At 53.8% G+C, this 136,296-nt stretch overlaps 8 protein-coding genes and 1 long non-coding RNA gene across 20 annotated transcripts in view; 5 read left to right on the top strand and 4 right to left on the bottom strand.

The window, feature by feature from the left end:
• LOC310657564 (drebrin-like protein) overlaps window positions 1–797 on the top strand; it is a 21,034-nt gene extending 20,237 nt beyond the window's left edge. For all 3 annotated transcript variants that reach the window (XM_083398404.1, XM_083398402.1, XM_083398403.1), the window contains 3 exons: window positions 223–308; window positions 394–451; window positions 541–797. In XM_083398404.1, coding sequence (XP_083254530.1) covers window positions 223–308; window positions 394–451; window positions 541–623 — 227 coding nt within the window. In that variant the 3' untranslated portion in view covers window positions 624–797. The remainder of the gene's footprint in view (window positions 1–222; window positions 309–393; window positions 452–540) is intronic.
• Window positions 798–3,242: 2,445 nt separating this feature from the next.
• RTKN (rhotekin) lies at window positions 3,243–38,357 on the bottom strand (the record flags this gene model as incomplete). 6 transcript variants are annotated; one of them, XM_083398447.1, is made up of 14 exons in its annotated part: window positions 28,947–29,116; window positions 28,214–28,587; window positions 22,046–22,245; window positions 20,283–20,344; window positions 18,095–18,148; window positions 17,731–17,848; window positions 16,191–16,415; window positions 16,002–16,096; window positions 13,868–13,974; window positions 10,683–10,808; window positions 8,605–8,770; window positions 7,501–7,605; window positions 7,052–7,160; window positions 3,243–4,293 (listed from the first exon to the last, which is right to left on the bottom strand). In XM_083398447.1, the coding sequence occupies exons 2-14, from the start codon at window positions 28,283–28,285 to the stop codon at window positions 4,287–4,289; spliced, it is 1,446 nt and encodes a 481-aa protein (XP_083254573.1). In that variant the 5' UTR covers window positions 28,286–28,587; window positions 28,947–29,116. The 6 variants fall into 6 exon arrangements, with proteins under 6 accessions (XP_083254573.1, XP_083254571.1, XP_083254569.1 ...); XM_083398445.1 differs by lacking the exons at window positions 28,214–28,587; window positions 28,947–29,116 and adding an exon at window positions 38,067–38,357; XM_083398443.1 differs by lacking the exon at window positions 7,052–7,160.
• LOC310657793 lies at window positions 17,173–44,684 on the top strand. The gene is made up of 3 exons (XR_014501942.1): window positions 17,173–17,241; window positions 44,494–44,552; window positions 44,586–44,684. It is a non-coding gene; the product is annotated as an uncharacterized lncRNA (long non-coding RNA).
• An 8,414-nt stretch (window positions 44,685–53,098) lies between these two features.
• Window positions 53,099–58,403, top strand: INO80B (INO80 complex subunit B). Its single transcript, XM_083398646.1, has 5 exons — window positions 53,099–53,230; window positions 54,453–54,639; window positions 55,247–55,365; window positions 56,309–56,454; window positions 57,331–58,403. Exons 1-5 carry the CDS (start codon window positions 53,173–53,175, stop codon window positions 57,793–57,795), a joined length of 975 nt encoding a protein of 324 aa, XP_083254772.1. The 5' UTR covers window positions 53,099–53,172; the 3' UTR covers window positions 57,796–58,403.
• A 4,624-nt stretch (window positions 58,404–63,027) lies between these two features.
• Window positions 63,028–69,574, top strand: WBP1 (WW domain binding protein 1). Its single transcript, XM_083398640.1, has 4 exons — window positions 63,028–63,186; window positions 65,074–65,176; window positions 65,943–66,104; window positions 68,178–69,574. The coding sequence occupies exons 1-4, from the start codon at window positions 63,112–63,114 to the stop codon at window positions 68,819–68,821; spliced, it is 984 nt and encodes a 327-aa protein (XP_083254766.1). The 5' UTR covers window positions 63,028–63,111; the 3' UTR covers window positions 68,822–69,574.
• Window positions 69,575–72,361: 2,787 nt separating this feature from the next.
• MOGS (mannosyl-oligosaccharide glucosidase) lies at window positions 72,362–80,983 on the bottom strand. The gene is made up of 4 exons (XM_083398326.1): window positions 80,432–80,983; window positions 79,114–79,334; window positions 75,622–75,818; window positions 72,362–74,242 (listed from the first exon to the last, which is right to left on the bottom strand). Exons 1-4 carry the CDS (start codon window positions 80,823–80,825, stop codon window positions 72,520–72,522), a joined length of 2,535 nt encoding a protein of 844 aa, XP_083254452.1. The 5' UTR covers window positions 80,826–80,983; the 3' UTR covers window positions 72,362–72,519.
• Window positions 80,984–83,748: 2,765 nt separating this feature from the next.
• On the bottom strand, window positions 83,749–95,849 carry LOC310657599 (programmed cell death protein 4-like). The gene is made up of 11 exons (XM_083398494.1): window positions 95,570–95,849; window positions 93,568–93,847; window positions 93,336–93,433; window positions 92,396–92,509; window positions 90,194–90,415; window positions 89,997–90,094; window positions 87,969–88,083; window positions 86,168–86,275; window positions 85,938–86,048; window positions 85,096–85,235; window positions 83,749–84,469 (listed from the first exon to the last, which is right to left on the bottom strand). Exons 1-11 carry the CDS (start codon window positions 95,639–95,641, stop codon window positions 84,418–84,420), a joined length of 1,410 nt encoding a protein of 469 aa, XP_083254620.1. The 5' UTR covers window positions 95,642–95,849; the 3' UTR covers window positions 83,749–84,417.
• A 2,241-nt stretch (window positions 95,850–98,090) lies between these two features.
• Window positions 98,091–108,885, bottom strand: CCDC142 (coiled-coil domain containing 142). Of its 2 annotated transcripts, none has more exons than XM_083398296.1 (11): window positions 108,793–108,885; window positions 105,010–105,172; window positions 102,963–104,378; window positions 102,093–102,179; window positions 101,127–101,291; window positions 100,875–101,032; window positions 100,562–100,702; window positions 100,203–100,317; window positions 99,818–99,995; window positions 99,503–99,696; window positions 98,091–98,747 (listed from the first exon to the last, which is right to left on the bottom strand). In XM_083398296.1, exons 2-11 carry the CDS (start codon window positions 105,122–105,124, stop codon window positions 98,485–98,487), a joined length of 2,832 nt encoding a protein of 943 aa, XP_083254422.1. In that variant the 5' UTR covers window positions 105,125–105,172; window positions 108,793–108,885; the 3' UTR covers window positions 98,091–98,484. The 2 variants fall into 2 exon arrangements, with proteins under 2 accessions (XP_083254422.1, XP_083254421.1); XM_083398295.1 differs by lacking the exon at window positions 108,793–108,885 and adding an exon at window positions 105,287–106,826.
• An 8,565-nt stretch (window positions 108,886–117,450) lies between these two features.
• On the top strand, window positions 117,451–131,123 carry TTC31 (tetratricopeptide repeat domain 31). 4 transcript variants are annotated; one of them, XR_014501828.1, is made up of 17 exons: window positions 117,451–117,546; window positions 117,740–117,821; window positions 119,849–120,087; window positions 120,571–120,654; window positions 120,770–120,838; window positions 121,262–121,420; window positions 122,320–122,460; window positions 123,688–123,742; window positions 123,914–124,004; window positions 124,595–124,736; window positions 124,829–124,933; window positions 126,548–126,617; window positions 126,836–126,951; window positions 129,573–129,647; window positions 129,797–129,899; window positions 129,994–130,112; window positions 130,310–131,123. XR_014501828.1 is itself a non-coding variant. In XM_083398455.1 (17 exons), exons 2-17 carry the CDS (start codon window positions 117,746–117,748, stop codon window positions 130,380–130,382), a joined length of 1,725 nt encoding a protein of 574 aa, XP_083254581.1. In that variant the 5' UTR covers window positions 117,451–117,546; window positions 117,740–117,745; the 3' UTR covers window positions 130,383–131,123. The 4 variants fall into 4 exon arrangements, 2 of the variants coding, with proteins under 2 accessions (XP_083254581.1, XP_083254582.1); XR_014501829.1 differs by having other exon boundaries at window positions 129,994–130,123; XM_083398455.1 differs by having other exon boundaries at window positions 126,828–126,951.
• Window positions 131,124–136,296: the final 5,173 nt, after the last annotated feature.

Raw genomic sequence — 136,296 nt, 5'->3', positions numbered from 1 at the left:
CAGAAGCAGCGAATCACGACCCGCGCATGCGCAGACGCGGGTTGCGTTCCTTTCAGGTTGCGAACGGGGCTCCGGAACAGATCCCGTCCGCACCCAGAGGTACCACTGTACGTAAATCCAGCCCTAGGTGGGGTGCCGAATTGGCGCGTGCCTTTTTCTTGGGGGGCGGGAAGGTTGGACGGCAGCGAGACCAGACTCTTCAGCCCCCTCTCCCCTTCGCAGACCCTCCGCCAGCACCTGACTCAGCCCCATACTCTGGGTTCAATGGCACATCCGCCTTGGAAGAGGAGAGCTGGCCCGCAGGGCAGGTAACACACCTGTGGGCAGGTGGGGCTTGGGGGCGGAAGAGAAGGGGGCTTGGGGGCTTTTTGCTCAGCGAGTCTCTGCTTCTAGGAGACGCCATCTGTTGAGGCCAAACTCCCCGCGGAATCAACCTGGGATCCCAGAGCAGGTGGGTTTCCTCTTCCCTCCCACCCCCTGGGTGATCTCAGTCCTATTCCAGCCCCCCCCCCAAATAAATCACTGCTTGTCTTTCCGCAGGTGGCAGCCAGGCCCCCCGAGCAGATTCCAGAGAGGAGGGCGAGGACCCCTCTCTGCCCACAGCAAGGGCTGGAGAAGACTAGTTCAAAGACTTATGTGGACCCCCCATGGACTCCATTCCGCCCCCCCCCCACCTGCTTGCTTTGGCTTCGATGAGCCCCCTCCTCACCTGCCCACAGCCATCTGCTGCCACCCCCCTCCCAGAAGCAACTCTGCCCCTGCTTTTGTCTTGCCCAATAAAGGAAAAGTGGAAAGCAGGTCTCTGTGGGTTCTCTGTGGGGCAGGACTGAGGAACGCCCCCCCCCCAGCCCACAGGGAATGAATTGGGAGGCAGGGGGAGAGCTGAGGGTGGAGGGAGGTTTTGCAGGGCTCCCCCCACCCTGAAGGGCATAGCCTATGGGGAGGCCGAGGGAGAGCAGTGGCCTGCAGACTGGGGGCTGTAACCCCCCAGGACTGGGGGCTGGGACTGTCTCCCCCTTTGAGCTCGTGCTGCAGCAGCTACAAAGGCGAATGTGATTCCAGGCTGCGTCGAGAAAAGTCAAGGGTCTTGAGATCAACGGAAGAAAGAGCATTGCTCTTTTCTGCCTTGGTCAGGCCGCAGCTGAGGTTCTGGGTGCCTCAGTTTAAGGTGGTTATGGACAAGCCGGAAGGAGGGAAACCAGGAGGACCAAGGCTCTGGAAACCAAGACGTATTAGGAATGGTTGAAGGAGATGGGTATGTTGAGCCTGGGAAAGAGGAGCTATGCTAGCTGCCTTCAAAACTCTGAAGGGCCAGCACACGGAAGACAGAGGAAGCTTGTTTCTCCTGCTCTGGAGGGCAGGATTCGAACCCATGGCTTCAAATCACTGTATTTTTTTGTGCCATAGGACGCACCTGACCATAAGACGCACCTAGTTTTTAGAGGAGGAAAACAAGGCAAAAAAAATATTCTGTGGCATTTTTGTGGTTCATGCTGTGGCCACAGACATGTGATCTGACGGTGAGTTTGGGGTAGCCCAGTGCAAAAACCCTGAAGATCCATGTGGATCCGTGCTTTGTAACCACATTTTTGCTCCATTGCAGCCCCACAAAACAGTGAGTGCGTGTTTCTTTTGGTGCAGGCTGTAGCCCTGGACATGCTATGTGATCTGATGGTGAATTTGGGGTGACCCAATGCAAAAATCCTGAGAATCCAAGGGCTTTCCCCTCCCCCCTTGCAGGCAGCCTCCTTTATCGCTAGAGTCCCTTATCTCCCCTCCTGATCGCTTGCTGATCAGCGGCCTTGTTTCACCACCCCCTTCCCTCTTTCAAAAAAAGAAAAGAAAAAAGCACGATCTGCTTTTTGCCCCTGGGCAATTCGGCTGCAGGGACCACGCATTCGCTCCATAAGACGCACAGACATTTCCCCTTACTTTTTAGGAAGAAAAAAGTGTGTCTTATGGAGCAAAAAATACGAGACAATAAGTGTTTCTGACTCAACAGCAGGAAGAGCTGTTTGACAGTGGAACAGATGTTCACAAGAGGCGGTGGACTCTCCTTCCCTGGAGGTTTCTAAGCAGGGTTGGACTAGATGGCCGTGGGGACCCCTTCCAACTCTCCCATTCTGCAAAAAGCTGCGGAGTCAGAGCAGGCCAGAGATGACCAAAGTCCTGCTGGGCAGAAGACAAAGGCTTGCTCTGCTCCCTCCCTCCCTACGTGGGAGTCTGCCAGTCGGCCATGCAGCTGGGGGAACATGGCAGACCCACCTCTGAATACTCAGCCTGCCCCAGCACACCTCACTGGGAGGAGGGAGCCAGGGGTCCCATAGCCCAGAGATGGGGGGCTAGCAGTATCTCCCCCGGCCTCTGCGGTGGCGCTTGGGGGACCCCCAGAAAGCTCATCAGTCTTTAACATCAGCAGGTACATCCAGACCAAAGGTTTCAGCCCCGTTCTTGAGTTTGTTTAAAATCTAAAACAGCTTATCTCCTATTCCTTTGTAAGTTTTTTTAAAAACCTTTTTGTAAAACTAGAGTTTTCACAGCCGAGTCCTCAACTCCTTATTCCTCCTGTTTGGCTTTCTTTAAATAGGGCTATGTCTAAAACCTGCCGCTGAGGTTGCCAAACCTTTTTTTGTAAACCCAGGGGAGCGTTTCAGCCCTGCTCTCAAGCTCCTTTAAAATCATCTAAGGTTTATGATTTCTCTATTTCCTTTGGGGGAAACTGAATAGTTCAGTGAAACGAGGGTTGTAGCCGGCATCCCGTTAAGGCTTTGTTCAATTCTGGGTTTCTCTAATTTTTCCCTTAAACTTTTTGATTTTTGTTATTTGGTTTAAGTCTGTACTCGATTACTTCTCGTTTCGGGGATTTTCACGGTATTTCGTTTGTTTTGTGCAATTTCAAAGATGTGGGGCTAGCAGTAGCTCACCAGGTCTTTGCGGTGGCGCTTGGGGGACCCCCAGAAAGCTCCCCTGAGAAAACCCCCAAGAAAATACTTATGTTTATTTGAGGGAGGGGGGAAATGTCAAACAGCTCCACCCAGGCATCCTCACCCCAATTTTTGCAGGGATATAAAGTTTACCAAAGCCTCAGCATTGGAAGGAAGCAGGATGAAGATGGATAATTTTTTTTGGGGGGGGGGGGACCCCTGGCACTAAAGCCTTCCAGCCTCTTTTGAAGCCCCCCATTATATATACACAGCCATAGACACACAATCCAGACCCCACCTCTCGCATTGACAAAGGAATCGTTAAATACATTTTAATGCATATTAAAGGAAGAGGCAGGCTTGCCCCCTGCCCCACAGATGCGGGGGGGGGGGGTCACGCCTGCCTACTTGGCAGCAAGCACCACCCCTCCCCTCCTGAATTGGCACATATCCCTGAAACTCGGGGAGCGTTAGAAAAACGGGGGGGTGTCGGAGGGCAAGGTAGGTGGGGGTTGATCTTTGGGGCCACCGCTGGGGGTGGTGGAGTTGGGGGGCGGCTTGCACAAAGGAACCAATACGAATGAGCTCCTGCTTCTGGCGGAGGAGATGCCACCCAGCCCCCCCCCCTTTTACAATTATTTTCCCACCCCAAATTGTTCCAGTTTCTCAAAGGAAAAAGGTGCTTTCTCTCCCCTGCTGAAGAGGAGACCTGTGGGTCAGGACGGTTAGACAGCCAGCCACCCCCCCAAATTGGGAATTGGGGTGTAAGAGCGCTCCCAACAGGCTGTGCCCCCCAAGTGGGGGGCAGCTGGTCCAGAAGTGAGGAGAGGGCCCTGATGGCTTGTTAGAGGGTGGCGGGGAGGGGGACCGGAGCGTGTGGGGTGCTGGCTCCACATCAGGCCCTCTGCTCCAACCTCCTGCAGTCCCCTGCTTCCAGTCTAGCGGACCTCTGGAGGCCCCAGCGCCCTCCCTCCTCAGACCTGGGACTGCAGCCACAAGCGGGGGTCAAACCGGGGCCGGGCGTGGGGCCGAGGGGGGCGCTCGGGCTCCGGGGTGGGGCTGCCACTGCTGCTGCTGGAGGAGCCGGAGCCGGAGGGGCCCCTGGCCCTGGGGGGCGGAGGCGGCCCCGGCGGGCGCCCTGAGCGTCCTTTCAGGGTGCTGAGCTTGGCGTCCAGGGAGAGGGTGCGGGGCCGGCCCCAGGGGGGGCGCGGCAGGGGGCACGGGCTGGCGCTGGAGACGCTGTCGCTGTCGGACGCTGCGCTGCACGACGACCCTTCCAGGAGGGACAGCCAGGGCGGGGGGCCCAGGCCAGAAAAGCGCCGGGCCAGGATCTCCGTCACGGCCTCAATGTCGTCCGCTGGCTCAATAGCTAGGGAGAAAAATAGGGGGGGGGGGGCGGAGATTAGCAGGCGGGCCGTTGCAAAGGACCCCCAGAGTGGCAGACCCCCAGAGTCCCTTTCCATGCGCCTCCCATGAGGATCTCTAAGGGAAGCCGCGCCCCAAAGCAAGGAACATCTGGAGCCAGGCTGGGCTAGCTGGGACCAGATGGAGTTTGGCAGGAGCTTAGCTACAGTCATACCTCGGGTTACAGATGCTTCAGGTTACGTTTTTTTAGGTTAGTAAAGGTAAAGGGACCCCTGACCATTAGGTCCAGTCGTGGCCGACTCTGGGGTTGCGGCGCTCATCTCGCTTTATTGGCCGAGGGAGCCGGCGTACAGCTTCCGGGTCATGTGGCCAGCATGACTAAGCCGCTTCTGGCGAACCAGAGCAGCGCACGGAAACGCCGTTTACCTTCCTGCCGGAGTGGTACCTATTTATCTACTTGCACTTTGACGTGCTTTCGAACTGCTAGGTTGGCAGGAGCAGGGACCAAGCAACGGGAGCTCACCCCGTCACGGGGATTCGAACCGCCGACCTTCTGATCAGCAAGTCCTAGGCTCTGTGGTTTAACCCACAGCGCCACGGACCGCACAAACCCAGAAGTACAGGAACGGGTTACTTCTGGGTTTTGGCGGTCACACATGCACAGAAGCGCTAAATCACGTTTTGCGCATGCACAGAAGCACCGAATCGCAGACGCTGCGGGTTGCGAACGTGCATCCCGCACGGATCGCATTCACAACCCAAGCATCCATGTATTGGCTTCCCCTAACTCAGATCACCCCCGGTTTAATATCCCTGCTGGTGCAAAATTGTCACAAGAGTACCTGGATTAAAACTATCGAAAACTTCACTCTTGTGGTTTTTCCACCTTCCCATTTCGACTCTCCGGCACCCGATCTGCATAACTGAGCAATTCCACTCTCGCAAGAGTGAATGTCCAACCGATTCCAACCGATTCCACATGAAAAACACTTATGTCCCTGTGGAGACGGCAGTACTGAATTGGCAGCACATGCCCTTCTGGCTTGCCCTCTTTATAAAGACCTGAGGAATGAGATTATCACCCCTCTTTTATTGCCCATTCCGGGTCCCCCAGCCAGTGCCCCAGTGTCCTTTCTCCTGGCAGATCAAGATGAGCAGGTGACAGCAAAGGCAGCAAGGCTTTTAAGATCCACTATTTGACTATTGATTCAAAACCCTAAAATGCATTTTATATGATTGACTTATTTCTATTCTTTGCACATCGTATTGGTGTTTTATTGCTATGGCCGACGGCTGACGCAAATAAAGATTCATTCATTCAGTTTGGCAGGAGCTGAAAAAATAGCTCCTAATTTATCTGGAAAACTCTCTTTCTGTTTGGTGGGGTTTTATCTCGCAGGCAGCAAATAAGCCGTGATGTCGCTTTGCAGAGGGTTGGACTAGATGACCCTTGAGGTCCCCTCCAAAACTCTACAGCTCTGAGATTCGAAATACGGGCACCCTGGACTCCCTTCTCCGCGGTGCAATGTGAAATTTGGCTTTCCTAACGGTCTAGAGTGCACTGCTCTTTGGGGCTTACGTTGTCTCCATTGCATCGATTCTCTTGATGTGCTGCACTAAAATCTATATTTTTAAACATAAAAAATAAAAAAGTGTGGTGGTGGGGGGGGGGAGAGAGAGGAGCCACGATCTGAAATACTCGACGCGTGCCCGGTTGGCAAAAGCTGCCCAAGCATGGTGCCCTCCTAAGGCTGCGGTCAGAGTGGGCATGCCCTCTCTGCAGAATCTAGACTGGATCATCTCAAAGGGCAGAAAAGTGGGGGGGGGGCATGTACATGTGATAGGAATTTTGAGGTCTTAAGATATATGTGAAATGTTCATAAGTGCACCAACCAAGCACCTACATAGATCAGCACAGGAAGACCGACCTGAAACCATTTTTGATTCCCAAACTGACCAAATGCTTCCTCTGCAAGGTCAAAGGAAAATGGAAAAGCCTCCCCATTGTCTTTTCCTTCACAAATCCTGCCTTAAGGGCACATTTAAGATATGAATAGGGTGTGAGCCTGTGACCTGGCTCAGGAACTAAGTATTTATCATTACAAAAGACTGGCCAGGCTCCCCAGGCAATTCAATCAAGTGACCATTAACAGGTAACCTGTCAGACAGGAGGTAAACAGCGCACTCAGATTTATGCTGTAGACCGCCCTTTCTGTGATGTAGGTAGGATGTACCTGGGGGGTGGTCTTGGGCTACACCCCTTCTGTGATGTATGTATGATGTATGGAGGGGTGGTCTGGAGCTCCAGGAAAGGCAATTTAAAATGTCTATATAAGGGCGGGCACACCTGGGTTCTGGGTCCTCCTCCTTTCCTGCGTGTGAGGGGAGCACCCTGTTGCAACAGATCAATAAAGATCAGGCTTACGAGCTGCTTTGCTCCTCAATATTCTCTGGTTGGCCTCTGTTCTTTTCTCTATAAGGACTCTATAGGGGCTCTTGTGTCCCCCATGAGGGAAAAAGGGCAGATTTTGTTTACAACATACACATAAATGGAGGCGCCCACTGGGTGCAACTGCCCACAGCCCCCGCCAGCCCCCTCCCTGCCAGTGGGAGATCCCAGGGGTTCTGCTGGTCCCACCCCTCTCTTCACAAAGGGTACTCCTGCCCCCTTCACCCCCTCCCTGGCAGCCAGCCCCCCCCCCATCTTGGGACACAAAGGACCCCTCCCCGCCCCGTCCAGCTTTGGGTGGGGGTTACGTCACCTGTCGCTGTAATAGGAGGAGAGGAGAGCCCGAATCTCGGCAGAGACAGCGTTGTCCTGCAACAGCAGCCCCTCGCAGTTGGGGGGCGGCCCCCCTGGGCCAGGGAGAGCTGGGGGTGGGGGGTAAGGGGTCGGGGACAGGACAGAGAAGAAGAGGAAGAGAAGGGGAGACATGCAAAGAGAGAGTAGGAGGAGAGCAGAGAGTTACAGACACGGAGACATCTGGGCGCAAGCAAGGTGTGGGGCAGGCCCCACAGAAACCGGGGGGCAAGACAGAGCCCCAGAGACAGGCAGGAAGAAAAGGGCAGAAGGAGGTGAGACCCTCTTGCCTCCCCACCGTGAGTTCAGGGGGGCCCTAAGCCACCAGGCCCACCCCCCAGAGCCCCCTCTGTTCCCTTCAGCCCCCCCAACCCTCCCCACTTCTGCGGACCCCCTTCTCTGGAGACTCACCCATCTCGTGGTAGAGGGAGCCTTGCTTCTGCAGGAGGGCCATGGGGCGCCGTGGGGAGGGGACCTCCACCTTCATGAGCTCATCGCAGCAGTGCTTCCACTGGCCTGGGGGGCAGAGAGAAGATTGATGGGGGGGGGCGACTTCAATGAAATAGTTAAGCCCCACCCCACATAATGTATCACAAGACACGGCACACGTTCACTATCACCATCAACTTGGGGGGGCTGCCGCTCAAATACTTTAAGGGGGGCTGAAGGAACCTCAGCCCCTACGTGTTGGCTCACATGCCAGGGACCCCCTCCCGCTTTGCTGGGCGTCTGTGGGGCAGGCATGGGGCGCTGTGCTGCCCCCTAGTGGTCTCCCCACGTCCACCAGAGGACAGGATCCCGTCTGGCCGACCCAGCAGGTCTTAGGCCAGGGGTCAGCAGACTTTTTCAGCAGGAGGGCTGGTCCACTGTCCCTCAGACCTTGGGGGGGGGGGGGGCTGGACTATATTATGAAAAAAAAAATTGAATGAATTCCTATGCCCCACAAATAACCCAGAGATGCATTTTAAATAAAAGGACACATTCTACTCATGTAAAAACACCCTGATTCCCAGACCGTCTGCGAGCCGGATTGAGATGGCGATTGGGCCGGATTCAGCCCCCGGGCCTTAGTTTGCCTACCCATGGCAGCCTTTCTCAGCCTGTGGGTCCCCAGATGTTGTTGAACTACAACTCCCATCAGCCCTAGCTAGCAAGGCCAGAGTTCAGGGATGATGGGAGTTGTAGTCCAACAACATCTAGGGACCCACAGGTTGAGAATCGCTGGATTGGGGCTGCAGCTGTCCTTCTTTAGGGCCCCCCCCAATCTCCTGGGAAGGGCAGGGGCTTCTCGAGAGCCTCCTCCAGGAGCAAACCTTCCTAGCATGGGGGGGGGGGTGGCTGGATTGGGGCCTCCACGGTCCAGCTCAGCTTCTCCCTCGCCTCCCTTGTCCCGCCACAACCCCCTTGCGAGGCGGGACAAGGATGCAGCGGGAGGGCAGAGCAAGAGAAGGCAGTGTTGCCCCTGACCCCCCCCATGTGTTTCCGCCCCCTCCCCGCCTCGCCTCCCCTACTCACTCATGTCGTAAAAGTGCTGCCAGAAGGCTTCCATCCAGCGCTGCGTCTCGGAGCGGGACTCGGCCAGCAGCGTGTGGGTCACCTCCTCTCCCCCATAGCGGTTCGTCACGGACATGGTGTGCAGTTGGTTCTTGGGGTCCTTCTCTGTGGCTCGGATGCGCGTCTCCTGGGGGGGGCAAAGGGGCCTCAGGCGCGGAAATATACGCATGCGCAGACACACCCAGAGACGCCCAGGGAGCCCCCAGGGAAGGGGGAGGTTGCCAGAAGAAAGCCCTTCTTCAGGCAGCGCAGAGTTAAATGGTGGAACTCCCTCCCACAGGAAACGGGGGGGGGGGCACCAACCTAGATGGCATTTATAGAGGACTAAACCAGGCATAGGGACGCGGGTGGCGCTGTGGGTTAAACCACAGAGCCTAGGACTTGCCAATCAGAAGGTCGGCGGTTCAAATCCCAGCAACGGGGTGAGCTCCCATTGCTCGGTCCCAGCTCCTGCCAACCTAGCAGTTTGAAAGCACATATAAGTGCAAGTAGATAAATAGGTCCCGCTCCGGAGGGAAGGTAAACGGCGTTTCCGTGCGCTGCTCTGGTTTGCCAGAAGCGGCTTAGTCATGCTGGCCACATGACCCGGAAGCTGTACACTGCCTCCCTCAGCCAATAAAGCGAGATGAGCGCCGCAACCCCATATAGCGGTACCTATTTATCTACTGGCACTTGACGTGCTTTCAAACTGCTGGCAGGTTGGCAGGAGCCGGGACCGAGCAACGGGAGCTCACCCCGTCACGGTGATTCGAACCACCGACCTTCTGATCAGCAAGTCCTAGGCTCTCTGGTTTAACCCACAGCACCACCTGCGTCCCCATGAGAAACAGGTACATTTGTGCAAAACCAGAAAAAAACACCCCACTGAAATAAGGACTCTGCTGATGGCAACTGTCCAAAGGCAGACATGGGGAGATGAATGTGCACTTTTTACAAATGGGAAGAAAAGGGGATGGGGGGGGGGGCTGTGAGCTGGGCTGGGAAGAACCATCATCAGTCACAAAGAGTGAGTTTCAAAAATGGCAAGGTCTGCGTTTTTACACTGACATCCCTGACACACGACACAGATGGATAGACCCCGGCCTGGCTGTGCTGCCAATTGAGAGTCATAGACTGGTAGCATTGGGACCCCCAGGGGTCATCCAGCCCAACCCCCCGCAAGGAAGGAATCGCAGCCGAAGGCGGAGGCAGCTGTTGCATTCAAAACATGCTTAGTTGGCAACTGTGGATGAGAAGGATGGAGCGAAGGCTGGGGGGGGGGGCAAGCAGGGGCATCACAATGGGGGTGCGGTGTGCCCTGGGTGTCATGCCTGGGGGGGTTTCACAACCCCCCCGGGCAGATTGGCATGGCGGCACTGGCACCCCCAGTGGACGGATTTCTGCAATTGGCACGATCGCCGTCAAGAAAATCTGCAAATACACACGGCGTGCGGCGCTGGTCGCCAGGGATGCACCCCCCCCCAGTGGGCACCATTCGCATCCCCCCCCCCCGGCGAGCGGAGCTCACATCCCCAGCGGGCAGCGCCAGGCCTATTTGCCCAATCAGCGGGCAGTGCTGGCCCCCCTGGGAGGTGCACGTCATGGTTTTTCCCAAAAAAACGTTTTATTCATTTTATAACGAATATAAAGAACACAAATAGAAAAACAAACAATACAAAAATTCTCATCATATCCTTATTTTTCTAAACATTGTTATGTGGACTTCCCCAAGTCCCACCTATCTGATTTTCATTTTACTCCATCTTTAGCAATTTACATATATCACAATTTCTAACCATTTTTTTAAATCACTTACTTCAACCATAAAAAACTTTATCACTTACAAATAATACTATTTTAAAATACACTGTCTTCAACTTCTAACCCTACTGCCTCTGCCAAATCTAGTCTAAGATTTAAATATAAATGTATTTTTTCAAATATTCCTTAAACTTCTTCCAATCCATGTTTGCCACTCTGGGTGCCCGAGCCGTTTCCTCCATCACTGGGGGCCCCCAATGTTCTGCCCCCCAACCTGGTCTGAGACATCACCCCCCTACCTTGTTGATGGCAATGGTGAAGGCCGGCTCCTCCTGCGTCTCGACGTCTTTGGGGTGCCGGTAGCAGAGGAGGTTGGAGCCCCGCAGGAGGCAAAAGAGCCGCAGCCAGCCCTGCTGCTCCCCCTGCTGCACAAATATGGGGGGGGGAGAGGGGGTGTTGTGTTTAGCAGGAGGGAGACCCACACGCCATCTTCCCACATTCATCCCTCCCCAGGACGGGCGCTCTCCTTCTTCCCTGCCTGCCCCCAAATCCCTTTCCCTGATGCTCAGAAACCCCTTCTGCGGAAGGGGGGGGGCACAGCCCCATAGCAGAAACACTGACTGGAAATGAAGCTCTTTTGGGAGAGAACAAGCCTCACGGCACCATCGACACTCAATTTTTCCCCTCTGGGCCACTTTCAGAATATTTGTAGTAAAGGGAAAAGGAAAAGGAAAAGGAAAAGGAAAAGGAAAAGGAAAAGGAAAAGGAAAAGGAAAAGGAAAAGGAAAAGGAAAAATTGTATACCATCGTATACTCAAAGGTAAAAAAATTTGCTTGTGCCCCACCAAATTTTTTACAGATAAGAAATACATTGGAAAACAGAAAGAAAGAACTCCTAGCAGTGTCTGATTTATAACATAGAACACAACCACCATATTTTTCGCTCCATAAGACACACCTGACCATAAGACGCACCTAGGTTTTAGAGGAGGAAAACAAGAAAAATATATATTCTGAACCAAACAGTGGATGTCTGATTTTTGTGGTTCATGCTGTTGCCACAGACATGTGATTTGACGGTGAGTTTGGCGTAGCCCAATGCAAAAATCCTGAGGATCCATGTGGATCCGTGCTTTGTAACCATGTTTTTGCGCCATTGCGGCCCCGGGAAACAGTGAGTGCGTGTGTTTTTTTGTGCAGGCTGTAGCCATGGACATGCTATGTGATCTGATGGAGAATTTGGGGTGACCCAGTGCAAAAATCCTGAGGATCCAAGGGCTTTTACCTTCCCCCACCCAGGCAGCCTCCTTTATCTCTAGCCTCCCTTATCTCTCTTCCAATCCCACCGATCAGCTGTTTCCTTTCAACTCTCCCTTCCCTCTTCTTTGCCTTAGTGTCTTTTCCTCAGCTGGAGCAGTTTTTTGCTCCCCCTCTTCTTCTAATTTCTCTCCTCATTGATTTGGTCTTCCTGTTTCCCCCTTTGCAAGTTCGTTGTCTTTACCTCCCCCCTCCCAGGCAGCCTCCTTTATCTCTAGCGTCCCTTATTGTTCCAACACCCCCTTCCCTCTTTCAAAAAAAAAAAAAAAAGCATGATCTGCTTTTCTCTCCTGGGCAATTCGGCTGCAGGGCCCACACATTCGCTCCATAAGACGCACAGACATTTCCCCTTACTTTTCAGGAAGAAAAAAGTGTGTCTTATGGAGCGAAAAATACGCTATTTATCATTCCTTCCTCAGGTTTGTGAGTTCCGCAGAGAACCCCTCTGACAACATCTGAACCCCTGACAACATCCCTTTGCAGCTTAGAAGGGGAGCCATATGATCCTGGGAATCCAGAAAGCGTAAAACAAGGATATGAGTCATTCCCAATTTATAATTACAAACAAGCCTCTTCCATATGTACCCTAAGTATGTATATGATCTCAGTGAGAGACATGAGCTTCCTTTTGCTGGGTAATCTCATTTCTATTCGGTCTAATTTGAGACAAGCAAGATCTCATCTTCCCATCAACACAAAGAAGCCTTTCTACCCATATTCTGCAAATAAAAAAAAACCATTTTGACACTAGACTATGCTGCCCTGAAATGCTCAAATGTTTCCTTGCATCTGCCTGCCACACCCTTGAGAGTCACATCACTACAGCGTAAGGACCGAAGATGAGACTGCAGGATGAGGCCAGAGGGGCCCATGGAGTCACCCAGCCAACCAGATGCCCCAAGGGGAAACCAGCAAGCCGGACCCGAGTGTGAGAGCAGCCCTCTCCCCTCTCTGTGTCCTGGAAGACGTTACTGTGAGCTAGCTCCACCTCTCCTTTAAATCAGAACCAGTGAAGGCAGTGAAGGTCCTGTGTGAGTGCCTGGAGGTGGTTGGAGGATGGATGGTGGCTAACAGATTGAGGTTGAATCCTGACAAGACAGAAGTACTGTTTCTGGGGGGATAGGGGGCTGGCAGGTGTGGAGGACTCCCTGGTCCTGAACGGGGTAACCGTGCCCCTGAAGGACCAGGTGCGCAGCCTGGGAGTCATTTTGGACCCACAGCTGTCCATGGAGGCACAGGTCATGTCTGTGTCCAGGTCAGCTGTCTCCCAGCTCCATCTGGTACGCAGGATGAGACCCTACCTGCCCCCGGACTGTCTGGCCAGAGTGGTGCATGCTCTGGTTATCTCCCACTTGGACTACTGCCATGCGCTCTACATGGGGCTCCCTTTGACGGTGACCCGGAAACTGCAATTAATCCAGAATGCGGCAGCTAGACTGGTGACTGGGAGCGGCCGCCGAGACCACATAACACCGGTCCTGTAAGAGCTACATTGGCTCCCAGGACGTTTCTGAGCACAATTCAAAGTGTTGGTGCAGACTTTGAAAGCCCTAAACGGCCTCAGCCCAGTATATCTGAAGGAGCGTCTCCACCCCCATCGTTCAGCCCGGACACTGAGGTCCAGATCCGAGGGCCTTCTGGCGGTTCCCTCCCTGTGAGAAGCCAAGTTACAGGGAACCAGGCAGAGGGCCTTCTCGGTGGTGGCGCCCGCCCTGTGGAACACCCTCCCGTCCACGGCTTCTTTTGAAGGAAATGCCACACTGCACCGGTTTAGCTTAGCACAGGGACTGACTGAGTGGGCGGCAGGGTCCGGGGGCCTGATTTACAGCCCTGGTGGGCCACATCAGGCCCTCGGACCGTAGTTTACCAACCCCTGAATTAGATTGTTATAACGAAAGAAAGAAATCTATATAGAAAACTGTGTTTTAAAATTCCCTGCTCTCTTGCGCCATCTGGTGTGGCATGTTCATAGTGCATCCAAATCGCTGCATCTTTCCTAATGTAGTGAGCAGAGAGACGGAGCGAGAGAGAAGGGGTGGAGGGGAATCAACCCGTCTCCTGAGCGCATGGCTCTCGATGTGCCTCTGCCCGGGGGTGTGGGATCCAAAAAGTGGGTCCCCTGCCTTCTCAGCCCCTTCCCTACCTGCAGCGCCCCCCCAACACTTACCTGCACCTTCAGGAAGCCGCACATGACCTGGTGGAGCATGCAGTTGGGCTGGGCTGCCAGGCGACAGCAGACGCTGCCATACAGGGGGAGCCAGAAGGAGCTCTCCTCTGGGGGGGGGGAGAAGAGTAGAGGGTCAGGGGGAGGCAAGTCTGAGCCCCAAAAGAGGGACGAGGGGGCAGGGGGCTTCGTCCCTCCTGGAAAAGAGAGGCCACTTGCCCACCTACATTGGCAGAACTGGTTCAGCGGCAGCAGCTCCACAAAACGTCAAGATACGTCGGAACTCCCCGCCACTTGACTCTTTTGGGGGCCTCCTGAAAACAGTCTCAGTGAGAGAAGCCTGCCCAGATGTTAGAAAGACGAAGGTCGTTCCAGTCTGTTTTTAGCCTATTGTCACTTTTAACTTTCAACTCTTTTTCGAAGGAAGGGGGAGAGACTCCCCCAGGCAAGGCCTTCTTCCACCTGCCTTGCTCCACCCTCCAGTCTCTGCTTCCCAATTTGTGTTTTATTCTTTTATGCTTTTATGCTGTTTTATTGATTGCAGTTTATAAATTATTGATTGTAATCGTTAAGAGAGCATTTCTGTTTAATTTTCATATGCCGATATTATTATTTTATACTATTCTAATGATTGTTGAACGTTACATTTTTGATGTAGGTTGCTTATTTCAAAGTTATGTTTTATTATCACATTTTTGTACTGCGTTGATTGTTATAAGATGTACAATCCTTGTTTCTTCAGCTTGTAAACTGCCTTGAGTATCGTAAAATAGAAAGACGGTACACAAATTAAAAGTGATGATGATGGTGATGATGGTTATTCGTTTTTGTCATTGCTAATTTTATGTTTTATAAACCACTCTGATGTTTGTTTTACAAAAAAGCGGTGCATTAATTTCAGGCAAGGAATAAATAAAGTCTCTGAGAGGCTACGGTGCCCACTAAGGGCCTTCTTGGTGGTGGCACCCACCCTGCGGGACACCCTCCCATCAGATGTCAAGGAAATAAACAACTATCTGACTTTTAGAAGACATCTGAAGGCAGCCCTGTTTAGGGAAGTCTTTAAGGTTTGGTGTTTTATTGTATGTTTAATTTTCTGTTGGGAGCCGCCCAGAGTGGCTGGGGAATAATTATTATTATTATTATTATTATTATTATTATTATTATTGCAGGAGCAGAGCTCACACAATCCCCACCCAGAGCCAAGGCACCCAAAGGCAACTCCACTCCAAAGGGACCATTCCCCTGGGGCCTTTGAGGTGCGCCATGACAGCATTTCATATGCGTCTCACTTGCGCAATTCCAACCAGACACAGTTGAAGGAGGAATGCTTGAAAGTGCAAGTTTCGTCGAGCTTCTGGGGCTCCGGAACAGATCCCAGACTCAAAACAAGGTACCACTGTATAATAATAATAATAATAATAATAATAATAATAATAATAATAATTTATTATTTGTACCCCGCCCATCTGGCTGGGTTTCGCCAGCCACTCTGGGCGGCTTCCATAGAGACCAAAAATACACTAAAATATCACAGATTAAAAACTTCCCTGAACAGGGCTGCCTTAAGATGTCTTCTGAATGTCAGGTAGTTATTTATCTCACTGACATCTGGTGGGAGGATGTTCCACAGGGCAGGTGCCACTACCGAGAAGGCCCTCTGCCTGGTTCCCTGTAGCTTTGCTTCTCGCAATGAGGGAACCGCCAGAAGGGCCTCGGCACTGGACCTCAGCGTCTGGGCAGAACGATGGGGGTGGATGATGATGATGATGATGATTAAACCACCAGTTTTAAAACATACAAAAAGTTGAAACACTAAATCAGATTAAAACCCACATCAACTTTCCAAACATCTGGACAGACTTGTCTAATCAGGAATGTTTTCAGCAGGAGTCAAAAATAGGCAGGGAGTTCCGCAGGGCAGCAAAGAGCTTTTGAGCTCTCCCTGCCTTCCCACAGGGGGGAGCCTCTGCCCCTCGCCCCCCGCCCATCCGCTAGCTGGCTCCCGCAATTTGGGTCTCTGCGCTTTCCGTGTCTGCGCAAAACCCTCGGAGCCAAACTGGACTTCGGAACGTTCCTGCTCCCACAAACCCAAACCCAGCAACCCCCCCCCCCGAAAAAGCCCTGCTCCAAGTACCGTTCCCGGTGACGGCGAGGTCGTGGGTGCGAAAGGCGTCTTGGACGTGGGCCAGGCGCAGGGTGGTGCAGGCCAGCAGCTGGTACTTGGGGCCCCTGGAAGGAAGCAGAGGCGGGTGAGCCTGGAGGGGGCGGGCAGCGGGTGCGAATTCTGACAAAGACGGCCAGGTGTCAGGCCCAGGATACTCACGCCACGCTGGGGGCTGGCAGCTGGAGGGGGCTGCTTCCCCCGTTGCTGACGGGGCTCCCGGGCACCCCGTCCAGGGCGGCTCGGACCCTCTTGCCGGACGAGCGCCCCAGGGAGCTGCTCAGGCGGCTGGCGAGCTTCTTGGGGGTGCTGCCCAGGACAGAGTCCTCCTCCAGGCCGGCGCTGTACAGCTCCACCTTCAGCTCAAAGTCCGGACCGGCCTCCGTGCTGGGGGGGGGGGAGACAAAGCGGGGGGCACAGGTGTGAAAGGGGGGCGCTCTCAGGCAGGCCAGAAGGCCACCCGAGGAGGGACTTCGGATAGAAAATACACCTTACAGCATGGGAGAGGATATGGAACTGGAAGGTGACAGCATGTTACAGCACATCTGGAAAGAAAAGTACCGTATTTTTCACTCTCTAAGACGCACCTGACCACAAGATGCACCTAGTTTTTGGAGGAGGAAAACAAGAAAAAAAATATTCTGAATCTCAGAAGCCAGAACAGCAAGAGGGATCGCTGCGCAGTGAAAGCAGTGATCCCTCTTGCTGTTCTGGCTTCTGGGATAGCTGCGCAGCCTGCATTCGCTCCATAAGACGCACACACATTTCCCCTTAATTTTTAGGAGGGAAAAAGTGAGTCTTATAGAGCAAAAAATACGGTATATGAAAACTACTTGGCCGACCAGGGATTCTTCAGCAGTGGTTGGGCTGGAATCTCAGGGGTGGCTGGCTCTCAAGCTACTGCAATCCACTTTCAGAACTGAAAACTGGCAGTGATCAACCCCCATTTTTGGGGGGTTCAGCTCAATATTGTTGTTGTTTTTTAATGTATTTTTCATTAACAGCTCAATGTTGTTGACCCAGAGATCAACCACAATCTACCAAAACCTCACGGGGATCTACCAGTAGATCACAATCAACCTGTTGGACCTCCCTGGGCTAGATCATGGGTAGGCATACTACGGTTTGGAGGCAGGCCGGATACGGCCCAATTGCCTTCTAAATCCGGCCTGCAGACGGTCCGGAAATCAGCTTGTTTTTACATGAGTAAAATGTGTCCTTTTATTAAAAATGCATCTCTGGGTTATTTGTGGGGCACAGAAATTCGTTTTTTTTTCTTTTCCAAAATATAGTCCGGCCCCCCACAAGGTCTGAGGGACAGTGGACTGGCCCCCCTGCTGAAAAAGGTTGCTGACCCCTGGTCTAGATGACCCCTGGGGGTCCCTTCCGATACAATACGATAATTTTTATTGTCCTTGTCCCATACAGAACAACAAAATTGAAAAATCATTCTATGCATCACTTAAGTACCTGTTTGAGCCAGCCAACCCTTCCTGCCCCCCAGGGTTCCCTCCCACAGATCTCAGGCCCCCAAAGAGACAAAAAAAACACCCCTCTCTCTACCCCCCCAAATGCCAAAGAACCCAGAGCCCCCAAAATCCACTTTTAAAAACCCAACTCTTGTAACATTGAAAGATTCTGGGGGAAAGGAGAAACGCCACTTTCTCTGCACGGATCCTGCCCAAAGGGGGCAGGGACTCACAAGAGGATGGTGCTCTCGAAGCAGATGTCGGTCAGGGTCCGATCCACCAGCACCATCTCCGTGTCGTAGATTTCCGGGCCGATCTGAAGCAGGCAGAAGACGGCGCAGCGATGCAGCTCTGCCGAGGAACGAGGGGGCATTTAGGTGGCACCGGCGCCTCTCGGACCCCCAAGCCCCAGCCAGCCCCACACGGCCCAGGGAGGGAGAAGGGAAGAAGAAGAGTTGGCTTGGCGAGGAGGTGCCCAGCGGCTTCGGAGGTGGGTGCCCGGCTCAGATCGTGGGGCATCCAAACACCGCCAGAGGCGCCATGCGCAGGAAGCAAAGGCATGCGCCGTCGGAGGGGCCACCACCAAGAAGGACTCACCGCCCTTGTTCTTGAAATATTCCGTGTCCTTCCACATCAGTGGGATCCGGAGGTCTGGAAAGAGGAGGAGATACAACATCATGTCTTATCCAATAAAATCTTCTGTGAAAAGCTTCCTGTGATGTTGTATAAATATCTGGTACTTTTAATTGTTATTTTCTTTTTCTTTTCTTGTTACTTTTAAACTTTTTGTACTTCCCCCCCAATTTTTAAAATTGATTTTTCAAAAAAACATAAATCTCAACCTTATTTAAACCAAACTTAGTAACATTGTTAAGTGACTTCCTCGTATCCCCCTGGTTGAATTTCAGTGTGTATCATTTTAAATCCAATATTCTTATACAATTAATCACTTAACATCTTTCTTTCTTTCCAGTTCAGCATTAAACAAATTATTTCATCACATTACATATTTAAGTCCTAAGCCTATCTGGCATTTGCAAGCTTTTCCAATTAATTTAACTTAACATATTTAACTAAATAGTTAAACTTTTTGTACTTTTTGATGTGGAGAATTCTCCCCCCCCCCCTTTTCTTTTTCCTTTTCCTTTTTTCCTTTTCTGTGCTTAACTTTGTCGTACTTACCTTTATTGTAAGACTGTATTTTAAACCAATAAAGATGTATTTATAAAAATTTTTTAAAAAGGAGGAGCTAAAGAGGGTTTGCTTGCCTCCCCAAATGCGTCCAGGAGGGGAGAGGAGAGAGGCCTTCAGGTAATATAGTGGGGGCCCAGATATCTACGCCAGGGGGTCCCCAAGTGGGGCCACGAAGGGGCAGGGAGGTGGCAGGGGCACTGGAGGCACAAATGGTTCTCAAGCTTTGGAAAACTGGTCTGACGATGAAACACACGTGCTGGAATTGTAGGAAAATAAGGGGGGGCCACGAAGCCTTTCTACATACAGGTATGGATATCCCCCAAAATATGAGGAATATGGCAGCAAGAATCTTAGTAGCCAAACATTGGAAAGGAGACTCTATCCTGACCAAAATGGATTGGCAGACAAAATTATTAGAATTTACAGACTTTGGAAAACTGGTCCAGCAATAATGCACATGTGGTGGAAGCGTAGGAAAATAAGGGAATTTTGGGACTCAATATATATAATGAGCTCAAAAAGATGTTTAAAATCTCCTTTTTGGGGGGAAACCCCTGAAGCCTTTCTACTGGGTAAAACAGGTATGGATATTCCCAAAAATATGAAGAATATGGCAACAAGAATCTTAGTAGTCAAAAATTGGAAAGGAGACTCTATCCTGACCAAAATAGATTGGCAGGCAAAATTATTAGAATTTACAAAATTGGCAAAGGTGACAGGAAGAATCAGACATAATATAGACCAAACGTTTATTAAAGAGTGGGATATTTTCAGAAAATATCTGAAAGAGCATTGTAAAAATGTGAATTCTCTGGCGGGCTTAGAAGGACCCCTGTAGAAACAATCTTATAAAAATAAGGATATGGGATAAGATGGGAGTGATAACGAAAAGTGTGCTACATAACAAAAACCCAGAACCCTTGATGGTGTGACTGGAAGTCATAATGGAAGCAGCGTTGTAAGAAATCTATTTACTTTTTGCAATTTGTATTATCCTTTGGTTTTTCGTTCATTGACAGTTTTTTCTTTTTTTTAAAACTAATAAAGCGATTTTTACAAAAGGAAAAGGAAAAGTGGTTTTACGGAATCAAGCGCTTCCATTTTGTGGAATTAATTAAACTCAATAGCTGAAATTGGATTTTGGAGGCATGTGCAATTAATTGTCACCGTTTTGAATTTGTTGCCGTATGGCCACCCTTGGTGGGTCGTGCAAGCTGCTATATTCTGAATAATGTTCTTATTTTGCTGGGAACAAAAGGGGTGGGACCCCCAAAATGTCTGGAAGCTGATCTAAAGCATGGATATGCCTTTGGTCTCCTCCAGAACATGCCTCAAGCATTCTTCACAAATCAGTAACAATTCTTGAAAGCCAATTATAGGGGCAATATAGAATCACAGAAGGGGTCCCCGAGGTCATCTAGTCCAACCCCTGGCAATGTGGGAGTTTGGGCAGAGGGAAGGCCATTTTTTCTCCCCGAAACAGCTCCCCTTTGGAACTGGGCTGCTCTGCCTGCCTCTCCCCCTGGGCTCTGGGCCGGGAAGGGGTCCGGCTGGGCTGTACCTGCGGCCAGGTGGGCCACGGGGTCCTTACCTGAGATGCAGACTCTGCCTCGGCAGGGCAGGCGGTCGTCCACGGGACCAGCGTCTGAGGGGCTGAGGGGGGGAGAAAGGGATGTCAGAGACACAGGGAGGACCCCCCCCACCGCCTGCCCCCCCCCAAAGCCCCACTCCAGCATCACGGGAATGCTACACTCTTGATTGACAGCCCCAAGGATGCGGGGAAGCAGAACGACTGCATCAGCAGCATTCTTCATTTAAAAATTTATTTTAGAAGATTCATATGCTACTATTTATTTTTAGAAAGTATGCAGCATGCAAATAATAATAATAGTAAAAATTTATACCCCGCCCATCTGGCTTGGTTTCTCCAGCCACTCTGGACGACTCCATACAAAATATTAAAAATACAATAAAGACAATAAAACATTTTTGAATATGTTTTATATTGTCAATTGCTTTTACTGCAATACTGTATTTCAGTTTTACTGCAATACTGTATCACTTTCGTGACTTGTCCCCACAAAACACTTCATCACAGTTTCTTCCTATCTATTCAAAGGGCCTTTGCTGCACGACACCAAATGTAAGAATTCATTGATCAATGTTCCTATGTACTGGCTCACAGGGGAAACCATATAGACCTGTGAGCTCAGCTCCTCAGCAGCCCCTCTGTCTGAGTGATAATCCCTGGCCTCCTGATACCTGAGCGCCAGACAGGTACCCATTCCAGAAATAGCAAACCCAGATGAAGACAAAAGGGTGTGATGAACTTGGCTGGGAAACAGGGAAATGTAAATATCTCTTTTGTTACACTAGATGGGTGTTGGGTGGAGGGCAAGGAGAACCATGGGGCAGGGTCCAGGATGCTCAGATTCCTGCCACCAGACCTCCCCTTTCATGATGTAACCGTGATGTATTAGTGATGTAGATTGGGGGGTGTAACATGGGGATTAAAAAGATAAAGGTACCCCTGACTGTTAGGTCCAGTTGTGGACGACTCTGGAGTGCGCGCTCATCTTGCTTTACTGGCCAAGGGAGCCGGCGTACAGCTTCCAGGTCATGTGGCCAGCAGGACTAAGCCGCTTCTGGTGAACCAGAGCAGCGCACAGAAACGCCCTTTGCCTTCCCACCAGAGCGGTAACTGTTTATCTACTTGCACTTCAATGTGCTTTCGAACTGCTAGGTTGGCAGGAGCAGGGACCGAGCAATGGGAGCTCACCCCGTCACGGGGATTCGAACTGCCGACTTTCTGATCGGCAAGTCCTGGGCTCTGTGGTTTAACCCACAGCGCCACCCGCGTCCCTAACATGGGGATGAGCAGCTAATAAAAGTTGGGGTCTTCTTTTGTTCGGGGTTTCCATCTTGTTCCACCTGGTGGCAGGTGGGAGTCCTGTCGCGACAGTCTTCATTCAAGACCACGCCGACTGGCTGCTGTTTTGCTCTGGTCTTCCTGGCTGGTGTTAGCCGCCCTGAGCCCAGCCTTTGCTTGGGGAGGGCAGGGTATAAATATATTATTATTATTATTATTATTATTAGGTCTTGGGACACAAGGAAGTTCATGGCAGCAAAAAATCCCCCATCTTCTTTCCTCCAGCCTCAACCAGGAGAGGGCCATGACTCTCCTGAGTGCCCTCGGATTTCTCCGCTAACACCCTCCAGAGCCAGACCTCGGCCCCAGAGCGTTCCTGAGCATGTGCAGAGCGCTGGCCCAGCCCTGAGGCTCTTCCTCCTCTTGGCCCAGGGCTGCACTGGCCCTCCTGCAGACATGCGCCGCGCACCTGCCGCCTCACTCACCGCCTGGCCATCCGCTGCATGACTTGTGCCTCCTTCATGCGCTGAAGCTCCGCCATATAGGCCAGAATGCGGCTGTTGCAGACCAGCAGGCTCTTGGTGACCTCCAGGGCCTGCTGGCGCTGGGTGCAAGCCGCCAGGAGCTTGCAGGCGCCTTCGCGCATGCGGATCTCATGGTCAATCTTCTTCTGGATGTCGGTGCCCTGCGAGGGGGGGAGAGAAATGAAAGGGGGGGCATGTGAATGAAGCTGGGGGGGCAGTCCAAGAACCCCAGTCCACTCATTTATTAATAATAATAATAATAATAAATTTTATTTATACCCCGCCCTCCCCAACCAAGACCAGGCTCAGGGCGGCTAACACCAAATATAAAACAATTGATTGAAATACAGCTTAAAAAAACAAGATCAAAATACAGCATAAAAACATTAAAATGCAGCCCATTAATAATAATAAGTTTTATTTATACCCTGCCCTCCCCAGCCAAGACCGGGCTCAGGGCAGCTAACACCAAATTAAAAAACAAGCTTAAAGATTAAAATACAACATAAAACATTAAACATAAAAACTGGTCCTACGTGGGCCAGAAAATTTATTATCACCGGCATATCCCAATTCTCCTCCAAGGAGCTCCAAGCTGCTTGACCCCCCCCCCTCCAGTTATGGTCCCTGGGACCATAACAAATGGCCTGGGACAGGATTGGGAAGTGGAGGTCGAGGGTGCCCCATAAACGAAGAAAGAAACGCCCCCCGGACTCAGCTTCTGTGACAGCTCTGTGTCTTTTGGGGGGGGTGAGAGGAGAGAAGCAGCCCCTGTTCTCAACGGCCAGAGTGCTCTGAGCATGCGCAGAGCGCTCCCCACCTCTCACAGGCTCAAAACGTTGGGCCCTTTCTGTGGGGCAAGGGAAAGCTGACCTGCCCCAGTCTACAGCCTCCGGGGAGCCAAAGCGGGGTTTTGGGGGGGCGTCTCCAAGTGGCGCCCCAAACAATGCCTGGGGGTGTTCAGAATCAACCGCCTGCCTGACTGTCAATTTCCCAAAACGCCTTCATGCTGCTGTTAAATATTTTATTATTATTATTATTATTATTATTATTATTATTATTATTATATATTAAAATACATCACGATAAAGGAAAACATTTTCCTGTGTTTGGTGCCCCCACTGGGGGAAAAAATACCAGGCTCCACGGTCTCCCCCCCGCCACCCAGGAAGACCCCCGATCTTTGAGTGAGAACCCGCCGTCAGGGCGAGAGCTCGGCCTCAGAACATGCAAAGCCCCACCTCTAAACGGAGAGAAGTTCCTGAGCTTGTGCAGAGTGCCTCCCCCTCCACATGCACAGAGTCACAGTAGACCTATCGAATTCCAGGGACCCCCAGGGTCATTGGGTCCAAGGCAGCAACCCCAACTAAAGCAACTGTGTGTGGCAGGCAGCCATCCGAGCTCTGCTGAAAAACCGGGGTTCAACAGGGAAAGCTCTGGGGGCAGAGGCTCTTGCCCCCCCCCTGCGCAATGGACATTATGTACCACGGACGGGGTGGGGAGATCTGAAAAGAGGGATACAATTGGGGGGGGCAAATTCCTTCCTTCTCCCCTGAGTTGCTGGGGGCTGGACTAGATGTCCTTTGGGGGGCCCCCTTCCAACTCTCCCATTCTCTGCAGCCTTTTGCCCAGGCCAGAGGAAATCCCATTAGCATCCATTTTTGCCTCGGAGGCTTTGGGTATGGGGAGGGGGGGTCCCCTCGCGACTGACCCCTCCCACAATGCCCCTGCCGGATACAGAGACCCCCCCTCTTGTCTCTACAGCTACAGACCCCCCCCCAAAAACCCAGCCTCAACCGCCTCCCTCCCCCAGCCTGAAGGGCCGTGAAGCAGCAAAAAGAGCCAGCTGCTTCTGGGGGGGGGGGTGAGAAATGCCCTCCATCATGCCAGCCGCAGAGATGGGCAGGGGGGTCCCGCCTCCTCCAGGCCTCTCAAAGGGGAAACCCCAGCCTCTTCCTGGGGGGCTCCCCTCCTCACCCCCCCAAAGTCCCCCCCCCCAGCCACTCACCTTGGCCAGCCTGCCGCTCTCCATGCCGGCACCCCCTAACTTAGCCGCCGGCCCCCCATGCGGCAAAGGCGGTCCTGGCAGTGGGGCGGGTGACAGCTGGAGGGGGAGGGATGGGGGGGGGCAGAGTCGGCGCAGCAGCTGAGGAAACTCTGACATCACCAGCTGCCTATTTATAGCCGGGTTGGGGGGGGACAGCTGGGCTGGGGAGACCGCGGCCTCCTCTGCCCCCCCTCAAGAAAATGGGGAGGGGGAAAGCAGGGGTCTGGTGGGGAAAAGGAGGGTGGGGAGCTGCTCCTCAGCCCCCCCCCAAAAACCTACATTATTTGGGAGCCCCTTCCCCTCTATGGGGCGGCTGAGAAAAGGGAAGGGGTCCCATGCAAGAGGTTGCATTTGGGGGGGGCAGATGGGGGCCATTTGCTCTCAATCCTTTGTGGGGCTGGAGGCACCCCAGAACTCAGGCATGGAGCGGGGGGGCCTCTCCTAGGCAAACTGATGGGGGCGAAGATGGGGGGGCAGGTTTTGGGAGGTGGGCAAAGGGTGGGGGGCAAAGGGTGGGGCTGGCATGAGGCTCAAAACTCTGCCCCCCCCTTCCATGGACCTCCAGCCTGGGCTAATCAGCTTGCGGCAGATTATGGCAGAGATGCTGAGGATTTAGAAGGCTGGGAGGAAAATCTGGAGTGGGGGGGGTGTCTGGCCAATGTGCCCCCCCCCCGGGCAGTGGAGTCTGGCCAGCCGGGATTCCCTGCACAACCTCATTTCGGTGCCGAATACAAAATCAGAGTGGGAAGGGGTCCCACGAGTCATCTAGACCAACCCCCCCCCACTGCAATGCAGGAATCAGAGTCCCTCTGAGCATGAGCAGAGTGCCGCTGCTTCAGCGCTCAACAACCGAAACCAGTCCAGACCGACCCACTCAGAGGGGTGGAGAGAGGGGGTCAGGGAAGGGGCTTGCCTCACATCCCCCCCCCCTTTTGTTGGAGCCACACGAAGCACCTTGGCCAAAACCATGACAATTATTATTTATTGCTATTTATGAGCATATTGTTCTAGGACCAATCAGACTGCTGCGTTTTGGATCCTATTCAACTCAGAACATAACAATATCTATCCCACCTTTTTCGCGTACAGAGTTCTCCAACTCCTCCTTTGACTCCCCCACAACAACAACAACCCTGCGAGGGAGCGGAGGCTGAGATGCGGTGACATGGCTGCGTGGGGATTCAAACCCTGACCTCTCCCCCGTCCTAGCCCAGGAGTCCAGCGCTCTAACCACTACGCCATGTTGCCTCGCCTTGGCCTGGCCAGGGACAAGACCAGCCTGCGCAAGGCAAAAGCCTTCGAGGTCCTTCCCCCTCAAAGGTCTGCAACTCTGGGCTATCTGGCTTGTTCTGGGGGGGGGGGAGCAGCGGAATGGGGGGCCGTCTGAGTCAAGGGCTTTCTGGCAGACCAGGGATGCCCAGAATGAGCCAAGGCAGGGGGACGGATCCTGCCTATCAAGTGGTTCATTAAGTAAGACATCAGAAGAGCCTGCTGTTTCAGGTCAATGGGACCCATGCAGCTCAGGGTGGCCAAACATTTATTATTAATTATTATTATTATTATTATTATTACCCCGCCCATCTGGCTGAGTTTCCCCAGCCACTCTGGGCAGCTTCCAATCGAGTGTTAAAAACAATACAGCATTAAAGATTAAAAACTGCCTTCAGATGTCTTTTAAAAGCAGGATAGTTGTTTATTTCCTTGACATCTGGTGCCACTACCGAGAAGGCTCTCTGCCTGCTTCCCTGTAACCTCACAGATGCCCCAATGGGAAACCTGCAAGCAGAATTCGAACAGAGGAGCCCTCTCTCCTCCCGGGGATTTCAGCCACTGGTCTCCTGCAGAGGGGAGTTCCACAGGTTAATATGAAAAACAGCTTCCTTCCTTTTCTCTGCCCTCCGTTGGGCAAAGAAGCAGAGCTAGCCTGCCCTCACCTCCCAAAGGAGGTTGGAAAATGACTCAGGAAAGGGCAACCCAAAGGATCCAAGGAATCTGGGATCGACTGCCCTATGAGGAACAGTTGCAGCCGTGGGACTTGGAGAAAAGGCAAGGAAAAGGTGACATGATGGCCTGGGAGTCATTTTGGACTTACAGCTGTCCATAGAGGCGCAGGTCAATTCTGTGTCCAAGGCAGCTGTCTACCAGCTCCATCTGGTACGCAGGATGAGACCCTACCTGCCTGCACACTGTCTCGCCAGAGTGGTGCATGCTCTGGTTATCTCCCGCTTGGACTACTGCAATGCGCTCTACGTGGGGCGACCTTTGAAGGTGACCTGGAAACTGCAATTAATCCAGAATGCGGCAGCTAGACTGGGGACCCGGAGCGGCCGCCGAGACCACATAACACTGATCTTGAAAGACCTACATTGGCCCCCAGTACATTTCCGAGCACAATTCAAAGTGCTGGTGCTGAGCTTTAAAGCCCTAAACGGCCTCGGTCCAGTAGACCTGAAGGAGCGTCTCCACCCCCATCGTTCTGCCCAGACACTGAGGTCCAGCTCTGAGGTCCTTCTGGCAGTTCCCTCATTGCGAGAAGTGAGGCTACAGGGAACCAGGAAGAGGGCCTTCTAGGTGGTGGCGCCCGCCCTTTGGAACACCCCTCCCACCAGATGTCAAAGAGAAAAATAAGTACCAAACTTTTAGAAGACATCTGAAGGCAGCCCTGTTCAGGGAAGCTTTTAATATTTAATGCTGTATTGTTTTTAACACTCGATTGGAAGCCGCCCAGAGTGGCTGGGGAAACTCAGCCAGATGGGTGGGGTATACATAATAAATCATTATTATATTATAAAATTATGCCTTGCCTGGGAAAAGTGGGGAGAGAGAGGATCTCTGTCTCTCTCTCTCATAGAACTCTGGAAAATCCATGAAGCTGACAGAAGATCCAGGACAAATAAAAGACAGTCCTCCTTCATGCAGCGCAGAGTTAGACTGTGGAACTCCCTGCCACTAGGAGCATAGCTTCAAAAGAGGACAAATTCATGGAAGGCTGTCAGTGGCTCCTCGCCAGGACGCCTCGGCCTCTGCAGTCAGAATCTGCAACTCTCCTGAATCCCAGCGGCTGGAAAAATCAGGGGGAGGATGGGGGGGCCCGTTTTTGAGCTCCAATCCTGCTTTGGGGCTTCCCTTTGGCCCCTGGGGGAAGAGGACTCTGGCCTGATCCAGCCCAGGGGCTCTTCTGAGTCTCCCTTTCCTGCTGGGCCCAGGCAGGAAGTCCCACTTCTTTGCCAAAGGAACATTCAGCTGCACCAAACCGGATGAGCAAATGGAGACAAACCCCAAAGGGCACCAGACCCCCCCCAAACAAACTCCCGCCTGTGGAACGAGGCCAGACTCTGGCCCAAGCCCAACGCCAGCCTGGCCAGGCGAACTCCCGGCAGAAGCCCCAGAAAGCATGGAAACGCCACAAGGCACACCTGTCTGGACGCCAAGCCAAGGGAGACGGGGGATCCCCCCCACCGGCACTGGGAGGCTCCTGCCCCCCAGGACTGACGCCACCACACAGGAAGGGGGCCCAGGAAGCAGCAGGTGGTCCCAGAGGGGCAACCTCAAAGCTTGGCAGCGTCTCACTCACTGCAACCGTCGGGAGAACAACGCCAGGGCAATCTTGTTGCCTCAAGGTGGAGACACACAGCAAGCGAGTCGAGGGCACCCGCTGCACAGCCCCCTGCGCCCCCCACCCTTTTCCAAATGAAGGGGCCTGCCCCCTTCCCTCTTCAGCTTGGAGACAAAGAGAAAACGGGTGCCAATATTCGGGTGGCAGAGGAGCGCCAGGCACACATCCAGGAAACCCCAAGGCAATCTGTCTGCTTCTACCCAGCTCAGCAAGGCGGGCGCCAGCTTCAGAGATCCACAGCACTCCGCACTGGGCACTGCTAAATGGGCAACGCAAGTTTGGGGAAACTCCACACTTTGCACTCTTTTCTTTTCTCAGCTGCCTTTGGGGACCAACAGGACATTGCACCCCCTCCGCACACAGGTCTCCGCATTCACACAGCCCGCATCCCTTCAGAAGGAGCCCCCCTCCCTGAAGCAAAGCCCCTCCCCGTGGGTCGCAAGGTCCTGCCCAGCCGCCCCCTTACCTCCAGGCTGAGGGCAATCTGTCGGATGTAGAGCATGTTCAGGTCCTCCAGGATGCGGAGCTTGTCCTGCATCTTGGCACAGCACCCTCACCGACGCCTCCTCTGCGGGGAGCGGGAAGGCTGGGGGCACCCCTACTGCCCCAGGGCGGCAGGGCCAGGGGCCCCGGGCAGGGCCCCCATCTGGGCACAGCGGGGGCCGCTTCGGAGGCCAGGAAACGCCGTGCCGTCTGCACCCGGAGAGCTGGTGCGGAGGTCTCCAGCCTGCCTGTGGGGTGGGGCGGGGTGGGGCAGCGAGGCCCCCAGCTCCTGGCCTCTTGCTGCTGCTGCTGGCGCTGCCCAGGCCTCCGTCAGCAGATTCTGCGCCCCCGGCCGAGCTGCGGAGAGAACAGGGCCGTCCTTTCATGCCAGCCGGGCGGCTCCAGACTCCCACCCGCAGAACAAGCAGCCTCTGTGCCTGAAAGGGCAACAGCGCTGGCTGTGCCCCCCGTTCCACAAAGGAGGGGAGCCTGCCAGCCAGCCAGATGGCACCCCCCGCAAGGAGGCGAGGAGCCCTTTGGCCTTGGGGGTCCTGTGCCCCATCTCTGCAGCAGCAGCACCACCTGCCTGGGTGCCACCCCTGGGTGCCACCCGTGCCCTGGCCTGCCTGCTGCTGCCCCCTGCTGCCCGCCTTCTTTCCCAAGCCTCGGGAGTGTGCCCAGGTCGCCCCTCTACTGCCCCTAGGCCCGGCTCTCACCTCCTGCCCCTCAGCGGGGCTCCTTCTCCCTCTCAGGCCTCCCATGCGCCTGGGGGAACCCTATGCTCCCGCTGCAAGCCTCTTCCCCCCATAGACAGGAAACCGCCTGGCCCCACGCCCGCCCCTCCAGCCCAGCATTCCTGGTTGGGCTCCTCTTACGAGAGCCGCCCCTGCAAGCTCCTCCGCCTGCTCCCTTGCGCCAGGGGCCGCCTCTTCCAGGCCCCGGCCCTCCCACCGGCCACCGGAGAGGGAGGGAGCTCTGCTGCCAGCCCCTCACTCAGGCCTGGCGGGAAGGAGGGGAAAGCGGGGCCAGCACATTTCAAACTCACACAAAAGACAGGCACACTCCTGCGCCCACGTGGCAGGGAGCTGGCCAGCGTCCCCTGCGCTCAAGGCGGCCCAGGGCCACATGCCCAGCCAGACACACCCGGACAAGCTTGGCACCAAGGCAGGCAGGGCAGCCAGCCTCGCCAGGCAGCCCAGTAACTGCTCTAGAGGCCGCTCCAAGACTGGCACAGATGCCCCTGCCCCAAGCAAAATGCCGCAGCAAAGTCTCCTCCTTGCAGGATGGGCTCAGAGACCGTGGGGTCTGCTTGGTGCCAAGCAGAAGAACGCCCCACTCTCTCCAAAGTCCCCAGGGCTCTCATGCCAACCCGTTACGCACACAGGGTTGCCCGCCTTGTGGGAAACTTCCAGGGGTCAGAGCTGGAAGGGACCCGGAGGGTCATCCGGTCCAACCCCCTGCCATGCAGGAACCTTTTGCCCAGTGTGGGGCTTGAACCCACAACTCTGAGATCCAGAGTCTCACGCTCTACCAACTGAGCCATCTGGGCAGAGCCAAGCCTGCCACCTGGCCAATGCAGCTCCACCTCTCTGCTGACCCGGTGTAAAAAGGAGAGGGGGGCTCACACCTGCCTGGGCCACTCTCTCCAACGCAGACGCCCAGCAATGCCAAGAGGGGCAACTCACAGAATCCCAGAAGTGGAGAGTTAGGGACCCCCGGAGTCATCTAGTCCACCCCCTGCAATTCTATGAGTCTCTGAAATATCTGCCAAAGGGAAGCTGGAGCAAGCTTGCTTTCTGGTGCTTCTCCAGAGTGCAGGATCCAGCAGATTCAAACTACAAGGAAGCAGATTCCAACTCAAGATCAGGAAGAATTTCCTTGGGGTGAGAGCTGTTTGGCAGAGGAACAGATTCCCTTGGAAGGTGTGATGGCCTGGGACTCAGGCTCCGACTCAGAGCCAGAGGAGTCTCAGTCCACACTGGATCCTTTGCCTCAGGTGGCAGCTGAACCGAGTCTGGGGCCTGATCCTGAAGAGCCCCAGTCTGCACAGGTTCCCCTGCAACATGCACCAGCTGGGCCGAATCAGGGGCCTGAGCCTGCCCTGGCTCCAGATGCCTTCAGCCGGGCCATCGCTTACAGCTGCTCCACTGCCGGTTGGGTCAGGGGAGGCTGAGGCGGCCTCTGGGTCTAGTAACCCACCGACGTCTCCTGAGCTGCAGAGACTCAGGTCTGAGAGAAGGAGAGACCTGAGTACTCGCAGGAGGAGTGCTCGCCTTCGGGCGAGACAGGGAGGTGAGTCGCCGGGGGATCAGGACTGGCCGTTGCCCTGACAGAGATAAAAGGCTGTCGGACCCTGTCCCAGGTTGCGGGAGCAACATTGCTGTGTGCTAGAACCTGCCTGGGATCCTGTGCCTGACCTTGCCTGGTTTCCTGCCTAGGCCCTGTTGGACTGGGACTGACTCCTAGCAGAACCTTTTCGATTCTGGACTGGACCTGGACCATGTTGTTGGGTTACCCCTGGGGCCAGCAGAGAAGATGGGTAGATTTTTCATAGAATCATAGAGTTGGAAGAGACCACAAGGGTCATCGAGTCCAACCCCCTGCCAAGCAGGAAACACCATCAGAGCACTCCTGACATATGGTTGTCAAGCCTCTGCTTAAAGACCTCCAAAGAAGGAGACTCCACCACACTCCTTGGCAGCAAATTCCACTCTCGAACAGCTCTTACTTTCTTGTAGTTTGGATCCATTGCTCCGTGTCCCTTTCTTCACTGGAGGTTTTGAAGGAGAGGTTGGGTGGCCCCCTGTCAGCGGTTCTTCAGCTGGAATTCAAGCGCTGGAGGGGGTTGGATTGGATGGTCCCGGGGGGTCCCCCTCGAAGGTGAGGCACAAGAGGGGACAAGCCAAAGCTGAGCCATCACCCCAAGGTGCAAGGTTGGCTTTTGGGCGCGAGGTCATAGCTTGAAAGAGTTGTGCTTGCTTTGTTTTTAAACTGGGGAGTCTTTAAAATGGGACTTCCTCCCCTGCAGCCCGAAATGGTTCAGTCTGCTTTCCTGCTGCCTCATTCTGCTGGGGCCAATGCAGAAAAGGCCCCGCATGGCACTGCTTCCGGGTGCAACTGCCCAGAACCTGCCTAGGCTCCCGAAAGACGATACCAGATGATTCCAATTGCTCCAGAGGGCACCTTCCTTCCCACCCCCAGAATATCTGTCAATCAAAAAGAGTTGGGCAGAACCCAGGAGTCCAGCCTGCCCCCCCCCAGCACCAGGAAGACCCACCAAAACACAGCCCTGGAACCTTTCAAGTAAGAGAATGCACAGAGCCTCTGGGCATGGGCAGAGTGCAACCTCTGTGACCTAGACAAAGAAGAAGAGGATTTCTACGGGCGCCAAGGCAGCTGCCCTTCCATGGGCACTCACACCCCCCCCACCAGGAGGGTGGCAGCACCCACCCTCGTAAGATGCAGCACAATCGCTTTCTGTTTTCCAGCAGGGCTCTTGTGCTGCCTTGGGACTCCCAGCACCCTGAGGTGCTCCCCCCCCCCCCGATTCTTTGTCCGTCTGCCAACTTTGGGCCTCTGCCAAGCCTGCTAATGCTTCCCTCTTGTGCGTGGGTGGTAATGGTGCCCTTTGGCTGCAGAAGCAGTGCCACTCACTCCTGGATATCAGAGATATAGGGAATTAAGGTGAGCTGCGCAGCGGATTTCCTTTTGTCTGCCCTGTGTGGCTTCAGGTGAACCCAAGGCCTCGTAAATCAGTTATGAGAAGGGCCAGGCGTATTCCTGGCTGCCAGCCTCCAGAGTTTACCAAGCCGGTCGCAATTCTCAAGGGAACGGCACAAGACAGAACGCTGCAGTACAATTGCTGGCGGGAGCAAGGAACACCTGCGCTCAGAGGTCTGCATAGGCTGGCAATTTGCTACCGGGCCCGAGTTCGAGGAGTTACCATGAGTCGATAAAGCCCTTAGCAACTTGGGACCTGCAAGATCGCCTGACCCCAAGGTGCCCACTCTGCCACTTTGATTGGACCAGGGACAGGTACCACATAATACACCCAACTGGGTATTTGTAAGGACTCAACCATTTAAGGTGGCAGCGCCTACCCTGTGGAACTCCCTGCCAATTGATACCCAGCAGACGCCTTCACTGCATCCTTTTTGGCACCTGCTAAAAACATCCCTTTTTAGACAAGCCTATCCAGATGCTGAGAAAGTTGACGCAAGTTTTAACTTGTTGGAAAGTATTTTAACAGTTTGTATGTTTTGAATTATCCCTGTAATTCAAATTTTGTTGATATTATTGTTTCACCTTTTCGTAAACCACTTTGAGGTTTGTTTGTTTTTAAACAGTGCAAAAATTAAAGAAATAAGTCTTAAACAGACATGCGGGGAAACGCCAGCCCTGCAGGGCTGTCATTCCGGGGAGTTATTAGCTGAACCGGGCATAATCTAACGAGGAAATGGCTAATCACCTCGAGGAAAGCATTCCACTGGCTGGGAAAAGGAGCACAGCCAGGCTCCTTGTTCCAGGCTGAATGCAAATCCTCCCTCAGGACTTGTGTGGGGACTTCCCAGAACACCTTAATCTTCTGCTGTTGCCTCTGGGAAAGAAGGCTGCCGGGTCTGAGCAGAAAGGATCGGGGAGAGCTGCAACAAAATGTTGCAGCGTCAAGTGCTACTCCACGCCAAACACACCCCTGACTCTCTCCAATGAGCATGCTCAGTCCTCATAGAATCACAGAATGGTAAAATTGACATGGACCCCCAAAGCGTTGTCTAGCCCCCTGCAATACAGGAATCACAGCAAGCTGATCAGTTTTGGGGGAGACGGGTCCTGTGAGTGTCTCCCCTCAGATTTCCGGCACTTCCCCAAAGTGGGAGGGCCCCATCCAGCCTGCCGACACCTCTCCTGCCCTTTGGCGCGCAGTATGTGACCCTCTTTTGGCTGCACAAACAACAACACACACAGGCTGGGCGATGGAAATAGAAGGAACGGTTATTTCAGGCGGGTTAAAAATAAAAGGAAGGACCATGTCTGAATGCCTTAATTCTGGACAGTGCAGTGGTACCTCGGGTTACAGATGCTTCCGTTTACAGACACTTCAGGTTACAGACTCCACTAACCCAGAAATATTACTTCGGGTTAATAATAATAGTAATATTTTTTTATTTATATCCCGCCCTCCGCAGCCAAAGCCGGGCTCAGGGCGGCTAACAACAATAAAATAATACAACATTCTAAAATCATTTCATTATAAAATTAATTCAAATCAAATTAATGGCAACCATTGGGCTGGAGTTCTGTGAGGATTACCAAAGGAGGGGGTCAGACTGCACCCTGACCAAAGGCCTGATGGAACAGCTCCATCTTGCAGGCCCTGCGGAAAGATGTCAAGTCCCGCAGGGCCCTAGTCTCTTGTGACAGAGCGTTCCACCAGATCGGGGCCACAGCCGAAAAGGCCCTGGCTCTGGTCAAGGCCAGCCTAACCTCCCTGTGGCCAGGGACCTCCAAGATGTTTTTGTTTGAAGACTGTAAGGTCCTCCGTGGGACATACCAGGAGAGGCGGTCCTGCAGGTACGAGGGTCCTAGGCCATATAGGGCTTGAAAGGTTAAAACCAGCACCTTAAACCTGATCCTGTACTCCACCGAGTACTTCAGGATGAGAACAGAAATTGTGCAGCGGTGGCACGGTGGCAGCAGGAGGCCCTATTAGCTAAAGTGGTGCTTCAGGTTAAGAACAGTTTCAGGCTAAAAACGGACCTCCGGAACGAATAAAGTTCTTAACCCGAGGTACCACTGTACAACAATAAGTATCCAAAGAAAACCTTGTGTTGCAAAAGAGAATGTCAGCGTTTTCAGTCCTGTGCAGAATTAACGTCCACCATGTTTAGGCAACACTATGACCCTATACCTGCGTGATGGACAATCTTTATAGAATTCCTTCAAACAATAACAAGTTTAAAATGAAATCTCAGGCTCAAAGTCTCTGAAAGATTCCGGATATTTGCAGCATTTGCTATTTTCATTCACATATATTCATTTGAAATAAGATGAGTTTATGAAACAATTCTCTATCCTCCCACCACGCTGACAAAGAATTCTACAAATCAGTTGTCAATATCCGGAATCTCTGTTCAGGGTTGGACATTATATTTGCTGAATGCACAAAGCTCCAGAGCTTATCTTTCATCGTGAAAAGTTTGGCACCTCGCTTCATTTAAAGACTTTCAGAGACTTTGAGCCTGAGATTTCATTTTGAACTTGTTATTGTTTGAAAGAATTCTATAAAGATTGTCTATTACGTAGGTATAGGGTCATCGTGTTGCCTAAACATTGTCGGCATTGATTTTGGATGGGACTGAAAACACTGCCCGGCGGCTGCGTGCAAAAATAATTGCGACCCAGAGCCCCTTAGAGTTGGCGCCTATGCCAACCACATGCCCCAAAGGGAAACCCACAAGCAGTATCCAAATTCAAGTGGGAGGGAGTTCCGTAGTTTAACTTTGCACCTTATTGTACGGAGTCATAATAAGCCCACCCAGCCTGCACGGACTGGCAGTGGCTCTTTGGGGTCTCAGACGGAGGCGGGTTCCTGTGTTGCACGGGGTTGGGCTAGATGACCGCTGGGGTCCCTTCTCCTACTCCACAATTCTGTAGTAAGCCCTGGCAGAAGAAAGGAGGGCAGCCACCAGCGGGGGTCAGTGGCCACCACAGACAGCCCCAGATCCAGAGGTCAGGACCCGGGCGGGGAGTCCCATGTGGGGCAAGGCTGGGCTCCGATCCAGGAAGTCTGGTCCTGGGGCGAGGAGGGCAGGTGCTGCTGAATCGCTTTCCTCATGCGCAGAGGGAAGTCCCTGGCAGGGGAGATAATAGAGCCTTTGTTCCCCTTCGCTGGGGGGCGGGGAAGCTGGCCGTAACCCTTTCCCTGTGGCCAGGCCCCAAACCCCAGCCCCACACTTGCCACACCCCCGCAGAAGAAGGCAGCGGAGGGGCTGGAGGAGGGGGCAGCCCCCCTCGGCCAAATGCTCTCAAGGGACAAGTTTCTAGTCCCTGTGAGTGGCAGGGGGCACTTCCCCACACCTGACACCCTGGGCAAGGCAGAGCAGGGGGGCACAGGGGCTCCTGGAGACCCCCCCCAAAAGTAACCCAGTCATCTGGGGAGGGTATTTGGTGATCCAGGGAGGGACAAAAATCCTCCAGACATTGATAGTAATAGTAGTAGTAATAATAATAATAATAATTTATTTATTAATTAATTCCCTGCCCATCTGGTCGGGCCTCCCCAGCCACTCTGAGCGGCTCCGAACAGATTGAAAACAGAATAAAACATCAAACATTAAAAACTTCCCTAAACAGGGCTGCCTTCAGATGTCTTCTAAAAGTCAGATAGTTGTTTACAGTATTTCCTTGGCATCTGATGGAGGGCGTTCCACAGGGTGGGTGCCACTACCGAGAAGGCCCTCTGCCTGGTTCCCTGTAACTTCACTTCTTGCAGGGAGGGAACCACCAGAAGGCCCTTGGCGCTGGACCTCAGTGTCCAGGCAGAGCGATGGGGGTGGAGACGCTCCTTCAGGTATACTGGACTGAGACCATTTAGGGCTTTAAAGTTCAGCGCCAACAATTTGATTTGTGCCCGGAAACAGACTGGGAGCCAACGCAGGTCTCTCAGGAACAGTGTTACAGTGGCACCTCGGGTTACAGACGCTTCGGGTTACACGATTTCAGGTTGCGCACCGCGCTGAATCCAGAAGTACCAGAACGGGTTACTTTTGGGGTTTGGTGCTTGCGCATGCGCAGAAGCGCCGAATCACAACCCACGTGTGCACAGACGTGGCGCTGTGGGTTGTGAACACTGCGGGTTGTGAATGTGCCTCCCGCACAGATCACGTTCGCAACCCGAGGTTCCACTTGGTGGTCACTCCCTGTCCCCAGTCTAGCTGCTGCCGCGGAGCCACAGGGCCCGGTCTGTGGGGAAAGAGGCCCTGGGCCACCCTGAGGTCCTCAAGCCTTCAGGGACTCCAAGGCCTTGGACTGAAAACTCTGGTTCAGTCCCAGATTTAGGGCGGGGTGGGGGTTCCTTGCACAGGGTATGGAGCCAAGGGGGCACAAAATAATAAAGATAATAATAATAATAATACCTATATTTATACGGGTTCCTCCTGAGAAGATCCCTAAAAAAAGCAACTGCACCAAAAAGGAATTATTGTGAAAATAATTTTTTTTTGGGGGGGGGGGTTCTTGTCCTTGCTCTGGTTGCTCCCATTCCAGGAGGGGCTGGGGTTGAGGGGGGCCACTGGCTCTGAGAATTGCAAGTGGGGTGTCCCTAGTATGGGAGATGAGGAACATGGCAAGTGAGGCGACCTTGCCTAGGGACCCTTTGCCCCCAGCTCAGCCTGCCCACCTGGGGCTCTGTGGGGCAAGGGCTTCTGGCACCTCAGACCTCAGTTGCCCTCTCTGCAAAATGGGCCTCACAGAACCATTGCAAGGAGGAACTTGGCTTAAAAGTGCAACTCACTCGGCCGTACAAACCGCTGTGCAAATAAGTATAGATTTATTTCGTACCTGTTACTCCCAGCCGCCCACTGACTCTCGCCCAAAATGTTCCCCCAATCCCTGCCACCTTCTGAACATTAGCAAACCTCTCCCCCACTTCAGATTCAGCCCTCCCCCTGGACCCCCCCATCATAACCATCCTCCACCGTCACCAAGAAAGCCAGTGTGGCCGAGGGGTTAGAGTGTTGGACAAGGACCTGGGAGACCCGGGTTCAAATCCTACCCCCAACTCCGCCATGAAGCTCTCTGGGTGACCTTGTGCCTGTCACTGCCTCTTGGCCTCACAGGGTCCCTGTGGGCATTAAATGAGGACCAGGCACCTGGAGACCACTCTTGGGTTTGAATCCGCTTTATAAACTGGCTCTCAGCAGTGGTACTAACTTTAAAGCTGCTGTTACACCATTATTATTATTATTATTATTATTTTTAATAATATTTGCATTCCGCCCTTCATTTGAAGATCAAAGGGCGGCTTTTCCAACACATGACAGACTAGATGATACTGTTGGTGCTTACTGAATCTTAAATTACGCTTATTACTGTTCAGTTTCCACTGAAATGAGGTTGCATTTTAATGTTGTATTTCAATCTTGTTTTCTAAGCTGTATTTCAATCAGTTTTTTTATATTTGGTGTTAGCTGCCCTGAGCCCAGTCTTGGCTGGGGTATAAATAAAAGTATTTATTAATTATTATTATTATTGTTATTACACGTGACTAATAAATGTATTGATTTATTTAAAATGGCGACTAGGGACTGGGAGACCAGGTTTCAAATCCGTCCGCTCAGCCACGAAGCTCACCTGGGGGGCCAGCCCCTCTCAGCCTAAGCTAGAGCCTCCCTCGCAGGGTTGGCGTCAGAATTAATCGAGGGCAGGTGGGGGGGGGGCAGAACCATGTGAGTCACTTTGCGCTCCTTAGAGAAAAAGAAGAGGGATATAAACGCAGTGTGGGAAAAATCTCCCACGGTGGTGATGGTGGGTCCCACTCTCGTCTCCTGCCCCTCCCGTCGAAAAGGGACCCCCAGGGCCATCTAGTCCAGCCCCCCGCAATGCGGGAATGAAGTTTCCCTCCCCAGTCTGGATACGAATCCATTTCTCAGTTGCTCCGGCGTGGCGCCCCTTCCGCGCCAGGTGCTCGACGAACCGCGCCAGGAGAACCTCGACGGGAGCGCGTCCCGCAGACCTCGCCCCCGCCCACCCGCCACGGCCACGCGCAGCCTCGCCTCCGCCCGGGACTTTCCCACGCCACCCGCGTGGCCGTCCGCTCCCCCCCCCCCCGCGCCTACCTGGTCCGTGTCCCCGACGAGGCTAAGGCGGAACCGGCCCCGTCGGATCTCCATCTCCAAGGCTGAGCCCCGCGCCACCGTCACTCTGCTGCGGTGGTGGCGCTGGAACATGGTGGCGCCGGGGCGGGGGCGCTTCGCGCCTGGTCAGGTCTGGGCAGCGCACTGGGACCGTCGGGGAAACTCGGGTGGGCAGCCTCCGCAAGCGCCGCCAAAGGGACTTGGGCTCCGACGGTGGGCGGCCCCGGGCGCGAGTCCCACCTGGGCGGCCTTTAGCGGCGGGGGCGGCGCCGCAGCTGCTTCCGCCTCGCCCCGCCCCGTCGTGGGAGGCGAAGGCCGCCCAGCGGGCGCGGAGATGCGGCGTCTGGGCGCGGAGAGGACGGCGCAGGGGCGGGACGGGGCGAGGAGGGCGCCGGGGTCCTTCAGCTCCGGCCGGGACGCGCGACCCTCGACGGCGCCCTCGCACCTTCCGCCAGAGCGGGCGATCCTCCTCGGCGCCCCCGGCCCAAGAAATGCTGAACTTATCCATTAAAAAAATAGCAAGAATTAAAGTTTAGAGGAAAAGAGCTTTTCTGATGGCAAGAGTTGTTCGACAGGGCAGCAGTCTCCCTCGGAAGGTGGAGGTGTTTCAGCAGAAGTTAGGGGGCCGCCCTCCAGGAATTCTTTAGCCACAGTTCCTGAATTCAGGGGGTTGGGCTAGATGATCCCACGGGGTCCCTTCCAACTCTTCAACTCTATGGAACCCAACAATTGTGTGTCTGGATAGGCTTGCCCAAACAGAGACATTTTAAATAAAAAAAAAATCCTTCCTATAGCACCAACTAAGTTTGTTCTTGGTATGAGCTTTCGTGTGCATGCACACTTCAGAAGGTCGGCGGTTCGAATCCCCGCGACGGGGTGAGCGCCCGTTTCTCAGTCCCTGCTCCTGCCAATCTAGCAGTTCGAAAGCACGTCAAGGTGCAAGTAGATAAATAGGTACCGCTCTGGCGGGAAGGTAAATGGCGTTTCCGTGCGCTGCTCTGGTTCATCAGAAGTGGCTTAGTCCTGCTGGCCACATGACCAGCTGTACGCCGGCTCCCTTGGCCAGTAAAGCGAGATGAGCGTTGCAACCCCAGAGTCGGCCACGACCGGACCTAATGGTCAGGGGTTCCTTTTAAGTTTGTTATTGGTATGAGCTTTCGTGTGCATGAAAAGAGTATATGAAGAAGTGTGCATGCACACAAAAGCTCATACCAATAACAAACTTAGTTGGTCTCTAAGGTGCTACTGGAAGGAATATTTTTATTTTGTTTCGACTACGGCAGACCCACACGGCTACCTACCTGTAACTAGAGACATTTTAAGCAGGCCTCGAAAAGAGCGCAGTGCAGGCACTTGCCTGATGTCAACAGGCAGGGAGTTACAAAGTGTTGTAATAAATGAAAATATTTATTTCTTACAAATGCGGAAAAGGATATTGTGTGGCCCCTGTCACAGATCTAAGCATCTGAGGGGCCACATTCATGTGGTGTGCCTGAGATTCCCTCGGGGTTCTTGCTCCCCCTTTATTTTTAGGGGGGCAGTTTAATTTCTCCCCAGGGAGGCAGGGTGTTGGGGGCCTCCTGGGGGCGCTTCTCTATTTGAAGTCCCAGGGGTGCCAATGCCTTACTTACACAGAAGCATTCAAGGTCCTGCCAGGGCTGTCTGCCAAAAGGGCTGAGGAAGAGTCTCTGTGGCTCAAGGCTGCAGCTGGCGGGAAGGGGGGGGCAGACAGATGCCAGGAGCCTCTGAGCAGAGACTGGCACCGAGGCAACACACATGGGGGGGGGGGCCTTCAGGTATGTGCCAGCGCTTCTGGGATCAGGGCCAAAAGCAAGTCGAGGCTTAGTTTGGACTTGGGGTGGGGGTTCTAGGAAGGAGGGAGCCCTTCAACTCGCCTCCCGTGGAGGTTTTGAAATGGAGGTTGGGTGGCCGTCTGTCAGGGATGCTTTAGTTAGAATCCCAGAATGGTTGAATTGGAAGGGGCCCTGCGGGTCATCTAGTCCAACCCCCCCCAACGTGCAGGAATCTCAGTGCAGTGGGGGGGGGCGGGTTGGACTGCATGACCATTGGGGGTCCCTTCCCAATGCCATATATTTATTTATTAGATTTCATTCAAGAATCACAAGATAGAAACGCAAAACCACATACCATAACAGCAAATGAAAACAATACACACAGGCACATGCACACAGTTCGCCTAATTTAAATTAAATTAAAGTTCATTTAATTAGCGAAAGGCCTGGGAGAAGATGAACATTTTTCTCTGGCTCTTAAAGACATATAATGAAGGCACCAGCCAAAGTTTGCCAAATGTCCCTGGGGGGAGAATTCCATAGACAGGGAGCCACTGCAGGAAGGGCCCTGTTCTCGAGGAGGAGGCACATGAAGAAGGGCCTCAGAAGATGATCTCAGGGTCCAGGTAGGTTCATATGGGAAGAGGCGGTTCTTGAGGTATTGGGGTCCTGAGCAGGGAAAACCATAGGTTTAACTATACAGACCTTTGTTGGCAAGGTGATGTCTCTACTTTTTAAAATGCTGTCTAGCTTTGTCATTGCTTTTCTCCCAAGAAGCAGGAGTCTTTTAATTTCATGGCTGCTGTCACCATCTGCAGTGATCATGGAGCCCAAGAAAGTAAAATCTCTCACTGCCTCCATTTCCTCCCCTTCTATTTGCCAGGAGGTGATGGGACCAGTGGCCATGATCTTCGTTTTTTTTGATGTTGAGCTTCAGACCATATTTTGCGCTCTCCTCTTTCACCCTCATTAAAAGGTTCTTTAATTCCTCCTCACTTTCTGCCATCAAGGTTGTTTCATCTGCATATCTGAGGTTGTTGATATTTCTTCCTGCGATCTTAATTCCAGTTTGGGATTCATCCAGCCCAGCCTTTTGCATGATGAATTCTGCATATGAGTTAAATAAGCAAGGAGACAATATACAGCCTTGCCCTACTCCCCCAAAGTGCCACAGTCCAGCCACATTAGGCTTCTTCAGGGAGTGAATCGTAGCATTGAAAGGGATCCCAAGGGTCACCGCCTGCAATGCACTCTGCTTATGCTCTGGGGCACTCTTATTTTTGGGGATGTCATGTACACCCTGCTGGCGAAAATAAATCCGTAACGCCTTAAGGCCGAGTTCCCGCAGGGAGCCCAGCGCACCGCTCCCTGTCGCGGGCACGCGGGCGCGCCTCCGCCTGCGCGGCCCTCCCTTCTGAGCGCACGGGGAGCCCCCTCCCGTCCGGCCCGCCCAGAAAAGCCAGACACGCAGAAGGCGGGCCGGGAAAACCCCGGCGGGGCAGCGGGGATGACCCAGCCAGCCGCTTCCAGGCTGCGCAAGAGCTCCCGCGGCTTGCGCAACCTTGCGCCGCTCTCCGCCCGCGGGCGCCCCGTCGGAGCCTGCTGGAGAGAAAGCCGTCGGCCCGGATCCGAAAGAGCGAGCCTCCTCCTCCGCCCCGCCGGGTGGAAGGAGACGCGCAGCTACACCAGCCTCAGCGCGGCCACTTACTCACGAGTAAGCCCCGCTGGATGTATGGAAGAGAGTACTGGACCATCAAGAAGGCTGATCGCCGAAGAATGGATGCTTTTGAATTCTGGTGCTGGAGGAGACTCTTGAGAGTCCCATAGACTGGAAGAAGAGCCAACCTCTCCATTCTTAGGGAAATCAGCCCTGAGTGCTCACTGGAAGGACAGATCCTGAAGCTGAGGCTCCAAGACTTTGGCCACCTCATGAGAAGAGAAGACTCCCTGGAAAAGACCCTGATGCAGGGAAAGATGGAGGGCACAAGGCGAAGGGGACAACAGAGAACGAGATGGTTGGATGGTGTTCTTGAAGCTACCAGCATGAGTTTGATCAAACTGTGGGAGGCAGTGGAAGACAGGAGGGCCTGGCGTGCTCTGGTCCAGGGGGTCACGAAGAGGCGGACACCACTAAACAACAAAAACAAAGGGTCAAAATCGTAGAGTCGGAAGGGACTCCAAGGATCATCTAGTCCAGTATTTCCCAAACTTGGGTCTCCAGCTGTTTTTGGACTACAGTGCCCATCATCCCTGACCACTGGTCCTGCTAGCTAGGGATGATTGGAGTTGTAGTCGAAAAACAGCTGGAGACCCAGGTTTGGGAAACACGGCAGGGATCTCAGCTCAAGCATCCATGACAGATGGCCACCCATGCATTGCTTAAAATCCTCCAGGGAAGGAGAGGCCACAACCTCTGGAGGGAAAGCATTAAGCTCTTAGTGTCAGAAAGTTCTTCCTGCTGTTCAGTCTGAATCTCCTTTCTTGTAACTTGAAGCCATTGGCTCGGATCCTGCCCCCTGGAGCAGGAGAAAACAAGCTTGTTTCCTCTTCGTGAGACTGCCCTCCAGATATATTTCCTTGTCTCTAGGCTAAACACACCCAGTTTCTTCACCCCCTTCATCCTAAGGCTTGTTTTCCAGACCTTTGATCATCTTGGTCTCCTTCCTCTGGACACGCCTCAGCTTGTCAACCTCCTTCTTAAATTGTGGTGCCCAGAACCGGACACAGGATTCCAGGCATGGTCTGATCAAGGCAGAATAGAGAGGGACTCTGACTTCCCTTGATCTGAACACTAGACTTTGGTTGGTGCAGCCTAGAATAGCATTCACTATTTTTGCTGCAGCATCACACTGGGGGCTCATGTTCAGCTTGTGGTCCACTAAGACACCCAGATCCTTTACACATGTACCACTGGCAAGCCATGTGTCTCCAACGTTTGAGATGTGTCAAGACAGGTGCCAACAGAGGGGGAAGCCTCCAGATTATGACAGTTGCCTCCCCTGCTTCTCTTATAAGAATGAACCCAGCCGATCAAATTACAGGAATTGGTGGAGATGGCTCAATTGTCTAGCAAACTCAGAGGAATCTCCAAGCAAAAATTTGCGGAAAAATGGGGTGGTTATAGAAGCTATGTTCAAAAATACAATAATAGTTTTGACTCCGTGCTAGCATTCGAGGGACAAAGGAAGTAGAAGGAGGTGGACAACAATTAAGGATCTATTCTGTTTTCTGAATGTATTGGAAAATTTATATAGAAAGGTCTATTGTTTTGTGTACATTCGATTGTAAGTTAAAATGTATGCGAAGGGACCTGACAGGAAGTCAAAGTTGAAGAAAAGATTTTGTAAGATAAAAGAGGGGAAAAAATTTACTTTCATTATTATCATTCCCCCCCCCCCCTTTTTTGTGTGTGTTTTGTATGAAATGTTTGGGAGGAAATAAGACGGCAAATAACAAATAAACTAAATATTGACGTATGTAATTTTTATTTCTCAATTATATTTTGTGGTGGTATGGTTGAATGTTGTTGTTTTTTTGGTAACATAAAATCATTCAATAAAAATTATTTTAAAAAGAAAGAAAGAAAGAAAGAAAGAAAGAAAGAAAGAAAGAAAGAGGGAAAGAAGCCAGCCAGCTCAGCTCCCTTTCAGTTCCAGGCCTGCAGGCTCCATTTTTTATTTCCACGCCTTTTTATTCGCTTTAGTGCTTCATGTTTTCCACAGTGCTGAGAACCAGCTCCCAGCTGAGCTTCTCTGCTAAGTTGAAGCCCTGGCCTCCCCTGTAGCTTTGCCCACCTGGGAAATGGGAACTTTTCCAAAGTGCCTCGGGAGCTCTTGGCGCGAGTTAACGTTCAACCTACGAGCGTCGTGTCTGAGCATGTTTTCCCGCTTGCCTGCTTTTGGGCCCTGAAATTCCTGCCGGAGCTTTTCCCTTTTCCGTCATGACTGTGTTGCAAATAAACAAATCTGGGGGGAATAAGAGCGGATTGCAAAACTGGCCCTCCCTTTCACAGCCCAAACTAGTTAATTCTGAAATTTCTTGTGAAACCTGCATGCCCGGTGCAGTTTAGAAGGATGCCTGGCCCTAATGGCATATCTGCACCTCAGTGGGGAGGATTGTGGGGCCAAACTATCGAGTTCCTGCTTTCAGGACAGAGAGGAATGGCCCTGCTTTTTCCAGGTACCAGAATTTTGCTCCAGATCACTGCACCCTGGTTGCCACCCCCCCACCCACACCCCGGCTGTGTGCTTGTGTGAAGGTGCATGAAGTGTAACTGATGGCAGAAAAACCTGCTGTTCTCCTTTCGATGTTAATAAAGATAAAGCAAAAGGAGCTCTGTGTGTCTCCCTTCTCCACAAGATTCCGACTCTCTGGTTTTCAACACCAGGGCTGCTTTAAGAGATAAACTTGGTAACACCATGGACTATCAAATGCCTACAATGTTTAGAATACATGTCCCTTTTTTACTGGTCTTAAAGGTAAAGGGACTCCTGACCGTTAGGTCCAGTCACAGACGACTTTGGGGTTGTGGCGCTCATCTCACTTTACTGGCCGAGGGAGCTGGCGTTTGTCCGCAGACAGTTTTTCTGGTTCATGTGGCCAGCATGACTAAGCAGCAGTGGCGTAGCGTGGGGGGTGCAGGGGGGGCCGGCCGCACCGGGCGCAACATCTGGGGGTTAGGGTTAGTGGGCGCAAACCCACAGGTTAGTGGGCGCAAACCCACAGGTTAGGGGGCGCAAATCCACGGGTTAGGGGGCGCAAATTACCTCCCTTGCCCCGGGTGCTGACAACCCACGCTACGCCATTGCTAAGCAGCTTCTGGCGAACCAGAGCAGCGCACGGAAATGCCGTTTACCTTCGCGCCGGAGCGGTACCTATTTATCTACTTGCACTTTGACGTGCTTTCGAATTGCTAGGTTGGCAGGAGCAGGGACTGAGCAACGGGAGCTCACCCCGTCGCGGGGATTCGAACCGCCGACCTTCTGATCGGCAAGTCCTAGGCTCAGTGGTTTAGACCACAGTGCCACCCGCGTCCCTTACTGGTCTTACTACGTCTTTAATGAGCTGTGATGTATTCCTCTGAACTCTGATGACAGAAAGAAAAAGGAGCCCCTGGACTGAATCTCTCCGCTCTGGGTTTTGATTTCTGAACCAAGTGACAACCCAGTCTCACCAGTCCCTGGGTGATGCAAACCTCCTCTGTAGGCTAACATTACCACCCAGAATTTCCCCTCGGAAATGAAAGCTCTTTGTCTCTTAGTCGTTGTCCGAAATGCCTGGAATGAAGGTTCCATGAAGATTAATTTTGTGGAGGTTTGAGGGATGGGCTTTGCATCAGCATTTAGCTGACCCTTGAGAGAATTTCCCCTTTGAAATCAGATTAGCTGATGGAGGTACGGACCTCCCTTTGTAGCGTGACTTGGCTTAGTCACCTAGTGTCAACTGTCTGCTTTGCTTTGGAGACACTTGGTCTGCTTCTGTCTGTCTGTCTGTCTGTCTGTCTGGTGTCCAGCCAGTGAACTGGCTGAGGCATTTATATCTCTGCCCCCCACCCTGCTTCTCAGTCCTACCAAAAATGGCCCAAAGTCTTCTTTCCCTCCAGTCACAGAATCATAAAATAATAGATAACAAGATGAAAGATGAAAAATCTTTTTTTAATAATTCCAGTGGCACCTGTAGTAAAGGTAAAGGGTCGTCTGACCATTATGTCCAGTTGTGGACAACTCTGGGGTTGCGGCGCTCATCTCACTTTATTGGCCGAGGGGGCAAGCATACAACTAATATAAGCTTTCAAGGTATGAGCTTTCGTGTGTAATACACACTACGTCAGATACCCTGAAGCAGAGGTTGCCTCAACCTTATAAAATCATAACCTGTTAGAGTTGGAAGGGAATCTTACAGGTTATGTAGTCCACTGCGCCACCAGGAAGGAATCAGAGCTGGGTTTTGAATGTCTCTTGCGAAAAAGAAATCTACAGTACTTTACGGTCAAATATTTTCCAGTCATTTTTGTAACCATGCGAGGAGCAACCTTTTAAGGGATTTGGAAGGGACTGCACTATATATATATATATATATATATGCTTTCGTAGATTTTCACGGGTACAGGAATGCAGGTTTTGGTGTCCTCGGGTGTCTTCCCGTGTAAAAGTTGGGGTGTCTAGGCGACGTTTCGACGAGGTCTCACTCGTCATCTTCAGGCTGGTGCTTTCGGCTTCTTGTTACTGGAACAGAGCAGGATCTCAGTGTTTGAGTTCCTATAAATACTGTTGAGGAGGTGTGGTGTATAGCCTCCAATGTTCTGGGCAGAGAGGAGGTTCCCAGGCTAGTGTGCCTTTTCTTCTTTTGTTCCTTAATTACTTGAGGGATATCTTGAGTGATTTCTTGAGTGATTTCCTGAATCCCACTTAGGTGGGTCATTAGGTGTGGATTAGTTGCTAAAGCCTTCGTGTCTTGAACTCTTGAACTTTGTGAAGAGTTTTTCTGAGAAGATGGCTGTACTGCACTTGGTTGTGCTCTGGCTTGGCTTCGTGTATAGGGGCGAGCTGTGGTTTTGTGGCCTGTGCCAGCCAGATCTGTGTAGGGATTGCAGGGGGGTGCAGCATCCGGAGGTGCCACCCTGGTTTGGCTACTGGATGGTGTCTGTAATTTATCTGTGGAGAGGGTCTGGGTTTGGGTCTGGTGTGGTTGATTGGTGATGGCGTTCTGTGTGCCTCTGGATCTGGTGTCAGATTTTGTGGGGAGGGCTAATTTCCAGATGTCTGGCAAGCGGGATGTGTCGTCACGCTTGTTCATGTTGTGAGGGTGTTTCTCTATCTCGATGGCTTCCATGATTATTCTCTTGTGGTGATGTTCCATGTTAAAGAGCAATTTGGAATCTGCAAAATTAATTTCGTGTCCTGTTTCTTTCATGTGTTGGAAAAGAGAGGAAGTTTTTTCTTCTTTTTTGACGGCATTCTTGTGTTCTGCGATACGTGCATTTATTCGTCTGTTTGTTTGTCCAATGTACGTGGCTGGGCAGACTTTGCAGGGTATTTCATAGACCCCTTGGTTTTCCAACTGAATTTTATCCTTGGGGTTTCTGAGGATATTGGCTATTTTTTGGTAGGTGCAAAAGGCTGTTTTGATATTGTGTTTATGGAGGATTTTGCTAATTTTATCTGTAGTGCCCTTGATATAAGGAAGGAGGGCTATGCCATTGTTTTCTTCTGTGTCTTGGTTTTTGGGGGGTGTTTCTTTTTGGATTAGCTTCGTAACCCTGTTTTGCTGGTATCCATTGGCAATTAACACATTTGAGAGATTCTGTAACTCAGTTGTCAAGTGGTCTTCGTCAGCCAGGCGTTTGGTTCTGGAGATGAGAGTCTTGGCTACGGAGTTTATTTGTGCAGGGTGGTGGTGTGATTGTGCATGTAAGTAGCGGTTGGTGTGTGTTTTTTTCCGGTAGATAGTGTGTCCTAGGGAGCCATCAGGTTTTTTGTAGATTAGGACGTCAAGGAAGGGAAGTTGGTTGTTGGCTTCTATTTCCATAGTGAATTGTATTTTGGGGTGTAGGCTGTTGAGATGTGTGAGGAAGCTATCCAGTTTTTCCTTCCCGTGTGGCCAAATTACAAAGGTGTCGTCAACATATCTGAGCCAAAGTTTGGGTTTGTGTTCTGACTTGTCTAAAGCATTGGTTTCAAAGTGTTCCATGTACAGGTTAGCGATGACCGGTGAGAGGGGTGATCCCATAGGTGCTCCTTCTATCTGTTTGTATCTTTGTCCATTGTGGATGAAGTACGTGTTGGTTAGGCAGTGGTTGGTCAGGTCCAAGATGTATTCGGGGGGATTGTATTTGTTTTGAATGGCTGTCAAGGCTTCATTAATGGGCACTTGTGTGAAGAGAGATACAACATCGAAGCTCACAAGTAGGTCATTGGGTTGTAGGTTTTGCTTCTTTATTGTTTCTATGAACTGGAAGGAGTTTGGAACGTGTGAAGAGATGGATTCTGCATAGGGCTGAAGTTGCTTGGCGAGAAATTTAGCGAGATTTTGTAGAGGTGAGCCTATGGAGCTGACTATTGGTCTGAGTGGTGTTCCTTCTTTGTGTATCTTGGGGAGGCCGTAGAGTTTGGGGCATCTGGATGATTTTTCTCTGGGGATGATTCTTAGCTGGATTTCTTCACTGATAGGAGAGGCTTTTATTTTGGATTTGGTGGTTTTTTCCAGATAGGTGGTGGGATCTGTTTTTATAGGTTGGTAGGTAGGGTCTTGGAGTAGATTTGATAGTTTTGCTTGGTAGTCCGATGTGTTCATCACAACAGTGGCATTACCTTTGTCTGCTGGGAGAATGATTATGTTGTTGTCTTTCCTCAGGTTGGTGAGTGCTTTCTGTTCTTCTTTGTGTAAATTGCTTCTGGGTGGTTTGCTGGAGCAGAGGATGTTGGTGACTTCAAGTCTGATTTTATTGGCTTCATCTGGATTGATTTTGGTTAGGCTAGCTTCGACTCCGCATATGATGTTTTCCGTGGGGATGCGTCTCGGGGCGACTGCAAAGTTGAAACCTTTGGAGAGTACTTTGGTTTCAGTTGAGGTGAGGATCCTGTCTGATATGTTATGTACTGTTTGTTTCATGGGTTGTTGTGGAGGGTGGCTGGGCTTCTGGCGTTTCTCTAGTTTGTGGAGTTTGTTGGTGTGTGTGTCTGTCTTGTGTGAGGTCTCCATTTCAGCTCTCCAGACGGCTAGTTGTTTGCATTTGTCCCAGAGTGCAGGGTGGATTTTGTTACAGAGTTTGAGGTGAAGAGTGAGTAGATCTTTGTTGGTTTTGTTTAGTAGGTATCTTTTCTTGTGTAGTTCGTTTCTGATTAGAGATAGTTCAGTTCGTTTCAGGATCCTTTCGGTAGCTGGGGTTTTAGAGTACTTCATCCACAATGGACAAAGATACAAACAGATAGAAGGAGCACCTATGGGATCACCCCTCTCACCGGTCATCGCTAACCTGTACATGGAACACTTTGAAACCAATGCTTTAGACAAGTCAGAACACAAACCCAAACTTTGGCTCAGATATGTTGACGACACCTTTGTAATTTGGCCACACGGGAAAGAAAAACTGGATAGCTTCCTCACACATCTCAACAGCCTACACCCCAAAATACAATTCACTATGGAAATAGAAGCCAACAACCAACTTCCCTTCCTTGACGTCCTAATCTACAAAAAACCTGATGGCTCCCTAGGACACACTATCTACCGGAAAAAAACACACACCAACCGCTACTTACATGCACAATCACACCACCACCCTGCACAAATAAACTCCGTAGCCAAGACTCTCATCTCCAGAACCAAACGCCTGGCTGACGAAGACCACTTGACAACTGAGTTACAGAATCTCTCAAATGTGTTAATTGCCAATGGATACCAGCAAAACAGGGTTACGAAGCTAATCCAAAAAGAAACACCCCCCAAAAACCAAGACACAGAAGAAAACAATGGCATAGCCCTCCTTCCTTATATCAAGGGCACTACAGATAAAATTAGCAAAATCCTCCATAAACACAATATCAAAACAGCCTTTTGCACCTACCAAAAAATAGCCAATATCCTCAGAAACCCCAAGGATAAAATTCAGTTGGAAAACCAAGGGGTCTATGAAATACCCTGCAAAGTCTGCCCAGCCACGTACATTGGACAAACAAACAGACGAATAAATGCACGGATCGCAGAACACAAGAATGCCGTCAAAAAAGAAGAAAAAACTTCCTCTCTTTTCCAACACATGAAAGAAACAGGACACGAAATTAATTTTGCAGATTCCAAATTGCTCTTTAACATGGAACATCACCACAAGAGAATAATCATGGAAGCCATCGAGATAGAGAAACACCCTCACAACATGAACAAGCGTGACGACACATCCCGCTTGCCAGACATCTGGAAATTAGCCCTCCCCACAAAATCTGACACCAGATCCAGAGGCACACAGAACGCCATCACCAATCAACCACACCAGACCCAAACCCAGACCCTCTCCACAGATAAATTACAGACACCATCCAGTAGCCAAACCAGGGTGGCACCTCCGGATGCTGCACCCCCCTGCAATCCCTACACAGATCTGGCTGGCACAGGCCACAAAACCACAGCTCGCCCCTATACACGAAGCCAAGCCAGAGCACAACCAAGTGCAGTACAGCCATCTTCTCAGAAAAACTCTTCACAAAGTTCAAGAGTTCAAGACACGAAGGCTTTAGCAACTAATCCACACCTAATGACCCACCTAACTGGGATTCAGGAAATCACTCAAGAAATCACTCAAGATATCCCTCAAGTAATTAAGGAACAAAAGAAGAAAAGGCACACCAGCCTGGGAACCTCCTCTCTGCCCAGAACATTGGAGGCTATACACCACACCTCCTCAACAGTATTTATAGGAACTCAAACACTGAGATCCTGCTCTGTTCCAGTAACAAGAAGCCGAAAGCACCAGCCTGAAGATGACGAGTGAGACCTCGTCGAAACGTCGCCTAGACACCCCAACTTTTACACGGGAAGACACCCGAGGACACCAAAACCTGCATATATATATATATATATATAATGTTCATAAATGTACCAGCCAAGCACGTACATAGATATGTCAACCACATGTCTGGAGCAGCACAGGAAGACCTTCCTGAAACCATTTTGACTCCCAAACTGACCAAATATTTTCTCTGCAAGGAGGGAGGGGGTCAGGGAACCTTCCCATTGTCTCAGGAACTGGGAAATCGCCATCTCAAAGGAATGGCCAAACTACCAGGAAAGGCAATCAGATAAGGCATTATCAGATAACCTGGCAGACAAAAACAACAACATTCAAATTTCTGTTGTAGACCACCTTTTCTGTGATGTAGGTTTGATGTTTCTGGGGGTGGTCTTGGACTCCAGGGCAGGCAATTTAAAATGTGTATATAAGGGCGGGCACACCTTTGTTCTGGGTCCTCCTGCATGTGAGGGGAGCACCCTGTTGCAACAGATCAATAAATATCAGGCTTACTAGCTGCTTTGCTTCTTAATATTCTCTGTTTGGCCTCGGTTCTTTTCTCCTAGCGATGGAGAACCTACAAAGGACTCTATATGGGCTCTTGTGTCCCCCATAAGGGAATGAGCGCAGATTTTGTTTATTACAGTTTATTATGTATCTGTCTATGTTTTCCTACTGTAAACTGCCCTGTGATTCTTGCACAAAGGGCACTATAGAAATTCAATATAAAAATAAAAACCAGAACTTCTCGGAGGCTCTCTTTCCTTCAAGGTTTCTCAGCACAGGCTGGGGGGCCACCTGCCATGTATGATCTAGCTGAGATTCCTGCATTGCAGGGGGTCAGACTAGATGATACTGGGGGTCCCTTCCAACTCTCCCATTCATTGGGGTTTTTTCAGCAGAGGTTTCTGGGCCGCCTGTTAGGGATTCTTCAGTTGCGCTTCCTGCATTGGACTAAATGGCCCCTGGGAACCTCATACAGTTTTCCCCCATGGCTGTTCCCAGTTGGGGCTGGAGAGACCAGCTGAAGGGAGGAGACGGAGGCCTCTGGCAGGGGAGCAGAGCAACGTGGCTGCCAGTGAAGGAATGGGTTTCCCAAACCCCAAAACCTGACTGTGCAGTCAGACTGAAACGGGCTCCCAAATCCCCATTTTTTTCCTTCTCTAAGGGAGCATTTCTAAAATGCATTAACCTGAACTCTTGAGCCAATGTATAAACAGAAACCCAGCTGTATAAACAAGTGCTCAAAGCCCTCTCCTTTATCAGTCCATGACGGCAATGGATGACCTTGTCAGTTCCGAGTGGAGCAGGGATGGCACATCTGGGTCTTATCTTACATCCTGACCACACTGACGCACAGACCTTGTCAGCCCGGGAACAGTGCCAGGAGTGCTCTTAGAGTTGGTGACCTTCTTACCCCAAGATAAGGAATACAGGAACAGGAACACCCTTTTATGGTCAAGAGTGCAGGAACAGGAATATCTGTTTATGGTCATGGATGTCAACTTACGTGTATAAGCTGACGTGGCTGGATTCCTGGGGAAGAGGGTGCCTGGAGGATATATATACTGCATGAAATTTCTCATTTCTTTGGACTTGCTGTGGACTGACCACGCAAGTGCCTTTCTGCTGCTCTGGAGAGGAGAAATAAAGAACTCTTTCTCTGAACCAAACCTGGGTGTCATTTGACTTCCTTCCTCCCATGCGGGAGCAACGCAGAGCCCACCAATCGGTAAAGTCCAATAAGGCTACACGGCCACTCCAGCTCTGGGTGTGGTGCCTGGTGACGGTCAGCTGCGAGGCGCCGAGTGCAGATCCTGCGCCAGGGACTCACTTGGCTGCCGGCTGGAGCTTCTGGGGCGCTGCGCCCTTGCATGGAAGCAGGCCGGTTAAGAAGGGTGGAAAGAAGAGAAGGAGGAAGAAGCAGCAGCAGCCGTGTCGAAAGCAACAAACGCATTGTTTTGCTATTTTGTCTGAATTATTTACTTGGGCTTGTATCTTGTATTTTATTCTGTGAACCCCCCTGAGATCTTTGATTTATTATTATTGCTATTTATTGAATTTATATGCCGCCCTATACCCGGAGGTCTTAGGCCGGTTCACAGAAAAGACCAACATAAAAACCACAATATATATAATCAAAATAAAAACAACAACACAATAACACCCTCCCCCTCCCCCCAAAAGAGCCATATTTTATTTTTTAAAATAATTTTTATTAATTTCTTTTTTATAAGACAGTATTTCCATCAGTACAATAACAAACAAATATACTCCTTTCTCTGCCAAGCTTGTGACTTCCCTCCATCCCTTCAACAGGTTTTTTTGTTGAAGTCTTTCTATTGCACTTTAAATCTTCAACTTCTGACCTTTATGTCCTTATAGTCAACTCTGCTCTTTGGTCTAGATTTAAAAAAAAAATAATATTGTTACAGGATTTCTTTCAGTCCCACTAATGAAAAAAGAGTCATCTTTTAAAAGGGCATAGGGTATGCGGTATATAAATTTTAAAAATTAATAGCAAATTAATAATGGCACGGGGTGAGACTAGATGACCCTTGGGTCCCTTTCCCGCTCTGCAATTTATGAGTCCATATGATTTTAAGCATCAAACGAACCCGGAAGTTAGCGACCCCGCGCGAGTCTATATTACTAAGTCTGTGACAGTCTGTCTATGGCGTGACGTCACTCCGGCCGCGCCAGCGGAAGTGCGTCAGTTGCACGCGCCGGCCTTGTCCGCCCGCAATTGCGTCCCCCCGGGAGGCCGCCGCGTCTTGGGCGGGCCGGCTCGATGAGTCAGTCGTGGCGGAGGGCGGAGGCCGGAGCCCGGATGGAAGGCGCCGCGCGGGGTGAGTAGCCGAGCGAGGCCGGGGCGGGAGGCGCTTCTCCCGAGGCCTCCGGGTCGGCCTGGGCCTGGTCCCCTTTCCTCCCGGGAGTCCCAAGGGGCGGGCCTGGCTCTCGTCCTCCCAACAGCCCGGCCAGGTAGGGCGAGCGAGCGAGCGAGCGACTGGTCGCCTAGGTCTCTCCCAGCTCCTAGGCCAGGCAGAGGCAAACTCCGGCCCTCCAGATCTTCGGGACTACAACTCCCATCATCCCTAGCTCACAGGACCAGAGGTTAGGGATGATGGGAATTGTAGTCCCAAAACATCTGGAGGGCCAGAGTTTGCCTCTGCCTGTTCTAGGCCTTTGTTGTCCGTTATTAAAATGATAAGTCACTTTTTCGCGACGGGAACTCAAAGCAACTTGCAAAATGATTTGACAAACAAACAAGCGTGCATCATCGTCATGAACTGAATTGAAATACTTTATTGTCACTGGTACAACTTGTATACAGTAGTACCTCGGGTTACAGACGCTTCCGGTTACAGACTCTGCTAACCCAGAACTAGTACCTCGGGTTAAGAACTTGGCTTCAGGGTGAGAACAGAAATCGTGCTCTGGCGGCGCAGCAGCAGCAGGAGGCCTCATTAGCTAAAGTGGTGCTTCAGGTTAAGAACAGACCTCCAGAACAAATTAAGTACTTAACCCAAGGTACCACTGTACAGTGAGATTACAGGAGCACCCCCCACTCAGTTCTCTTAGTCTTAATTCCCCTCGTTTACTGACGCACACCCACCAAACCCGAAAGTCAGTTGCCCTGTTGTTATCTTTCCATTCAGCAGCCTAACGGCCCACGGATAGAAGCTGTTCTTTACCCTGTATTTATCCAAAATCATCATCATCATCTTATTTGTATGCCGCCTTTCCATAGTTAAAACAGTGCTCAAGGCGGCTTACAACAGGACAAGATTTACACAATTACCAACGTAGCAAAAATCATAAACAATAAATAAAACACCTCAAAAATCACACAGCCAAATGGAAAACAATTTCCACATATATCATAATGCGTGCAGACATAAAAACCAAGAAAGAGGGGGGGACACATTTCAACAGCCCACCCACTCGAAAAGGCTGTGGATAATTAAAAGCCAAAGGCTTGGTTAAGAAGGGAGGTTGTTGCACCGTGAAGCTGCTGAGCTGACTGCTATGGTGTTCTGCTTTCTTTCTCTGCCCCCCACCCCTTGGCAGGAGATGAGGATGAATCCAGCAACCATGGATCCCACAAGAAGAAGCACAAGAAGCATAAGAAGAAGCACAAGAAGAGGCATCACCGCGAGGAGGCGGGCCTGGCGCCTGTGGAGCCTCTGGCCGCCCTGCCGAAGCCCCAGCTGAAGCTCAAGATCAAGCTTGGAGGACAGATCCTGGGCACTAAGAGGCAGGTAGCAGGATCTCCACCAGAATGTAACTTTTTTCACAAAATCCAGGCCCATTTTTTCTTGTAATAGTTTTCTTTCTTCATTATCCAGATTTTTTTGGTTTTGCTCTTGTTTAATTTGAATCCTGCTACCTGACCAAACTCTTGTATCAGCTCCAGTGCTTTGACTGCAGGACTGAAATAAACAGCAGAGGGGAAAGTGGGCACCCTTGCCTGGTTCCCTTCTCTAGCCTAATTTCCTCTGAAACCTTTGGATTTATTTCTTGGAGTTGTAGGCAAACCATTGGCATACGGTGGATGTCATATCTAACATATATGTAAAATCTAAGCCATTCAGATAAGACGTATGACTCCAAGCGATGTTGAAACCACCTGTGCTACACAGCTTAGTTGAGAGTATTTTGCACTGTTTCTAGAAAATGCTCAAACCTCTCAGAGGGAGGAGGGACTTAGCTCAGTTGTGCCCTCCAGGTTTTTCTGATCCGTAACTGCTTTGCTTGGAGACCCCCTCGCTACCACCCATTCGCCCATCAGAGCTGGGTTTAGCTAATCGCTGGGTCCTCCAGTTTACGGGGATGAATTCATTGGCTTCCTCTTGTCTTCCCAGTGTGCCAACCTTCACCGTCATTCCCGAGAGGCCACGCTCTCCCTCCCCACTGATGGTTGTGGATGATGAGGATGAGCCGATGGAAGGGGTGCCCATTGAACAATATCGCGCATGGCTGGGTAAGTGAGTGATGCTTTTCCGGTGGAAACCCATAGGCCACAGCTGGAGGGAGCTGCTGGAGTTCTTCTAGATTTGCTGGTGTATAGCAGTGTGGTTTCTTTCTCTACGTTAGCTAGTCCAGCTGTAGGGCTGCTTATTTAGTAAGGTGACAAGGCTGTGCTGCAATATGGTCCCCAAAAGAGGACAGGAAGATTACCTGCCTGATTACAACATATTGATCACGGCCATAAACACAGTTAGACTATGGAACCACTTTGAACTTGCAAAACAGCAAGGCAATTTAAAGTGAAACCACTTTAGACTTGCAAAACAGCAAGGCAATTATCACTCATGGTAAAATAATAATAATAATAATAATAATAATAATAATAATAATAATAATAATATATTTATACCCCGCCCATCTGGCTGAGTTTCCCCAGCCACTCTGGGCAGCTCCCAAGTTTCCTTCTGCTACTTTATGGCCCCAGTGTGTTTGTCACTTGCTTCCAAAATGAACTGAAACGTCATCTTGTGATTGCCTTTAAGACTGCAGAAAATGTTCTACTCTCATTAACAGTAGCCTCATTCTTTAGTGTATTATACCCTGCTTACTAAACAAATTTCCCAAGATGGCTTAAACTTTTATAACAAAAGAAAACAGGCAGTGATACAATAGTCACTAAAACGGGGCAAAGGTGCATAAAAGTCCCCCATCCCAACGTTCTCTGGTGTTGCAGCAAATGCCATTCTGCAGCTGAATCCCCTGGCTGTTGAAGCAGCTGGCTGTCAGTCCCACAAAGGCCGGGCCGTCCTTCCTTGGCGGCTGCTACTGCTGTCCCTTCCAGCCCTGGCGGTAGATACAGGAGGTGCAGGTAGAGCAGCGATATAAGATGCCCCCCCCCCCGCCCTGCAATGCTGCAACTCAAAGTGAAGGCAAACTTGTCTTGCACACAAATGCAGATGAGGACAGTAATCTGGAGCCGTCTCCCCTTCCGGAACTCGACACTGAGGAGCAGCGCTGGCTGGATGCCCTGGAGCGCGGGGAGCTGGATGACAACGGGGAGCTCAAGAAGGAGGTGGACGAATCCCTGCTCACAGCCAGGCAGGTAAGGAGGAGGAGGCTGCTATGGCAGCCCTCGCTGGGGACCACAGACGGGGCTCCGCGCTGGGGAAGCTGAGGCAGCCTTTGGTGCTCTGCTCCCAGAGTGAATGTGTCACGCGATGCCTGGGAGACCCCGAAGGCCTCTGGGGCAGCTTAAACACATGGAATACTTGATCCAGAAGGAAAACGGGGCCAGATGAAATAGCAGTATCCATGACCTTGGTCTGTCTTGAAAGTAACAGTTCTTACAGTATTTCCTTTAGGAGTGAGAGGGTTCAGCCTCCCAAGCAAGTTTGCTTCCACTGTGGCTCCCTGCCTGCCTGCCTGGGAGCAGGGGCTTCCAGTTTCAGTCTGTCAGGGGCTGATGCTTCTGCAGGGGGTGGGAGCAGGGATTTGTTCTTGCTCTCCCTCCTTACAGGCAACCCCATTCTGCATTAGTTGTAGTTTTCAGGTCACAGAGAGCAAATTGCAGTAGTCCAAGCGGGAGATAACTAGAGCCTGCACCACTCTGGAGAGACACTCTGTGGGCAGGGAGGATCTCATCCTGCGTACCAGATGGAGCTGGTAGACAGCTGACCTGGACACAGAACTGACCTGCGCCTCCATGGACAGCTGTGAGTCCAAAATGACTCCCAAGCTGTGTACCTGGTCCTTCAGGGGCACAGTGACCCCATTCAGGACCAGGGAGTCCTCCACACCAGCCCAACCCCTGTACCCCAAAAACAGTACTTTTGTCCTCTCAGGATTCAACCTCATCCATTGATGCAATAAAATCTACCGTCAGAGTTGTATCTTATTGACGCTCAATAGTTGCCGCTGGGCCTTGCTGGCTGCCAGCCTCTTCACTCTCTCTTTTTTTCTTTCTTTCCCTGCCTTCCAGAAAGCCCTCCTGCACAAGCAACAGAGCCAGCCGCTGCTGGAGCTCCCGATGGGCTACAAGGCCAAGGAGCTGACGGAGGAGATGCTGGTGAAGCGAGAAGAGCGCGCTCGCAAGCGGCGCCTCCAGGCAGCCAAGAAGGCGGAGGAGAACAAGAACCAGACCATTGAGCGCCTCACCAAGACCAGCAAGGCCAAGGTGAAGACTCTGCGGGAGCGCAAGGCCAAAGCAGCCGCCGCCCCCATGGTCTCCTACCGCAACGCTGCCGACGGGATCACGGTCTCCTTCCCTCTGGGGGTCTCCGCACCTCTGCTGCCCTCCCTGCCGCCTGCCGTGCCTCTGCCCACCCCCTGCGGAGTCGGTGGGTGTCCCAACCTCAAGCGGTACTCCTGCTCCCTCACTGGGGTGCCGCTCTGCAGCCTGGCCTGCTACAAGAAGAACTTGCTGCTCCAGCAGGTGGCAGCCTAAGCGACACCATCCTTGCCAGAGGAGGACCACCTTGGGCGCCTGGAACTCCTCTAGGAATGCCACCTCTGTGATCCAAAGGAGGATGCGGAAGACCTTCGCCCCCACCCCCAATGTGGAGATGGCCTTGGGCAGGCTGTTCTGATGGTCCTGAGCATGCTTGTCTCTCTGTAGTGATGGCCAGAGATGGGTCTTGCGGGTTTTGCTGACAGGGCTGGCAAAGAGGGTGGCAAGGCAACTGGCCCTGTGGCACCAAGAGACAAGTGTCTCTCTCATGTGGGACCCAGCGGAGACTGCACTCCTGGCAGCTGCTCTTGAGAGAGAAGACTCCTGCTGCAGCTACTGTGGTGGCACAGGAAGTTAACATTGGCAGGAGGTGACCTCAGTAGTCTTGCCCTGGATCTTTGGGGAAGGAGAAAAAACCCTTCCCAGTTGTAAAACGGAGCCTCTCCTTTCTTTTCACGCCTGTGTAAGACAGGAAGGAACTAGGTGTTTGATCTTGGGTTCCTTGCCCAGATCTACTTTGCCCTAGAGAAACATGGTTCCACTGGTGATTTATTTATTTATTGTAATAAAAGACACAGCAAAGATAAAAGATACCCAGAAGTGCATATGGCTGGTCTCATCATTTGCTTGTTTTTTCATCCCTTCCTTTAACAGTGAGCTCTAGAGGTGCTAGTGGTGGGGGTGGCCAGACCGGGGGGGGGGGGGGGGAGACACTGGTGTGGTTTTCACAAACCATTTTAGAAAGGACTGCTGCAGGGATGCCATGTCTCTAACTAACTGCACAGTCTATTTAAAGCCAAGCACGGCGGTCCAGCTGGCAAATCTGGGAAGAAGCAGTGAAATCTGCGTCTCTCAGGAATCTAGTTGGCTACTGTGAGAAGAAAATACTGTACTCAACAAGCCCTTGGCCTGATCCAGCGGCAAGGTTCTAATCTTCCAAAGGACTGTGTACACATTTCATCATCATCATCATCATCATCATCATCATCATCATCATAGCAATGGGGCAAAATGGAAAGAGGTGTGGGAGCTACTGTGTTAGAAGCCAACCAAATTTCAAACTACCAGTCTTGGGATGGGCTCACCTGTATCTTTCTAGCACAACAACTAACACACATTACAGGCCTACACAACTGATGGCAGAGACACCCACCCACCCACAACTGATGGCAGAGACACCGCACAACCTAAGACTTTAGTGTCCCTCAATGACCCCACTCCAAAATTTGCTTAGATTCTAAGCACCGCTGTGAGAGTCTGAAGTATACAATACTTTAAAATGCACCCCTTAAACCACCATAAACTAACCAGTGTGCCCGGCAGCATGAACCAATAACCACATGTCAGTTAAGTGAATTGGGTAATATCACATTTTAATAGAAATTGTTAATACTTTTTTTGTGTTTGCAAAAAAAAAAAAGTGATTCTGTCCTTCAGTTTTCAAGACACACTACTCTTTAATTTGTCCATCCTTAACACATACTTCAAGGCTTCAAATCACACACATTTCAGTAATCCTTGTGATAGCCCTTGCAAGGCAGATTGACAGTAATTGTTAATACTAATGTTATTCTTCTTGCATTGTATTTTCCGCTGTGTAATGACCAAGCCATGCTTCAAAAGGTGGCCTATACAAAATGTTCTTGATAATTAAAAACCCAAGGCCATGTTTACACTTCCGTGGCATGGTGACCCATGCTCTTTGCCAAGAAAAGCTGAATTTGAAACTGCTTTGGCAGTCACAGGAGTTACACAGAACGATGTCACCCTGAGTGGCGCTTTGAAGGCCAAGCAGTGTTACATCACTGTAACAAAATGAGCCCACTGCTTTAGTTTCTTGGGATTGCTGACACAGTTTGTCGTCGCTGTCTAAGTCGGCAGGGCAATTTTTGCAGATATGCTTTGTAGATCCACAACAAAAACCCTTCTGAACCGCCATAGGCTGCCTCCTCGCCAACTGCCTTGCTGCTGAGACGCTTTTTCCAACCTGCCTGAGGCATTGCATCCCAAGTGAGGACGAGGAAGTCCCGGGGAGGAGGCGAAGAATTTAAAATGATGCAGACTTCCTGTATCATCAACTTCAATGATTTCCTTTGACATGACTGGCAGCCTCTGCAAAGGAGCAAACATGCTCTGCCCTCTTTCGGGGCAGTTCTGTGGAGATGCCACGCTGCTGTGATGGAGCCCCAGGTGGTTTTGGGCACAGGAGCAGCTCAGCCCCCCACACTGCCCTGGTGGTGCTCAGCCCCAGTGCCGGATTTACACATAAGCTAAACAAGCTATAGCTTGTTGTTGTTTAGTCGTTCAGTCGTGTCCGACTCTTTGTGACCCCATGGACCAGAGCACGCCAGGCACTCCTGTCTTCCACTGCCATCCGCAGTTTGGTCAGGTTCATGTTTGTAGCTTCGAGGACACTGTCTAACCATCTCATCCTCTGTCGTCCCCTTCTCCTTGTGCCCTCCATCTTTCCCAACATCAGGGTCTTTTCCAGGGAGTCTTCTCTTCTCATGAGATGGCCAAAGTATTGGAGCCTCAGCTTCACGATCTGTCCTTCCAGTGAGCACTCAGGGCTGATTTCCTTAAGAATGGATGCGTTTGATCTTCTTGCAGTCCATGGGACTCTCAAGAGTCTCCTCCAGCACCATAATTCAAAAGCGTCAATTCTTCGGTGATCAGCCTTCTTTATGGTCCAGCTCTCACTTCCATACATCACTATTGGGAAAAAGCTATAGCTTAGGGCCCCCTAAAAATTCTTAATTGTATTTCACTATTAATATACTTCTTAATTGTATTTCAGCTCAACAATTGCCGTATTTTTCGCTCTATAACACGCACCAGACCATAACACGCACGTAGTTTTTAGAGGAGGAAAACAAGAAAAAAAATATTCTAAACGAAATAGTGGATATATGATTTTGTGGTTCATGCTGTGGTCACAGACATGTGATCTGACAGTGAGTTTGGAGTAGCCCAATGCAAAAATCGAGGATCCATGTGGATCCATGCTTTGTAACCACGGAGGAGGGAAGGAAGGGGAACCATGGATCCTCTGCTCACGACTGCAACAGATCCCCGCCACCCGCAGGCATTCGCTCCATAACACACACAGACATTTCCCCTTACTTTCTAGGAGGAAAAAAGTGAGTGTTATGGTGCAAAAAATATGGTACTTCGATAAAATACATATTTTGTTATGTGCGAATGGCTTTAGATACCTATTAGGTCCATAAATTACCATATAGCATCTCTTCAACACAAAAAACAGCGACAATTTGTTGACAAAGGACAGCTGGACATATAAAGGGCCCCATTACCTGCAGTAGCTGAGGGCCTCATCAAACCTAAACCTGGCCCTGCTCAGACCCCCAGACATGGGCTGGTGGAAGGAAACCAGGCAGAGGGCCTTCTCAGTGGTGGCGCCTGCCCTGTGGAACACCCTCCCACCAGATGTCAAAGAAATAAACTCTCTGACTTTTTAAGAAGACATCTGAAAGCAGTTTTTAATGTTTGGCGCTGTATTGTGTTTTTAATATTTGGTTGGAAGCTGCCCAGAGTGGCTGGGGAAACCCAGCCAGATGGGCGGGGTAGAAATAATAAATTATGATGATGATGATGAGACAGGGAGAAATACTTTTCTCTCTCCACCTTCCCCATGCATCATTTTATAGTTCTGTCATGTCACCACTTGCCTTTTCTCCCAGGGAGCCGGGAAGCTTTTAATATTTGATGAATTACTGTATTTTAATATTTTGCTGGAAGCCGCCCAGAGTGGCTGGGGAAACCCAGCTAGATGGGTGGGGTATAAATACTATTATTAACAATAAACGGTGGAAGAATGGCAGATGAAGATGATGGATTTTTTGGAGCTGGCCTACCTAACCGGAAGAGTCCGCGACCAGAAGGAGGAGGAGTATCAGGAAGAGTGGATTAAATTTAATGAAAACTTAGTTAAATGAAAACAGCTTGCAGATACTTAATTGGCTTAGGATTTTATTTATGTTAAGTGATGAATTAATATGTTTAATTTCATAATGTAAAGATCGAAGGATGTTAATGTTTAAGTTAAATTTTATAAGAACTTTGATTTGGAAAACCGTCAAATGGACACGCAATGAAATTCAACCAAGGGGCAGCGAGGACGTCACTTGACAATGTTAATAAGGGTAACTGTCAATAAAGTTATGATTTATGTTTGTTTGTCTCATGTGTTTGTTTGATTATAATGTTGTGAAAACCAGTATTTTTTCTGAAAATAATAATAATATTAATAATAATTCTCTTCATGAGGACGGGGCTGCGCCGGACCCTCCGGCCACTTATCTGCTCCTTATCCAGGAGGAACCTCGGAGCGGTGACTGACGGGCCTCTCCCGGTTCTCTTCCTGCTTCGAGGCCCCGGAAGGCCCAGTTCCCCCTTCAACCTCCACAGGAAGCTCCACCACAGCCGAGCCCCTGGCCGCCCCTCCGCCCCCTGCTCCGCCCGCCTCCGGCTCCCTCTCAGCCGCCCGCCTCAAGCGAACCTCCCCGCCACCATTCCTTCTACTCGAGGGAGGCTCCACTTCCGGCTCCAGGCCCAGCTCATCCTCTCGCGCGACTTCTCAGACGAGAGCCCAGCTGCCCCTCTCTCTCTCTGCGCAGGCGCTGAAACGCTCCCTTCGCCGCTTCACGCGCTCCCCCGAGGAGGCGAGATTCGCCGCTTCCCATTGGCCGGCTCCCTCAACACGCGCCTCCCCCTCCGCATCGCATTGGCCGAGAGCGCCCCGGGGGCGGGCCCGGCGAGGGGTTGTTTCCGCAAAGCTCCGCCGCCCCTTGGACGGCCCTGCCGTCCATCGGCTCTTCGGCCGGCCCCTCGCGCTGCGTTTGGCCAGCGTCGCCGCCAGTTACGAAGGTGGTCTCCGCTCGTTGGCTGGAGGCCCCTTCCGTCGCCGCGGAGGGCGGGCCCCTGGCCTCTTTGTCTGCTGTTGTTATGGGAGAAGCCGGCCGCCGATTGGTCCCCGCCGGACGGAGGCGCGGGCGCCGGTTGGCCGGCAGCCGCGCGGAAGGCGCCGATTGGAGGGCCGGGCGCGGCGGGGCGGGAGCCGCGGCCCCGAGTGATGGCGGCGTCGGCGGCGGGGCCGGCGGCCTGGGCTGAGGCGGCGGAGCCGGAGCCCCGGGCGGCCTGGGCGGCCTTGGCGGAGGCGGCAATGAGGGCCGGAGGCGCCGCGGGGCAGCGGGCGGAGGCGGCGGCGGCCGGGCCCCAGGAGGCCGAGGCGGCGGCGGCGTCTGGGCGCCCGCGAAGGCTGTAGGCGGCTGAGGCGACGGCGACGGCGGCGTCATGGAGCGGAGGAGGCCTCCGCCCGGGAGGGAAGCCCAGGCCGGCTGGGCCGCCTTGCTCGGCCGGGAGCGACAGGTAGGGGGCCGCGGGAGCCGGGCCAGGTAGACTGCCTCTGGCCCGGGAGGCTCCACCGGGAGGCCGGGCGCGGGGGCATCGGGCAGAGGAGCCTCTTCCCCAGGGCGGCCCAACGGGTCCTCATCTTCCTCATCATCTTCCGTGCCCCCCCCCCGCCCCGTAATTTCCGTAACAACCATCTTCATCCTTTTCTTTGTATGCCGCCTTTCCATGGTTAAAACGGTTCTCGAGGCGGCTCACGACATGACAAGATTTATACCGACAGAACAAAAGACATAAGCAATAAATAGGGCACATCAAAAGGGGCACAGCCAAATAGAAAACCAATATCCAATCATAAAATCTAAAACTAAAAATACAGCATTAATATCAGTCGCAATTTAAAATGACATTGATAAAAAAATAAAAACAAAATTAAAAGTGGAGCCCTCTCTGATGAGCAGCAGCAGCAGCAGGTTCCCCTTACAGGGAATCTGGGAGCAGCGCCCTCTTGAGATTTTCAGAAGTTGGGATGCAGAAACCTGGCTCCCTCCAGCTGTGGGATACAGAGCAGAGGCATGGCAGCTAGTAGGATCCATGGACAGACCTCTCCTCCTTCCAGAATTTGCCCAGCCTCCTTTTGAAGCCATCCGGGTCAATGGCCATCACTGTTTCCTGTGGCAGCGAGTTCCAAAGGCTATGTGGTGCATGAAGGAGGATCAAATCTACGGATAAAGGGAGGCATGCAATTTGGGGGGCGGCGGCGACGACAGCTTCACAGGATGTCAATTGGAGTTTCATTATCATTATTTATTATTTCATTAATTAAATGTCTATGCCACCATTCATCCAAAGATCACAGGGCTGTTTACAATATAGAAGCCCAAAATACATACCGTAGTAACAAATAAAAACCAACCCACCCCCGTTTTTAAAGACCATACTTTGTTTAGTTAGTCAAAGGCCTGGAAGAGGAGGAATTCTTTTGACTGGGGCCTAACGAAGGCGCCAGGCAGGCTTCCCTAGGGAGAGCATTCCACAAGCGGGGAGCCACCGCAGAAAAGGCCCGTTCTTGTGTTGCCTCCCTCCGGACCTCTCATGGAGGAGGCACACAAAGAAGGAGCTCAGATGATGTTTGCAGAGTCCAGGTCAGTTCAGGTGGGGAGAGACAGACCATGGGCTTTGGTGGTGCTGAGCCATTTAAGGCGTTACAGGTTGAAACCAGCCCAGAAACTTACTGGCATAAAGGTTCTCGCGTTAACTGCAATTAATCCAGAATGCGGCAGCCAGACTGGGGACTGGGAGCAGCCGCTGAGACCACATAACACCGGTCCTGAAAGACCTGCATTGGCTCCCAGTACGTTTCTGGGCACAATTCAAAGGGTTGGTGCTGACCTTGAAAACACTAAAGGGCCTCAGCTCAGTAGACTTGAAGGAGCATCTCCATCCCCATTGTTCAGCCCGGACACTCAGATCCAGCTCCGAGGGCCTTCTGGTGGTTCCCTCCCTGCGAGAAGCCAAGTTATAGGGAACCAGGCAGAGGGCCTTCTCAGTGGTGGCACCTGCCCTGTGGAACGCCCTCCCATCAGATGACAAAGAAATAAGGAACTATCTGACTTTTAAAAGACATATTAAAGCAGTGTTTAATGCTGTATTGTGTTTTTAATGTTCGGTTGGAAGCTGCCCAGAGTGGCTGGGGAAACCCAGCCAGATGGGCGGGCTAGAAATAATAAATTATGGTGATAATGATGATGAGACAGGGAGAAATACTTTTCTTTCTCCGCCTTCCCCGTGCATCATTTTATACAGTTCTGTCATGTCACCTCTTGCCTCTTCTGCCCTTGGGCGTTTTCGGTGCCCTTTTCCTGAACCTTTCCCAGCTTTGTCCCCTTCTTCTCTCTGGTCCAGGCGCGTGAGTTCTGCCCTGGGGTGAACGACCAGCCGTACGTGTGCGAGACGGGTCACTGCTGCGGGGAGACCGGCTGCTGCATCTACTACTACGAGCTCTGGTGTGAGTAGGAGGGAAGGAGGAAGAGGCCTCTGTGTCACAGCAGCCTGGGAAGGATCCATTGACCCATCTAGCTCAGGAAATCCAACACTAACTGGCAGCAACTCCTAAGATTTCAGGCCGGGAGGCTGTCCCGGTCTGACAGTGGGAATTGAGCATGGGGCCCTCTTGCTTGGAAAACCAGATGCTCAGCCACTGAACTGTAGTCCTCATGATTCCATCTAAAATGCTGTATTTAACAGAAACCTCAGAAAGTGCCTTATGCCAAGTGAGACCCGTTGCGCAGCTCAGTATTGCTTGTGTATTATTTCTTTAGCGCCTCTGCCTTGACGTCCCTGTGGGCCTCCCCAAGGTGCTCTTCAGGCAAACAAGCTCCCCAAGGGGCTGACATACAATCCAAACAAGGCAGCCTCTTCCCCCACAGGCTTACTGTCTTTCTTTTAAGTAAATATGCACACAGGAAAGGAGCCAGGGAGGAAACAAGAATCAAAACTCAGCAAATCAACAGCTTTCTATGCTGACTGGCAGCTGTGGCTCGTAACCTTAAAATAATGCAGGATTCTAGTCCCCATGATTCTGAACAGGCTGTATTGAACAGCTGCCTTCTCTTGAGAGAGAGAGAGCCTTGGTCCGTGCAGCTCAGAATTGTCTACACACTGACAGGCAGCAGCAGCAGCTGTCTCTCCCCAAACTACCTAGGAGAGGAGGGCCAGAGTGGGCCTGTTTCCTCCATAGCTGACCTTCCTCCTTTTTGCCCCTTCCCTGGCAGGGTTCTGGCTCCTGTGGACTGTCCTGATCCTCTTCAGCTGCTGCTGCGCCTACAGGCACCGCCGCGCCAAACTGCGCCTCCAGCAGCAGCAGCGGCAGCGGGAGATCAACCTCATTGCCTACCACGGTGCCTGCAACTATCCCCCGTCCATGATGGATCTCAGTGAGTAGCGCCTTTTCTCTTGGGCTCTGCCTCGCCCAGCCCCTGTGGGGGCAGCGGGTGGGGCAGTGCCACGGGGCTGGGAGGGAAGGAGGGAGGGGAGCAAAAACTTAGGGCTGCAGGGGCCATTGGCACCTTGAGCCAATATCCCCAGAGATCTCAGGTCCTTCAGCCAGAGCTCTGGGTCCGGCTGGCAGGCCTCTGGGCCACCCTTTTGCCTGCTGATTAAAGGTGGTTGGGAGACAGAGGAGTTCAGGGGAAGGAAGGCCCCCTCTCTGGGGAAAAAGGGGTATTAGGAGAACCAGGAACAATAATAAATATTAAGAGTGATAAATAGGGAATAGACAGGAATGGCATAAGAGAGGAAGGTTGTTACAGGAGCAAAAACCCAAATACGTATCAAAGGACAAAGGGGGAACTATCAGGGATTTGTGAGGGGCAGAGGTACAAGTTGAATGCAGAAGGAGAAGCGGAGAATAAATTACAGAAAATACTTTGTGAGGCCTGTGGGGTGGGAAAGGAAAAATATACAAGGAGATGGCTTCTCCACTTGGATCAACACATTGTGGAGGCTGTCATTAAAACTCCAGAGAAAATGCCCTTAGCTTGAGGAAATGTGAACTGTAGACTTCCTTGCTACAAGGAAAACACATGGCAAAGAATTCTGCCATCTCCCAAAATGGATTAGGTATTGAGAGAAATCAGGGTCAGGAATTGGCCACTGATGATGGTGCCAAATGCTGCCTCACCTGCCACCATTTTGGAACCCGTTCTGGCCCTTCCCCGTCCTGTTGTGGCTGGTGGGCCTCAGACATTTAAAGCCAGCAGCTAAGGCTTGCGAACTAGGGGATTGGAAGAGATTGGGTCAACTAGGCCAGAACATCTAGTTCTGGATGCTGTTTGCTTAAATCATATCCAGCCGATGCTGTTTTAAGGAGAAGCGTTGAGGGAAACCTTCAGAGCCAGCAGTTGAGCCCCATGTAGGTGCCCCTCCGTTGATGCGAAGGCGGCAACGTTTTTGTCAGTTTCAGAACTTGGCACACACCCCTGAGACTGCAGAACTTTTACTGAACTACAACTCCCATCATCCCTGACTATTGGCCATGCTGGCCGGGGCTGATGGGGGTTGGAGGCCAGCAACATTCAGGGGCCTGCAGGCCAGTGGCCCTTATTTACGCCTCTCCAGGTCTTCTACAACCCAGCGGTGCCAGCCCTCGAGCCCAGAAGCTGTGACACGCAGAGCAGGTTGCTTTGCCACTTAATAATAATAATTTATTATTTGTACCCCGCCCATATGGCTGGGTTTCCCCAGCCACTCTGGGCGGCTTCCAAGATTAAAAATACATTAAAATGTCACACATTAAAAACTTCCCTGAACAGCCTTCAGATGTCTTCTAAATGTCAGGTAGTTGTTTATCTCTTTGACATCTGATGGGAGGGTGTTCCACAGGGTGGGCACCACCACCGAGAAGGCCCTCTGCTTGGTTCCCTGTAGTTTTGCTTCTCACAGGGAGGGAACCGCCGGAAGGCCCTCGGAGCTGGACCTCAGTGTTGGGGCAGAACATTGGGGGTGGAGACACTCCTTCAGGTCTCCTGGGCCTTTGAGGCCGTTTAGGGTTTTCAAGGTCAGCACAAACACTTTGAATTGTGCCCAGAAACATCCTGGGAGCCAATGCAGGTCTTTCAAGACCGGTGTTATGTGGTCTTAGCAGCCACTCCCAGTCACCAGTCTAGATGCCGCATTCTGGATTAGTTGTAGTTTCCAGGTCACCTTCAAAGGCAGCCCCACGTAGAGCGCATTGCAGTAGTTGGGAGATAACCAGAGTATGCACCACTCTGGCCAGACAGTCTGCGGGCAGATAAGGTCTCAGCCTGTGGACCAGATGGAGCTGGTAGACAGCTGCCCTGGACACAGAAATGACCTGCATCTCCATGGACAGCTGTGAGTCCAAAATGACTCCCAGGTTGCGTCACCCCTTCCTGCTGGTACGGCTCTCAGATGTCCGCCTGCTTCTGCGGCCCTGGGTGGTGCTGAGTCGGTCTCTCTGCCCTCCTCCCCGCCTTCTCCTTCTGCAGGGATGCTGGCTTCCTTCAAGCTGCCTGCCTACGAAGAGGTGGCCCATCGCCCGACCACCCCGCCACCCCCCTACAGTGCCATCCTGGGAGGCTCGGCCAGCCGCCTGGGCTCCAGCACGCTGACTCTGACGGGCAGCTCGGAGAACTATACCAGCTGCTCTTGTGAGTCCAGCTGCCTGACGTCGCCCAGCAGCACCTCTCTGTCGGCTACGGAGGCCAGCACCCCCAGCGAGGGCGAGGCGGATGCCGAAGGGGCCGGCGGGGGCAGCAGCAGCCCGGGGGGCAGCTGGGAGCTGGCGGGCAAGCTGGCGCCCTGCCCCGCGCCCCCCAAGCACGCCCTCTTCTCCTCCAGCGTGGAGCTCTTCGAAGGCGACTCCCGGCGAGTCTCGGACAGCGACGAAGGGCCCGACGAAGAGGGCGAGCACTTCCGCCACCGCCGGCTGACGGGCGACTCGGGGATCGAGGTGGGGCGAGGGCAGGACGAGGAAGAGGCGGCTGGCGAGGACAGCGAGGAGGAGGCGGCCCACCTGCTGGCCAAAGGGGTCCCCTGCTCTCCCCCGGGCAGCGAGGCCCAGAGCCTGTGTTCGGGGCAGGCGGAAGGCGACCCCGAAGAACTGGCCGCCTCGCCTACGTTGCCTGTCTGAAGGGCGCCTGCCCTGCTTGGCTGACTTCCCCTCCCTGCTTTTCGGGGACGGCCCTTTCCTGACCCCCGGGACTCCGCCACTGCCGCCCTCCTGGCGCCCGGCAGCAGGAGGCGGGCAGGAAGGGCTTCTGCGCCCGGCAGTTCACTGTGGAGAATTACGCCTTAGCACCAACACTGCCCTCTGCCCATAGCCAGATCTCACGCTCTGTTTCTTGTTTCCCTGCCTAGGCAGTCCGTAGTGCGCCTCCCCAGCTCTCTTCCAGCTTTGTGACCAAAGGTCTGCTCCCCTCTGGCCCTCTGGGTTGGGTGCTTCCCTAGGAGCCTTCTGTGGACTTGTGCCCTGTCTCTTGGGGGGTGGGTTGGGCCTGGACTACCTGCCGGACCCCGACTACCGTAGCAGTTGTGTGTGTGCGTGTGTGTGTCTCCCGCTGCGCTCCGTAGCCTTTGGTGACAAGGTGCAGCTCTTCCTCTGGGTGGGGGCTGCCTCCTTCCCTCCCTCCCCCTGGGGATTTGCACTGGGTTTGGGGTTTGCTGGCTGCATGGATGAAACGGTTCTTGCCACCCCCTGCTCCTTGCTCCAACCAAGCTGGGCTGGGAGCGGGGAGCTGGCCTTCCCTGGGCAGGCTGCTCGACGCAGCTTGTTGGGTCCTCACCATACCAGTGCCTGGTAGCCTTGGGAGTGGAGGCGCTTCTCCCCGTGGAGGCGCTGGGGGGGGGGCAGCAGTGCGTGCTTATTATTAAAGAGATGTGGACACCCCTGGCTCAGAGGCTCTTGTTTGGAGTGTGTGTTGCGGGGCTGTCTGTGTGGCAGCTCTCCTTTGTGGAAACCTGCGTGCTGCGGCAGCTGCAGCTTATAAGTTCAGCCCCCTTTTACAGTTACAAGTGTGGGCTGGGATAAGCAATATCCCCCTCCCCTCTTTCCATAGATCAAGAGATGCGTAACTGGGCCAGGGAAGGGGGTCTTGGCTCATTGTGGCCCATCCTCCTGTCTCAGCAAAGGTGCCCTGTAACCTGAATCCAGTGAGTTTTTCTTTTTTTAGTCTCTGATGAAGGCACACATTCTTTCTGAATTTACCTCCCTGGCATTTGATAAATCAATTGGGGTTTTGTTCTTAGAAGGAGTGCCGTAGTGGCTCCCATTTTTTAACTGCCATCCTCGTATTTGGATGAGAACAGCCAGCACAAACGCCAAATGGTCTGCGCTCCCCCCCCCTTTGTCTAATCTAAACACAGCCCCCTTAAGATTTGCAGCATCCCTGTATCCTGACTTATCCACCTGTCTGAGCTTCAGTGCCCAGGACTGGACCTGTCACTCCCGGCTGAGATCTGAACGTGTCTTGGAAGCAAACTTGACTGTTTGCTACAGAGCACTGTACTTGATTTCTCCCACTGAAGCGCACATGCTTAGCTTATGCCTCCGTTTCTTCTGTATGAATCACACTAGTGTGCTCAAAACATCAGACAGGCCTCTTGCAGCAACTCCTTAAGGCTGGATAGCACAGCTGGCTAGAGCATGGTTCTGCTAACACCAAGGTTGCAGATTCAATCCCTACATGGGACAGCTGCGTATTCCTGCCTTTTAGGGGTTGGACTAGATGATCCTTAGGGTCTCTTCCAATTTTTATGCTTCTGTGAAGTAGTTTTCTTCTGTCTGTTGCCCTCCATATTTTGCTGGCCCCCAGCTCCCATCATCCCAAACTTTTAAATCATTCATTCGTGTAGCCTGTATTTCAGCTGAGGAATTCACAGAGAGTGTGACTGAGAATCTACAAGTTGTTACTCTTGCAAAACTCCTTTCAAGCTAGAGCTGATTTTTTATTTCAAAAATCCAAATATTTTGTGTTTGGGGGCAGAGTCTGCAGCTGGACTTCAGCCCTGGGCTTGTGGGTTGCAATGAAATAAAATAAATAGTGGGAGCAGTACAAGCGTGCAAATGACTCGTTCCGAAAAGCAGTGGGAATGCTTCGCATGATTTCTTGCCCAGTGAGGAAGTCATGCAATCTCCAGGCTACAGAGTGAAGCAACTGAGCCAGTCTCTATAAGGAGGCAAGGCAAATGGGGTTAGAGAATCAGCAGGCAGCAACATGAATGGTGGGCTGCATTTATGTATTGCTCCCTAGCTAGGGCAAGGGCCACTTGCTGGATGGGGGGTTACAATGGAGACGGAGCAAACTTTCACGGAGCAAACTGTCCACAAATCCACCTCATATGCCAGCCTGTGGACTCAAAACCCAGAGGTCTAAGCACACTTGCAGTGGGGCCACACTTGTCTCCTGTGAATGGGGGGGGGGGGGGACGGCGGACCCTTTGGGAATCTGGCCGGGACTGGGAATGGTTGGCTGTAGCACCCTTTGCCAAAACAGTTTTCTTGCAAGTGGCAACCCAGATTTCCATGCAACTGCTAACGGAGGGCAGCACTAAGGAGACAAGGGGTACAGCTGAATCGGTGCCACAGCCCATCTAGACCAGCCTTCTGTTCTCACAGTGGCCAGCCGGGGGGGGGGGGGGGAGCCAGGATCCAAGCACAAGAGCCCTCTGCCCTCCAGCTGTCGCTGCTGAAGTGGCCTGCAGCCCAGGAAAGGTGGTGGCATGGTGAAGCCGTTAAGTATTTTGGGTGCCTTGAGATGGCCTGGCGAGGGATGCTGTGATCCCGGGGCAGAGCAGCCTCCTTGGAGGCAGGAGGTTCAAGCTCTGGGCAGCTCCACGGAAAAGACTCTCTTTTCCATATCCCCCAGCAACCAGTCAGGCAAGATCCTTTGGGGCTCAGCTCACTCTGCCCCCTGCGGTTTGGGTTTGGAGGCAGGGCTGGGCTGAGGGGTTCCCTCCCTCCTATGGGCAGATGGTGCCATTTTGCCCACCTAAGTATTGGCACTGATGGCCCATGTGGCTACACCTACATGCATGCATATATATCTCTTTGTTTGCCTGGCTGCAACAGCTCAGTTGCTTAGAGTCTGGTCCTGACAACACCAAGGTTGCAGGTTCGATCCCTGGTTGGGACAGCTGCATAGTCCTGCATTGCAGAGGGGTAGGGCTAGATGATCCTCAAGGCCCCTTCTACAACTGTTCTTATTCTCTGAGTGTGGAGAAACACCCTGTGGCCCTGAAGCAGCTGGTCCCAGTTCACATCAGCTTATAGCACCATAAACCCATTAATCCCCAAGGCTTCAAAAAGTTGTTAACTGGCAGCACATTTGTAGCTGCACTCCCCAAATCATAAGCAGCGGGGGGGGCGGGGCAGTCAAAACCCTCCCTCCCAGGAGCTAAAAACATGTAAAGGCTTTGAGGGTGTTTCAAAACAATAAAGCGGCATATAAATTTTGCAAAATAACAATAAAATCCCAAGTGCAGATTCACCACCAGCCCCAGGGAGCCGCTCTGAGCGCACAAACCCCTTTCATGTTGCCTTCGCCTCTGATTCCAAGGCATCTCCCCTCCGCGCCCCCAACTCCAGAGGCGGCAGCGCATGGGAATGCCCAAGCAGCCCGAAGAAGCTTCTTCCCACAGCCCAGCTCCTTTCCCGCAAGAGGCCACCGGCACGTCCAGCTTCACAGCTTTATTTCGCTAGAAAATTAGAAGTCCGATCCTGGAGGGAGAGCAGCGGAGGCCAGCTGCCCAGGAATCAAAACACCTGAGGGGAGGAGGCGGGCACCGCGCCCGCCAAGAGCATGGCAGAGGCAGCCTGGCACTTTCGGAAACTCAGTACTCCTCGGCCATCATGAGCACCACCAGGGCCGACCAGCCCGTGAAGGGGTAGCACCCTTGGCCCTTGCCCGTGCCGTCGTGATACTGCTCCCACACGTAGCCGCTCTCCAGGTACTGCCGGTAGACGTTGCCCACGACGTTGGCGCGCAGCTCCCGGTACAGGGCAGCCGCCTGCTCCCGGAAGGGCCCCTCCAGCCGGCCGTAGTGCTTAAGAGCCCGCACGGCCAGGAAGTTGATGTTGACCCACACCGGGCCCCTCCAGTAGGGGGGGTCGTGCTCCGTGTTGTGCTTGAGGTAGAAGGGGCTGGAGCGCGACAGCGAGCGCAGCCCAAAGGGTGTCCACAGCTTCCTCTCGCTGCGCAGGTCGGTCAACAGGCTGCCCAGCCGCGGCGATTCGGGGTGCAGCAGCTGCAGCAGCAGCGGGAAGAGGCTCACGTAGCCAAAAGCGCCCCCCACAAACTGCAGCCGGGGCGCCTTCCGCACCACCCGCAGCAGGCGCGGCGTGGGCAGGGGCTGCCCCGGAGGAGGCGGGCGCAGCTTCTCACGCTCCAGGGACGCCGCCTGCGTGTGGTTGCCGTAGTCGGCAAAGGTGCCCAGCGCCTCGGCCCAGTGGTGCTGGTCCAGCAGCTGCCCGTCCGACAGGGCCTCCGCCATGCGCCGGTACTCCTCGGCCGGCTCCCCCAGCCGCGTGGCCACCTCCGCCATGACGCCCGAGGCCACGGCCATCCAGCAGCGCAGGTCCAGGTGGCGCTCGTCCTCCGAGGGGTGCGAGGCCCTGGGGTAGTCGTCCAGGCCGGAGGTGAGCGTCTTGGGGTTCAGGAACGCCTGGGTGTCCCGGTCGCGCCCGCGCCAGCGGAAGGTGAAGGGCAGGGGCCCGGCCTGCGTGCTGTTGTACCAGTCGTACCAGCTCTGCAGCCGCGGGTAGAGGCGCCGCAGGTAGTCCGTCTCCAGAGCTTCCTGCGCCAGCAGTTGTCGCAGCGCCAGGAACAGCGTCGGGGGGTTTCCGGCACTGCTGTGCTGCACGATGAACTCCGCGGGCACCTTGGCGCGGGCCTCGGCGCCCAGGATCTGCTCCCGCGGGATCCAGCCTTCGGCGTTCATGAGGTCCAGCCAGTGCGCCAGCACATCTCGGCTGAGCGCCGCATCCCAGCGGGCCAGCAGCAGCTGGTGGAAGCCCTCGTCCCACAGGAAGCCCCGCGGGAAGAAGGAGCGGGAGGGCACGGCCGTGAAGAGCGGCGCCTCCGGGTAGGGCTGGGGGAGCTCGGCATGGGGCGACTGCACCAGCGAGCGCCCGTGGAAGTAGCCCATGCCGCCCAGCATGTTGCTGAGGGCGGCCCGCGCAAAGCTCTGCTCCGGCGGGGAGAAGCCCTTGCGTGCCAGGCCAAAGACCTCCTCGAAGCGCCGCTCAAAGGCCGCCGTGTGCCGGCCCAGCTCCTGCGACAGAGCCTCGCCCGCCAGACGCCCGGCACGGTCGCCCGCGCTGCCCGACTCAAAGAGCACCTCCAGGCGGCAGGGCAGGGACACCGTCACCTGGTGCACCAGCAGCTGGCTGTGAGGGGGCGCCCGCTCCCCGGCCGGGGAGTGAGAGGCATCCACCCCAAAGTAGCGGCGCTTGGGGGCTCCTGGGGGGGCGAAGGTGAAGCGAGGGGTCAGGCTGGCTTTCACCACGTCGCTCAGGCGGTCCAGCCCTTCGGCCTTTGCCTGCAGGTGGTTGTAACTGGAGAGGGAGAAAGGGAGCGAGAATCAGCGCCAAGGACTACTGCTCTTCCTCCACGGCCAGAGACAGCTATCATCTATCTATCTATCTATCTATCTATCATCTAGCTTATCTATCCATCCATCTATCCAGCTATCCATCATCTATCTACAGTGGTACCTCGGGTTACATACGATTCAGGTTACAGACTCCGCTAACCCAGAAATAGTGCTTCAGGTTAAGAACTTTGCTTCAGGGTAAGAAAAGAAATCGGGCTCTGGCGGCACAGCAGCAGCAGGAGGCCCCATTAGCTAAAGTGGTGCTTCAGGTTAAGAACAGTTTCAGGTTAAGAACGGACCTCCAGAACAAATTAAGTACTTTACCCGAGGTACCACTGTATCTATCATCTATCTATCTATCTATCTATCTATCTATCTATCTATCTATCTATCTATCATCTCCATCCATCTATCCATCCATCCATCATCTATTTCATTTATACAGTGCCCCTTCACCTGCAGATCTCAGGGTGGTTCACAAGATAAAAACGATGGATAGTAGCACAAAATATATACCGTATTTTTCTGTCTTATAGACACCCTTATGTATAAGACGCCCTCTATTTTGGGGGACTCCAGTTTAAGAAAATGGGGGGGAGATGGCCCTGTGTATAAGTCGCCCCCTAATTTTTGACATTATTTTTTAGGGGGGAAACCTAGCCTTATACAAGGAAAAATGTGGTAATTGAAGCAAAAGCAAAACTAAACATAACCGGCCTTCCCACAAACAGAGCTAAAAGGCTGTAGAATATGATTCATTAATTTTAATATTTTAATATTAATTTTAGAACTGCATTGATCATAATTTGGTACCATAATGACTGAACAGCATGCAAGTTAAATTGGCCAACTGGAATGTATACAATACCCGTACCCAATGTCTTGTAAACTGCCCAGAGATCTTTTGCTGACGGGTGGTATATAAATCAGATATCAATCAATCAGACAAAGGTCTGGTTGAAGAGGAACGTTTAGCCTGGCACTAAAGATGTATGGTGAAGGCCCCAGGTGAGCCTCCCTGGGGACAGCATCCCACAAATGGGGAGCCACTGCAGAAAAGGCCCCGTTCTCGTGTTGCCACCCTCGGGACCTCTCATCCGGAGCAATCCTTCCGAATGCCAGCTGCTGGAACCCGCAGGAGGGCAGAGTTGATTCTGTGCCCAGATCCTGCCTGTGCGTTTCCTGTGATGGGTATGTGGCTGGCCACTCTGAGAGCAGCATGCTGGGCCATGGGCCTGATCCACGCGCCTCAGCTTGGGTTCTTACTTAAGGGAGACACAATCACATCCCCACCCCACCCCCTAGGATTGAAAAATGTGGCATTTCTGCCCTGCAGGGTACCTGGCGTAGAGAGGTGCTGTGCCCGCCTCGTTGGTGGGTTGCTGGAAGGTGATGGTGAAGTGGCCCAGCTCCTCTGTGGTGCCCGTCAGGGATGCCAAGCGGCCGGTCTTCTGCTCCACCACAGGCTGCAGAGAGCCCTGCCCATCCGTCGCCACGTAGAAGAGCAGGGAGATGAAGGGGGCCGGGGGCCCAGTTCTCTGAGGAAAGGAAAGCACCGTCAGGAAGCCCCAAGACTCCTCTCCCTGCCTTGTGGCTTAGGGCCCTCGTATTTACGGACTGCCTCTTCCGGTCTGCCCTGCAGAGGACCTTCAGGTCCATGAACAACCATAGTTTAGAGGTCCCGGGCCCTAAGGAAGTCAGACTATCCTCCACCAGGGCCAGGGCCTTCTCAGTGGTGGCTACGACCTGGTGGAATGCTCTATCCCTGAAGACTAGGGCCCTACACTGGCTCCCAGTACATTTCCGAGCACAATTCAAAGTGTTGATGCTTGAAAGCACCTTGAAAGCCCTAAATGGCCTCGGTCCAGTATACCTTGTTACGGTAAAATCTGTATCAATCTGAAGGAGCATCACCACCCCGCCCCCCATCGTTCTGCCCGGACACTGAGGTCCAGCTCCGAGCGCCTTCTGGCGGTTCCCTCTCTGTGAGAAGTGAAACTACAGGGAACCAGGCAGAGGGCCTTCTTGGTGGTGGCACCCGCCCTGTGGAACGCCCTCCCAGCAGATGTCAAGGAAATAAGCAACTATTTTACTTTTAAGAGACAACTGAAGGCGGCCCTGTTTAGGGAAGCTTTTAATGTTTAATAGGTTATTGTATTTTAGTGTTGTGTTGGAAGCCACCCAGAGTGGCTGGGGAAACCCAGCCAGATGGGCGGGGTATAAATAATAAATTATTATTATTATTACTACTTCAGGATTTAACTTCCTTCCGCAGGGCCTGTAAAACAGAGCTATTCCGCCTGGCTTGTAATTTGAATTCAGCCTGATTTTTTATTTCCCTTCCCTCCCCTCCCCCTCCCCTTTTATGAAGATCACCCGCTCTGAGACCCCACAGCTAATTCTCCCCTGGCCTCCTCGCCGGCCCAAGTAGGACCAATTCAGCCAGCTAGCCCTGGTGACTATCTAATGCTTATTAGATGGATTTACCCTAAATTGATTTCTGAACTTTGAATTTTATTGTTATTCGTGTTTTTATGCTGTATTTTATGATGCTTTTACAACTGTTTTAAATTGGTTGTTAGCCACCCTGAGCCCGATTTTTGAACCGGGAAGGGAGGGGTATAGATAAAAAAATATTATGATTATTTATTATTGAGTGCGAGGGTGAGCTCTGTCATGGATGCACTGGGGGGGGGGGGCTGGACTAGAGGACCTTTGACACCCCTTTCAAGTCTACCACTCTAGGAGTCTGTCTGCCTGGGCGCCTGTCTGCTTCTAAGTCTGAGAGCCCCGCTCTGGGTGAGACTTGTGGGTCGAAGCATCGGGAACCTGAGCTGAGACAGGCCTTTGCTTCCTGGCTGAGCATCTTGGGGCAGCCGGGGGCCAGTTAGCCCCATGCATTCTTTTTCCCCCCTGTTTTTTTATTGGTTTTCCAAAATTTTTAAACAAACAAACATAAATCTTAACTGTACTTAATCCAATCTTCATAACATGGTTAGGTGACTTCCTCTAATCCATCTGGCTGAGTTTCAGTATATATCTTTGTAACAGTTTTTCAAAACTAAATTTCTCATAAAATTAACTTAATCACTTAACATCGTTCTTTCTTTTCATTTTAACTTCAAACATTTCATTCTCTAACATCACATATTTAAATCCTAAGCCTATCTGATATTTGCAAATTTTCCCAATTAAGTTGTCTTAACATATTTAACTAAATAGTCTTTAAATTTCATCCATTCCTTCTGGTACTCCTCCTCCTTCTGGTCGCGGACTCTTCCGGTCTGGTCGGCCAGCTCCGAAAAATCCACCCTCTTCATAGCCCCCTGCATTCTAAACTTGGGAGAAACTTGTCTCCCTTCCGCCCCTCGGACAGAGTTTGGGGCCTCAGCCGCCGTCTCGAGGTCACGGGATAAGATAAGAGGCAGAAGGAGAACGATGCGGTGGATTATCTTTATGTCCTCAAGGGCTGTGCGTGTTTTGGAACAAACAAGGCAAGGAAACCAGAGGCTTCCTTGGGCTTAAAATTAAATTACGCTGTGTAGCCCCCCCCCCCTGAGGTCTGGCGGCAAGCGGGTGCCAGGGCTGCCGTCTGAAAGCCTGTGAAGGCGCCAGCAGCCCAAGCCACGGAGCAGAGGGCTAGCAGTGGCTATGAGCTACAACGGCTGCATTCTGCTTCCATGCTCGGAGGCAGCAAAGGTCGGCTCTTCGGCTCAGACCCTGCTTACGATATACGATATACGACATCTTTATTGTCATTGTCCCATGCAGAACAATGAAATTGAAAAACTACATAAAAACTACATAAAACATTCAGAACTCCCTAAAAACTCTGAAACCCCATTTTAAAATACACTATACTATAGAGACCCCTTACACTGCGTTTAAAACCAAAATTGCATTTGGGTAGAAACTGTTTCTCAGGCGGCTAGTCCTAGTCTTTATAACCCTGTACCTTCTTCCAGAAGGCAGAAGCTGAAAGAGATCATTTCCGGGGTGTGCACTATCCTGTGCTATCTCTGCCGCTTTCTTATGGCACTGCCTGGAAGCGTAGATTTGATCCAAGGTGGGAAGAGTGCACCCCATTATTCTCTCTGCAGTCTTTACAACCCTGGACAGCATTGTTTTTTACCTGGCCGTGCAGCTCCCAAACCACACGCACAGACCATAAGTTAATACACTCTCCACAGTTGCTTGCGAGTTTCCCGCAGGCAACGGTTCAGATGGGCCACAGGCCTGATCCTGCAGGCTCTTAGGTGCAAGCACCCCTAGGCCTGGTAACAGCTAAACAGGAGCCCCCCTGCACCCCCCTCCAGCTCCACAAAGGTCCATGGGTGCATACCTACGGGAGCACCTCTCCTGGCATGCCCCATGGAGGACCTTAAGGTCCACAAATGACAAGACTTTGGAGGTCGCAAGGTCGTTAGATTGGTCTCAACTAGGGCCAGGGCCTTTTCAGTAGTGGCCCCGACTTGGTAGTACTCTCTGTCCCAAGAGACCAGGACCCTGCGGGACTTGACATCTTTCCGCAGGGCCTGCAAGACAGAGCTGTTCCGCCTGGCCTTTGGTTTGGACTCAGTCTGACCCTTATGTTTCCCTCCCTTATGGTCTTGATCTATGGGCTACTATTAAAATGAGGCTGCATTTTAAATTGCATTTTAACCTGTATTTTAAATTGGGTCCCCCCCCCCATTAAGTTTTTACTGTAATTTTACTGGTGTTAGCCGCCCTGAACCTGGTTTTGGCCGGGGAGGGCGGGGTATAAATAAATTTTATTATTATTATTATTCCTTAGGAGATGCCCATCCCTCCCGCTGGCCCTTCGCCACTCACCTCGGGCCGCACCGTGACCCTCCAGCTCCAGTCTCCCCCGTGCTGACCCCCAGGTCGCTTGACAAACTCCGTCTGCAGGCTGAGGCCCACGTCCTGGATCTCCTGCACCCCAAAATTGACGCCGTCGTGGAGCAGCCAGCCGTAGCGCGGGAGGCCGTCGCTTTGCTCGCAGGTGTGGCGCAGCCGGACGTCCCCCTCCAGCTGGTGCATCCACATGAGGCCTGCAGGAAGAGCCGCAGAATGGCAGTGGGAAGGGCCCTCCAGAGTCATCTAGTCCAACCCCCCCTGCAATGCGGAGAGCGAGGGCAAGAGCCACTCTGCCAGGGACAGCAAAGGCACAGACCCTGTTGATCAGATGATCAGAGCCCCCAGCCCCCCCCCCCGAACTTGAAGCATGGGAAGTCCCAATAAAAATTTATAATTTGGCAGAATATTTGGACTATATGATATGTATTTGTATAATTTGGAATATTTAATGTGATTTGATTGGATTGTTGAAATGGAAAATTTAATAATTTATTTTTAAAAAAATAAATAAATCTGTGCCTGACTTGCAGAACTCACTGGCTCCCTTCTTTCCTCTTGGAGCACGGATGATGCCCAGATTTTGGGAGAGGGCTGGGCAATTGCTGGGAGGAACCCTTACACGAAGATCAGAACGATTGGGCCACAGATTCCAAAACCATAGCTGCCAACTTTTCCCTTTTCTTGCGAGGAATCCTATTCGGAATAAGGGGATTTCCCTTAAAAAAAGGGAAACGTTGGCAGCTATCTCCAAAGCAGCTCCCAAGGAACAAAGAACCTCCCCGGTCCTAGCAGCCTGTGACAAGTGCCAGCTCCTCGTGAGTCGCATCATGCCAGCGCTCTCTCCTTTGCGGGGGGCAATGGGGAGGTGTCTTTCCAGCAGCAGCTACCTGGGGTCTGTTTTGCGCTGGAAGGGGCCCCCAGGCTGCAAGCGCACCTTCTCTGCAGGCTCTGACACCTGTCCAAATCGGACTTTACCCCAACGCTGCTCTCCTGAGACAAATGGGTGCCAAAAGGAGCTTCCTAAAGGCTCCAGACTCTGTGCCACCTGCCACGTAGACCTGGGCCAAAGGTGCCGGTGGCGCTGGGTGCATGGGCAAGGCCCTGCCCTCTTGCCTAGCTGTCAACTTTTCCCTTTTCTTGTGAGGAATCCTATTTGGAAGAAGGGGGTTTCCCTTTTAAAAGGGGGAACGTTGGCAGCTATGCCCTCTGGGCACCTCAAGCGCTGAGTTGGACGGGGCCCCCGGGGGTCATCCAGCCCGACCCTGAGCTGCGCTTCTTCTCCCCCTCTCACCTGCGACGGGCGAGCGGGGGCTGCGCGCCTTCATGCCGAAGTAGACCTGCGGCCGGTAGGAGCCCCAGAAGCGGCCGGGCTCGGCCTGGGGGCCGCTGCTGTTGGCGTCGAGGATGCGCGGCGCCGGGTGCAGGGAGAGGACGCGGGCCGCCCGCCAGCGCCGCGCCCCGACGCCGTAGCCCACGGCCGCCAAGCCCAGCGCCAGCGAGCCCAGCGCCAGCACAGCCACCAGCCGGGAGCGGGCGACCCCGGGCTGCCCCGGAGCCCCGACGGCGCCCCCGCCGCGCCCCTTCCTCGTCCCCATCGCCGCCCCCGACGCCGCCGCCCGCGGGGGTCCCTTCTCCGCCGGGCGCCGCCCCGCCTCGGGTCCTGGTCGCCGCCGCTCGCGGGCCATCCTCCGCCGCACCTGCAGCCCCGACCGGGCGGGAGAGGGAAGAGAGTCGCTGGGGCTGCGCGGGCAGGAGATCGGGGGGCGATCGGGGACTCCCCCGGCCCCCGACGGGCAGGATCCTGCCCGGGATCCCCCTCCCCAAAGCGCCGTCGGGGGGCGGCCGCGCCGCCTCGCTCACCCTTCCGGATCGACTCCACGCGGCTCCCCGACGCGGACGGAACTACCTTTCCCGGCAGGCCCCGCGGCGCCCCAACCCCGGCGCACTCTGGGAGATGTAGTCCCTGCCCCTTTCCCCGCCTTCCACCAGGCTGGGCACCCCGGAAGTGCTCGGGGTCCCCCCCCCCCGTCGGGGCGGCCAAGGGTGCCGTGGCGCCTGGCGAGAGGTTGGCACCCGCGCATGCGCCTCCGCGGGCAGGGATTCTGCAAAAGGGGCGGCGATGCCATCGAGCGGGGAGGGCGCGTCTGCAATGGGGCGCCGCCTTACGCAGAAGCTCAACAAGCTCTAGTTTAGGGCCCCCCTTTATTTTTTTGGGCCCCCCCAAAAAATCAAAGGAAAAACCACTGGATGCACATTTCCAAAATATAAGATAAAAAACAGCTAAAATAAAACCTACATATATTTAGACCTTAACAATTTCACTATTAATATACTTGTATTTTGTATTAATGTACAAAATAATACTGTATTTCACTATGAACGTACTTCTTCATTGTATTTCAGTTCAACAATGACTTTGATAAAATACATATTTTTGTGATGTGCAAATGGCTTTCAATCCCTATTGGGTCCATCAATGACCATCTAGCATCTATTCCACACAAAAAACAGGGACCCTGGACCTTCCACTGCCTCCCGCAGTTGGGTCAAACTCATGCTGGTAGCTTCGAGGACACACCCTGGGGTTAACTGGACACTAACCACTGCACCCCACTGTCCCTGGGGGGCAACAGGAGGCTGGCCTGGAAGGGCCCCTCCTTGGACCTGATCCAGCTGCAGCAGGACACCAAGGAAACAGCCACCCTAGCGGAGCCAAGAGAGCATGGGGGGGACCCCTCAAATACTGCCCACCCAAGAGACAGGGGTCCCTCTTCTGGGTCCCTCAAATACTTCCCCCCCCCATCAGAAGTGGGACCTGGAAAAGGCCGAGAGCCGCCACAGGGGTTTCAAGGCTGGCAAAATGGGTCCCTCAGCCCTGGTGAGCCCCCAGAAATGTGTGGGGCAGCCCCTCCATGCCTCCCGAAGTCCACCCGCATCATTAAAAAGCCAGGGTTGCCTAGTGGGTCGAGTGTCAACCTGAGAGAGAGCAGGCTTCCAATCCCAGCCAGGCTGTATTTTTATATTTGTTGCATTTATATCTCACCTTTCCCCCCAAGGAGCTCCAAGTGGCAAACACAGTTCTCCCCATTTTTTTGTCCCAATGACCCTGTGGGGCAGGCCAGGCTGCATGTGAGTGACTGGCGCAAGGGTTTCGCGGGGAGCTTTGGGGCTGCTGGGGAATTGAACCCGTGTCTCCCTCAGGTCCCAGGCAACCCTCTCACCCAGGGGTCAGCCAACTTTGTCAGCAGGGGGCCAGTCCACCGTCCCTCAGACCTTGTGGGGGGCCAGGATATTTTTTTTGGGGGGGGGGAATGAACGAATTCCTATGCCCCACAAATAACCCAGAGATGCATTTTAAATAAAAGGACACATTTTACTCATGTAAAAACACACTGATTCCCGGACCGTCTGCAGGCCAGATTTGGTTTGCCTACCCATGCTCTGACCACTGCACCCCACTGCCTCCCATGAAGCCTCTCGGCCTTGCCTGCCTCACAGGGTTGTTGTGCAGATTAAAGGAGGAAAGAGAAGAACCACATGCACCACCCTGAGCTCCTTGGAGGGAAAACAAAAGGTGGGATATAATGCAACATAAAGGAAATTCTCCCGCTGATCTGAGGAACGGGTCCCTGAGCTTCTCTGACCCTTTTGCCACCTGACACAGGACCAGGCAAGTCGCCCTTCTTGGTTCTCTGAAGATGCTGAAGCTCAGCTCTCCATGTGGCTGAGACCCTCCCTGCCTGCGGACTGTCTCACCAGAGTGGTGTATGCTCTGGTTATCTCTCACTTGGACTATTGCAATGCGCTCTACGTGGGGCTACCTTTGAAGGTGACCCGGAAACTACAACTAACCCAGAATGCGGCAGCTGGACTGGTGACTGGGAGTGGCCGCCGGGACCATATAACACCGGTCTTGAAAGACCTACATTGGCTCCCAGTACGTTTCCGAGCACAATTCAAAGTGCTGGGGCTGACCTTTAAAACACTAAATGGCCTCGGTCTCCACCCCCATCGTCTATCCAGGACGCTGAGGTCCAGCTCCGAGGGCCTTCTGGCAGTTCCCTCCCTGCGAGAAGTGAAGTTACAGGGAACCAGGCAGAGGGCCTTTTTGGTGGTGGCACCCGCCCTGTGGAACGCCCTCCCACCAGATGTCAAAGAGAACAACAACTACCAGACTTTTAGAAGACATCTGAAGGCAGCCCTGTTTAGGGAAGCTTTTAATGTTTGATGGACTATTGTATTTTAATCTTTTGTTGGAAGCTGCCCAGAGTGGCTGGGGTATAAATAATAAATTAATAATAATAATAATACATTGTCCAGTAGCATCTTATAGACCAACTAAGTTTGTTCTGGGTATAAGCTTTCATCTGCATGCACACTTCTTCAGATAGCTTTTTTTAAAAAAAAAAATTGACTGCGTCAGACCAACACGGTTACCTGCCTGAAAATAATTCATTATTATTTGCTTTTATGTGTCCTGGGGTGTTCACACCTTTTGCAAATTGTGTGAGGGTGACGCCCGTGCCCCTGCCAGGGCCATCTTGCCCCCCCCCCCGGCCTTTTGTCCCTGCCCCCAACCAGTCGCAGGAAGAGACGGGCACAGCCAGCTCCTTTGGATACGTTTTTATTTTTAGATTTTCCACGTGCCACCCGTTCCCCCCACCGCTGCAAGGACACCAGGCCCCTCCCCGTCTCCACCCCCCCACCTTATCTTCCAGCCGTGCTCATGAGACGCCGCTCTGCCCTCCCCGATACCCGAGAGAGCTGCTTCCCCAGACCTTGAGATCTTCCTCCCCCCCCCCCCACCTTAAGCAGCAAGGATAGGCCTCCCCCCCCACGCAGAAATTAGGGGGCTGCGGAGGGGGCTTTGGGGGAGGTATTTGTGCCCTTTTGGGACGCAGCAAGGGGCTAGACCTGTTGGAGGAAGCCTGGGTCACTAGGCAGCCCTATAGGGCCAGGAATGCCAAGGTGGCCGCCACCCCCGCTGGCCCAGGGCCCCAGGCTCCCCTCTGCTTCCTGAGATGCGTTTGTGGGGGGCTGGAGAAGGGGGGCAAGACCCTGATGGGGTGCCCTGCGGGAGTGCAAGCTCCCTCGTTTGCCCCCCTCGCCAGGCTGACCCGGATGTGGCGGCTGAAGCTCCCTTTCCTTCCCAGGCTGGTTCTGGTGGGGGGGTGAGGGGTGTCTGGCGCAGCTCCTGGCCTCTCCCTTGAAGCTGGCAGGCCCTGCTGGGCTGGGGGGGCATCGCAGGGGGCAGAGGCCAGGGCTGGAATAGTCAAGCTAGGGCTTGATTTGGCCGCCGTCCCCCTCGCTGACAAAGCGCTTCCGGCCCCTGAGGAAAGAAGGAGAGAGTGAGTTGGGGGGGGGGAGTGACAACACAACACACACACACACAACCACAGACAAAGCCTTTGGATCTTCGCTGCCCCATTCCCAGGCCCCCCACCACAAAACCTAGTTCCAGTCTGCAAAGACCTGCAGACCTGTAATGGCTGCAGCCATCCTGCCACACACACACAGAGAGAAACTAGCTAGCTAGCTGCAAGGGGCTGGACTAGAGGACCTCTGGGGGTCCCCCCCAACGCCACGATTCTCTTCTTCTGACCCTCAAAAGAAGAGCAAAGAGATGGGCGGGCTTTGGGACTGGAGAGACCTAGCAAACTGCTCCGTCTCCGGTTCAGACAAACAAAGGACCCTCCCGGAAATTGGTGCGGAACGGAGGGGGCTCCAGCACCCGTCAGACGCAAGGAGCGCATCAGGAAAGCCGGACGGATCAGGCCAGCGGCCCACCAGTCCAGGCCCCTACTCCCACTGGCGCACGTTGGCCTGCGGGAAAGCGGCCCGCAGGGTCCGAGCCCCTGAAGGCTGAGAGAGAGGCCGCCAGAGCAGCAAGTGTGGCCCTCTGGACCTCTGCTCTCCCCCCGCCTGAAGCCCCGAGGGCAAGGAGGGCTGGCCTACCGCGCAGGGCAGGCGTCTCTCAGCTGCTTGGTGATGACGCCCTCCTCAAAGCAGAGGTCCACCAGCCGCTCCAGGATGCTGTGCGCCAACGGGACGTCCAGGCTGATGTCTCCCAGCTCATCGTACACCCGCTGGAAGCCCTGGGGGGGGAGGAAGCAGGAGGGGTCAGCGCGGGGGGGGGGGCTGAGGGTGGACCCCCCCCAGAGCAGCACGGCTGCCTCCCTGCTGGATTGCATTAGCATTGCACCTTACCAGTCTATGCACACTTCATTTTTATTATTCTTTTTGCTCAATTATCAGGAGAAATTTTGACCTTCTCATTTCCTTAAACTTCAAGATTCAATCCAAATCTGTCGGGAGTTTTGTGTTCTTACCGTACATTTAAAGATATTCTTTGAACGTTAGCCAATCTTTACTCAATTTCTAGTTAGAATTTCTTCTTCTTCTTTATTATTATTATTACAGTCATACCTCATGTTACGTTTGCTTCAGGTTGCGAGGTTTCAGGTTGCGTCCCGCAGCGACCCGGAAGTACCAGAAAGGGTTACTTCCAGGTTTTGCCGTTTCCGCAAAATGATGTCACGCGCATGCGCAGAAGCGTGACCTGCGCACACACCGAGATGCGGATTGCGTTCTGCTCATGTTGCGAATGGGCCTCCAGAACGGCTCCCGTTTGCAACCAGAGGTACCACTTTATTTTTTTCTATTGGTACAGCCCCCAATACCCACAGATCTCCGGGCGCTGCGCAACATAAAACCCCCATTCTCTGTGCCCTCTGGGCCTGCCTTGCAGAACTCTGGGCGGCAGCCACGCTGTGCCCCTCCCAGGGGGCGGCCCTCACCCGGTTCATCTGGTCCAGCGTCACCAGGCCCGTCTCCCACAGCACCTTCAGCAGCCGCACCATCATGGCCACGGCCGTGTCTCCCGTGGACTCCAGCACCATCACCACCGCCTGGGGGAAGAAGGCCGGGAAAGGGCTCAGAGGGGAGCGGGCGAGGCCCAGCCCAGAAGCCGTGCCCAGCGGCCCAGAGGCGGGCACTGCCCGTCCCCCCGAAGGATGCCCTGGGCTACCTCGTAGACGAGTTCGTGGTGGAAGTGAGGCACCTCCAGCTGGCGAAGGCAGTGCTCAGCCTCAGAGACTTCGCCCGAAAGCAGGTATTCGCGGAGCAAGAGGTTCATCTGGAAGAGCGGAGAGGGCGGTGAGAGACCAGCGAAAGAAGCATGGTAAACACACATAAAGACTTTAAAAAAAGATGGGGAACCTTTTAGGATGTATATGCAGAAACAATGCATTGAAATGAACTCACTGGCCAGGTTTGAGTAATACACTTGCAATGGACAAAAATTTAAGAAGAGATTAAGAAGACAATGTTAATTTTAGCATATAAGGGATATAAAATTATAAGCAGAACAAACAAATATGTTACAAACCAGAAAAGGAAGTTGGGGGTTAACTGAAATTGTAAAATGTAATTTGAATTTGTTAAAATTTGTTGGAAAATCTTAATAAAATAATAAGAATAAGAATAAGAATAAGAATAGCGGAGAGGGAGCACTGAGCCCCACAACAGCTCAGGACAGCTCCCCCCCCCCCCCCAGCCAAGGCTAGAAACAAAGGTTGCTATTGTGGGGCATTGATACCCCCCAGGTTTTGCAAGGAATTCTGCCGCCCCCCAAGAAGGAAACGCCTTGACGTTTTAATTTGGGTCCAGGCAGGATGCAGCACCTCTCCAGACCTTCACCAAGGCAAAATTCCAGCCCCCTATCTGCCAAACCCCCCCCCCCCAGCCGTGCACAACACCAACTGTTGTGTCTCCCCAGAGAGTGTCTGGCAGAACTGGGGAGAGTTCAAGGCCAGGAGACGAAAGCTTCCTTTGCAAGCGCCGCTGCTCAGTGGGGCCGGTCCCGGAAAGGGCAGCCATGCAAAGTGGGGCCTACGGAAGGCGAGACTCGGCTCCGCAACTGGGGGGCTCAGAGGGGATGCATCCTGCCCAGAAATGGAGGCTTCTGACCCCAAGGCTGCTCCACCTTTGAGCCCCTGGAAGACTTGCACAGTGGTTCCTTGGTTTGCATGCGCCTTGGACTACAAAAACGTCAAACCCAGAAGTGCATGTCCCGGTTTGCAACCTTTTTTTGGATGACAACCCACTGGGGTGGGGGGGCTATGAACAAATCATTTTCTGGAGGCCCCATTGGCGAAAGCGTGCCTTGGGTCACAACCTGTTTTGGTTTACAAATGGACCCCCGGAACGGATTAGGGTTGTAAACCAGGCACCCCCCACCTTCGGCCCTCCAGATGTTTTGGACTACAATTCCCATCATCCCTGACCACCGGTCCTGTTAGCTGGGGATCATGGGAGTTGTAGGCCAAAATATCTGGAGGGCCCAAGATTGCCTATGCCCGTTATAGACCAACTAAGTTTGTTCTGGTATGAGCTTTCGTCTCTTTTGCTTATAGTTACCCTTTCTCTTATCCCTGCGTTGTTCTTATTCTGCATATCGATATTTCTATTCTGAAAGAATGTTTCTTTATATATTCTCTTACACAACTCCATTCTCTGTTTTTTGGTTTGATTTTCCTCTTATTGCAGTTAATTTTGCCATATTTAGGAATTCACAAAATTTGAGGGTACATATTCCCCTTTCCAATTTTTTGCAATCCATGCCCTGGCAGCTGCCGTTGCGTATAAGAATATATTTATCCTATTCTTGGGGATGGTCTTCTGGTTTCTTATTAGCTGATGTTTCAAATATCTTCTTTAATTCTTCGCATATATGGTTCCAAAGCTGTTTTATGTTTTCACACCCCCACCAAATACAGTGCATTTGAGCATTTTTCTCAAGCTGGCCGCAAACCATTTTGCCGCCTCACCTCCTTGATGAGATGCTTGACGGGCCTCTGTCCTCCCCCCACGCCCCAGACGTTGTCCAGGCGGTTGACGTCCCGCTTGATGCGCAAGAGGACGGCCGCGCGGTCCAGAGCAGCCCTGGAAACGGAGAACGGTTTTGTGGGGTTGGGAGGGACCCCCAAGAGCAACCTGGCCCCGTGCGCTGCCGAGAAGGCGGCAGCCAGACATCAGGGAAGAGGGGGCAGCGGGGAGGGCGAGGGGTCCAGGGGCGTCTTACCCACAGAGGCTGGTGGCGTGGGGTGCCAGGTTTTGGGAAGAATGGACAAAATTTAACGATTATTTAGCTAAATTTGTTAAGTTAAACTAATTGGAAATAGCTTGCAGGCAACAGATTGGCTTAGGAATTTATATAAGTTAAGTGATGTTTAACATGTACAATTTTGAATTGAAAAGATATAAGGATGTTAATGGACTGAGTTAAGTTTATAAGAATCAGGATTTGGAAAGCCATTATGTTAACAATGTTAATAAGTGTAATTCTAATAAGGTGATGATTTTTGTTTGTTTGTTTATAACTTTGTGAAAATTAATTCGAAAAATTTGAAGAAAAAAACGTTTTGGAGGGTGTCAGGTGTAGGAGTGCAAATATCCAGAGTGTGGGGGTCAGGTGGGATTACTATGAGGAATTATAAAATATGCATCAAGCCACTGTGTCCGCGATGAAAACATTGTGTTGACTGGGTTCGATTCATTGGCAATAATTTCTGATCAAATCCCACAACCTTCTGCATTTCTGGCCATTTTCTCTGCTGTTCATTTTCTACGCCTGACAGGCACGTATCCGCATTCTCAACACAGGCCAGTTACTGCCTCAGGCATCCTGGGCCATAAAGATGATAGGTAGCTTCTTTGATGTAGCTATTGTTAGTTTTGTTAATCTTAAGGGCCAGGAAGAGAGTTCATAAGGAGATGGTAAATCCAGCCTCTCCTGCTTAGGACCTCCGGAGTTTCCTAAAAGCATTCCTCTTCGCTTCCTCTTTTATTTACTCTGAATTGCATATGCATGCTCAAGTAGGAAATTAGCTCTTTGTAGTTTTAACTTTTAACTTTGTCCCACGTGGGGGTTTTGAAATGCTCAGAGGAAATCTGATTGGTTCTTACAAACACTGTGTAAAAAGTTCTTTTGTGAATAAAATGACCTGGGCCGGAGGGTAGAGGGAGAGATTATTATACGCACTCCTCCCAGCCTTGCTGGTCCAGCCTCTGTGTGTATTCTATTAATCAGAGTTCAATCCTTCCTTTGCTTTGGGAACACCTCACCAGGTGGAGGCTGGACGTGGCACCTCCTGGCATCAGCTCGCTGCCCTCACCTGCCTCCGCATGTCTCGCCAAAGCAGCGCCGCGCGCAGAGCCTCTGTCTGCCGTGGCAACCATGGCACAAAGCCGCCAGCTGAGCCAGGAGGCGCAGCATCCAGCCTCCACCTCTTCCCCGCTGAAGGAGCCGCCCTCCAGCCGCTGCCAGCCTCCTCCAGCCCCGCCGTCCTCCCTAAAAAACTCTGGGAAACGTGTGTGTGTGTGTGTGCCGGAGGGAGTTTTGCACCACAGCACCGGATATGCTTAAGACGGCCCCAAGTGTTGAGAATTCCGTTCCACCTTAAGGAACAGACACGGGAGAGTTGCGTGTCGCATGTCTGTAACACGCACCAGCATTGCACGCTGGGAATTTCCGTTTGTGTTTAGTTTTCTGTTTTGCTTTGGACACGAAGGAGATCAGACGTGTTTCCTTTTGTCCTGATCAATACTGAATAGAAGCTGCTTGTAAATATGCTCACACAGCCTCTCTGTTTGTGCACCGTTTTCTCTGCTGAATAGCGCGCTCCGTCGTCTAAAGCCTGGGCCGCTGATTTATGCTGCGCCAAGGACCGGAGTTTGCCCGGCACACCAGCCTGCCAGCTGCCCCCAGCCTGGGTGCATGCCAACCCTGAGTGGGTCACACCTGGGGGCGGGCAAGGGCCCCCATCTGCCCTCCCCCCATGCGCCTGGCCCCTCACCGAGCGTGCTCGCAGTCCACGCGCCCCTTGTAGCGCTCGAGGAAGTCCAGCGGCAGTGCATGGTCCGCCACGGCCCGCGCGATGAACTGGCCCAGCATCTGCAAAGACGGAGACAGGGGGCGGAGGGGTCACACGTCCGTCTGCCCCCCGTTCCCCCCAGCCCAGCCTCCCCTCGCAGGGCTCGGCCTGCCCCCTACCTGCGGGGCCTCGGGGGTGTCCAGGATGAGGTCGGGGAGGTCGCTCAGCGTCCGGTCAAAGGCGGCCGCAATGTCCTCGGAGCTCATCACCTTCCCCACCAGGTCCGAGAGCAGGCGGGAGGTCAGCTCCCGGTGGCTGGCCTTGCCCTCCAGAGACAGCGCCACGGCCAGCGAGGGCACAGCCGCCTTGTGCCCGCCCAGGTTCAGCTCGCGGAGAAGCTCCTGCAGTAATAATAAGAAGAAGAACAGGAATTTTATTATTTGCACCGCACCCATCTCACTGGGGTGGCCTGGCTGCTCTGAACAAGACGGGCAAGGAAGTTTTGAGGAGGCAGGATCAGTCCACAGCTGCACTGCCCTGGGGACGGGACATAAGGCTGCATTTTAAATTGCATTTTAACCTGTATTTTAAATTGGGTTTTTTTCTCCCCCCCCCCTTTCCCCTCTATTATGTTTTTACAGTGATTTTATTGGTGTTAGCCACCCTGAGCCCAGCTCTGGCCAAGGAATAAATAAAATTTATTATTATTACTTATTAGTATTATTATTATTAGGAGTGCTTGCTGGATCAGGCCAATGGCCCACCCAGCCTGGCATCCTTCTCTCTGAGTAGCCAACCAGATGCCCATTATGGGAGCCCCACAAGCAGGATCTGAGCGCAAGAACAACCTCTGCCCTTCTGCCGTCTCCTACAAGTGATATTCGGAAGCACGACTGTCTCCTTCCAGAGCAGAGCCATCCTGGCAAGGAACCAGCACTACTTGCTAGTCCTTGCTAGTCCATGGTGGAGGCCCCAGGGAGACACCCTCACTGCCCTTCCAGTGGGGTAGACCTGAAGGAGCGTCTCTGCCCCCATCGTTCTCCCGGACACTGAGGTCCAGCACCGAGGGCCTTCTGGCGGTTCCCTCTCTGCGAGAAGCCAAGTTACAGGGAACCAGGCAGAGGGCCTTCTCGGTGGTGGCGCCCGCCCTGAGGAACACCCTCCCACCAGATGTCAAAGAGAAAAATAATTACCAAACTATTTGAAGACATCTGAAGGCAGCCCTCTTTAGGGAAGCTTTTAATGACTGATGATTTAATGTATTTTTAATCTTTTGTTGGAAGCCACCCAGAGTAGCTGGGGAAACCCAGCCAGATGGGTGGGGTAGAAATAATAAATTATTGTTATATTATTCAGTGGGGCATTCAGGTGGGCAGATAGAAGGGGGGTTGGTGGCCTCCTTTGCAAATTAGACTCCCTTCTGCCCAGCACAGACAGGACTTGTCAAGCTGCTCTTCTCTCCCCCATAGAATCACAGAACTCTGGTTGGAAGGGACCCCATAGGGCCATCTAGTCCAACCCCCTGCGGTGCAGGAATCACCCCAGCAACCTCTTTAAGAAATTCCAATGAATCACAGAATTGTCGGCTCGGAAGGGACGACTTCCATCCTCTCTGAAATTTGCTGGCACCGGAGCTTCAGGGTGAGGCGGAAGAGGGAGCCCAGCCTCTTAAGGACCAAAGCGGACCTGGGATTGGCTGACCGTCGTTACTGCAATTCTCGTTACTGCCGGCAGATTCCTCAAGGCCACCTGCCCACTCTGGCCCCGGAGACTGGAGCAGAGCCCCTGCCCTGGCCAGACTTCCCCAGCTGCCATTTCAAATAATAATAATAATAATAATAATAATAATAATAATATTTATTTATACCCTACCCTTCCTGGCCAGAGCCGGGCTCAGGGCAGCTAACACCAATAATATCACAATAAAAACATAAAATGCAATTTAAAATGCAGCCTTATTTTAAAGTAGCCGATAAATCCAACAAAGGCCCCCCCCCAGTCAGAGCTCAGATCCAGCGTCCAATTCTGAACGAGGAAGAAGTGACCCTGTCCCGGGATCTGCTCTTTCGCCTCGGAGGGAAAGGCCTCTCCTTCGCAGGAGGTTTTTAAGCAGAGGTCGGAGGGCTGCCAGCCTGGGATTCTTTAGCTGCGGCGCCTGCGTTGAAAGGGGTGGGGCTGGATGAGTCCTGGAGGTCCCTGCCCAACTCCACAATTCTGGAACTCCTCTTCCATGACATCCCTTCCTGCCCTCCCTCCCTCCCTTTCCCCCAGAGAGCCCACTCTGGCTTGCAGCAGAATTCCCCGGCGTCCCAGGGGGCAAACATCTGAGAGGGCCCCGGCTGCCCCCCCCCGAATCCTGCTTCCAGGCCCGGAATACGCACCACCACCTCCAGAGTGTCTCCGTGCTCAAAGTACTCCTTCATCATGGGCTGCACAGCCTTCTCCAGCTCCTCCTCTTCCAGCTCGGGCACCACCGTGGCGTAGACCGTGTCCCCCTGGGGAGAGACCAGGCGGCACAGAGGGGGGGGGGGTCAGGCTTGCCAAGCCCCACAAACCCCTCACCCTGGAGGACCCTGCCCCTTTCTCCAGAAGGGTCCTGCCAGGCACCCAGAGAAGACCCCCAGAAAGGGGGCAGAGAGCCGCCCAGCCGGAGCAACGTCAAGCCTTCTGGAACCGGCAGCCCATGAAGCCCACGGGGCATCGTCCCCAGAAGGTGTGGGCTGCCCCATTGCTGTGGGGATCATGGCGGGAGACCCCCCTCCAAGGGGCAGAGGGGTCTTCCAGTTAAAGGACCCTTGTTCCAGCTTTTCCTTTGCTTTGCCTGGGGCCAGGTGGGGAGCGCCAGGGCTCAAGAGGCTGGAGGAAATTGGTGGCTGGCTTGCCCTCTCCTCCTGCCCCCGGCTCAGGTGCCAGGCCTGTACTGAAGGGAGGGCACCTGTGCCCCCACCCAGGCCTGGGGGCTGCCACCTTGCCAGCAGCAGCCAGAATAGCCCCTGCCAATCGGCACCCCCTTCCCAGGAGACACCCCCCGGGATTCCAGATGGGGCTCTCGACCAGCCAGGCCTGCAGATCCTGGCAGGAACTGAACCCAGGACCCTCGGCCGTCTCTGTGCCCGCTGCCTGGTCATGGAGCTGGCGTCCTTCACCATGCGTTCGACGATTCAGGTTCTATGCCACCAAGGGGCCTCTATGCCCCCCTGCAGTCAGGAGGGACAAGGTCTCCCGCGGCAATGGAGCACGTGGCCCCCCTCCCGGGGTGGGGAGAAAGGACATCTGCCTGGGAAGCCCACCCCCAGGCCCCCCTCCTCTGGCCCAGGGTACCTGTGCCACTTCATCGTAGTTGGGGTCTCGGGCGTCCGGCTCCTGGTAGCTGTAGACCACCCCGGGGGCCCCCCACACGCCCTTGCCCCCTGCGCCACCTAGACAGAGAGAGGGGGGGGGCTGAGCGCTGTCACCCAAACAACACCCCCCAAGGCGGCTGCAGCCCCTCCGGCCGCTGGCCGAGCCCGCAGCGGGCACAAGGAGGCCGGGGGTGTGGGGTGGGCATTGCTACCTTTCTTGGGCAGCCCCCGGCCTTTGCCCATGCGGGATTTGCGGTCGTGGCTTTTCCCCTTGGGGCTGGTGGGGTCGGGGAGGGGCTCCCCCCCTTCGGAGAGGGACTCGCGGTTGGAGTCGCGGGAGGACGTCCGGCGCAGGCGGCGCTTGGCCTTGGCCTTCAGCCGCGCCTCGTGAAGAGCCTTGTCCTGCAGGGTCCACGCCCGGGGCTCCTCCTCGCCCCCGTCCAGCAGCTCCCCCGCCAGGTCCTCGTCCTCATAGTCCGCCTGGGCTGCCCCCTGCAGGCGGGGGGGGGAGAAGGCAGGCTGAGAACCACAGGGGAGCCTGGCCGCAGCAGGATCAGGCCCAAGGGGGCCCAGCCTCCTGGTACCCTAGAGGCAAGGAGCCCCCCCCCAAGAATGCCCAAAGGGGATTTGGGTCTGTGTCTTGCAGCCCCTCCCCTGACCCACGCTGCCCCCCAAGTCCAGGCGCTCCTGCTCAAGGCCACGTCCGGCAGTTACAATGCCACTTGCTCCAGAGATACTCGCTGGCATTAAAAAGATGTTCCTGGGGCTGAGCCTGGTTTCAAGGGGTCCTGGGCCCCACACGTCCAGGGCAGGGCGTCTGTTTGCACCCCAGCCGCGCCCGGGGCTGCCTCCTGCTCAGAGGTGAATGCATGTCAATTAATTGATTGTGATTTTATGTAAACTGTGTTACTTTTGTTGTTAGCCGCTCTGAGCCCGGCTTCAGCTGGGGAGGGTGGGATATAAATAAAATTTTATTATTATTATTATTATTATTATTATTAGAGAGCCCCGACTGTCCAGAGGGAGGGAGCAGCCAGAGATGGGGAGGGGGCCCCGCGCCTGGCACCTCCGCCAGACTTTGCAGCACCAGGTCAAGGGGTCTCCTTTGCTCAGGCCCCTCAGGATGCCCATCTCTGAATTACTCAGCTTTTTGGCTCCCCTGCCCCAACTTTTGTTGATTATCTTTGCTGTGGTTCTTACTAATTGCATGGCTTTCCCCCGAGGAGCCCAAGGTGGTTCTCCTCCTTTTCCCCTCCCCACAACCCTGTGAGGTTGGCCAGCCTGGCACCCAGCCAGCTGCAGGGCCCAGGGGGGATTGGAACCCAGTCCGCCTTTAGGCCCTTTCCCCAGGCGCCCTCGACGCGGGTCTCGCCCCCTCGGCCCGGAGAAGTGCGCCAGGGCGAGGGGCAGGGCGAGCCCGGGCAGAGAAGCCTCCCGAGCCCGCGAGGGGCGGGGCAGCTGGCACCGTGGCGCGCGGCCCCGACGGGCAGCGGCGAAGCAAGCCTGGCCCCCGAGGACTGTGCAGGATCACGGAGCCCCCCGGCGCCGGGGTGGGGGGCGCCTGGGCATCGGGGGTCCTTTGGGCTCGCAGGAGGGTGCGCCCCATTGCCCGCCCGCCCCCGACACGTGTCCCGCCCCCCACCCCTGGCGCAGGAACCTTCCGGAGCGGTGTCGGGGGGGGGGGGCAGCGGGGGTCCTTTGGGCTCGCAGGAAGGTGCGCCCCGTCGACACGTGTCCCGCCCCCCACCTCTGGCGCAGGGACCCTCCAGAGCGGCATCGGGGGGGGGCGCGCCTGGGGACCCAGGGGTCCTTGGGCTTGCAGGAGGGTGCGCCCCGTCGACACGTGTCCCGCTCTCCGTCACGTATCTGGCCCCTCACCCCTGACGCAGGGACCCTCCGGAGCGTCGGCGTCGGTGGGGCGCGCCTGGGGACCCAGGGGTCCTTGGGCTTGCAGGAGGGTGCGCCCCGTCGACACGTGTCCCGCTCTCCGCCACGTATCTGGCCCCTCACCCCTGACGCAGGGACCCTCCGGAGCGGCGTCGGGGGGGGGGCGCCTGGGCACCAGGGCTCTTTCGGGCTGGCAGGAGGGTGCGCCCCCTCGACACGTGTCTGGCCCCCCCGACGCGTGTCTGGCCCCCTCGACGCGTGTCTCCCCCCCCCCCGGCGCAGGGACCCTCCGGTGCGTCGGCGGCGTCGGGGGGGCGCGCTACTTGCCAGCAGGGAGGGGGCGCGGTCGCCCCGCAGGAGCTCTGCCGAGCCGGCCGCGAGGGCCGAGGCGGCGGACATGGGGGCGAGCGAGCGAGGCGCGGCGGCGGAGGCAGGAGGCGGCGGCAGGAGGCCCGGAGTGCGGCCCCGTCGAGCAGCCCGTCGGCGCGGCGTTGCACGGGGCTGGCTGGCCTCGGCGCGGCTGCGGAGGAGGAAGTGAGCGGGCTGGCGGGGCCGGGCCTGATGGGACTCGTAGTCCCGCTCGCCCCGCCCCGGAGGCTGGCCCGGCAGAGGCGCGCCGGGAAGGGGAGCCGCCCCGTCGGCTGCAGGAAGGCGGGCAGAGCCGGGGCTGGACGCGACCCAGGAGCCGAGCTTGGCCGGCGAGCCTCTCAATGGGTCGCGGCAACAACAACAACAACAACCCGGCCATCTGGCTGGGCTTCCCCAGCCACTGTGGGCGGCTTCCAAAAATATATATTAAAATACTGTAATACATCAAACATTAAAAGCTTCCCTAAACAGGGCTGCCTTCAGATGTCTTCTAAAAGTCTGGTAGTTGTTGTTCTCTTTGACATCTGGTGGGAGGGCGTTCCACAGGGAGGGCGCCACTACCGAGAAGGCCCTCTGCCTGGTTCCCTGTAACTTGGCTTCTCGCAGGGAGGGAACCGCCAGAAGGCCCTCGGTGCTAGACCTCAGGGTCTGGGCTGAATGATGGAGGTGGAGACACTCCTTCAGGTATACTGGACCGAGGCCGTTTAGGGCTTTAAAGGTCAGCACCAACACTTTGAACCATGTTCAGAAACATACTGGGAGCCAATGTAGGTCTTTCAAGACCAGTGTTATGTGGTCCCAGCGGCCGCTCCCAGTCACCAGTCTGGCTGCTGCGTTCTGGATTAGTTGTAGTTTCCAGGTCACCTTCAAAGGTAGCCCCACGTAGAGCACATTGCAGTAGTCCAAGCGGGAGATAACCAGACCATGCACCACTCTGGCAAGACAGTCCACAGGCAGGGAGGGTTTCATCCTGCGTACCAGATGGAGCTGGTAGACAGCTGCCCTGGACACAGAATGGACCTCCATGGACAGCTGTGAGTTCAAAATGACTCCCAGGCTGTGCACCTGGTCCTTCAGGGGCAGTGACCCCATTCAGGACCAGGGAGTCCCCCACATCCACCTGCCTCCTGTCACCCCAAAACAGTACTTCTGTCTTGTCAGGATGCAACTGGCCCCGATCCAGTTTGGGGTCACTCCGGAGGCAGCTGCACAGCCACTAACGGGGGGCAGGATGCTGGTGGCACTGGCGGACTTTGGGCTCTCGAATTCCAGCAGCGCCAGTGCCGTCATGCTATCCTAAACCTGCCTCCCATGCTGGATTGCACAGGAGGCCTCATCCTGCAGCCAGCTCTTCCCTGCTTGCTTCCTCTTCTTTCCCGTTGTATCAATAGCAGTGGTTAATGCACTTTTCAGGCTTTCTCAAAGGACCGGGCAGCTTTCCTTGAAATGCCTTGGGCCCCCCTCGCCCAGCATCCCATTCCCCCCACATCCAGCCAGAAGCCTGTCCCCAGTGCGGCTGCACAACAGGCGTTCAGGGGCAGCCCTCCTGGCTGGTAGCTGTCGGCAGCCGTGCCCCCCCCCCCCCCCGCATTTGCCTGATCCGCTGGAGACAACCTTCCTCTGCCCCGGCTGCAACGAAACATGTCTCTCCCCTATCGGTCTCTACAGCCACAGCAGGCGCTGCAACCTTCCTAGCGTTGGACTTCAACCCCCTCCAGGCCCCCTCCTCCATTGTCTCCGGAAACAGATGCCAGCCAGTTGGTGGCCATCCTGGCATGCTGTGGCAGGGAGTTCCATAGTTTAACTACGTGCTGCTGCGTGAAGTCCTTCCTTTCACGGCCCATTTGTCTTCTGAAATGCACTGCTGCATAGGCAGCCCCCCTCCTCCTTTCCCGTACTACTGGCCCCCTTCATCACCCTCCTGAGACCTCTTTCCACTCCAGGTGAGGCCTGGCTAGAGGAAGGGAGCCGCACGGCCGCTGGGCCACTTTCAACTTGGCAGGGGAGTGAGGGGTGGGGCCTGGCTGCGCTCAGCTTTCGTTGCCTTGCGGCTGGTGTCAGAATGCACAGTTGTTGTGACGTGTCAGGATTCGCTCTCACAATGCAGGCGGGCAGGAAGGCAGCGAGCTGCTCTCTGGGCCAGGATTTTACTCCCAGGGAACTCGGGGTTCTCCCGCTCGCTCCTCAGCCCCACTTCTGCAAAGCCAGGGACTTTGCGGCCAAACGTCAGGATGCCAAGAAGGCCAAGAAGCTGCTGGGTCGACCGCTGGTCCATCTGAGCTCAGCTCTGGCAGCGGCTGCCCAGGGATTCACACAGGGGGTCTTTCAGAGCCCGCCCCCCATGCAGATGCCGTTGGGGGCTGAGCCTGGGGCCGGCTAGAGCCTAGCCCTTCCCCCCCGGGGGAGGCGCCTGGAGGCAGAGGAAAGTGGGTCACACAGATTCTTACGGATTTATTCCTGAATCAACAGAAGCGCTGAGTGGCTGCAACGTCAGGAGTCTTTAATGTGGAAAACAGGTGATCAGAGATATTGCTTCCTTGTGACCCCGAGCGCAAGGGGGCAGCCTGGGAGCCCTGAAGCACCTTTGGGGATTTCCGACCCTGCCGCCCAACCAGCAGGAGCTTCTCCCAGGAGCCAAAATGTCTACGGCCAGAGAGTCCTGCAGGGAAGCAGGCAAGGCCTGGCGGGAGGCAATCGAGGCTCCTCCCCCCCCCCCGGAGCTCCCTTGTGCACCAGCCCCCCCCCCCGGGGAGAGTGTCACGGAACGGCTGCCAATGCGCAGGGGGGCGTGAGGCACGTGTGGCCAAAGCCCCAAGGAGTCCGTGGTGCAAGTGGCGGCTTGTCCTTCCCAGGCCTGCCCTGCCGCGGCCCAGTCAAGGCTCCGAGGTCCTGTTCATGCAGGGCAGGGCAGGGACTTTCCAGCGGCGGCCCCCGTGCAGCCGCAGCGCCAGCCACTCCTGCTGCATGGGGCTGAGGTAGGTCTCGGGGCTGCAGCCGCCCCCTTGCATGCGGCTCAGCAGGTCGCCCGCCTGGCTCTCCAGCACGGCCCTCGCCTGCGTGGGCAGCCCTTCCAGGCTCTCCAGGCTGTTCAGGCTGCCTGGGCCGCCGTCCTGCGTGCGAATCCCGTCGTGGGAGCCTGGGGGGAGGAAGGAGAGCGGCTGAGGAAGGAGACGGGGCCTGCCAGGGAGAGGAGCTGCTGGCCAGCGACAGCTGCCCCTGGAGACTCTCCCTCTGAGACATTCCTTGCCACAGAGATATGGCCCTTCTCCACTGAAACGTCCCAATCTGCAGCTGCTCAGTGGCAAGGCAAAGGCACCTCTGCAGCTGCTCAGAGGCACTCTTTCCTTCGGAACTTCTCCCTATGCTCCAGGACCGAGTCTCTGCAGCAATTTAGGACAGAACCCCCTTCCCACCCGGATCTCTTCCCAAGTCCGCCAGTCCTCTGTGGAGGAGATCTGGTCAGTGAGCCACTCTGCAAAGGAGTGAGCAGAGTCCACTTCTGACAGCAGCCAACGTGAGGCCCCAGTCAGCGCAGGGCACAGAGGTGGCGGCAGGGGCTTCTGCGGCGGCACGGAGGTTGCCCTTTCAGAGCGCTCAAAGTGCCTCGCTTGCGTTCCCCAAGACTTCCAAACAAGCCTCTCAAACAAGCCAGTCTCCTGGCTGGGGGGGGGGGGGCAGCTGAGGCGCCATTTGGCTTCCTGGGTCTCCCTCGGACTCTACAGACGCACCAGTTCTGCTGGCGGAGCAGAGGCTCCATTTCCAGCTTCCATGACCTGGCTTTGAGGGGCAGAGGTTTCCCCCAGCCATGGAGGGGAGAGGGATACACCCCCTGGGTTGTTGGAAGGGACCCTCCAGGGCCCCCTACCCAGACACCCCCCCAGGCCCACTCACAGCACTTGTGGAAGGCATCCCAGGTGGTCTTGGGGGGCTGCTGCAGGAGGCAGGCGATGGCGTTGTCCACTTGCTGGAAGACGCGGAGGGAGAGCACCAGCTGCTTGATCTCTGGAGACAGACCATAATCCTCCGACTGCAGCAGCTCACGCACCAGGTCAAAGTCCTGCTTCAGCTGGAGGGCGCCCTGGAGGCTGGGGGGGGGGGCAGAAGGCAAGGCTGGCTGTCAGAGGGGAGGAAGAGCAGCCCAGCCCAGCCTGCCCCCCTTCTGGGGCAGCAGGGCCAGACCCCCCTCCCTGCGGGACGAAGGCTCACCTGAACTTGATCTTCTGGGCCAGGATGTGGTCCATCCAGGCTTCCAAGAAGGCCGTCGTCACCTGGCTGAGCGCTGGTCCCTGGGCATCTTGAGGCAGGAGCTGGATGCCCAGCAAGACCTGGCCCAGGACGCTCTGGGCAGCAGCCGAGGCGTATTCGCTGGGGGAGGGCGGCAGCTCTGCAAGGGCAACGGGAGGACTTGAGGGGGCAAGGCCTGCAGGATCAGAGCCAAGCAAGGCCTGCTGACTAGGCCAGGAGCTCCTGGACCCCACAGGGCCAACCAGAGGACCCAGTGGGGAGCCCACAAACTGAAGAAGGGCAGCAGGAGCAGAACTACGGAAGACTAGCAGCCAGGAGGGCGCTGCTCTGTGTCCTGCAGGCCTACCTGTTCGGAGGGTGAGGCGCCAGTGCTTGCCCAGGGGCATGGTCTGGCTGAAGATCTCCGCCGACAGGCGCTTGCAGTCCAAGGAAAACAGCGTCAGCACTTGGTTCGCAAACAGCTGTGCAACAGAGGAGGAAAGGGGCCATGGGGCGGGTGGGAAACAAAGTTGCCCCCAGCAATTTCTCCTGCGCAAGCCCCACTGCGGAGGTTGGAGGGCTGCCAGGGGGCAAGCAGAAGGCCTCTCCCAGCCTGCTGTGTTCCAGGCACCAGAGCTCAAAGCCGGCGTCAAGGTCCGCCAGGAGGATCCTGGAGGCTGCTGGGAGGAGAGTGGGGCAAGGCAGGCTGGGACCCCCGGCACTTACTTGGACACTGGAAGCTGTGGAGTGGATCTGCTGGCTCAGCTCCTGCTCCTGGCCAGAGAGGAGGGGGCTCTGCTGCTTCCGGCCCTCAGGAAAAGCTGTGCTCACCAGCGCGGACAGCCTGGTGGCCTCTGCCTTCAGCAGCTGTAGGAAGGAGTCAGGAGGCCTTAGAGGAGCTTGCTCTGGCGCAATCCTCTCTCTGCCCTGGCCAGGACTTCTCCCTGGGGATGGATCCTTGGCTATTTGCTCCCCTGCAGCGCCTGGCTGACCTCAGGAAGGAAACCCCTCCCCGCCCACCATGCATGGTTCTACTTGCCTGCAAGTCCCCCTGGGTCACAAGGAGGAACTGGTTGAGGGACCAGGAAGCCAAGTACTGGTAGGCCTTGCTCATGACCCAGTAGCAGGAGGAGTGAGCGGTGGCCAGCGAGAGGGAGAGCAGCCGCAGGTGGAGGCCGGAGGGGACAAGGCTGCCGGCTGCAAGGGGGAAAGGGAGTCAGTGGAGGTGGAGGAGGGAGTCGGGGCCCAGCTGCCCCTCCAACCTGCCCCACAGAGCGCAGCCCCCACTCACCTGGGCTGTCCGTGGGCTGGGAGTCCAGGCACTGCAGGCTGAAGGCCAAGGGCAGGTAGAGGCTCTGCAGGAGCTGAGCCGTCTGGCTGCAAGCCACCTCTGTGCTCTGGGCAGGCTTGGCCAAGCACTTGTCAGTGAGGCTGGAGCCCAGAGCCTGGCAGAAACCTGGGACAGAAAGGGAACAAGGTCGGATGGGGTCACTGAGCAGGCACTCCCCAGGGACAGGGCTGCCGTTGCCCTTGCACCCATCACAACGGAAACCGAAGTAATAACTGGCTAGACTTCACCCCTGGCTCCAGATGATCTGGAATCAATGCAACCCTCTTAAGTACTGCCGGAGTGATTATTTGTCAGACTTGAAGGGAGCGCAGATGAGAGCACCCCCCAGGAGAGAATGGAAAACTGAAATCTGGGCACGGTTCGTATGATGGAGCTTACAAAGATGGTGAGAACCAGAGAGGGCAGGCGACCCAATGTCTTCATTGAGAGACGGAGCCGTTTCATAACATACGGGAGGAATAAGGTATGGGAGAATGTAAACCCATTTCTGTTACTTGAAACTTTGTGATATTATGATGTTCAACTTTGTTGTGGAAATCGGTTGCTATCTGTTTGGCTCTAGATATCCCCCTTCTACTCTACTCTTATTTCATTTCATTTGACATTTTATAATTTATTAATTTCTGTTGCATTTTTTTAAATGTATGTATTTAAAAACAAAACCCCCCCCATCTCTTCCACGATGAAACAATTCCCTCAGAAGGCAGTGGGCTCTCCTTCCATGGAGGCTTTCATACAGAGGTTGGGCGGCCATCAGTCACCGATGCTTTAGTTCAGATTCCTGCATTGCAGAGGGCTGGACTAAATGGCCCTCGGGAGCCCCTCCCAACTCTCCTGCCCCAAGGCCGGCCCTTCACTCAGCACTTGCCCCGCAGCCCCCACCCCGGCCAACAGTGACTGCCCTACCTTGATCCCAGTGCTGGAGGACATCCCGCGTGAGCAGGTGGAGCGCCAAGGCCTTCAGTTCCTCTGCGCTCTCCGGAGGCACACAGGCTGCAGAGACACAGAGGGAGCAAGGGAGCATGAGCCCCACGGGGACCAGACTGCCTGTCCCGCCCCCCCCCGAGTGGCAGGCCCAATTCCAGGGGGCTGTGGATCCTGAGATGGAATGGGAGTCTCCCAGAGGCCATACCAAGATCTTTAGGGGCTGAGAAAAGAAAACCCAAGTGGCCCCTCACAGGGCATATTCCACCAGACACAGGGAGGAACTGGTCAGGGAAATTTCCCCTTGGGCTGCAGGTGCCCATTTCTCCTTTGACCTCCCAAACTGCAGCCCAGGTGGGTGTGGGCCTTGCCTGTCCTTCCGGGACTCAGAGGGCACCAGCACCCCGGAAGCAGAAGTGCAGGAGCCCTGCCTGGTCCTCTGCCTCCCCCGCCCAACTGGCAGGGAAATTGCTGGCGAGTCAGACCACACACGGGCAAGACTCAAGCGGTCCACGAGGGGCACCATCAAGGCCTGAGGAAAGTGAGGGGAAATGGGCTGTGGGGAAGGCAAAGACCCCTCGGAGGCAGGGGGCTGGAATGCCATCCTGGCAGGTCCCCTTGGCATTGTCTCAATCCCACCGTCAGCCAAGAACCTTCACTTAAGAACCTCAGAAGAGCCTTCTGGATGTGGCCAAGGGGGGGCCTATCTAGCCCAGTATCCTGCCCCCGGCTGCTGCCTCCGACTGTGGAGGCACAACACAACCATCTTGGCAAGTAGCCATTGAGAGCCCTTTCCTCCTTCTAAAGACAGCCAAGTCAGCGGGTGGCAGGGAGTTCCGCAGTTTGACTTACCCTGTGCCAGACCACGGCTCAGCCGCCGGGCCAAAGCAGCTGCTGCCACCGGCTGGAAGTGCGCCAGGGGCGGGTGGAGCTCCAGCTGGTGGGCCAAGGAAGAGGCAGCCGCTCTCCACATCAGCGGGCAGTACTGGGCATAGAGCGCTGCAGCCGCCTCTGTGAAGGAGGTGTCCAGCCAACGCACAGACTTCCAGCTGGGCAGCGAGGCAGAGTCCGGCCCCTGAGGCAGGTCAGTCGGCTCCAAGCGTTCGAGGGGCTTCTCCTGCTTGGGCCGGTTCAGGACGTGATGCCACAGGCTGTCCGTGGAAGCCACCAGCTCCCCCAGGACAAGAAGGAGGCCCTCTTCCTCCTCGTGGCACAAGGCCTGCAGCTCCACCGAGAGGCTGGCAAGACCCTCGCCTGCCGCAGAGGCCTGGGAGGCCCGTTCCAGGAGCCCAGGCTTGGCGTCCCCACCCCAAGGCGCAGGCTCCAGACCGCCCCCTCGGAGGAGCAGCGGGTGCAGCCTCTGGGCGGCCCGCTTGCCCCTCTCTGCTGCCAGGATGCCCAAGACCCTCTCCAGGGGGAAGGCTGGGGAGCTGCTTGCTGTCCTCTGCAGGCCTGGCTTCCTGGCCTGCTGCTCCTGGAAGGCCTGCTGCAGCGCCTGGTCGTTCACCACCTGGTTGTAGATCTCCAGCCCCTGGAAGAAGTCGGAGAGCGGGGCAGCGGACACAGGAAGGGCTTGGGCCAAGCTGCGCAGCAAGGCCTCGATGTGGCGCTCCAGGAGGCAGACGGCGTGCAGGGCCAGCAAGCAGAGGGCCCGCCTCATGTGCTGGACCACCTCGTGGCGCTGCAGCAGCATGTGCCGCAGCCAGGGGTCGCTGCGGATGCGCCGCTGCAGCCCCTCCCAGTGCGTGGCGTGGGTGCGCATCTCCTCGCACAGCCCCCGCAGCTGGCGGCCCCAGGTGGCGTCCGGCTGGCCGGCCAGGGGCGGCAGGCAGCGCTCGGCGGCCATCAGGTGCTGCACGAAGCCCGAAGCCGCCTTGAGGCGGCGGCTGAAGTGGCGGGAGAGGCGGAGGTGGTGGCGGTGCTGCAGCAGAGCGTGGAGAGTGGCGCAGTGGCGGGCCACGCTGCTCCGGGCCGCGTGGTAAGTGAAGGCGCCCCGGGCCGTGTCCGGGAGGGCTGGGCGCACGTGGGCCTGGAAGGTCTCGGTGCGGGGGTTCTCCATCACGCACAGGCAGCGGCTGAGCCCCAGGAAGCTGCGCTCCACCTGGGCCAGGCGGGCCAGGCCTCCGGGAGAGTCCTCCTCCTCGCTGTCGTAAGCGCTCTCGCTGGGGCGCGGGGGCAGCAGGCGCCACAGGCTGGGGTTGACGCAGTGGCGCAGGAGAGCCTCCGCCTTCTGGAAGGACTTGGCCAGCGGCGTCAGCGATCTGGAGCCTGCAAAGAGACAGGAGTCTGATGCCAAGCCTTTGTGGTAGGGCTGCCTCAGCACGCTGGCATCACCTGGGCAGCCACAGCCATGCCCTTCCCCTCCGTCCTGCCAAGGTCTGCCAGGAGGTCAGTCACCTCTGCTGCCCCTGCTGGGACCTGGTCTGCCTGCAGCAGGCTGCTAATTCCGGGGATTAAGTTGGCCTGCCTGGAGCAGCCGAGCAGCAGGAAGAAGGGACAAATGCAATTAAGGGATCTCCCAGAAGCAGGAGGGGGGGGGCAGCGCAGGAGGGAGGCAGCTGGTTCCTCCCCACCCCACCCACCCCACCCCGCTTTCCAGAAGCGTTTCTGTGAGGAGGACATTGCAGTGCAAAACCACCAGTCAAGCGAGGGTGGGAAGCCCGACTGGGAGCGCTCCAGTCCTCCTGAGCGGAGCTTCCTTTGGGCACCAGCTCTGCTATAATAATAATAATAATAATAATAATAATAATTTTTATTTATACCCCGCCCTCCCCAGCCAAAGCCGGACTCAGAGCGGCTAACAACAGTAAAAGGATAAAACATTCTCAACCTTCTATGTGCCGTGGGCAGAGCAAGAAGCAATGGAAGCCTCTGGCAGGAACCAGAGGCCCCTACCTACCTGTGTCAGCTGCCTCCAGGTGTTCCCCTCCATCAGCTGGCAAGACCTTCCTGGGCCCCACCAGGGAGCTGAGCGGTGGCAAGATGCCCCCCGAGGCCTGCGATACACGGGACATGAGGAACAGCAAGATGGCGTTCAAGCCCACAGCCTCGGCCTCAATCACCTGTGGAGAGACAGAAGGGTCAGCGCTGAAACTGCACCCACCCCCGCCTCTTCAGAGAGGCAGCCTCACTGCACCCTGATCCCCCCCCCAACTTTGGGCAATGTCTCTGAAAACCTTGCACGCTTCCTAGGACCAGAATCCTGAACCAGCCACGCTGGGTGAGTCTGAGCACCAGTGGCCAGGGGCAGCGACGGAGGGGCCTTTTCAGAACAGAGGCGTTTCACTGGCTGCCATTTGCTTCCAGACTTTGGCTCTGGGAATCTTCCATAGTGGGTGCAGCTCTTAAGAGCTCAGCCACAGGATCAGGCCAAAAGGGGCCCATCTCATGCAGCAAGACGGAGGCTCCTTCCTGCCAGTCCCAGCAACGGGGGTTCAGAGGCATCTTGCCTCCCACAACATAGGCAGAGCCTGGCCATTGTGGCTGGTGGCCACTGACAGCTTTATCCTCGGCTTCCAAAATGGGTAGCTGGCAGGAAATCCTGCTGTTGCAAATTCCATAGTTTTAACTGAAGGCAGATGGTCCTTAAGAGTCGTTTGGAAGCAATTCCACTTAATGGGATCTTGAAGACCTTGAGTGTTCATTTTGTGCCTTGGTTTCCTTCCTTGAAGCCTCCGTCGACGTATAATCTTGACAGCCACTGTCACTTGCCTATGAGCACTCCAACTGAACAACAGCCTTGACCAAAGGCGTCACGGGCTTTGAAGACACTCGAACTCAGGACGAAAGGGAGAAACGAGCTAAGAGGAAGGCATGCTTGGCAAATTCACACCGGGATCAACTCCTGCCCAGAAACCAATGTCCCCACTGTGGAAAGGCGTGTGGGTCCAGAATTGGCCTCCACAGTCACTTACAGACACATTGTTAAAACCGTGTTTATGGAAGACAATCTGACTCAGCTACGAGGGATCGCAGAAGAGGAGGAAGAAGAGTTTGGACAGTGTGGAGAAGCCTGTCTTGGACCTTCCAACATTCAGTTTCTTTGGCTGGCCCTCCTTTCTAGTATGATGAAAGAGAAACTTCTCCTATCTGCTTTCTCCAAAATGTGCATAATTTTATACACCTTTATCACGTAGTCGTTTGCAAAATGCCGCAACCTTTATTCACAGTGAAATCGCTCCACCACCTTGATGATCTTGGTTGCCCTTTTCTGAAACTTTCCCAGCTCAAGAACAGCCAGAATTGCACACAGGTTGCACAACTGATTTGTATAAATGACATTATAGTATTGGCAGCTTTATTTGCAATCCCTTTCCTAATGACGCCGAGCTTGGAATTTGCCCTTTGCACGGTTGCCACACGCTGGCTCCACATCTTCCCTGAACTGCCCACTGTAACCTCAAGGTCTCAGCCAGTCACCACCACTTCAGACCCCACAAGCACATCTGTGAAACTGGGATGTTAAAGCCTCACTGGATTAGTGACCTGGCCGTAGTCCTTGCTATTTTATCATTCACTCTGTTCCTATACAGCGGTACCTTGGTTCTCAAACTTAATCTGTTCCAGAGGTCTGTTCCAAAACCAAAGCGTTTCAAAACCAAGGTGCGCTTTCCCATAGAAAGTAATGCAAAACGGATTAATCCATTCCAGACTTCTAAAAACAACCCCTAAAACAGCAATGTAACATGAATTTTACTCTCTAACAAGACCATTGATTCCACATAGTCACAAAAAAAAAATAACCGAAAAAGCCTCAAAAACAAAAACGCAAAATGAATAGCAAAAACAAAAGCGCCAAATACAATGCCACCTTGGTTCTCAAACTTAATCAGTTCCGAAAGTCTGTTTGACTTCCGAAATGTTTGGAAACAAAGGCACAACTTCTGATTGGTGCAGGCACCCAGAAACAGTAGCCGGCAGCCGCATTGGACGTTCGGCTTCTGGAAAACGTTCAAAAACCAGAACACTTACTTACTTCCGTGTTTTCGGTGTTTGGGAACCAAGACGTTTGAGAACCAAGGTACCACTGTCTCAATCTGCCTGTGAAATATATATAAAAAATAATAAAAATGTCCAGTAGCACCTTAGAGACTACCTAAGTTTGTTCTTGGTATAATCTTCCGTGTGCATGCACACTTCTTCAGATACATGGAAACAGAAGTGAAATGGAAGAGCCTGTGCAATTTCACTGATAGTTTCCATTGCTGGTTTGTTGTACGCCACTTTCATTTCTTTAAGCAGTCTACTTGAACTTGAAATAATTTACAAAACGAGGCTTATTTTTTAAAGACACCTTGATGCCCTGGGGGTGGGTAGAAATCCCCACTGACTGCAGGCTTGGGCCCCCCCAAAGTGGCTGTCCAGGCTTCCCTCTGCTCCATGTCCAGCAGAGAAGGACCTCAGAAAAGCCTGCAGGATGAGGCCAAAGGGGTCCAGCCTCCTGTTCTGGGTTCCAGGTGCCCCTTTGGGGAAACCTGCGCGCAGGATCCAAGCCCAAGAAAGAGCAACCCTCTCCCCTCCTGTGCCTCCTGACACTCAGATCCAGAAGCCTCGCTGCCTCCACTGTCATGCTCCTCTCCTCTTTCTGTTTTTCCTTAATTTTTACATTCATTTTGCATGACTAAAACCCAACAAAATCCACATTTTGTCAATCTCTAATTACAATTCACATTGCAATATGTTGTTGTTGTTTAGTTGTGTCCGCCTCTTTGTGACCCCTGGACCAGAGCACGCCAGGCCCTCCTGTCTTCCACTGCCTCCCGCAGTTTAGTCAAACTCATGCTGGTAGCTTCGAGAACACTGTCTCACCATCTCTGTCATCCCCTTCTCCTTGTGCCCTCCATCTTTCCCAACATCAGGGTCTTTTCCAATGAGTCTTCTCTTCTCATGAGGTGGCCAAAGTCTTGGAGCCTCAGCTTCAGGATCTGTCCTTCCAGTGAGCACTCAGGGCTGATTTCCTTAAGAATGGAGAGGTTTGATCTTCTTGCAGTCCATGGGACTCTCAAGAGTCTCCTCCAGCACCAGAATTCAAAAGCGTCAATTCTTCGGTGATCAGCCTTCTTTATAGTCCAGCTCTCACTTCCATACATCACTACTGGGAAAACCATAGCTTTTACTATACGGACCTTTGTCGGCAAGGTGATGTCTCTACTTTTTAAAATGCTATCTAGGTTTGCCATTGCTTTTCTCCCAAGGAGCAGGGGTCTTTTAATTTCGTGGCTGCTGTCACCATCTGCAGTGATCATGGAGCCCAAGAAAGTAAAATCTCTCACTGCCCCCATTTCTTCCCCTTCTATTTGCCAGGAGGTGATGGGACCATATTTTGCGCTCTCCTCTTTCACCCTCATTAAAAGGTTCTTTAATTGCAATATATATAAAGCCTATTACACCTTGTCCTGTCCTCTTCCCAAGCCATCTCGCTTGGCGGCTCTTGCTGCCTCCTGTGGCGGGGAGTTCCGCAGGTTAACTCCGCACTGCCCTGAATCCGCCGCCCTCGCGTCCGCTTCTCTCCTCCAGAGGAGGCTCCGCCCCGCGCGAGGTCCCCCAAGGCCCAGAGGAGCGCGCGACCCGTGACACGCAAGTTTGTCTGCATTCACACGTGCAAGCCGGCTCAACGGGCGAGGCCGGCTCTCGTCGTCGCCGCGGCCCCCTGCCCGCCCCCACGGCCCCTTCCGCGCCCTACCGGCCTGCCTCCCTCCGAGAAGCCGCCTCGCTCGCCGCCGCCGCCGTTGGAGCCGCTGCCTCGGCGCCGGGCAACCGAGCGGCCCTGAGGGAACCGAGCGGCGGGCCAATGGGAGCGCGCCCAGGAGTCACGTGGAAAGGGACCCGCTCGCCCCCGAGCCCTGCCGTTCCCCGAGGCGCCTGCAGGGGGCGCGGCGCGAAAGGGAGGCCTGCTCCACCCAGGCAGCAGCAGGAGGGGGGGCGAGAAGGAACGGACTGTACCATGGCAGGCGGGGGGGGGGCACAGGGATGCCCAGGAGATGCTGCGGGTCCCAAGAAGATGCTTCTTTTTCCCCACGCTTTCCGGGGGGGGGGGGAGCATGTAGAAGCAGCAGAGTGTGGAGCAGCCTCCCTTAGGCTTGCCTACCTCACAGGGTTGTTGAGAGCAGGGCGGGATTGAGGCATAGCTGTCAACTGTTCCCTTTTCTCGCAAGGAATCCTATTCGGAATAAAGGAATTTCCCTTTAAAAAAGGGAAACGTTGACAGCTGTGGACAGCTCCTGAAGGTAACGGGGCCCTTTCTATGTCCAGCTGTCCTTCATCAGCAACAGATTGTTGCTGTTTTTTGTGTTGAATAGATGCTCTGTGGTAATTGATGGACCTCATAGGGATCGCAAGCCATTTGCACATGTTGCCCTGCAACCAGTCCAGGCAGAATGTTGTTATCATTTAGTCGTGTCCACCTCTTTGTGACCCCCTGGACCAGAGCAGGCCAGGCACTCCTGTCTTCCACTGCCACCCGCAGTTTGGTCAAACTCATGCGGTAGCTTCGAGAACACTGTCCCACCATCTCGTCCTCTGTCGTCCCCTTCTCTTTGTGCCCTCCATCTTTCCCAGCATCAGGGTCTTTTCCAGGGAGTCTTCTCTTCTCACGAGGTGGCCAAAGTATTGGAGCCCCAGCTTCAGGACCTGTCCTTCCAGTGAGCACTCAGGGCTGATTTCCTTCAGAATGGAGAGGTTTGGTCTTCTTGCAGTCCATGGGACTCTCCAGAGTCTCCTCCAGCACCATAATTCAAAAGCATCCATTCTTTGGCGATCAGCCTTCTTTATGGTCCAGCTCTCACTTCCATACATCACCACTGGGAAAACCAGAGCTTTAACTATATGGACATTATGCAGTATGTCGGCACCCTATATATAGAAAGGAGCAAACCAGTGATATTTTAGGGAGCAGGCTAGCAGGTGGGGCCCATCACAGGAGCCCCAAGAGAGTGGGGCCCTAAACTAGAGCTTGTTTAGCTTATATGTAATTCCGGCACTGGTTGTGAGCCCAAGAGAGGGACGAACCGGGTGTGTCCCCCTTGAGCTGCTTCGAAGCCTCCGCAGGCTGCAAGGGCAGACCAGGACTGGGCCCAAGGAGAGTGGCCAGGAAGGGCACAGCCAGGGCTTGGGGACCTGGGTGCTGATCCTGACACCCTCGCTATGGAGAGCCATAGTGCCAATTGCCTTCTCAATCCAGCCCGCAGACGGTCTGGGAATCAGCATGTTTTTACATGAGTAGAATGTGTGCTTTTATTTAAAATGCATCTCTGGGCTATTTGTGGGGCATAGGAATTCGTTCTTTTTTTCTTTTTCCTTCAAAATATAGTCTGGCCTTGTAAATGAAGAAAATATTTAAGAAAAATACATTTTTAAAAAATATATAGTCTGGCCCACCACATGATCTGAGGGATGGTGGATGGGCCCATGGCTGAAAAAGGTTGCTGACCCCTGTCTTAAGGGGTATCTGTGTGAGCCTGTGACCTGGATTCAGGAACTGAGTATTTACCATCACAAAGGAATTGCCAGGCTGCCCAAATAATGTAATCAGTGATCATTCTCAGGTACCTTGGCAGGCAGGTTTTCTGCTGTAGACCGCCTCTTCTGTGATGGATGTATGATGTATTGGGGGGGGAGGGGTCTTGGGCTGCAGGGTGGCAATTTTAAAAGTCTATATAAGGCCTTGCACACCTTGTTCTGGGTCCCTCCTGCATGTGGCTGTGAGCACCCTGTTGCAACAGTTTAATAAAGATCAGGCTTACGAGCTGCTTTGCTTCTCAATATTGTCTGGTTGGCTTCTGTTGTTTTCTCCTGCCGATGGAGAACCTACAAAAGGCTCTTGGGTACCCCATCAGGGAAAAGGAGCAGTTTTATCTTATAACAGGGTTAAGTCAGGACCCGACCTGCCCTGCCCTCCTTGCGTGTCTCTGCTTCTAACCCTCTCGTTTTACGCCTCTTTCCTTCACGAAGTGCATAATCCTCATTAACCACCAAATCCCCAGAAAGGCAGGTCCCAGCTGTGACTGAAGCACATTGCTCCAACCGGGGAAGTGAGCTCCCACAGAAAAGCCCAGGGTTGCCCCCAAAACCGGCCAGTTACTTCCAACCAGCCTTAGAATCATAGAGTTGGAAGAGACCACAAGGGCCATCGAGTCCAACCCCCTGCCAAGCAGGAAGCACCATCAGAGCACTCCTGACATATGGTTGTCAAGCCTCTGCTTAAAGACCTCCAAAGAAGGAGACTCCACCACACTCCTTGGCAGCAAATTCCACTGTCAAACAGCTCTTACTGTCAGGAAGTTCTTCCTAATGTTTAGGTGGAATCTTCTTTCTTGTAGTTTGGATCCATTGCTCCGTGTCCGCTTCTCTGGAGCCTTGGCACCCTTTGGGCCTGGAGGGGCTCCGCCGCCCCCTTTGCTTTGCTTTGCTGGGAGTCCGTGAGTCTGCACTTGGGGTGCAAATCCTAGCAAGAGCAGCACCAGCACCCCACCTTTAATAATGCTTAAAGGTTGTAATAATAAAATTTAAGGTCTTATATATAAAATAAATTTTCATAAATGTACCAACCAAGCGCGTACAAAGATCAGCACAGGAAGACCGTCCTGAAACCATTTTGACTCCCAAACTGACCAAATGTTTTCCCTGCAAGGAGGGAGGGGGTGAGGAATTGGGAAATCGCCATCTCAAAGGAATGGCCAGACTACCAGGAAAGGAAATCAGATAAGGCATTATCAGATAACCTGGCAGACAGGAAAAACAACAACATTCAAATTTCTGTTGTAGACCACCTTTTCCGTGATGTAGGTATGTTGTTTGTGGGTGGTGGTCTTGGGTTACGCCCCTTCTGTGATGTATGCGTGATGTATGGAGGGGTGGTCTGGAGCTCCAGGGCAGGGAATTTAAAATGTTTATATAAGGGCAGGCACACCTTTGTTCAGGGTCCTCCTCCTTTCCTGCGTGTGAGGGGAGCATCCTGTTGCAACAGTTCAATAAAGTTCAGGCTTACTAGCTGCTTTGCTTCTCAATATTCTCTGGTTGGCCTCTGTTCTTTTCTCCTACCGATGGAGAACCTACAAAGGACTCTCTAAAGGGTTCTTGTGCCCCCCATAAGGGAATGAGGGCAGATTTTGTGTACAACAAGGTACAAGAGAGCCCCTTGCAGAGCCTGATCCCCCCCCCCCGCCCTGTGCCTCTCTGGCTCACCTGCCTGCCTGCCTCTGCCAGCCTTTCCCTCTGTCCGAGACCCAAAGGGTCATCTAGACCAACCCCCTGCAACCCAGGAACCGCAGCCCACCATAACTAGTCATAACAATAATTTTATTATTGACACCTGCCCATCTCACTGGGTTGCCCCAGCCGCTCTGTGCAGCTTCCAACATGGTAAAAACACAGCAAACATTAAAAGCTTCCCTACGCAGGGCTGCCGTCAAATGCATTTGGAAAGTTGTGCGGTTGTTTTATCCGTTTGGCATCTGAGCTGCATGTGTTGCCGGGGTTTCTGTTTATGCGCAGCCCAGACTGCTATCACTAGGCACAGAGGCTGGTCTCTGAGCGCACACACGCTTGGGACCTGATCCCACCCTTCTCTTTACCGCAACACGTTCCCTTCCGTCTGTGCGATCACAGCTTCCGCAGCCAGAGCAGAGTCCGACTCCCCCCGGTCTGCCAGCCACACCTTTCTCACCTGGGACCACCACCCTGAAGGGAGAGATTTCCTCCTGAACTCTGCATCCCTCACCTCCAGCTTCCCAGGGACCACTGCAGGCCTTACCTCCATGGCGGGCTCCTTGCGGCTCCTGGCCAAGGCATCCTCTTCCTCATCCTCCATGGTGGCCGGGACAAGTGTGACAAGAAGGAAATGAGCTTATGGACTTCCCGGCTGGTGGTGGCCTTAATCCAGGATGGACAACACTCATTGGCTTAGGGATTTCAGTCCACTCCTGGAGGAAGGGGGGAGAGGAGGTCCACCGCCCGGCCCTTTCCCAGGACAGCCGCCCTGGAATGCCACTTAGAACCACAGAATGGGAGAAGTGGAAGGGACCCAACGGGTCATCTAGTCCAACCCCCTGCAACACAGGAAACCTAGCCCTGGTTTAATGGGTTGTGGTTTTCGATTTGCATTTCTGTTCTGGCAAACTGCAAGGCTTTCTTTTTGGCTCTTCCCAAAGCAGGTTTCAGAGCCTGGCTGCTGCCGGATCAAGCCAAAGGGGGCTCATCTAGTCCAGCACCCTTTTCTCAAACAGATGCCCCCAAGGGAGCCCACAAGCAGGAGCTGGGTGCAGCAGCAGCAACTCTCCCCACAGTAACTGGTGTTCAGAGGCATCGTGCGGCAGATCCCAGTCCCTGAACTGCCTTTGAACAACAGAGGCAGAGAGCACTGATAAGAGGTGAAACTCAAAGTCTCACAGACAAAATAAAAACTGGCAAATCGCCGGGTCTGGATGGAATCCACCGTAGAGTTCCCAAACATCTTGAAGGTCTTATCGTCTAATGAAAGGGCTGGAAAGTAGCCAATGTAACACCAGTTTTTAAAATGGGATGGGGTGGAACCTGGGAAATTGCAGGCTGCTTAGCTTAATTTCAGTCTTGGAAAAACAGGCAGAAAGTATTGCTGAAGATAAAATAGGCAAGCAGATAGAAGAACAAGCCCTACTGTGAAGCAGAGCTAGCATGGCTTCTGCAAATGCAAATCCTGTCTTATGAACCTTTCGTTGAGAGTGTCAGAAAGTATAAAGATAGAGGTGATCTGGTTAACATGGTGTGTTTCTAAAACTTTTTGACCTCTCAGTTCTGCTGAACGTGCAAGGGCCAGGAGGCCAACTTTGACACCTGAGAGCACAAAAAGGCAAACAAAACAAACTGCATTTTTACAATCATTTTTGGACCTTCCTGCTGAGTGAAAATCATAGAACACTATTGAGAAAATGTTTCTCCCAAAGTGCTAAAATGCCACAAGTAATTTCGTAAGAGAATGCAACATGTGCTATTTTATTGTAGCTATGTGCACAGCTACACTTGTGGATAGCCTTAAGAGGCCTGACGTGCAGGTCTCTTCAGATTTACACAAAGAGGGATGCGGGTGGCGCTGTTAAACCACAGAGCCTAGGGCTTGCCAATCAGAAGGTTGGCGGTTCGAATCCCTGCAACGGGGTGAGCTCCCGTTGCTCGGTCCCTGCTCCTGCCAACCTAGCAGTTCGAAAGCGCATCAAAGTGCAAGTAGATAAATAGGTACCGCTCTGGCAGGAAGGTAAACGGCGTTTCCGTGCGCTGCTCTGGTTCGCCAGAAGCGGCTTAGTCATGCTGGCCACATGACCCGGAAGCTGTACACCGGCTCCCTAGGCCAGTAAAGCAACAACCCCAGAGTCGGCCACAACTGGACCTAATGGTCAGGGGTCCCTTTACCTTTACCTTTATCCATTTACAACATTCCAGGTTATTATTTGTGGGGCAAACAATTTAATTAAAATTATAGCCCTAGAGGGGAGATCATTATAGGAATTCTAAGGTCAATCACACATGCATACAAGGCAAACACACATACATAATTATAGTGTCTGAAACAGTACAGGAGAGCAATCCTGAAGCCATTTTGACTCTCCCAAATTGACCTCAAATATTTCTCTGCAAGGAGGAAGGAAATGGTAGAAGCTTTCCAATTGGCTCTGGATTGTAGAGGCTTGCACCTCTCTGCAAATACAGTTTGCAAATACAGCTGAGCACACTATCACTATGTGTAAGACATTCAGGAACTAAGTATTGGCATTACGGGACGCGGGTGGCGCTGTGGTCTAAACCACTGAGCCTCTTTGACTTGCTGATCAGAAAGCCGGCGGTTCAAATCCCCGCAACGGGGTGAGCTCCCATTGCTCGTTCCCTGTTCCTGCCAACATAGAAGTTTGAAAGCACATCAAAGTGCAAGTAGATAAATAGGTACCACTTCGGCGGGAAGGTAAACGCCGTTTCTGTGTGCTGCTCTGGTTTGCCAGAAGCGGCTTAGTATTGCTGCCCACATGACACAGAAAAACTGTCTGCGGACAAACGTTGGCTCCCTTGGCTAGTAAAGTGAAATTAGCGCTGCAACCCCAGTCGTCCGCAACTGGACCTAACGGTCAGGGGTCCATTTACCTTTACCTTTAAGGCATTATCATGTATCCTGGCAGACAGGAGAGAAGTAACACACTCAAATTTCTGCTGGGGACCACCTCTTCCTGTGATGTATGTATGTTGTTTTGGGGGGTGGTCTTGAGCTACAGGGGAGGCAATTTCAAAAGTATGCACGGCCCAGAACTGTTGCAACAGTCCCCCCCCCCCCGCTCACCCCACACAGGGAGGGAGGAGGAACCCAGAACATTGGTGTGCAAGCTCTTATATAGACTTTTGAAATTGCCACCCTGTAGCTCAAGACCAATGGGACACGGGTGGTGCTGTGGTCTAAACCACTGAGCCTTGGGCTTGCCCATCAGAAAGTTGGCGGTTCGAATCCCCGCGACGCGAGCTCCTGCTGCTGTGTCCCAGCTCTTGCCTGTGGACAAACGCTGGCTCCTTCGGCCAGTAAAGTGAGATGAGCGCAGCAACCTGAGTTGTCCGCGACTGGACTTAACTGTCAGGGGTTCTTTACCTTTTACCTTTTTTTTAGCTCAAGACCACCCCCCAAAACGTCATACATACATCATAGAAGAAGGTGGTCCCCAGCAGAAATACCGTATTTTTCGCCCTACAGGACGCACTTTCCCCCCTCCAAAAATGAAGGGGAAATGTGTGTGCGTCCTATGGGGCGAATGCAGGCTTTTGCTGAAGCCTGGAGAGCAAGAGGGGTCGGTGCGCACCTACCCCTCTCGCTCTCCAGGCTTCGCGCAGCTCTCCCCAAGGCACGGGAGCCCAGCGCTGGGCTCCCATGGCTTGCGGAGAGTTGCCTGTTCTGGGGGCTGGGGGGGAAATAATCCCCCCCTTTATTCCCCCCCCAAAAAAAACTAGGTGTGCCTTATGGGACCGTGCGTCCTATAGGGTGAAAAATATGGTACATCACAGGGGGCCGTCTACAGCAGAAAACCTGTCTGTCAGGATACTTGATAATGGTCATCTAGGCATACTGTCCTTTCCTTTTGAGATGCTAAATACAGTGGTACCTCAGTTTACATATGCTTCAGGTTACAGACTCCGCTAACCCAGAAATAGTGCTTCAGGTTAAGAACTTTGCTTCAGGATGAGAACAGAAATTGTGCTCTGGTGGTGCAGCAGCAGCAGGAGGCCCCATTAGCTAAAGTGGTGCTTCAGGTTAAGAACAGTTTCAGGTTAAGTACGGACCTCCGGAACGAATTAAGTACTTAACCTGAGGTACCACTGTACTTAGTTCCTGACTCCAGGTCACAGGCTCACCCTATTCATACACAAATACGCCCTAAAGACAGGAGTTGTGAGCAAAGAGACAATGGGGAGAATATTTCAAGTTACTGGAATAGTCAAAATGGCTTCAGGATTGCTCTCCTGGAATATTTCAGACACATGGTTTATATACTTATGTATATGTTTGCCTTGTAAATTTATGAACATATGATTTATGTTATGGAAAAATCTAGGTGTGAGGCTGCTCAGTCACTCAGCTCGGAATGATTCCAACCACCAACCAAATAGCTGTAGACCAAAGTTTATTGTGCAGTAGGTTCAAAGAGCAAATTTGAACCCCGAGGATGGGGGGACAAGGACTTTTAAAACTTTCCCACCACATCCCAGAATACAGTTCGAAGGGGAGGGGTTAACCTTGGCAAAGATGCCCAGACAAGTCCTTGGTACAAGATTAGCATAGGCAGACATGGCAGGGCAAGACTCAGGTATAAGATGAGCATAGACAAATATGTCTTAAGTGCCCACCACCCAAAAGTACAATAGGAGTTCCTTTGCATGTCTGGAGCCTGAGGCGAGTCAGGTGATGAGATCTGGCTTCCTTTGGCTAACAATGAGCCCAGCAATTGTCACCTCTGGGAACTTCCTGGAGTCCTTTTGCAAGGGGAAAATAGCTTGGGAATGGAGGGAACAGGCAAAGGAGATGATTTTATATTATTTTTAAAGCTAGATAACTTCCCTGAGCTGTCAAGTGGAAAGGATACATTCAGGCATAATATTTGTAATATTTAGCTTTAAAGATGTGGCCCCCTTGTAATTTCCGTAACAATTTATATAGAATTGACGTATAGACTTTCTAGAACAGAGCCTCTTGCTTTCCTTTCCGCCTCCGGGCAAGGAGAAGAGCCGGGGGAGCTTGCCCTCAGCCAAGATGGCGCCCGGGATGACTTTCCCCCGACCAAGATGGCGTCCGCACCTCCGCTTCCGGAAGAAAGGCGTCACTTCCTACGGGCGCGCCTTGCGTTTCCGGGAGGAAGTGGGCGGCGGGCGGGCGGGCGGTACGGCGAGATGCCCCACGCGCGTCCGGAAGAGGCTCTGGGCTGCCCGAGGGAGGCTGGTAGGAGGCGGGGAGGGCGAGGAGGGGGCCGGCGGGCCAAGCTCTGACTTTCCCCTTCCCCGCAGGTCCGGCTCCGGGAGACGCCCGGGACCCCCTCGAGCAGGGCTGGCGGGGGCGGGAAGGGGGGGGCAGGGGGAGGGAGGGAGATAAGGGAGCCCCCCCCGCCCCGCTCACTGCCCCCTTCTCCCCCCAGCAGGTGATGGCGCAGCGGGTGGCGGATCCCATGCCCTTCTTCCTCCACGAAGCCAACGCGGAGGCGGGACTGCTTTGCGCAGGTGAGGCGGGGGCGGGGCGGGGGAGATGCCCCACTTTCATTTGTATGCTGCCTTCCCATAGTTGAATACAGTGGTACCTCGGGTTAAGTACTTAATTCGTACTATTAAGCACTATTTCTGGGTTAGCAGAGTCTGTAACCTGAAGCAAATGTAACCCGAGATACCACTGTAATTCTTATTATTAGTAGTACAGTGGTACCTCAGGTACTCTGCTAACCCAGAAATAGTACCTCGGGTTAAGAACTTTGCTTCAGGATGAGAACAGAAATAATGCTCCGGCGGTGTGGCAGCAGCAGCAGGAGGCCCCGTTAGCTAAAGTGGTGCTTCAGGTTAAGAACAGTTTTAGGTTAAGAAAGGACCTGCAGAATAAATTAAGGACTTATCCCAAGGTACCACTGTAGTACTTATATGCTGTGGTCTAAACCACTGAGCCTCTTGTGCTTGCCAAGGTTGGCAGTTCCAATGCCCGCGATGGGGTGAGCTCCCGTTGCTCTGTCCCAGCTCCTGCCAACCTAGCAGTTTGAAATCACGTCAAAGTGCAAGTAGATCAATAGGTACCACTCCGACGGGAAGGTAAACAGCATTTCTGTGCGCTGCTCTGGTTCGCCGGAAGCGGCTTAGTCCTGCTGGCCACATGACCCAGAAGCTGTTCGCCGGCTCCCTTGGCCAGTAATGCGAGATGAGTGCCGCAACCCCAGAGTTGTCCACGACTGGACCTAACAGTCAGGGGTACCTTTACCTTTACTTATTCCCTGCCCTTCTGGCTGGGTTTCCCCAGCCACTCTGGACGGCTTCCAACAAAAGATTAAAACATCAGTCATTAAAAACTTCCCTAAACAGGGCTGCCTTCAGGTGTCTTCTAAAAGTCAGATAGTGGTTTATTTCCTTGACATCTGCTGGGAAGGCGTTCCACAGGGCGGGCGCCACCACTGAGAAGGCCCCCTGCCTGGTTCCCTGTAACTTCACTTCTCGCAATGAGGGAACCGCCAGAAGGCCCTTGGAGCTGGACCTCAGTGTCTGGGCAGAACGATGGGGGTGGAGATACTCCTTCAGGTGTACTGGGCCGTTTCCGCCAACGCACGTGCCAGTTGAAACCATGCTCAAGGCAGCTTACAACATGACAAGGTTTACACAATCACAAACGTCACAAACGATAAATAAAACACATCAAAAAGTACACGATTAAATGGAAACAATTTCCGCATAAATCATAAGATCCGAAACCAAAGATGCAAGAATAACAGCAACAACCTCTCCCAACCCCCTGTAAACAAAACCCTGTAAAAGATGAGTCTACAGGGGTTCCTGCACTGCAGCTGGGTTGGACTAGATGACCCTTGGGAGTCCCAACTCTGCAGTTCTCGGATTCTAGGATATACACACAGATTTGGGGGGGGGGGGGGATGGTGTGAGTTTCTGAGTCCTGAAGGCACTGTCAAGGGAGCACATCAAAGCAAATGACAAACACCCCTTGCAAACCATGGGTGGGTTTAATGAACGGAGGGGGCACAGGGTTGCCCGTGGAAGCTCTATGCCCCTGAGCACCAGTTTCTGGGAATAATAAGCGTTGCGCTCAGGTTTCTGCTGGTGTGCTCCCCATTGGGGCCTCTGGTTGGCCCCCCAGAGAGCGGGATGCTGGGCTAGAGAGCCCATTGGTCGGACCCCGCAGGCTTTGCTTCTGTTGTTGTGTTTCTGCATCAGGATAGCTCTGCTCTGCTGAGACAGGTGCTTGGGGGCTGCCCCACAGCTGCCACATTTTGTCCCAGCAGCTCACCAGAGGCCAAGGCGAAGCCTATTTCAGAAGTCCTGGCTTCAGGCCTGGCCATAACAGCAGAGACCAAGTCAGGGCTAGCTCTTGCCGCTCTGGGCTGGACAAGGGCACAAGAGGGCATGTCTTTGTGTGCCTGCCCTGCCCGCTTCTTTCTCAGCAACGGTGCCCCTTTCCTTTCCCCGGCCAGGGCTGGGCTACTGTTCCCCGCTGGCTGCTCTTCAAAAGAGCTCACGCTCACTGTGTGGTCTCTCTTCAGACGTGGACAACAGGCCTTGCTGGTTTTGTGCCAATGATGACTACAGTGATGATGATTGGGGGAGCGACGAGGAGGAACTGGAGGAAGAGAGGGCCCAGAACACCAGCCCAGCCACATTCTGTGGCTTTAAGAAGTCCTTCCTTTGCCAGCCTTCTGCCTTTGCCCTGCCAGCATGCAGCAAGAAAGACAGCCCTCTGCTGGGCATTGCTCTGCCCCAGAAGCAGCAGCTCACAGCTGAGGTGAGGCATGCAGCCAGGGCCGGGTCACTCTCCTCCAGCCTTGCCTGCTTCAGAGCAGCTGGTTCTTCCCTTGACTTCCTGCAACCTCATTCTCTGGATTTCACCCTTAGCTGCCGACTTACTTCTCTGAAAGGAATTGGGGGGGGGGTCCATCCCCTTTCCATCTTTGCTGCCTGCCAGACCAGACAGCGCTTCCTGAAAATAATAATAATATAATAATTATTATTATTTATACCCTGCCCATCTGGCTGGGTTTCCCCAGCCACTGTGGGTGGCTCCCAACTGAATATTAAAACACAATACGGTATTGAACATTAAAAACTTCCCTAAACGGGGCTGCTTCCCTGAAGCCCGTGCTTGAATTCTGTCCTGCCTTTTTGTGGGGAGCCTCAGCGCATGCTGGGACAGGTAAGGACAGCGATGTGTGTCTGTTCACACCTGCTTGACTCTGCTGAAAGGTCTCGCTGTCTGGATCTTTCTCAGGAAGCGGCGAGGAACGCGGCAGAGTTGGTTGCCGAAGAGGAGCGCCTCAAGAAGAAGGCTGAGAAGAAGAGGATGAAGAAGAAGGTGCTTGCCTCTGTGCGATCCGCGTGGTGGGGGGGCCTCCGCTGGGGGAGAGGCTGCCCTTGTGCCTCGATGTCCGTCCGTTGGCCCCATTGCGTGTGCTGCTTTCTCTTTCCAGAGGCAGAAGGACCGGAAGAAGCAGGAGAAGCGAGACCAGGAGCTGATGGCCAAGAGCATAGCTGAGGGAGTGAGTGGCCACTGTAGGCGTCTGCACCTTTGCCCATCTGCCATAGGGGATGCACAGCCCTTTCAGAGCGTGGCTGGGTTGCTTGCCAGCAGGTTCAGGGTGCTCAGTTAAAGTGGATTTGCAGCGTCGCACAACCTCCCTGCAGGCAAACCGCAAGGAGGGCTCAGGAAGAAAGCCTTCTCCTCACCTTGAACCTTCCTGCTGCTTCCAGGCTGGCAAAATGGGCCACAGTCCGTGAAGCTCATTGGCAGGCGAGGGGCTTGTGTTTAGCATAGAGCCCAAAGGGTTGGCCTTGGCAGAGGTGGGTTGCCCTGAGCCCCCAGCTCTCCTGCCGGTAGGGCCTGCTGCAGAAACCCCCTTGGTTTTGCCCCAGAGGCATGTGGCTCCTTGCTGCCCTCACAGGCTGCGTCTCTCCTTGTGCAGGACGAGTATTTGAACAGCAGCAGCGATGTGCTGGCGGCCATTCCGAGTGCCTTGGGACCGGCCCGGCCCGATTCAGAGGAGAGCTCCACCCAGGACCTCAGTGAGAACATGGCTTCCCCGGGCAGGAGCCCCAGCAGGAGCACAGAGGAGGAAACGGAGGCAAGTGGGACCCACACACTCCTCTGGCCCCTGGGAGGCCTGGGAGGGAGACAGGCTCAGCAAGGGGGGCGAAGGGGAAGAGGGAGCCTGTGGGTCTGGCCCTCAAGTTGGGCAGGCAACCTGGTGCCGTCCCTGAAGTTCTCTCCAGCACAGCTGGGGCTTGTCTGTGCTTCTTGTTGCGCATCAGGACAGGCAATTTAGGGGGAAATCCCCTGTGAGAAAAAAAGGTGTATTGTGGGGGTGGAATAATATTTCTTTCCTTGTGTACAGTGGTCCCAGTATGGCTCAACCTCTAACAGCAGCTATTTTCTTTCTACGTTCTTTGAAAAGAAGAAGCTGGGCAGAACTTGTTTTCCCGCCCTGAGCCCAGTCTTGGCTGGGGAGGGTGGGGCATAAATAAAATTTTATTATTATTATTATTATTATTATTATTATTATTATTATTATTATTATTACAATTTTATTATTTATATGCCGCCCATCTGACTGGGTTGCCCCGGCCTCTCTGGGTGGCTCCCAACAAAATAATTAAAAGACCAAATGTTAAGATACAGGGCTGCCTTCAGATGTCTTCTAAAAGTCAAAGAGTTCTGTATTTCCTTGACATCTGACGGGAGGGCGTTCTGCCCGATTCCCTGTAACCTCCCTGTTCTGCGCCTTGGCTTGACGCAGGCTGCGTATGGAGGGTCAGAGGGCAGAGAGAGGCTGCTTTCATTTGTGGCTCTGCCCACCCCTGCCCCATGGAACAGGAAGCAGCCTTCCCACGTGGGTCCTGTTCGGTGCGGGGAGGAGGCCTTTGGGACCGGGCTTCTCTCTGGGGAAGTGCTCCTTTTTAGGGAAGGTGTTTGAGAGATTCAGGACGTGGCCAAGAGCTGCTCTTTCCTGCCTCTCACCTGCAGGAGGAGCTTGATCTGACCAGCACTTTCGTATCGAAAGCTCGCCTCAAGGTGGGCTCCAAGCCCCCCCCACTGCCGCCCCCGAGGAAGGAGAAGGCAGCCCAGCCCGACAGAAAGGAGCCAGAGGCGAAAGAGCAGGAGCAGGTGAGGACGGGTGTAAGAGGGGTTGTTTTTCATAGAATCCTAGACTTGGAAGGGATCCCCAAGAGTCATCTAGCCCAACCCCTGCAGGGCCAGGAATCCCTGACAGGTGGCCATCTAACTGTAGTTTGAAAACCTCCAGCAAAAGAGAGTCGTCCGCCTTCTAGTCCAAACCCCTGCAGTGCAGTTATTTCCAGCATTTGGTTGGGGTCTCCTTTATTGTCATTTGAATCCATTGTTTTGGGTCCCGCCCTCCGGAGCAGCAGAAAGGAAGCTTGCTCCATTGACGCTAATGGACTTGACTCACTTGGGTCGATTAATTGCCCTGGCCCCCGGTGGAGTATCGGGTCAGGTTCAAGGTGCTGGTCTTGACCTTTAAAGCCCTTTGTGGCTTAGAGCCCTCGTATTTACGGACCGCCTCTCCTGGTCTGCCTGCCCCACAGAGGACCTTAAGGTCCATGAATAACCATAGTTTAGAGGTCCCGGGCCCTAAGGAAGCCAGACTATCCTCCACCAGGGCCAGGGCCTTCTCAGTGATGGCTCCAACCTGGTGGAATGCTCTGTCCCATGAGACCAGGGCCCTGCAGGATTTAACCTCCTTCCGCCGGGCCTGTAAGACAGAGCTATTCCGCCTAGCCTTTAATTTGAATTCAGCATGATCTTTTATTTCCCTTCCCTTCTCTTCCCTCCCCTTCCCCCTCCCCTTTTATGAAGATCACCCGCTCTGACACCCCACAGCTAATTCTCCCCTGGGCTCCTCCCTGGCCCAAGTGGGACTAATTCAGCCAGCTAGCCCTTGGGGTTATCTAATGCTTATTAGATGGATTTCCCCTAAATTGATTTCTGAACTTTGAATTTTATTGTTATTCATGTTTTTATACTGTATTTTATGCTGCTTTTACAACTAAGTGTTTTAAATTGGTTGTTAGCCGCCCTGAGCCCGGTTTTTAAACTGGGAAGGGCAGGGTATAAATAAAAAATTTTTATTATTATTTATCATTAGATCTGCTCTAGCTTAAGTTGAACACGGCCCATTGCTCTCTGTCCCCTAAGCTGTGTAAATTAGGAATCCTCATCACTCGTGGGCACTTCTGATTAGAATTTGGTTCTGTAGAAGATTCAGAACAGGGCAAGTGGGGGAATCGTGGCCTTGGCTTTTTGGCCACTGATCACAGTCTTCCCCTTGAGCAGAATTACAGGAGCCCCTGACCCCATTTCTGCTTCTTCCAGGTTCCGAAGTCTGGGCTCCAGATGACTCCTGTGGAGCAGAGCATGGTGCTGGCAGGTGTGTGTTTGCCCTGGAGTGCTGGCAGTCTGCCCCCTGCCCCCCTTTTCAGAGGTGCTGAGCGGGAGCGCTTAGCCTTCAGAGGGCAAAGCCTTGGACCCGGGTTCTCAGCAAGCTCCCCTCCATTCCGGTGATGGCCTTTTCTTCTTGCTTCTTGCATGACCCTTAAAGATTGCGGCAACGAGACTGCAAAGCAGGGGGGCTACCAGGAGGCCGTGCTCCTGTTCACAGAAGCCGTCAAGCTCAACCCACGGGAATACAGGTGAGCCCTGGGGCAGGTGAGGTCCCCTCCCCTGAGCATGGCTGTGCCAGAGTCCTCTGCCCTTCTGTGCAGCCGGAGGGGGGGGGTCTGTGGGAGCCTCTGGGGATCTGGCAGGATCTGGAGAACCCCTTCCCTGGAGTCTCCCCAGGACCATTAAGCTGGCTGAGTAGAACGCTGCCCCCGAGCCCTGAGACCGCCCACTACGTGACTCCAGGTTGCAGCTCTGTGGTAGGACAGGTGTTCTGTGTGCAGAAGGTTCCGGGTTCAAACTGCGGTGTCTCAAAGCAGGGTTTGCGGAAGGCCCTTCCTGGAAGCTGGATTCGCACCCAAGAGCAACTCTTCCTTCCTTCGGTTTCCTGCTGCTGGTTTTCAGCGGCATTTCAGCCTCCGTCTGTGGAGGAGGAGCCTAGCTGTCGTTGCCACTGGCCCTCGATCGTTCTCCTCCAACCTTTTGTCTTGGTGGCTTTCCCTGCCTCCTGCGGGAGCCAGTTCCGTAGTTTCTGCGCTGCTTAAAGGAGAACTTCCTTTTCTCCAGCGTTTGGCTTCCTGGGATGCTCATGGGTTCACCCTCTCCCTCGCCCTTCCACCAGGTTCTTTGGGAATCGCTCCTTCTGCTACGAGAGGCTGCGCTGCTACGCGGAGGCTCTGCGCGACGCCCAGGTGGCCCTCAGCCTGCACCCCGGCTGGCCCAAAGGCCTCTTCCGCAAGGGCAAGGCCCTCATGGGCCTCAAGGTAGGGGTGAAACGGGTGGGGAAGGCTGAGAGGGTGGCCTCCTGCGTCCCCGGTGAGGCAGGATCACGACCGTTCTTCTTCTCTCCCACCAGCGTTACGCAGAGGCTGTGAGGACCTTTGAGGAGCTCCTGCACTTTGACGGCTTCCGTGGAGACGCCGCCGTCCAGCTGGAGAAGTGCCGGGTTCAGCTTCTGCTGGTGAGCTGAGCTGGAGGCCAAGTCCTCCATGCCCTTAAGGAGAGGGCGCACAGGGCTGCAGCCTGGCTTGGGGCCGCCAGGATCCAGGAGGGCAGCTTGGCAGGGATAGTTTGCACGGGTCAGGGCATCTGTGGGGATTGGGCGAAGGAAGCCACCTGAGAAAGAAGGGGGTCTCAGTAGGGTGGAGAGCAGCGCTAGGCACGTTCTGCTACTGGCGTGGGCCCCATTGTGACACTGGAGATTGATGGACACCAGGAAGAACTTTCTGAGGGTAAGAGCTGTTGGACAGTGGAAGGGTCTCCCTTGGAAGTTGTAGACTCCCTTTTCTTGGAGGAATCTCAGCTAGAGATTCCTACATTGGAGAGGATTGAGAAGCGGACACGGAGCAATGGATCCAAACTACAAGGAAGAAGATTCCACCTAAACATTAGGAGGAACTTCCTGACAGTAAGAGCTGTTTGACAGTGGAATTTGCTGCCAAGGAGTGTGGTGGAGTCTCCTTCTTTGGAGGTCTTTAAGCAGAGGCTTGACAGCCATATGTCAGGAGTGCTCTGATGGTGTTTCCTGCTTGGCAGGGGGTTGGACTCGATGACCCTTGTGGTCTCTTCCAACTCTATGATTCTGTGATTCTATGAGATGACTCAGGCTCCCTTCCAGCTCTGCCATGCTATGACTTTATCTCCATGGTGCCGAGGGAACAACTTGCACCATAATATCAGCAAGACAAAGGAGATGGTGTTGGACTTTCGGAGGAAGAGAGGAGAACTAGCCCCGCTGGACATCGGGGAGGGCTGTGTGTCTCTTCCTTTAAATTCCTAGGAGTTTATCTCAGTGAAGACCTTACTGGGAAAATAAATACAACCCAGGTGGTTAAGAAAGCCCAACAAGAGACTCCATCTCCTCAGAGTATTGCGGAAGAACAATGTCAATCAACATTTGATGATCTCCTTCTACCGGTCCACAATAGAAAGTGTCCTTTCCTACTGCATCATGGTGTGGTACGCTGGTTTGACATCAACTGATAGGAAGTGCCTACAGAGGGTGGTGAAGACAGCACAAGATATTATGGGCTGTCCCGTGAATCCGCTGGATGAAATAGCGGAAAAACGTTGCCTGAGGAGAGTGAGGGAAATCCTCAGGGATGATTCACACCCTGGGCGGCACTTTCTTGATCTCCTGCCCTCGGGCAGAAGATAGAGAAGCAGGATTAGTTGCACCAACAGGGTAAAGAACAGCTTCAATCCTGGGCTGTTAGGCTGCTGAATGAAAATATAACAACAGGGCAACTGTCTTTCAGGTTTGGTGGGTGTGCATCAGTAAACGAGGGGAATGAAGACTAAGAGAGCTGAGTGGGGGGTGCTTGTGTAATCTCACTGTATACAAGTTGTACAAGTGACAATAAAGTATTTCAATTTTGTTAATCATCAAAATATTAAAACATGGTAGGTAGCTTATGCCTCACAACAAATGAAACCGATCGGTAGAAAATACAACTTGGAAAAAAGAGACAACAAATGTATTTTTGTAAACTAAGAAATCTTTAGTAAAACCACATTTTTTAAAAATAAACACTGTAGCTTACAAATAAAGCAAACAATATTTTTCTTTGGACAGGAAAACGGTTTTGGCTCCTACCCTCCCGAGTGGAACGTCCGTGCCAGAGAATCCTCCTTGCCCCCGGCTGGTAAGAGGGCTCTCAGTGGGGCAGCTCCTTCAGTCCACACGTCACAGAAACCCGGCGGCGATTGTGGGGAGCCTCCAGGGGCAGGGATCGCAAGCAGCCCGTGGGCTGGCTGCACTCGGCGCGTGAGGGGTGGGGCATTGAGCCTGCTGGTCCTAATGCATTGCTCCCTCCTCCTCCCCCCTCCTCTCCTCCCGCTTCCTTCTTGGCCAGGTGAGCAGCCAGGTGGGCATCCCGTCAGAAGCATCTCCCAGGCCAGAGGGCATCTGGCGCCTCTCACCATCACCAGCTCTCAGGGCAAAGGGCTGTTGCCATTAGCTGCGCAGCCCCCAGTCAGGTAAGGCCACGGGGGTGCGGGGGGGGGGAGGTCTCCGGGCTGTGGTTGTGAGGAGAGACTGGGCTTTCACCGAACCCAAGGGCGTGCCGCTTTCCCCAAAACATCTGTACCCTGCTGGGATACTGCCATGGAGATGGGGGCATCAGGCAGGCCCCCAGCTGGCTCCGGACGATCACCGGTCTCCGGTGGAACAGCATCAGTCAGTCAGCGACACGGGCCTCAGACACGTTTTGAGACCCGTGCACACTCTGTCAGCAGAGAGTGTAAATCACCTCACAGCAGAAGAGGCAGACAGAGAGATGTGCGAGCAAAATGAACAGCATTTTATTCAGCATAGCTCAGGAACAAAGGAAAATGTGTCTGCTTGCCTTCGTGCCCAGCAAAACAGCAGTACAGTCGTACCTCAAGTTGAATGTGCTTCGGGATGAGCGTGCTCCGTGCCAACCCAGAAGTAACAGAGCGCGTTACTTCCGGGTTTTGCCACTTGCGCATGTGCAGACGCTCAAAATGACGTCACGTGCATGCGCAGAAGCGGCGAAAAGGGACGTGTGTGTGCGCAGACATGCCATCACTAGTTACGTTACATCGGGTTAAGTATTTAATTTGGTCCGGAGGTCTGTTCTTAACCTGAAACTGTTCTTAACCTGAAGCACCACTTTAGCTAATGGGGCCTCCTGCTGCTGCCGCGCCGCCGGAGCACGATTTCTGTTCTTATCCTGAAGCAGAGTTCTTAACCTGAAGCACTATTTCTGGGTTAGCAGAGTCTGTAACCTGAAGCGTATGTAACCCGAGGTACCACTGTATAGCAAAAGCAACATACAACGGAAGTTCCCAGCAGACAGGGCTGGAAGTAAACAGGCATGTGATACCCAACAGTCATGCCAGACCCTTTTAAGGTGGAATGGAACTAAATCCTAACATACCCCACCTTCCGTCCTCCAAGGGGGTGTTGGCTCTTGTCCCCATTTTATCCTCACCACAGCCCTGTGTGGGAGGTGAGGCTGAGAGCGAATGCCTGGCCCCCCCCCAAGGTCCCCCAGGGAGCTCAATGGCTGAGTGGGGATTTGACCCTGCTCTCTCCCTGGTCCCAGTCCAGCACTCTGACCACGTGGACACTGTGAGCCCAGGCTCCTTTATGCCTCTCCTGCATTCCAGGCCCTTTTTGTGACTGCAGCATCCAGACAGTTTCTGAGAGCGGGGGCTGAGCGCGCACAAAATCAGCCTAGTGTGCAGAGGTTAAAAACTAGATGTTTTTGTATGCATTATAAAATGAAATCAAAAGAACTTTACAAAAAAAATTCTTTGGCCCTCTCCTCATCTTTGCCTCTGGCCCCATCCACAACCAGCTTGTGGCCCTCAGAAGGTTGCCTTGAAAGCAATGCGGCCCTGTTGTGGTTTTGCTCCGTGATGATCCAGAGCAAGTCACAATACTTAGCCAGCAGAGTAAACAAAACTTAAACTCAATGCAGCTTCGAGCCAGTATACATGGAGGTCCAGCTCCGAGGGCCCTTGGGCCGTTCCCTCCCTGCAAAAAGTGAGGTTGCAGGAAACCAGGCAGAGAGGGCCTTTTTGGTAGTGGCGCCCACCCTGTGGAACATCAGATGTCAAGCAAATAAAGAACTATCTGACTTTTAGAAGACATCTGAAGGCAGCCCTGTTTAGGGAAGCTTTTAATGTCTGATGTTTTATCGCTTTATTATCATTATCATTAATTCTGCTGAGAGCCGCCCAGAGTGGCTGGGGAAACCCAGCCAGATGGGCGGGGTATAAATTATTATTATTACTATTACTTTTATTAATGCAGGGTTCCCAAAATAGACCAGACTCAGTCAGCTTCATCCAGTATTATTTGCTAAAGGCAAATAAGCATAACAGTTCACGAATCCAACTCTTCTGGGTTGAGATAGTTGCAGCAAAAATCTTAACTTAAATTTACAGCAAGATTAAAAACTTAGCACTTAAACATGCTGTATTGTGAACAGATCACCACGCAGGAAACAAAGTAGAGAGGACCAAGAAGGAAAGAGAAAGTGAAACCCCGGCTCCTGCTGGGCTGTTATTCTAGGGAGTGTGACCTTGGGAGAAAGAGATAAGCTTAACTCGGCTTCTCTGAAGGCCTAACCCCAAACATCAGCAACCTCCTGCTTGTTTCCAGGCAGAATGGAAACTTCCAGCTTGTATCACACAGAGAAAGTTCCAGAACCTTCTTGAATCAAATGGAATAGAAAAGACCTTGGCACTTTAAACCGGTGCTTTCCGTCCTTCAAAAATGCCAATCCTGACATGAGCTGGAAGGAGTTGCCATCCCCGCTTCAGCCTTGGCCACTTGCTCAGGCTGCCCGGGAAGGTGGGCAGGGGCTGGGTCCCGGCTGCCTCCTGCCTGGGCGGCATTTGGCCTTGCCTGCTCCTGGCTGCCATGTCCCACATGGGCCAGTAAGCAGGAGCCTGGGGGCTCCACAGGGAGTTGCCCCCGATGGGCTTGGGTGGGGCAGAAGCCTTGGGTTTGCGAGGTCCAAGCGAGCTGTGGGTCGGGATGGAGGGAGCAGGGCAAGCCTGTGGGAAGCATAGGCAAGCTGAGCGTCCCCCGGCGGCTGTGGGTGACGGGTGTGCTCTTCTCCCAGGGAGAGGTTTCCCGTGTGGGTGGGGAACCTGACGCCCGCCATCACCCAGGAGGTCCTGCTGTGCTACTTCCAGCCGTGAGTATGCCCCTCCCTCCGCCCTCCCCAGGCTCCCCGGGGCCTCAGCTGACCCAAACCGGGAAGGGAGCCTTGCTTACGGAAACCCCAGATCCTCCCTCGCTTGGAGTCCGGCCGGCTTGGCTGACCCCGACTCTCCTTGGCCGCAGGTTTGGGCCCATTGACTCCATCCGCTGCCTCCCGCGAAGGTTCTGCGCCTTCGTCAACTACACCTGCCGGGAAGCGGCCGAGGAAGCCTATGTGGCCTTGCAGGTGAGGAGGAGGTTCCCCCTTCCTTAAGGGGGGCATTACTTTCTCCTGCCCCCCCAGCTGTGGCCATAAAGGGGCCTCTGTGTTTCCCTCCCAGGGCGTGGAAGTCAGAGGCTGCCACCTCGTCCTGCAGCTCAAGCACCCGGTGCACGCCACTCCTCCCCTCGTCAAGGCACCCGGAAGCACCTGGCAGCAGCAGGCGGCGCCTCCGAAGCGGTAGGCAGCAGGTGGGCAGGTGCCTGTTGCGGGAGCTGGCAACATGGGCAGGATGCCCTGATGGATGGAGGGGCTGCAGGAGAGGGGTGGGGGGACAGGAGGGGCAGGTCTGGGACTTGCGAGGGCGAAGGGGGTGCTAGTGGGAGCAGCGTCCCTCCAGGAAGCAGCAACCCCTCTCCCGGCTCCTCTTCCTCCAGGGAGACTCCTCTGGGCCCCCCCGCCTTCCTGAGCTCCTCCTGGCTCCGCCGCCTCGGCCACCTCCCTCAGTGAAACGCTTCGGCGGAGAAGTTGCTGTGCTTGCAAGCCGACATCCCGGCTGGGCCCCTTGCGGCTGAAGATGCTGAAGATGTGGGGACAGGCCTGTGGGCTGCACCCTTCCTGCGGGTCGGGGGGGGGGAATGGTGGTGGAGGACACAAGCGCAGTTGCCTGTGGGAGCCCCCCAGGCACGTGGGACTGCTGGGTGGGCTGTGGCCTCTGCCTTCCCCAAGGCTGCCACTGGCCATTGGATCTCCCTCTGTCCTCCCTCTGGCTTCTGATGAGACCAGATGCAGATCAGGGAAACGGAGGCCGAGGAATGGGGTGGCTGGGGGGGGGGGTCTCTGTCCTCCTTTTGCTCCTGGGAGCCCCCCTTCTCCAAAGCAGGTATCTGCCCCCACCGGGTGTGGAATGGTGCACCTGCAGTAGGGCAGGCAGCTGCCTCTTCAGCCCCCCCCCCCAAACTCTACTGCCTCTGTGGGGCTTAAGTTCCTTTGAGCCCTGCCCCTCCCTGAACCCCGTGCACTAGGTCCTGGTGAGAATGGGGAGGGCAGGAAGTTCTGTGTGTGTGGGTCCCCCCGCCTGAGGGTGTGGGGCTGGTGTTGCTGGTGGGTGGCCTTGGGGTGCCCCCTCGTTTGTGGGGCCCAGAAGGCAGGCGCGTTCTCCCCCTGCCCTTTGGGTTCTGCTCAGTGTGTTCAGGGATTTGTGCCTGCCACGGGGTTTTTACACTGTTCACAATAAACTCATTAAAAGCCGGCCGGTTCCTTTCGTAAGAGGCGCACTTGTGAGAGAGAGAGGGCTGCTCATTCTGCCAGAATCTGAGCCAGATGAATTCAGGGCTTGGCCACAAAGGGAGCACGAGGGGCTGGTGGGGTGAGGCCAACCCTTTCCCCTCTCTCTGGGCTGCTCCCTGTCAGTGGAGGCCCCCTCACGCCCTCGGGTCCGTGGTCTCCGGGAGAGACCACAGCTGTCAACCTTCCCTTTTTTGCGGGAAATTCCCTTGTTCCAGCACCGTTTCCTGCTGCTTTCCACTGCTATCCTGGATTGTTAGATATCCCGTAGACTGTCCCCGGGACAGGTGAGGCTGCTGATCCCTTATTTTTGAAGCTGCTGGTCCCTTATTTTCAAATTTGAAAGTTGACAGCTATGGGAGAGACCACGTTTCCGTGTGCTTAGGCAAGCCTCCCTCAACTCCCTTCTCCCCACATGGTGAACATGGTCTGGGGCTCTCCTTGCCGCCTGCCCCAAGACCTCTCTCTGCTGCCCCAATCCTGGCCTCTCCTCTGCTCCCCACACGGACCCTCCTCCTGCTGCTTTGACCCCCATCAGCTTCAAGGGTCTTGGGCTTGGAGCTCTCTCTGGTCTGAAGTTCTGCCCTTTCATCTCCCACCTCGCTGCTTCCTCTGCCAATGGAGCCTCTACTTGCCCTTGCATGTAAGGTGGGCTTCCAACGCATAATATCCCACCATGTAGTCCAACAACCCCCCTGCAAGGTGGGGCAGCTCATGGTGAGCAGCTTCAAGGCCAAAGGCGGGGGGGGGACTGAACCCACGTTTCCCATGTCCTCCTCGTCCGTTGCCCCCACTCCTGTGCCACGGAGAAAGGACCGCAGGTTGCTGGTTCATCCCTTGGCATCTCCAGGTAGACTTGGCAGAGACTCCTTGCCCAAAACCTGCTGCCAGTCAAACAAGACCAAGTGAGATGCTCAGATTTTGCCTAAGGCGGCTTCCTGGGCTCACTTGCAGCACCTGCCATGAAGCTGGGTCCTGAGGAGGGTGCTGGGCCCCTTGGCTCTCCCTTGTGGGTCATCTTTAGTAGAAGTATTTTGCTCAGGGGCAGCTGCCCCCTGCTGGAGGGTCCCCACCCCGTCCTGCTGCCCCTGGTTTGCTTTGGACCCCTCTGGCTCGACAGACGCCGCTCCCCCTTTGGGACCCATAAGTGTGAGTCTTGCCAGCCTTGTGCTGAAAGAGCAGCCGACGCAGCTGCCCCGTTTTAGGGAGCCGCTTGCTGCCCCCCAGCCGGGCACTGCCACAGTTGGGAGTTCTCTCTCCTTGAGTCCGGCAGCTGCGGCCACTTCCGCCTCTTCCTGCTTTTCCCACCCCCAATTTCATGGGGCTCCGTTTCAGGTGCTTGTGGGTTTCCGTTCCCAGGGCAGGAATCCCCGGCAGCTGCAGAAATATGAACAGCCCAGCGCCCTTTGAAGCCTCTCCCCCCCCCCCGGGGCGTCTGGATTCCTGGCATGCTTTGGAGAGGCTGGCACAGCTGGTGGTGCAGGGCGCCTCCTGGCTAGCCCCAAGGGGCATGCAGAGGGTGCCTGAGGCGTTGCCCTGTGCCCAGGGGCATGGCAACAGAGGGGCAGCTGGGGAGCAGGTTTTCTCCTGGGTAGGGCTGTATCCTGGCTCACACACCAGTCACGGAACTGCCCAAGAGGGCAGCAGCTCACGGGAACTATTGGGTGCTCTCAGGGGACAGACTTCTCCCGGCTTCCGTCAGCTGCTCTCTTGGGGGTGGTATGCAGCTCACCTTAATTTCTAAATTATTATTCCATGAAATCTATGTGCTGCATAAATTGTGTTGTGTTTTTTTATTGAAAAAACAGCACTCTACAAAAAGGGTAAAATTATCAAAAAGAAAAATTAGCAAGTCATTTAAAGCTTTCAAAAAGTTAAAATAGGCTGAGAACAATCAAACACTTGGGTAGGCTTGTCTGAACACTTAGGATTGAAGCAGGAGCGGGAAAGAGGCGCCTGCCTGTTTCAAGAGGCAGGCAGTTCCACAGTGCAGGTTCTTGCAGAAGTGGAACAGCTGTTCTGTGTCACCCGGGGCAGAGCTGGATCCTCTGACGGAAGCTCGAGGGGGTGTCTTCTAGGGAGCGGAGGGAGCGGATTTTGCCGGCAGAATTTCGACAGCCCTCGGCCGTCGTTCCTCTTCCTCCTCGCCTTCCCCACGTAGCCTTACTGGAGTTCACCGACTGGGTCAGATCGGCGCCTTCCAGCTATTTGGAACCACCTCCGCCGCCTTCAGCTCCTCGGAGGAATAGGCGGGATACAAATGCCATCAATCAATCGGACGACGTCTCCCATCAGCCTCGGCCAACTGGGCTCCGTGCGCTGGGAAGGCGGCGCTTCCTCCCTGGGGCAGCAGGGGGCGCGCTCCTTGGGCCAGTCGCGCTGCGGAGCGCGCTTTCTTCCCACGGGTCGCGCACTCTGCATGCGCTCAGAGGCCCCGCAGCGCATGCCTCTGGGAACGCGCGCCTTGCCTCCACTCCACCTCCTGGAGGCGCCGGGCGGGGGAAGAGAAGGAAGGGCCCCCGCCCCGTCGAAGTCGGCCTCGTACGCCCCTCGGGACCCGCTCCCGGTCCCAACGGCGGCTCCCCCGAGGGGGCGGCCCGGAGTCTCGGGGCAAGAAGACCAAATTCCCGGCATACGTTGCAGCCGCGCGCCCGGGGAGATGCATTTCGCCAGGCTCTCCGTGCGCCCCGTCGGGTTGCCCTGCAAAAAGCGAGGGGAGCCTCTTCGCTCCTCCTCCTCCAGGGGCTCAGTTTCGGGGGGGGGTCCCTCAAATCCATAGCTTTGGACTCAGCACAGAAGGAGCCCCAAACTCTGTCCTCCTCCTCCTCGGGGTTCTTCTTCTTTTTCCTCCGCCAGGTTCCTCCCCGACGGCAGTCTTGCGTCCCGGTCCCGGGGAAGGGCGCTTGGACCGGGGCGGGGAGGGACCGCCTTTGCCTCCTTCTCTCCCCCCCCCTCGCCTGTCAGGCCATCAAAGGCAGATTTGATTAATATGCAAATGCTTGGTGGCAGGAGGGGAGGAGATGGACGCGGGAGAGGAAGAGTAATTAATCACTACTTAAAGGAAATTAAGACCAACAGCGGCGAGTGTCAGGAAACAGGCGCGGAGCTAATCAAGCGGCAAATTGGACAAGGGAAGGGGGGGGGGCGGGTCGTGGACGGGGCGGGTCGCCCTCCGCCGCCGGCTCCCCGTCGCAAAGAGAGGGGCCTGTCGGAGGGTGGGGGGGCTCCGCCAAGGGCGACTAGATGCCCTTTGGGTTCCCTTCCAGCTCTGCGGTTCTAGGATTCCTTGACCAGCTTCTCCTCATCTTCCTCCTCTGCAACCTGGTAGGCGAGGAACCCGGAGATCATGGCCCGGTCGCGGTTCCTCCTTCCTGCCTGGTGGCGATGTGGCTCTCTGCACCCACCCAGAGGCACTCTTTTCATCGCATGCGGTGCTGGCGACTGGTTGGTTTCCACAAGGTGCGCTTGCATTTCGGGAAGGAGGAGAGCGGTGTGGGCCTTGGCCCTGGAAGGGAGCAGGAGGAGCTGCCCCACGGAGGCAGCAGCGTGGCCCCCTGCTCATCCACAGGCTCCGCTCTGGGGCCAGCCAGATTTATATGCCACCCTTTGTCATGAGATCTCAGGGCTGTTCACAAAGTAAAATACAGGATAAAAACACTAAAACAATTAAAACGAAACAGCAAAACACAAACACCCCCCCTTCCCATAGACACATTTAAAAGGATGTAGAATATATATATATAATTAAAATATATAATGAGGGCACAGGGCAAATCTCCCTGGGGAGAGCATTCCACAAGCAGGGGGCCACTGCAGAAAAGGCCCTGCGCTCATGTGGCCACCCTCTGGACCTCACGTGGAAGAGGCACACGCAGAAGGGCCTCAGAAGATGATCTCTGGGTAGGTTCATATGGGAAAAGGCGGGCCTTGAGGTATTGCGGTCCTGAGCTGCTTTAGGATATGGAGATTATGGCCTTGATTATGGAGAAGCAGCCAACAGCCAGTCCCCCTCCCAACCCCATCCTAGGCCACGGAACCGGCTCAAGGGTCTTTGAGGGCAGGCAGGGGCTCCCTGTCTGGTTAGCTGCCTAAGGCCCCACCTGCCCCATGCATTTAATGCAGTATTGAAACGGCCGTTGCTCCCCTTCGAGAGCCTGCAGAGGTGTAGTTTCCTCAAGGTGCTGAGAGTTGTTCATTCTCCTCCATGTGCTGCAATTCCCAGAGCAGTGAAATAATCTCGTTTCCAGGAAACTCTGGGAATTGTAATTATGTGAGTGGAAGGGCACCCAAGTGAACTACAGTTCCCAGGATTCTTGGGAGGGGGGGCAGTCAGGACTGTGAAATGTCATGTGACCTTACATGTATCATGAATGCCCCCATCGTTCTGCCCGGACGCTGAGATCCAGCTCCGAGGGCCTTCTGGCGGTTCCCTCATTGTGAGAAGCCAAGTTACAGGGAACCAGGCAGAGGGCCTTCTTGGTGGTGGCGGCGCCCGCCCTGTGGAACACCCCCTCATCAGATGTCCAAGAGAACAACTACCAGACTTTTAGAAGACATCTGAATGCGGCTGTTTTCAGGGAAGTTTTTAATGTGTGACATTTTAATGTATTTTTAATGGGCAGGGTACAAATAAATTATTATTATTATTATTATTATTATTATTATTATTATTATGCAGATGGGTTGGTGACTGTGGTCAGGATTCCTGCATTCCAGGGGGTGGGCCGCCTTCTACAATTCCACAATTCTATGGACTGCAGGTGGGGCTATCTCAACAGAAACCCAAAGCGCTGGAGGAGCTGGCTTTTTGCCCCAAGGGGGGGTCCTGGCAAAGCCCAGAGGCAGCGAGGCCTGGTTGTTGGGGGGGTGCGCAGGAGTGGCGAGAGCTGTGCTTGGGTAGGGATTCCAGAGTCCACACACAGAAAAACACACCAACACACACACCGCTGCGCTGTTACTTTTGGTCTCACCGCGTGCCCGCCTGGCCCGATGCCCAGCTGGCGCTGCCTCTGAGGCTGCCAACCAGACGCTGACCAGGGCTTTGGCCCTCTTCCAGCGGCCGATTAGGAGCTCCCGGGGGCTGCAGCAGAAAAGATCAGAGGAAAGCGGAGGAAGAGCCGAGTTACACCGAGGAGCA

This window comes from Podarcis tiliguerta (genome assembly GCF_965153285.1).
Source record: "Podarcis tiliguerta genome assembly, chromosome: 9".
Taxonomy (NCBI): domain Eukaryota; kingdom Metazoa; phylum Chordata; class Lepidosauria; order Squamata; family Lacertidae; genus Podarcis; species Podarcis tiliguerta.
The sequence above is the reverse complement of the archived record's forward strand: the minus strand, read 5'-3'. Positions and strand labels throughout refer to the sequence as shown.

Coding starts and splice junctions, on each gene's coding strand:
- MOGS (XM_083398326.1), bottom strand. CDS start 80,825: ATGGCCCGCGAGCGGCGGCGACCAGGACCCGAGGCGGGGCGGCGCCCG. Junction 79,335..80,431: donor CCCCCGCTCGCCCGTCGCAG/GTGAGAGGGGGA, acceptor CTCTTCCTGCAG/GCCTCATGTGGATGCACCAG. Junction 75,819..79,113: donor GGGTCACGGTGCGGCCCGAG/GTGAGTGGCGAA, acceptor TCCTTTCCTCAG/AGAACTGGGCCCCCGGCCCC.
- INO80B (XM_083398646.1), top strand. CDS start 53,173: ATGAGTCAGTCGTGGCGGAGGGCGGAGGCCGGAGCCCGGATGGAAGGC. Junction 53,231..54,452: donor GATGGAAGGCGCCGCGCGGG/GTGAGTAGCCGA, acceptor ACCCCTTGGCAG/GAGATGAGGATGAATCCAGC. Junction 55,366..56,308: donor ACAATATCGCGCATGGCTGG/GTAAGTGAGTGA, acceptor ACACAAATGCAG/ATGAGGACAGTAATCTGGAG.
- WBP1 (XM_083398640.1), top strand. CDS start 63,112: ATGGAGCGGAGGAGGCCTCCGCCCGGGAGGGAAGCCCAGGCCGGCTGG. Junction 63,187..65,073: donor TGCTCGGCCGGGAGCGACAG/GTAGGGGGCCGC, acceptor TCTCTGGTCCAG/GCGCGTGAGTTCTGCCCTGG. Junction 65,177..65,942: donor CTACTACTACGAGCTCTGGT/GTGAGTAGGAGG, acceptor CTTCCCTGGCAG/GGTTCTGGCTCCTGTGGACT.
- LOC310657599 (XM_083398494.1), bottom strand. CDS start 95,641: ATGTCCGCCGCCTCGGCCCTCGCGGCCGGCTCGGCAGAGCTCCTGCGG. Junction 88,084..89,996: donor GTGGACTGCGAGCACGCTCG/GTGAGGGGCCAG, acceptor CTCCGTTTCCAG/GGCTGCTCTGGACCGCGCGG. Junction 84,470..85,095: donor AGAGACGCCTGCCCTGCGCG/GTAGGCCAGCCC, acceptor TTCTTTCCTCAG/GGGCCGGAAGCGCTTTGTCA.
- CCDC142 (XM_083398296.1), bottom strand. CDS start 105,124: ATGTCCCGTGTATCGCAGGCCTCGGGGGGCATCTTGCCACCGCTCAGC. Junction 101,033..101,126: donor CCAGCCCACGGACAGCCCAG/GTGAGTGGGGGC, acceptor TCCCCCTTGCAG/CCGGCAGCCTTGTCCCCTCC. Junction 100,703..100,874: donor TGACCCAGGGGGACTTGCAG/GCAAGTAGAACC, acceptor TCCTTCCTACAG/CTGCTGAAGGCAGAGGCCAC.
- TTC31 (XM_083398455.1), top strand. CDS start 117,746: ATGGCGCAGCGGGTGGCGGATCCCATGCCCTTCTTCCTCCACGAAGCC. Junction 117,822..119,848: donor GGCGGGACTGCTTTGCGCAG/GTGAGGCGGGGG, acceptor GTCTCTCTTCAG/ACGTGGACAACAGGCCTTGC. Junction 123,743..123,913: donor GCAGAGCATGGTGCTGGCAG/GTGTGTGTTTGC, acceptor TGACCCTTAAAG/ATTGCGGCAACGAGACTGCA.